Source organism: Pituophis catenifer, unplaced genomic scaffold, assembly GCF_029215685.1.
Source record: "Pituophis catenifer annectens isolate HBS135680 unplaced genomic scaffold, rPitCat1.0.hap2 SCAF_6, whole genome shotgun sequence".
Classification (NCBI taxonomy): domain Eukaryota; kingdom Metazoa; phylum Chordata; class Lepidosauria; order Squamata; family Colubridae; genus Pituophis; species Pituophis catenifer.
The window spans coordinates 68,772,321-68,897,521 of record NW_027256886.1 but is presented as its reverse complement, the minus strand read 5'-3'; the positions used below and the strand labels follow the sequence as shown (position 1 = coordinate 68,897,521).

General features: G+C 38.8%; 4 protein-coding genes across 4 annotated transcripts; 2 read left to right on the top strand and 2 right to left on the bottom strand.

Annotated features, from left to right (window-relative positions):
- The first annotated feature begins 3,200 nt into the window (after positions 1-3,200).
- LOC139318718 (lipase member M-like) lies at positions 3,201-20,622 on the top strand. The gene is made up of 10 exons (XM_070946300.1): positions 3,201-3,226; positions 4,132-4,240; positions 4,894-4,996; positions 5,944-6,142; positions 7,670-7,779; positions 9,902-10,038; positions 12,157-12,303; positions 13,543-13,614; positions 19,416-19,481; positions 20,395-20,622. Exons 1-10 carry the CDS (start codon positions 3,201-3,203, stop codon positions 20,620-20,622), a joined length of 1,197 nt encoding a protein of 398 aa, XP_070802401.1.
- A 19,803-nt stretch (positions 20,623-40,425) lies between these two features.
- On the top strand, positions 40,426-61,869 carry LOC139317939 (lipase member M-like). The gene is made up of 9 exons (XM_070945119.1): positions 40,426-40,539; positions 50,611-50,725; positions 51,532-51,730; positions 52,811-52,920; positions 54,528-54,664; positions 58,292-58,441; positions 58,546-58,617; positions 60,342-60,407; positions 61,476-61,869. The coding sequence occupies exons 1-9, from the start codon at positions 40,426-40,428 to the stop codon at positions 61,704-61,706; spliced, it is 1,194 nt and encodes a 397-aa protein (XP_070801220.1). The 3' UTR covers positions 61,707-61,869.
- Positions 61,870-67,242: 5,373 nt separating this feature from the next.
- On the bottom strand, positions 67,243-85,173 carry LOC139317945 (putative lysosomal acid lipase/cholesteryl ester hydrolase). The gene is made up of 10 exons (XM_070945126.1): positions 85,137-85,173; positions 84,362-84,468; positions 82,442-82,559; positions 79,245-79,443; positions 77,363-77,472; positions 74,685-74,821; positions 72,744-72,890; positions 70,847-70,918; positions 69,113-69,178; positions 67,243-67,479 (listed from the first exon to the last, which is right to left on the bottom strand). The coding sequence occupies exons 1-10, from the start codon at positions 85,147-85,149 to the stop codon at positions 67,243-67,245; spliced, it is 1,206 nt and encodes a 401-aa protein (XP_070801227.1). The 5' UTR covers positions 85,150-85,173.
- Positions 85,174-96,649: 11,476 nt separating this feature from the next.
- Positions 96,650-119,033, bottom strand: LOC139317940 (lysosomal acid lipase/cholesteryl ester hydrolase-like). The gene is made up of 9 exons (XM_070945120.1): positions 118,932-119,033; positions 118,346-118,463; positions 116,259-116,457; positions 114,417-114,526; positions 112,648-112,784; positions 109,394-109,540; positions 105,448-105,519; positions 101,651-101,716; positions 96,650-96,886 (listed from the first exon to the last, which is right to left on the bottom strand). The coding sequence occupies exons 1-9, from the start codon at positions 119,031-119,033 to the stop codon at positions 96,650-96,652; spliced, it is 1,188 nt and encodes a 395-aa protein (XP_070801221.1).
- Positions 119,034-125,201: the final 6,168 nt, after the last annotated feature.

The window sequence follows — 125,201 nt, the reverse complement described above, 5'->3', positions numbered from 1 at the left end:
GACTTTCTACCAGTTAAATACAATAATGGATTGTTAACGGATGGCTTTGAAGTTTAATTTTGCTGTTAACTACCTTGGTTTTATACATTGTAGATAAATGACAGGTTGAATTGGTTGCAAATAGATGTAGAAGTTAATAAATTTTGGGCCTGCTTCCCAAAGGGTGGGGGGAGCTAATACCGTTGTAATATATTGATCAATATTCAGATAGGAAGGGCAATATAACTTTCTGCCTGGGTTTAGAACAAAGACCCGGCCATTTTGAATTACCTCAGAAGAGAGAAGCATGCTTTCAGAACAGGAGGACAGAACTACCATCATTTTACACTAGGAAATGGGATAGATTATGAAATACTTGGATGAACCTCACCTTGACTCCCCTTGATAGTAAGTCTATGGTTTCTGAAGGATTCCCAAATAAATATAATCTGCATGAAAACCTGTTTGCTAGAGTTTATCTGCCTATTCCCAGTGGAGCCAGAGGCCTGGGGAACAGAACATTTATATTTGTTTTTGTCTTTTGTTTTTTAATGAATATGTTTTTCCTTTTTTAAATATTTTGTCTATTTTTGTATTGTCTTTGTAAAATTTCTTTTCCTTTTTTCTTGGAGTTTGTATTTTACCATAACCTTCTGAATAAAATAAAAATTTATTTTTTAAAAAACAAGAGTTTATTTACTCTGAGTTATAGGCAGGGGTGAAATCCAGCAGGTTCTGACAGGTTCTGGAGAACTGGTAGTGGAAATTTTGAGTAGTTCAGAGAACTGGCAAATACCACCTCTGGCTGGCCCCAGAGTGGGGTGGGAATGGAGTTTTTGCAATATCCTTCTCCCAGGAGTGGGGAGGGAATGAGGATTTTGCAGTATGCTTCCCCTGCTACACCCACCAAGCCATGTCCACCAAGCCACACCACACACACCAAGCCACACCCAGAGAACCGGTAGTAAAAAAAATTGGATTTCACCACTGGTTATAGGCCCATAGTCATAAAAGCCATGTGGTACCTAATCAAATGTACCTTCCAACATTGGCTAAGGGAGAGCATTGCATCAGTCTAGGCTGAAAGCTCTTTTCTGGGTCGTCTATTTTAATGAGATATGCAGCTGGTGCCATTGTGGATCTCATACCACCAACTATGAACAGCTGGAGGTTATTGCCATCATCAGTTTGGTATTTTATGTGTAATAAGTTCTGCTTGTGAAGAGGGAACTTCTCCTGAGTGTAACGCCTCTTGAGGAAATACATGTGGGTCAGATGGCAGACCTTTTCGGTAATATCTCTTCCCACATATGCTTCTGGAGATCCTAGTTTGCTGAGAACAGCATACACAGGCTATTTTGCTGCATTAAATTGTGGGCACAAAACATCTAGAGATGAGATTAAAGCAAAAGTAATGAATTAAATAAGCCTCGGGAATGGAAAATTACAGTTTATACTTAAGTAACAAGTTGAACAGAAATGACACACAGCATAAGATGGAATTCTACATTCTTTAAACTATCAGAAACCCTGTGTCCTTGTTCTCAGGAATGACAGTGGGAAAACAACACAATTCCCACTGTTACACAGCACCAATCTAGGATCAAGGCAATGCTAAGGTTCCATCATTTACACCTATCTATAATATTCCAGGCCTGTCAAACTGTCAGTCCACGGGCCGGATACATCACATGCAGGCCACACCCACCCCAGCTCTGCAAAGGCAAAAAACATGATACGTCACCATCCGACTCGTGACACGATCAAGTTTGACATCCGTGATATAGACGGTATCATAGTATACATTTTGTGAATTCTAGTTAGACATCCCTTTTTATTTATATTCATTTTAATCAAAATCTTTCTCTGATATCAACTTTACACACTCATATCTTCCATTTGTCTTCCTCCTGTTGTTCTGGTTGAAGCCTGTCTGGCCTTGCTTTACATAGGTCTAAAGCCTAAGAGTTTTATACAGAGAAACACAGAACCCAGAGAAAAGTGGTACCATACTTCCTCACTAATTTTGCCTTAGCATTACAAGCGCTATGATATGTTTCAATTTTTTGAGAAAGTTCTCTCAAATATCTATAGAATATTATAGTATTCATTTCATGAATGAGGAGGCCACCTTTTAGAAATGCAGATTTGATAATCCATTCAAGACAGGATATTTTGAAACAAAAGGCAGAATGATAGGATTAGAATAGTGGTGGGTTTCAAAAGTTTTTACTACCGGTTCTCTTGGTGTGGCTTGGTGGGCATGGCATGGCTTGGGGGGCATGGCAGGGGAAGGTTACTGCAAAATCCCCATTTCCTTCCGATCAGCTGGGACTTGGGAGGCAGAGAATAGATGGGGGTGGGGCCAGTCAGAATTTTTACTACCGGTTCTCCGAATTACTCAAAATTTCCATTATCGGTTCTCCAGAACTGGTCAGAACCTACTGAAACCCACCTCTGGATTAGAAGCAGTCCAAACTTCAACCAAACCTGGGAGCTCAGACAAACACTTAGGATTTTCATCTCCTCTTTTGCCAATAGAGCCAGCTACGATATCTACATAACCTCTACATAACCCCATAGGAATCTGACAACAGCCAATAGAAGACACGTTCTTGAACAGGAAGCTCAAATTCAAAACTCAAAGAAGGTATAAAAACCCCCTCACTCTCAACTCCATTTTGTCAGCTGCCCAGAACCACAAACCCATGTGATTCTGCTTCATCAATAAACCATCTTTCCAATCAGCCTCCAGGTTTCCAGTGGAGTCGCAGCTTGGAACTGAACCAGATGGATATTTCTTCCCACACTATATTCAAATTTCTTGTCCAAGGTGGTTCTGCTGAATGTGTAGAACTAAAATCCTATGAGAAGCAGATGCTTCTCTAAATATGTAGACATTTCTCTTTTAATGTAAGGAGCCACATTAAAGATAATTGCAATGAAACCCAAACTATAAATTGCTTTTCTAAATTCTGTCAAAACGAAGTGCATATATTAATATTTCAGATGGTGGTTTATAATTAAGACAACCTATGAAATATGGCACATATTAAAAAGGCGGGACTGAATCCAATACATGACATATAGGATTCGTTAAATAAAAGTTGCAAACTCATTTTTTCGTCTTGATTAACAAGAAGACACAGCAAAACCTATCTTCAAATCATTTTTATATAGCAGCAGAGAAATATTATTGTTTGATATTTAAAAGGAGAACAATGGGACAATTTAAAGGATTGTTGAGGTGAGTTTTGGTTTGCTTATTGACAAGGTTACACTGATAATATCTAATCCAAAATGTCTTAAAATTCAGAATAACTAGAAAATCTACTTTCTGACATGTTCTGCTAAAGGAAGTTGACTGAGATGGTTTTATTAAAATCTCATTCTAGCTCTTTAAAAAAATAGCAATCTCCTTTCCCTGTCCACTTTTCTCATTTAAATTTTTATTGTTTCCATTATACTCAACATAGAAAGTTGGTAATATTTGAATCAATGTTTTCTAAATATTGAATATGGTAGGTTTGATGATGAAAAGGCTCTTCTTGCTCTTCTCTCTCCTGTTATCCTAGAAAAAATAATGGGAAAAGGGATAAAGATTCACAGAATTCTTACATCTTTAAAGTGCTTGAAGGCTATTATCTTAGCTTCTTGATGAGTAAATATATTTTCACGCTAATATATATCAATAATATATCACATTACAAATTGTTTTTGGAAAGGCTGTACATTGGCAAGCAATGTACAGCCTTGGGTGTGAGAGGGTTTTGTGTGTGTGTGTGTTTGCGTGGTTTCCCTGAATATGTACAGGTTTTGGCTCCTGGCTATACTGCAATTGTACACCTGCTAAAGAGCTTCTGAATATATAAACTTTCAGCTTGTAAAGAATAAGCTGAATTATGTAATGACTGAATTATTGAATTCAATTAACAGAGGAATTCTGCCAGAGAACTCAGCAGTGTTATAAACTTTTTTTAAAAAATGATTTCGTCTCCCTCCATTGATTCATTTACCTTTAAATACATTATAGTTCACCCAAATGCTTTGTGGTTGCAACAGTGCTTACAGTGGAATACAACTCTTTGAACCCAGGTGTGCATTTTCCAGATTGAACTGGAACTCTTCCCTACATTTTTTAACTGTTTTCAGGTGCTCCACGATATGGCTATTGCTGCTTATGATTCATGTATATGAAAATGTGAGATCAGAAGAAGTAGAAACCATCAGAAAAATGAATCCTGAATCCCACATGAATATTGTGAGTTGAACTCTCAAAAAGTATTTTTAATAATTGTGTTCAATGTGACTTTCTTCTATGTATGTTGTAGATATAATCAAGCCTTTTCTAGGGCCTTTTTACCCAGGCTGCAGATAGCAAGAAGATCCACTAGATGGCAGACGTTGATTTCCCTTTCCTCTCGTCTAGTGGTTGTCTGAATGTCTCCCTCACACCCCAATAAAGCAGCCTTTGATTTTACAGGTCAATCATGAAGTAAAATATTACATTGGGGAATCCTCCTATTTTGGGATTCAGTTGTACTCATTTGTCAAATAGTGCTTCCTGACTTCCTTTCAGGATTTATATCAGGTCCCCAACAATCAGGCAGCATTTTGTGGCACATGAATGGGATCAGAAATGACTATAATGATTTATTTTCCCTTTAGCATTTTTTCCCCTAAAGCCCTTATGTACTTCTGAAAGCCTTTGTTCTCACAGTTATGCTGATACCAACCTGTTGTATTTGGCTAATGCTGCTTTGACTATGTGACAATAAACACTGGGACAATGACATTGATATTTTAATGTTCAGCAATAAAGCTTTTCATGAACTCTAGCTTCCACTGTCAGAAACTTTATATTTCTGCTTTGAAAGAAGGTGGTGGTAGATTTTTCTCTTTGCCTCCTTATAGAGTGAGATAATTCAGTTCTGGGGATATCCAGCAGAGGAATATGAAGTCCTTACAGAAGATGGCTACTACTTGAGCCTGAACAGGATCCCAGGACATACAAAGAGTAAGAAAAAAAAATATTCCCTGACCCCCAGTTTGTGTTGATCTTCCAAGATTTGGGTCAGTATGTATGTAAGTGTATATCAATGGTGGGTTGCTACCGGTTCGCCCCGGATCAGGCGAACCGGGTTGCAGCGATGGCAGCGGTGGTGGGAGGCTCCGCCCACCTGCCCGGACAAGTATGCACACGCCCATGAGCAAACCAGTAGTGACGGGATTTGGAACCTACTACTGGTGTATATATGTACATGTGTTGGGGTATACCTACAGGCATACGTCTGTAGAAAGTTAGCACCCACCCCTCTCCTAGAAAAATGAAGTATTTGAGAAATATTTAAAAAAGGCAGAATATTATATATCCCTGAATGAGAAATGGAGAAACATGTTGTTTTAAACAGAAAGCAGCCCCCACCTTTTCTTAATAGCCCACAGAAGATGTCAGCACTTAAGAGATAAAGAGATAGATAGCTCTATACATAAGCAAATGAAGTAGAACCTCTGGTCAGGAACACTTCTGACCATGACCAAATCAGGTTCCGACCAAAACATTGGTTGCGATCAAAATTAATCTAACAAATTATGGCTGTGACCAGAGGTTCTACTGTACCCTCACCCAAGATCCAACAAAGGTAGGATTAGTAGGGCTTTTTGGCCCCTCCCCCCGAGCGGTGTTCTATTTTATACAAAGTCAGCTTATTGCCCCCACAATCTGGGTCCTCATTTTACCTACCTCGAAAGGATGGAAGGCTGAGTCAACTTTGAGCCTGGTGAGAATTGAACTTGCAGCAATTGCAGGCAGCTGGCAGCTACGTACTACTTTAACAGCAGCAGTTTAGTCCACTGCGCCACCAGGCTCTATGTTCAAATGTAGTAACCGAACAGTCCTATATTAGTAGCTATATTGTTACATATGGGAAGTAACGAATGTTTTCATTTCCATAACTTCACAAGGTTCCAAATCTCCCGTATTCTTGCTTCATTGTTTGACTATGGAAGGCAGCGTTTGGATAGCAAACCTTCCACATCAGAGCCTTGGTTTCATACTAGCAGATGCTGGATATGATGTGTGGATTGGCAATATCAGAGGAACGACTTGGTCTAGAAGGCATCAAAACTTCTCAATTGACCAAGAAGAATTTTGGAATTTCAGGTATGCTCAGTTGGCATGTAAGTGACTGGAATTCATTTTGCAAGATGACATTTTAACGATACATTTTTTTGCAATCCAAAGCATTTGCACTCTATGTTGATCTAGATTACTATCTATTTAATACGCCGATTGTTGATTTGAACGATTCTACAATTATATGTTTGGCACATTTCTGGCAAATTTTACAATGTTTTCCTAGATCTCCAAGCATTTCCTGAACTTTCTTGATTGTTTGTCTTTCCACTCAAGGAGCAAGTTCACCCAGATTTGCATCTTTAATAAGTACGTTTTAAATTTGTGAAATAGAGGAATAGAATGATAAAGCTGTATGCTAGGGGTCATCAACCTCCAGTCGGGGAACCGATACCGGTCCATGGCATACCAGAAACTGGGTCACGCAAACAAGGGAAGCCTCCATCCCTAGGATGCAGGCAGCACACAAAACCACGCACCCTCCGGTCCACAGAAAAACCTCTCTCCATGGAACTGGTTCCTGGTGCCCAAAAGGTAGAGGGCCGCTGATGTATACTATAGAATCATAGGCTGGAAGGGACCTTGGAGGTCTTCTAGTCCAGCCACCTACTCAAGTCAGGAGCCTTATATCATCCCAGCCAAATTAAGTCCAAGTGATCATGTGCAAATACTGGGACTCATCATTATATTTAATGTATATAGTTATTTCTTAATTCACTAGATTTGTACTTTACTTTTCCAATCTGAAAATGTATTTCTGCACTGTACCAGTTAAAAAATACTGAGATAGGTTAGGCAAATTTTCATTTCTGAACATTAATGTCAGGCCTCTCCCAGCTTGGGCATTTAGGAAAGAAAGACTCGACTCCATGTGTAGCAAAAGGTATACTTTTACTTTTACTAAAGCCAAGTGGTTACAGCGTAAGCAAAGCAAGATCTGAAAGAACATAAGGGAAAAAAGTACACTACAATTAAATGTAAATGTTTAAAAGGTAACAATTAACTAACCACCATTATGGAAAAATTCGCTGTGCATAGTTTCAGTTTTAAGAGAAGTTGGTTTATATAATCTTTTTTTCTTTAGCTAGCACTAAATTGTTTTTGCATTGGATTGAATAATGTTTCTTTGAACTGGATACTTTTACATTGAATTGGTAATTCAGCAGTTTTCATGCGTGCTTAGTTTTTATTAAATCAGTTCCATTCATTGAAATCTTTCAATCAATTGAATGGAATCAACTCTTGAAACTAATTTGAACTTTGATTAAGATTGAAGTTACAATTCATATCAAATCAAATCAAGCATGCCTAAATTTTAATATGCTATAAGTTTTATTCTAGCTATAAATTTTATACTAAACTAGAACCAGTGAGTCAAGGAAATTTCTGGTTTTTCTCTTTTCCTGGGCAAATATATAGATATCTGAAGGATGCTAATTTTGGGGTTTTTTTTGTTAGTTAAATACACTTACTAGTAATTTAGGAAAAGGACTAATACATGGAATTAATAACTAAAAATTCTCTTCATTCTCAATTATATGTGTTTGGTTTCAGTTTTCACGAAATTGGCATATATGACCTTTCTGCCATAATAAACTTTATTCTTCACAAAAGCGGACAGGAGGATCTCTATTTTGTCTGCCACTCACAAGGCTGCAATATAGGTATGTTGAGAATGAAACTATTATACAAGGCAACATTTTTGTGCATTCTTGGTGATGTTTGAAATATTTACTGTTCAGAAATCAAACGAAATCATTGCTATGTGAAGAAGGTCTACCCTAGGAATCAAAATTAATAAAATCCCAGAATGGAAGGATCAGAAATATTTCTGAGATCATTTAGTCCAGCTCACTTCCTAGTCCTTGCTGGACATGGTTCATGGATGTAATACCTTTTACCTGTTTGCAGAATCAAAACATTAATTGACAAATCTCATCAATTACAACCCAAGAATAAAGAAATGTTGGAGAAAATGTTTACCTTTGGAATCCTGTCTCCCTTTTTCCTATCTCCATTAATTTTCCATTTATTTATTTATTAGTCCAAAGTCATTCAGCTGGCTTTAATGGTCAAGGTGGGAGTTGAACTCCTGGTCACTTGCTTTCTAACCAGGTGCCTTAACCACTAGACCAGTTGTCCCCAACCTTTCTGGCTTGGTGACTGGCAGGAGGAGGGAGAGGGGATGGTTCTCTGTGAGTGGCAGGTACATGCTGTTGTATCCCGTTGGCTGCCAGCAGAGCTAGCAGCAGAGTCAGACAAGGAGGATGGAGAGGTGGAGGGGGAGCCTGGGCCAGCTTCGGAGCCTTTGGAAGGCTCTGATGAGGAAGCAGAATCAGAGGCAGAGCCAGGACCTTCTGTCTGCCCCCAGACGGAGAGGTGGCTGTCTTTAGGGCCTGAGTGAGGGGGAGGAACAGATGGGGCCCATCCCAGATGCACATATGTATAGATAGGAGAGGAGAGGAGAGCAACAGAAGACAATAAGCTGGTACTCAGGGAAAAGAAGTTTAGATGCTAGCCAGCCCCTCCCTGGCTGGGAAATAAATAGGAGGGGTTTGGGAGCGGCCTGTTGTTGCAGACAATCATTTGTTTTCCAGTGTACATCAATCAAGTCAGATTCCTTTGCCAGAACTAGGTTTGTCAGGACTAATTACTTGTATTTGAGGTGTCAACTGAGTCTCCCTAGTGGGAAATAACAGGGAGTGAATTTGCCTCAGCTGGAGTGAACAGTTACTGTTCTGCTTGGCTTAATCATTGAAAGGACTTTTTATCTTGAATTCTCATGTGAACAGAGACTGATCTTGCCTGGTTTCAGAAGGGGGAAAGACTTTCATTGGTGACTAATTACTTTTGGTTTTGTTTATCCGATGTGAACTGTTCCTGCCCTATTTTTAAAAGGGGGGTTGTTTTACTTGTGAGTAAGCAGTTTCTCATTGCTTGCGAAGGCTGAGTCAGAACACATATGTGCACCTGCCTGTTGCGTGAGTGCCCCAGTTCTAAAGGGGCTGCAGCCCACTAGCTTGGGGGTTAGAGACCTCTGCAATACACAAAACTGGGTCTCCTATAAGACACTTATAAGATAAATGTTTCACAAATGAAATATTTGAGAAATGTTCACAAATGAGAATACTTTGCAAGCAAACTGGGACCCACAGAGATCCTTTCAAGACATTTGCTGATCTTGTAGAAACTGAGCACAATCTCTCTCATGTTCCTTCATACATTGATAGCAAAATTGAACTGGACTCCATTCTTCAACCATTGCAATGGGTGGTCATAACTGAATGTTTATTCAGCAAATTCAACTATAAAGCAATGAATGGGCATTAAGACAGAGGCCTTTCCAATTGCCATATCAAAGCATCTTTTGATTTATATGTTACCAATAGATAACCAGTTGAAAATAACCTCATTCACATGCAGAGGTGTTGCTCAGGAGAATACCACTTCTCCTACGGAAATTGCTTTCTATATATTACATCCGTTCTGATATTTTGTTAACCCTCATTTTAGAAAATAAGTACTTATTAACAAGATCTAGCTAGGGGGCAGCACTTAACTGACCAATTCTGAATTTGAAATTTCCCAGGAAAAAGCAAATATCTAAGCTTGATCTGGAAGGTAAAAACTACTTTCTGGAACAAATCAAGGACAAACCCCACTTGCGTTGTTGCTAAGTAAACCATATCCAATGAGCCAAGCTTAATTAAAAATGTAATCAACATTCCTACAATTATTGCAATAAAAGTCAAATTAAAGGACCCTAACCGAAATCTTTATCTCCAGGCTTTGTTGGATTTTCAAGAATACCTCAACTGGCAGCTAAGGTCAAGATGGTTTTTGCCTTGGCCCCTTTATATACCCTTCAGGATACGAAAAGTGTGCTATTGCAAATCACACGTTTGCCAGAGTCGTTGTTGAGGGTAAGCCTCTAAGCCTTTTATTTTCCTGGGGGAAGTTGTTAGTATCCTGTGAGAATAGAGCGCTAGGGGTGGGATTGAAAAAGGCAAGATGGAAGCTGCAAGTACTGTATGTCATGGTTCCAAGTAATATACCCATAATAAATAGAACTCTGAGGCAGGTAGATTCCTCAAAGAACTGGTTTATTGGATATATCATATTGGCACAGGCTGGTGAAAACCAACTCTGAATATTCCCACAGTTTTCACCTAATTAAAAGTAAAAGTCCCCCTCCCCCTTCCCAAAACAATCAGTCACCTGGTCCAATCATCATGTCTTCACTCATCTTCTCTCCAACCACTTGTGGGAATGTCCTTGGTTCCCAGGAGAAAGTATTTTGTTTTGGCTACAAACCCCTTTTATCTCTATTCCCCGCTCCCTATCCATCAGCTCCAGTGTGCCAACACTGAAGCTCAGAAAATGGCCCCGCTCAGGCCAGCTTCAGGGTTGACACTGTATGTGATTGGAGCCCTTCCCTTTTGTATATTCATAGATGGCATAAGCACATAGAAAGGGGAAGGATTCAATTTGTGGATATGGTCCCCATCCTGACTGCTTTTATACACGCCAGAGACACTAATGTTGGCAGATTAGAGGAAGCAATAGAGCAGGGGTCCTGAACTCCTGGGCCTCAGCCCACTACCGGTCTGTGAGCCATTTGGAAACAGGCCACGGAGGTGTGTGGGGGGCAAGTGCATGTGCGTGCATGAATATCCCCACTTGTGCAAGCAGTCAGCAAGCACGTGCATGCATGATCTATTTGTGTGCGCACTTGCCTGATTCTCCCGCGGAACCACCCCCTCTCCTCCCTCCGCCAGTCCGTAAAGCCGGAAAGGTTGGTGATTTCTGCAGTAGAGGACAGACTCATCCATTTGTCATCTAGTAAATGGTATTTTAATAGTTGTCCTACAGATAGTCCTTGACTTACGACCACAATTGAGCCCCAAATTTTTGTTGCTAAGTGAAACATTTAAGTGACTTTTGCCCCATTTTGCGACCTTTCGTGCCACAGTTGTTAAGCGAATCACTGCAGCTGTTAAGTTAGTAACATGGTTGTTGAGTGAATCTGGCTTCCCCATTGACTTTGCTTGTAAGAAGGTCACAAAAGGTGATCACATGACCCGGGACACCACCACTGTTATAAATATGAGTCAGTTGCCAAGCATCCGAATTTTGATCATGTGACTATGAGGATACCGCAATGGTCGTAAGTGTGAAAAATGATCACTTTTTTCAATGCCGTTGCAACTTGGAATGGTCACTAAATGAACTGGTATAAATTGAGGATTACCTGTACTCATAATGGCAATCATTTTGGGAACATCCAGTTTTTCAAGCAATTATTTTCTGTGGGCACTCACAATATGCTCAGTGTGAGAGATTGTGTATAGATGGGAAAGTAATGGAAGATTAGACATTCTCAGTCAAGAGTCTCTTGGTAGCTTATTTTATCAACAGCTACGCAGGCTCCAATGGCAAGAAAACTGGGAAAAAGCATTTACAATCCTTCAAACAAATTTCATTGTAACGAACTCCTTATGAATGAGAATTGGAAATCCCTCTTGAGATTTCCAAGATTCTGTATTTACTCAAAGATTACATTAATCATACTTTCTGAAGTCTTGTACTTCTTTATCTTTTGATCTTGCCCAACTGACGCTCTCAAAATATATGTGCTGTCCAAACATTAAAAAAAAACCAGAATAGAAAAGCATAAATAACATGCTGGTATTAACCAGCATGTTATTTATGCTTTTAATTAATGCAAATAACCATTGCATTGCTGGTAGGTGGGTTGCTTTTATGAACATGTAAATACATGTTCATAAAACTTTACTGAAATAGAGGCTGTTGCGGATAGGGTGGAGTTTATTTTTATCGTTATTTATATATCAAATTTGAAGACTGCCCAATGTATTCAGACAGCGCTGTCAAAATAATACTATGGTGTGAAACAATCAGCAGAAAGAAATTCAGAAAATGAATGTACTCAGCGCCCCTGAATTAGGGCAACAAAGTGATCTTAGAAATGCATGTAATTAATATTCAAAATGTGAACTGTCTTTGTGATGGGTGTACAGATTATATTTGGCAGAAAAGAATTCTGCTTGCTGAGCCCCAAACTGAGAGCACAGCTGGCTCGAATGTGCAGTTACCAACCATTAAACATGATCTGCAAGCAAGGTCTTTTTCTGGTTGGTGGTTTCAGTGAGAGAAGTCTGAATTCGGTGAGTATAAATGCTATATAATACTTAACATTCCAAAATTCCTATGTTGTTTTTCCTACCTGGCAGCCCCAAGTTATGTGAGGAATACAACTTCTGGAATCCATCAGAGTTGCCTAACACATCTGAAGGGCATTAAGTTCAGATATACTTAATGCCTTCTAGATTAAGTAGAGCAGCTATAAATCTTGTCATGAGGTTTGTAGATGTTATTGTACAGGACAACCCTGTTCTGACCCAGCCTTAACAGAACCAAGAAACAGACTCCTTGTCCCGAAAAAAAACTATTCTTTATTTAGCTACTGTGAATTCATAGCATTCACACACAGAAAAGTCCAGGCAATAATCCTTCCAAGCGTTAACTGAAGTACACATCTTATCAGGTCCTTGGATAATTGCCAGGCCGGGAGCTGCCAACCACAAAGCTGTAAATTAAACTCTCTCAAACAGTCTCTGAGGCATGAATCATGATGAATAAATCATCTGGAAGAAATCCAAACAGTTGTCCTGCAACCACCATGTGTGCCTTTCTTTCCGAGTCGGCTCTTGGTCCTCAATTATTCTCCTCTCCTGACAGCTCCGTACATACGCACATCTGGAACAGGCCCCATCTGTTCCTCTTCCCCACTTATTTCCGACTCTGAAGGCAGCTGGGGAATGTCAGACGGTCCTGGCTCTATCTCTTTTTCTGATGCAGAGCCTTGATCAGAGCCTTCTCCAGACTCTAGGACTGGCCCTAGTTCCTCCCCAACCTCCTCATCGTCCAAGTCTGCCGCCAGCTCTGCTGGCAGCTGGCGGGCCACAACAAACCCTTTCCTCTTCTTAAGATTCAAATTTGACTTTGCAATTCCCATACACGTCATGGGATCTAAAACAGATTGTTGTGGGCAGGAGGCAGAAGGGAAGGCATGCAACATCATGCATAATATGAGGCCATTGCTCAAAGGATTGCACAACCATTGCATAATTTGCATTGTTCGCCTGATGACCTCATGGCACACATGACACAGTGGTCACTTACTGTGTGGAAAGCACATAGCTGGATAACTTCAGGCATTGATGACGTATGCATGTCAGTGTTTGCGTCTGGCCTGTCCAATGGGACACTTTCGCTGACTTCTCAAGTGGCCATGCTGCTATAGAAGTCAATGGCAACATTGAAGTTGCTGTCTATAACTCTCTCAATGCAAGATTTCTCTGTGAAATGAAATGAATTCTCAATAATTCACCATTCTCTTACAGAATCGGGTTGATGTGTACCTATCACGATTCCCAGATTACACCTCTGTGAAAAATATAGTCCATTGGAGTCAGGTACGGTAACTGCAAGTGAAAAAAAAAAGTATTTCAACATATCTGCCTTTGTTAATTTTGTGGTAGTGTTTTGCTTGATTGGAAGGCAACAGCTTGATCCACAACTAGACTTTGGTGGATCAGGAGTTCCAACCAACTAGAAAGCAGTTGTCCAGGGAGGGGATAAAAAAGGAATTTAAGCGCAGTTGTCCAGTTGAGGCTTGACATCATCTTGGGGCTGGCATTCCTGGTTTTGGCTGTTCTTGTTTGGCTTATTGCTTTGTTCCAATGTAGCATTAGGAAAAAAAAACAGTCATGGAGAGGTATGTCATCTATCCTAGAACATGCATGTCTTGTAGAGAAAAATGAAGAATAATTCAGGAGATATAAGGCAGGGGCAAAGGAAAGTACAAATTTGAGGTTTTTGAAAGTGATTCACCTGCTACTACCCAATGCCCTTAACTGTGGTTGAAATAACTGAGGATAGGAATTCAGTCCACAATCCGTGGCCTGCAAAAGCCAACCATCCCTAAGAATGTTCTTAGGTCTTTTTCCTTGGTGCGAATAGCACGTACTCTCTCTGGTCACCCTGTGAAATGAAATTACTTAGAAACAAAACCTGAAACACGCAGAACTGTACAACTTTCTGACATTGTGTCTATGATCTGCTAGATGGAATAGCAGTACAATTGAAATGTTGTTATTTGCATTCTGCAGTAGGTCATCAATGTACCACAGTTGTACAACCACAGAGCTATTAGGGAATTGAAGAGTGATTAATTTGGCCTGAAGAGCTGCTGCATCCCAGACAGAACTTTCCTTGTAGCTTTTCATTATTTTGTTCTTTTCAAAAGGAAAGACAAACGGATATTCAGATTTGGAATGATAAAAAAAAGAGTAAAGAGCAATAGAAGGAGAATCTATTTTTTGATGCCCCTAATTCTTCTGTGAGTTCAGTGATTACATTTTTGTGAATGATTTCTCTTTGTTTGCTTCTTTTTGTTTATTACTCTGCCCTATAAATTTTTGGGGCCCTCCCACAAGATCTTGGTTGGTTGATTTAAGGATTATTTCAATAGTAACCGCAAAAGGGACCAAAAGCTAATTTTTAATCAGATTTTTAATTTGAACTAAAGAGTTCAAAAAAATTTTTACATCTTTTTTCCTGATTTTAACATGATTTATAAAGACTCTATCGGCCTACTTCCTGTGAAATATAAACAGGGCCCACCAATTTTTAGATAGACTTTGTTTTTACATATTTTAACATATATGTTTTAAAATTTAAAATTGCTTTTCCACATGTATTTTTACAAGCTTTTTCTCTTTTTAGACATTTTTTAAAACTTTTTTTTTGTAATATATAAAGACTCTGTTCTACTTCTTGAGGAATTATAAACAGGGCCATAAGAGAAAAACCATTGTCTACTTCTTGTGGAGTTATATACAAACTACAGAGTAAAATTTTGCATGAAGAAAAACAAAGAGTCTAACTACATTGTTACATGAAGAAAAGGTGAAGACTCTCAAGGCAGGTCAAGATACTGAAACTTCAGACACTCCCACACAATGGTGAAGATGAGAAACATGACAAACTCCTATTAAAAAGAAGTGTCTATCCAAACAGAGCACAGCAAGGAAGGAGAAGGGGAAGGGGAAGGGGAAGGCGGAAGAGCGATGGCAGCACAACATGCAAAGAACAACAACAACAACAAAAGTTTGAGAACTGGCCTCTTTGGAACTGGGCAATCAATTTAATTTCCTCCCCCAGGGAGGAAACACACAGACATTAATGATAAGACTTTGTCAAATGTTCCAGTGATAAGGAGTAAAGTTGCTCAGACTTCTCAAAACAAACAAACCAAAAAAAAGAGAGGTGTGTCTTGGTGATTGGTGACTCACTACTCAGAGGAACAGAGACACCAATTTGTACACCACAACATTTCTTAAAGGAAGTATTTTAATTCCTATGAAAATATGGCAGAGAGTCTCACTAAATGAATCAGACTCACTGATTATTATCTCTTTCCCTTCTTTTATGCTGGGACGAATGATACAACTCAGAGCCTGAAATCAGTTTCAATGGACTGTGAATACATAGGCAGAAAGGCAAAGAATTTGGGTGCTCAGATTGGTTTTTCATTTGTACTCCTACTGAAATTTGATGGGAGGGACTCCATGATTGGAATACACAACAAGAAGGATATAAATTATTCAAAAGGAACAGATCTAACAAAAAAGGGTGTGTATGTTGTATCGTAGTACACCTTCACAATACTAAGGATAAAAGCCTTCTTAAAAGTATTAAGGTAAATATCAAAGGAAAAAGAAATGATTTTGCAACAGGTATGTACTACAGGTCACCCAACCAACCAGAGGACTTTTTGATAACTAGTTAGCTGAGGTGGCGCAGTGGTTAGAGTGCAGTACTGCAGCTACTTCAGCTGGCTGCTAGTTCAGCAGATCAGCAGATCAAATCTCACTGGCTCAAGGTTGACTCAGCCTTCCGAGGTGGGTAAAATGAGGACCCAGATTGTTGGGGGCAATATGTTGTTCATGTTGTCTTTGTTGTAAGCCGCCCAGAGTCCTCAGAGAGTGGGCGGCATAGAAATACGAAAAATAAATAAATAAATAAATAAATAAATAAATAAATAAATAACGACTTTAACTAACCTGACATCAACTGGGAAACAAACTCTGCAGAGAATGGGAGATCAAACAGGTTCCTGATGTGCCTCGTTGACAACTTTGTCATACAAAGGGTAGAGAGGGGAACTAAAGGGACAGCTATACTGGACTTATTTCTTACTAATAGGGATGAAATGGTTGAGGGAGTAGAAATTACAGGAACTTTGGGAGAGAACGAACATGTCATACTTGAATTCACCACAATGCAACCCTAGGTAATTGAACCAAGTCAGACTAGTATTCTAGATTTTAAGAGACTTGACTTCAACAAACTGAGAGATTAAGAAGGATTCCATGGATGGAATTCCTAAAAGGAAAAACAGTTCAAGATGCTTATGAGACTCTGAAAAATGAGATAACGAAGGCCCAAGAAAAAAACAATACCACAGAAAAACAACAACAACCACAAAAGACACCAGATGAGACTAGCATGGCTGCACAAAGAGCTCTCTGAAAAATCGAGGGACAAAAAGATCAAATATATAAAATGGGAAGAGGAACACATAACTAAAACAGAATACCAGAAAATCGTCCAAATCTGCAAAGAGGGTGTAAGGAAAGTTAAGCCCAGAATAAACCAAAGCTAGCAACTAATGCCAAAAGTAATTTTAAAAGTTTCCTTCAATACGTAAGGAAAAAGAAGAAAGTCAAGGGAACAATAGGTCTACTAATGGCAGCAGATGGCAAGAAGACGACAGGCAGCAGAGAGAAAGTAGAACTGCTTAATTCCTTCTTTGCATCTGTCAGATCAGCACTGAAGGAGATGGAACAGGTGTACAAGTCAAAAGAGATAAAGAATTAGTAAGAGACTACCTATCCAAACCCTGACAAGTACAAATCACCTGGACCAGATGGTTTACATCCCAGGAGTCTGAAGGAGCTGGTAGACATAATCCTGGAGTCAATAATCTTAAATTTATATTTCAAACATCCTGTAGCACAGAGGAAAATGTCATTCTAATCTACAAAAAGGGGAAAAATGGATCCAGGAAATTATAGACCAGTCATCTTTATATCAACACCTGGGAAAATCCTGGAAAAGATAATCAAACGAAGGACTTGGGAGCACCTAGAAATGAATGTGATTAGTAGAAGCCAGTTTGGGTTTATTAAAACAGATTTGGTCAGACAAACCTTATTACTTCACTGATAAAGCAAATAAATTAATGGGCCAGTGAAATACTGTGGCTGTTGTATACTTAGATTTCAGTAAGGCATTTGACAAAGTAGACCATAGCTTACTATGTGGGATAGACAGTATCACCACAAAATGGATTTGCAATTGGCTGAACAACAACAACCAGTGCCTAGTCCTCAATGAAACTACATCTACATGGAGGGAAGCATGCAGTGGAGTACCTTGAGATTTTGTCTTGGAATCAGTGCTGTTCAGCATCTTCATAAACGATCTAGATGATGGGATAGAATGGGAATGCATGAAATTTGCAGATTGCACCAAGGTGGGGGAAACACTGTAGAAGATAAATTCAAGATTCAGAAAGATCTTGCTAGACATGAGCATTGGGGCCTATCCAACAAGATGCAGTTCCTTGGTGAGAAAAGTAAGGTCTTGCACTTAGGCTGGAAAAAACAAAAATATAGGTACTGAATTGGTGGTACCTGGCTCAACACTAGTCACTGTGAGAGAGATCTAGATGTCCTAGTGCAGTGATGGCTAACCTTTTTGCCGTCACGTGCCAAAAGCGGAGGGAGAGTGGGTGGTCGTGGGTGTGTGTGCCCACATCCATAATTCAATGCGCCCTGCCCTCCAGCGCATGCACATGTGACCCCCCCCATTTCCCCCTGCTTTTGGCACGCGATGGCACGGTGGGCCCAGTAGAGCCGTTTTTCTCCCTTCCCAGGCTCCAGAGGCTTTCTAGGAGCCTGGGGAGGGCAAAAGCAGCCTTCCCCATCTCCCCGGAAGCCTTCTGGAGGCTGGAAACAGCCAGTTTCCCGACCTCCGGTGGGACCGGAAGGCCTGAATATCAGTTGGCTGGTGCGTGCATGCGCGCTGGAGCTGAGCTAGGGTAACACTTATGTGTCCACCAAAATGGCTCCGCGTGCCACCTGTGGCACCCGTGCCATAGGTTCGCCATCACGGTCCTAGTGGATCACCACTTAAGTCAGCAATATACCATAGCTGCCAAAAAAATGAATACAGTCCTGGACTGCATCAACAGATGGATAACATCAAGATCAGAGAAGTGCTAATACCTCTTTATACTGCACTTGTGAGGTCACAGTTACAATATTATGTACAGTTAGTACATAGTTCTGCACAAACTTTAATTGTGGTCACTACAATACAAAAAAAGATGCTGATACCTTATAAAATAAGCAAAATACGAAACAAAGATATTAAGAGACTAAATTGTATGATGAATGGTTGAGGGAACTAAGTATGTCTAGCCTATCAAAGGGATGGATTGAGGGGACATCATAGCTGTGTTCTAATATTTGAAGGGCTTTCATAAAGAAGAGGGCGTTGACTTATTTTCCAAAGCACCAGAGGGCAGGACAAGAAGTAACAGGTGGTAGCTTGTTAAAGAGAGATCCAACCTAGAAGTAAGGATACATTTTCTGACAGTGAGAACAATTAATGAAGAATAGAATAGAATAGAATAGAATAGAATAGAATAGAATAGAATAGAATAGAATAGAACAGAACAGAACAGAACAGAACAGAACAGAATAGAATAGAACAGAACAGAACAGAACAGAACAGAATAGAATAGAATAGAAAAAAAACCTAAATCAAGAACTCTCTGAGATCCACAACCTTTCACTCATTGCAATTTAAATCTAATAAAACATTCTGCCATGTAAAAAGACCTATGATCTAATCTTAATTCTAACCCTAAAAGGTAGTGCTTTTATTACAGCGGAAGGAAGAGTTCTAATGAAAAGTTGGGAGACAATGAAAATTTGTCTTGGGGACCTGCAGGTATATGGTGAGATAGGTCAAAGTTTGTTACTTAGACAATATACAACAAATCTATAGTTGAAGAACATGTAAACACTTCTGTTTTTCTCATCAATTGTGCTTGGTATGAAAGTTATGGTTTTGGAAGCACAAGTTTGTGTTTTGTTGAAAGTCTCTACATATCTAAACATTGTTTTCTTTTGTTTTCTAGACATCTCACTCAGGTCGATTTCAATATTATGATTATGGCTCAAAGAACAAAGTTATATACAACCAGGTAGGAATTTAATGGATTGTGGAAATAATTTTGGTATAGAATTGTTGGAAAGCCCCTTTCAGTACATAGATATTGGTCCATTTAAAGGTTTATAGTCCTGTCACATTCTCTGATGGCTTGTAAAACAAACTGGGAAATATACAACAGGAAAATAAAAAAAAGGGAAGAAAAAGTTATGCGTGGAAGGGAAAAAGTATTAAATATATAAAGAATAATCGTATTAGTTGCATTTGATAATTTTAGTTTCAATTACATTTGATCAGGTTTTTTTTGTTTTGGCTTTATTGTCAATTTTAGCTTTTGTTTTGGATCAGTTCATTTAGACTGATCCAAAGAAAGGAAAGAAAACTAAAGTGAAGAGAAACAAAATGAAAATTGTGCTCAGCTGTACTATGGAAAAAGGAGAAGGGCTGAGATCATAATGTATTTGTTCATTAATATACCACATCAGTCCATTGCTATAAAGGTTCACTGTACCAGAAGAGTACTTAACCAAAGTTTGCTGATCTTAGATTGCTAACCAGGATTAATGTGGGTTGTCCTTAGATGGTAAGCAACAAGGAAATCCACAAGTCAAATAACCAAATATATATACATACTGCATCCAAGAAACCACCAAAAGTTGAGGTTGACTTAAGGGAACAGATAAATAATAAACAGATATCTATTGGATTGAATTTTTAATCAGTTAATTTTCTTTCTCGTCTTTTTTTTTAAAAATGAAGTCTCCAAATTAATTTACTGTATCAATGAATTCAAGTGTATGTGAAGATATTGACTTGTTGATTACTATGCTATTTATTTTTCCCCAGACAATTCCTTCGTGTAACATAGAAGCATTAAAAACTAATATAATTACCGTGAATTTAAATATATGTGAATGATGACTACATTATTCATTTTTTTCCCACAGACAACTCCTCCTCTGTACGACATTGAAGCAATCACCATCCCAACAGCAATGTGGAGTGGATATCAGGACTGGGTTTCCCGACCTTCTGAAATTGCAAAATTGCAACATCGAATTACTAATCTCATTCATGAGAAGAAGTTTCCCAAGTGGAACCACTGGGATTTCATTTGGGGTCTTGATGCTGCTTCCTGCTTGTATGCAGAAATACTTGCTTTGATGCAAGGGTGAAATGCTCCTGGTTTGGACCGGATCGCCTGATCCAGTAGTGATGGCGGCGGGTGGTTCGGAGAACCGGTAGCAAAAATCCCTACCCCCTCCATGCCCAGCTGAGCTGCGCCATCATCAAAGACTTTTTAAAAAATTATTTTTAAAAGCATTTTTTCTACAACCTCTTTGGCAGAAAAAATGCTTTTAAAGGTAAAAAAAAAAAGCCTCTGATGATCCCATGGCTCAGCTGGGATCATCAGAGGCTTTTAAAAGCATTTTTTTTTACAACCTCTTCGGCCGAAGAGGTTGTATAAAAATGTTTTTAAAAGAAAAAAAAGCCTCTGCCAATCAGGCAACTCAGCAGGGATCGTCAGAGGCTTTTAAAAGAAAAAAAGCCTCTGCCGATCAGACAACTCAGTTGGGATCGTCAGAGGCTTTTAAAAGCATTTTTTTACAAAATGGTTTAAAAAAATGGTTTTAAAAGGGAAAAAAAATTGGCCACACCCACATTACCCACCCCCCCACCCCGTGTGCCCACAGAATTGGTAGTAACAAATTTTACATTTCACCACTGCTTTGATGGCAATGCTCTAGGAGGGGGAGATGAGCAGGGTAGGTTATGGTAAATCAGGAGCCTGGTATCATTTTTTATGACCAGAAATTTTATTAAAGGCATCAGCTTTAGTGAATTATAACTAACTTCATCAGGTGCACAAAGTGGCTAAATTTTGTAGGATTTAAATTAGGAAAGGGAAACGGTAGGGAAGACAGGTTGATTTATGCAATTCCTGTTCCTCCTGTATTTACTTCTAGAAAATAGTAACTCTTTTATTTGCCTTAGGCTGCTACCGGCTTTTTTAATTCCCCAAACAAACACAAACCACTTTCACCCCCACATCAACACCACGCTAACACCACCACACCCAACTGCTTCTCTGCTCAGCTTTTGTAGCCACACATTGCTGAGTTGGCTAGGAAGAGGTTTTAAAGGGACAAAGCACCATCAGCTCAGGTGCTGCCCATTTTATAGGCAGCCTGTCCCCTTACACCAAAAGGGGTGGGTTTCAAAACCCGTCGTGGGCGAAGCCTCCCACCTCCCGCCACCGCCACTACCCGTTCACCCAATCCGGGGACGAACCGGTAGCAACCCACCACTGCACACCACGTATGATTAGAAAACCGCAGTACAGATATCAATGCAATAGTGGCAAATATCTGTAGCTCAGGTGTAGGATAAAAATGGGTGTTCATTCTCGAAGCTTGTGGGTTGGTTTGCAAATTTTTTCCTTACCAGGCTAGGTAACATCTTTAGCGGAATTTAGGGAATGTCAGTGTTGGTGTTCTTCTGCTTATAAGGGTTTAGTGTGGGCAGTAGGTCTTGTGATGGGACGGTCATGTCAGGTGAGGGTTTAGTGATGGGTCAGGTGTGGGCCACGTCAGGTGAAGGTTGGCAACCCTGAAGGTTGACAAAGGTCTTGTGCAGGGGTGGGTTCTACTCAGGGCTGGGTTCTAATTTTTTTTACTACCGGTTCTGGGGGCGTGGCTTATTTTGTGGGCGTGGCTTGATGGACATGTGACAATTATTTAGGATTGAGCAGAGGTAAAAGTCTATCGGGCTTTTAACAGTTTGCAGAGCTGTACCGATCTACCCATTTACTTTTTGCAGGCACTGCTCTACTCATGTATTTTTGCAGGGACTGATCTACTCATGTATTTTTGCAGGCACTGATTCTACTCATGTATTTTTGCAGGCACTGGTCTACCCATTTATTTTTGCAGGCACCGGTCTACTCATTTGTTTTCTTTTAAAACTGATCAGCTGTAGGGCGGCCCTTTGAAGTCCCGCGGCAAAGAGTTTAAACAGTTTTTTCCCCTCTAGCCATCAGCTGGGACTCAGGAGGCAGCAATAGATTGGGGGTGGGGCCAAATAAAAGGTAAAAATAACAGGGGGGGTGGGCCTGGGGAGCGGGGGGGGAGAACCGGTTCAGTGATGTCATATTATCATCGCTACCAGCTCGGGAGAACCGGGCTGAACCGGGAGGAACCCACCACTGGTTCTACTTACCTTTACTACCGGTTCGCAATGAGGCATGCACAGAAGCATTTTGCTGACGTCAGGGTCAGTGGGCGGAGCGTCTCGCTGGGTTTACTATCGGTTCTATAGAACTGGTGTGAACCGGGGGCAACCCACCATTGGTCTTAGAGGGGTCTTGTGATAGGGAGGTCACATCAGGTGAAGGTCATTGGGAGGTGAAGTGCTGGTTGGGGGGGTTGTGGTTTGGTTGAAATTTGGTGCTGTTGCTGATTGGTTGTGCAGTTGATTTGAATTCTCAGACATTTATAGGCTGGTTGTAGGTATAAATGTATGAATATTGCATGTCTGATATGAGAGAAGATGCAATAACAGCTGTCTGGATTGAAGCACAATAGCATTTGTTTCAACTGATAATGCACCCCCCCCCAAAAAAAATTGCATCATCCACATTTTTTGTTCCTGTATTCCAATTCCTCATTCAAGGTGATTCTTCTGCAAGTGTAGAAGGAAAATCCTATGAGAAGCAGATTGTCAGCACTTCAAGCTGCATTTACTCTAGTGCTGACATAAGAAGGAAAGGGATGTTTGACTTTTCACCTACTTATTTTCCCTGTAGATAATATTCCCTAGGAGATGGGATGGGAGGGGGGAAATTCCTTTGAGCTGGAGCAGTAGATTAGGGGTAGAGTGACTTGGAAGATGGCCAATGAGTGCAGGGGAGTGGGGAATGGAAAGGGAGGGTTTTGGGTCTGAAAGTCAGTGTTGGCTGCGATGGAGTCGGACTTTGAATGTCATGCTTAATAAATGGGAGTTTTCTTCAAAGACTTTATTTGAAATGCAATTTATTTGAGACGTCCTTGAAACCTGACACAGATGTTTTTCTAAATATGCTGAAGTTTCTATTTCTTTTCAAAGTAAGGAAGCACAAATAAGATAATTACAATGAAAACTTCTTTTAAGACCAAACCCAAATGTAAATTGCTTTTCTAAATCCTGTCAAAATGAAGTAAATTTATTAATATTATAGGCGGTTGTTTATAGTGAATAATGAAGCCAATTTAAGATGTGGCAAACATTATAAAGGTGGGACTAAGTCTAATTAGACTGACATCTAGCATTTATTAAACAAATGTTGCAAACTCATCTTTAAAATTTTGGTTAACAAGAAGGGACATTAAAACTTGTCTTCAGATAAGTTTTATAAAGCAACAGAGAAATAGTATTGTTTGATATCCAAAAGGAGAACAATGGAACAATTTAAAGGATTGTTGAGGTGAGTTTTGGTTTGTTTGCTGACAAGATTATATTGATAATATCCAATCCAGAATATTTTAAAATTCAGAATAATTAGACTATCTACTTTCTGACATGCTGCTAAAGGAAATTGACAGAGGCAATTTTAGTCAAATATCCTCTCATTCTAGTTCTTAAAAAATAGAACTTGATGTCCTTCATGGTTCAATTATCAGTTCTTTTCCTTATGAAAAATAGAAGCCATTTTTTGTATACTCAACACAGAAAGTTGGTAATATTTGTATCAATGTTTTCTGAATATTGAATATGATAAGCCTCAAGACGAAAAGTGTTGAGGAAATTTGAAGAACTTAACTATTAAATGGAGTAAGTGGCTGTAATTCTTGAATCACCACCTCCTCCTCCCCTTCTGTTATCCTAGAAAAGATAATGGGAAAAGAAATAAAAAGAATTGTTGGCAGAATTCTTTAATTTTTAAAATGCTTGAAGATTATTTTATCTTCTAGATAAGTAAATACACTTTCATGCTAATATATTATGAAAATACATCAAAGCACAAATTGTTTTGGAAAGGCCTTGCATTGCCAAATGAGAATTTTTGTATGTGGTTTCCTTGAATATGTAGTGACTTGTCCTTTTGTCTCTTGATTACATTGTAATTATATATGTGCTAAAGAGCTTTTGAAAATATAATCCTTCAGCTTGTAATGAATAAGCTAAATTCAGTAATGGCTGATTTAATTGATTCAATTAACAGATGAAATCTGCCAGGGAACTTAGCAGTGTTATGAACTTTTTAAAAAGCTGATTTCCTCTCCCTCAGTAGAATATATTGACTACTTTACCTTTAAATACATTATAGTTCGTCCAAATGCTTTTTTCCCCTTGGTTGTTGCTACAGTGCTTACAGTGGAATACAACTCTTTGAACCCTGGTGTGCATTTTTCAAATTGAACTGGATCTCTTCCCTAAAATATTTAACTGTTTTCAGTTAAATATTTCAGGTGCTCCAGGATATGTCCTAATTTTTCCTCTATTTGTATCTATTTTATGTATTCAATTCATGCTTATACTTATATATATTACCTAATGTGTTTTTGTGGACCATAAGAAAGGCTGAGCGCCAAAGAATTGAGGCCTTTGAACTATGGTGCTGGAGAAGACTCCTGCGAGTCCCTTGGACTGCAAGGCAATCAAACAAGTCAGTCCTAGAGGAGATCTGACTGCTCTTTAGAAGGCCAGATCCTGAAGATGAAACTCAAATATTTTGGCCACTTAATGAGAAGGAAGGGCTCACTGGAGAAGAGCCTAATGCTGGGAAAGATTGAGGGCAAAAGAAGAAGGGGACGACAGAGAATGAAGTTGCTAGATGGAGTCACTGAAGCAGTCGGCGTGAGCTTAAATAGACTCCAGTGGATGGTAGAGGACAGGTAGGCCTGGAGGAACGTTGCCCATGGGGTCGCGATGAGTCAGACACGACTTCACAACTAACAACCACAAAAATATGTTCTTGACAAATAAATAAAATAATAATAATGGCTATTGCTGCTTATGATTCATGCCCATGAAAATGTGAGGTCAGAAGAAGTAGAAACCAGCTGAAAAATAAATCCTGAATCCCGCATGAATATAGGGAGTTGAGCTCTCAAAAAGTGTTTATACCAATCTGCTACATATGTTTATATACAACCACAGCCTTTTCTAGGGCCTTTGTATCCAGGCTGCAGATGGCAAGAAGATCCATTTAGATGGAAAAAGTCGATCTCCTTTTCCTCTTATCTAGTGGTTTGCAGAATGTTTGCAGCCCAGATAAAGCAGCCTTTAACGTTACAGGTGGGATTTTGGGATTCAGGCATACTCATTTTTTAACAATGTATTCTAACTGCCTTTCAGAATTTTCACCCTCTTCCCAACAATTAGGCAGCAGTGGCACATGAACGGGATTAGAAATGATTATGATGATTTATTTTCCCCTTAGCATTTTTTTCCCTAAAGTCCATATGTACTTCTGAAAGGCTTTGTTCCCGTTATTATGCTGATACCAACATATATGTAGCTAATGTGCTTTGACTATGTGACAATGATTTTGATATTTGTGCATATATGGAAGTCTTTAAGGTTGAACGTTTCATGAACTTTGGTTTCAACCACCAGCAACTTTGTGCTTTGCTTTGGAAGAAGGTGATGGAAGAAGGTTCTCTTTATATAGTGAGATAATTCAATTCTTTATATAGTGAGATAATTCAATTCTGGGGATATCTAACAGAAGAATAGGAGTCCTTACAGAGGATGGCTACTACTTGCCCTTGAACAGGATCCCCAGGATATATGAATTGTAAGAAAAATAATTATTCCCTTATCCCAGTTTGTGTTGATTTTCCAAGATTTGGCTCACTAATGTGTATGTACTGTATTTATATGAGTATGTTTGTGTACATATATTCATGTAGACACACAGACAAATGAAATCAGGTCATCAGCTAAAACACATTGCACAAAACTGATGCATCTTGGACAAAGTCCCAGCCAAAGAAGAAAAAGGCTGTTGTGATTCTTCATAATTCCATGTAACATTCATCTCCAAACTTCGTAGCTAAGCATCAGCAATCAAACTGTCATGTTCCAATGTAGTAACCGATCAGCACTGTAGGGTAGCTCTACATCAGGAGTTTCAAACTCACAGCATCACCACGTGATGTATAGTGACTCCCCCCCCTCTTTCCCCCCTTTGCTAAACCGGCCTGTTATGGAAAATTGAGAAGTATAGAGTACAATACTGGAAAAAGAACCCCATATTGATTGCAATGGTTGTTAGGCCTCAGTTGATAGCAAGGGTTCCTAAACATTTTGCCATCACATCTCTGTTTAGGATAATCTTATTGTACACATCTCTTTTAAACATCCAAAGACTACAGTAAACACAAATGAAAACAGTAGAATGAAACTTGAAGGTGCAGTTGTTGTAACAATATAAATGAAAGGTTTTTCACACCTCCCCTGGATTCTGTCACTACCTCCCCAAGGAAGGTACACCTCACAGTTTGAGAAACCCTGCTTAACAGAAAAGAGGAACCTCAAATAATGGGAAAGCAAAGATTTTTTATAGAAATTGAGAGTTACAAAGTGAAATCCTAGGGTCTGATTTTCTGACCTGTACAGAGAAGTTGATCATTTTCTCGTCAGTGTACCTGGGGCTGTATTTATTGTTAGGCAAAGTTGGAGAAGTCCACTGTTAAGGAGATGGAAAGTTGAAGTCATCAACTGAGAGAGGATGGAAAAAGGTTGGGATAATCAGGTGAATGTTCCTGACCAAGGATGGAAAGATGGAGTTTTTCTCTATTGTAATCCCCTTGTTAGGGCTGCCCTTGGACTGTGCTATGAACTGTTGAGGGAGACTTCTGTTCTTTGATTTAGATGGCTTGGCAGGTCTGAGGTGGGCTTGGTCAATTTGGATCTGATAGAATTAGCCTAAGGAAGGAGCTGGATTTGATCCTGATCATGTCCAAAAGACAGTGGAGGGAGAGAGGGGGGAAGAATGTAGCTTCCATTTTGTTTGCTAGATCTCTTTGTTGCACCACAGTCCAGAAAAGTTAAGAAGAAAAAATTGTTACCGTAGTATACTTGGAGAATAGAGCATCAAGGGTGGGATTTAAAAAGTCAAGGTGGCAGCTGCAACTGTGAGATTGAAGCTCTACTCTTTTGTATATTCATAGATGGCATGAGTACATAAAAAGGAGAAGAGCTTTGATTTGTGGGCGTGGCCTCTATGCTTTTATTCCCCCGGACATACTAATGTTGGCAGATGAGAGTAAATGATAGGGGACACACCAGAGGTGAAATGCTCCTGGTTTGGACTGGATCGCCCAATCCGGTAGCGATGGAGGCGGGTGGTTCGGAGAACCAGTAGCAAAAATCCCTGCTCCCCCACCCCCATTGCCCAGCTGAGCTGCGCAATCATCAGAGGCTTTTTTTTATTTTTAAAAGCATTTTTTCTACAACCTCTTCGGCTGAAGTGGTTATAGAAAAAATGTTTTTAAAAGGAAAAAAAGCCTCTGCCGATCAGGCAAGTCAGCTGGGATCGTCAGAGGCTTTAAAAGCATTTTTTTAACAACCTCTTCAGCCGAAGTGGTTGTAGAAAAAATGGTTTTAAAAGTAAAAAAAAAAAAAAGTTGGCCATGCCCACTCAGTCATATTACCCCCCCACCCCACCAAGCCACGCCCACAGAACCGGTAGTAACAAATTTTACATTTCACCACTGGGACCCCCCCATCTATTTGTCTTCTAGTAAATGCTTTTTAAAAAGTTATCATACTCCCGGTGAGTGACTCAGATTCGATCTTGCAACATTATCCTGGAACACATATATTTGCCTTCATTCTTGTACTTCTTTCTCTCTTGATCTTGCTCAACAAACACAGAAAGAAATTCAGAAGCAAGTTCAGAAACTGAATCCTCAGCATGTCTGAATTAGAGCAACATCTTAAAAATGCATGTAATATTCAAAATGTGAACCTTCTTTGCGATTTGTGTATAGATTATATTTGGCACAAAAGAATTCTGCTTGCTGAGCCCCAAACTGAGAGTACAGCTGGCTCGAATGTGCAGTTACCAACCAGTAAGCATGATCTGCAAGCAAGCTCTTTTTCTGGTTGGTGGTTTCAATGAGAAAAATCTAAACACGGTAGGCATAAATGCTATCTAATATTTACATTCAACAATTCCCACGTTCTCTTTCCTATACCTGGCAGCCCCAGATATGTGAGTACTACCACGCCTGGAATCCATCAGAGTTGGGAAAACTCAGAATCAGTTCATAGAGGCTATAAGTCTTTCCTTGAAGTTTGCAGATGATCTCATTGCACAGAAACACCCTTTGCATTTCCCTAGTGTTTTTTTTTTAATTTAATGATATAAAATACAAAAATGCAAAAGAAAATAATAAGAAAGATAAGGGAGGGGAAAAAGAAGGGGAAAGTGCAGGAAAAAGGGGAAGAAGAAAGAAAAAGCTTTGACTTCCCTTTGGTGCTGTAGAATAAGATCATAACCTCAACTTTTTACTTTTACCTAGTAGTATAAAGTAGCCATTTCTATAACCACAAATCTATCTAATTGGTAAAACCCAAAGTCAAAGTTTCATTCCCCACCCCCCCATCTTGAGCACAAAGTCCAGAAGCGGTTTCCAAATAGAAACAAAAGTATGTGTGGTTTTGTCTTTAATCAAAGCAGTCAGTTTAGCCAGCTCTGCTAACTCCATCAACTTCTGCAGCCATTCTTCCATGGCTGCTGGCTGCCTACAATTTGGCAGTTCAAATCTCACCGACTCAAGGTTGACTTAGCCTTCCATCCTTCTGAGGTTGGTAAAATGAGGACCCAGATTGTTGAGGACAATATGCTGAAGTGGGCTGTAAGTGCTATTGCTATTAAGAGGTTATAAATTATGATATCTATGAAAGCCAAGGCTCAAGGTTGACTCAGCCTTCCATCCTTTCTAAGGTAGGTGAAATGAGGACCCAGTTTGTGGGGGCAATAAGCTGACTTTGTATAAATATACAAAAGGATGAAGGCTATTGCTGAGCACATTGTAAGCCGCCCTGAGTCTTCGGAGAAGGGCGGCATATAAATCAAATTAAAAAAAAAAAAGTCTTTCTATGGAGTAAAATGACTTCTCAATAATTCACCTTTCTCTTACAGAGTCACTTCTATTTGCAGGTCTTTCTATTTTGTGACTTTATCTGGATCCATATGGAAAAGAAAGCTCACTTTTAATCTGCTTTGCTCTGCTTTGCAGGCAATATAGATGGGGTCCTCACACAGATTACTGTAGTCCTCACTTGTAATCATTCTTGAGGAAGTGTGCTGAGATCAATGATGAAATGTAAAATTTGTTACTACCGGTTCTTGGGCATGGCTTGGGGGGGGGGTGTTAATGTGACTGGATGGTCGTGGCCAACTTTTTTTTTTTAACTTTTAAAAGCATTTTTTCTACAACCTTAAGAGGTTGCAGAAAAAATGCTTTTAGAAGCCTCTGACGATCAGGCAACTCAGCTGGGATCGCCAGAGGCTTTTAAAGGCATTTTGTTTCCTACAACCTCTTCAGCCGAAGAAGTTGTAGAAAAAATGCTTTTAAAAGTAAAAAAAAAAAAAAGCCTCTGATGATTGCACAGCTCAGCTGGGTTTGGGGGTGGGGCACAGGGATTTTTGCTACCGGTTCTCCGAACCACCCGCCATCATTGCTACTGGATCGGGCGATCCGGTCCAAACCGGGAGCATTTCACCCCTGGCTGAGATGCTTAGAACTACATATATCCATGACAACATTTTAATATGACCACATTATATGCAACTTTACAATAGTTGGGGCAGTAGATACTTTGAAAATGATTTGGAAGTGCTACTAAATCTGCTTGTGAGAATCAAGCTAATAGCCTTTCCTAGGACAGAGTGATTGGTTATATAACGATCAACAATCTTTTAGCTTCAAGGCTGTAAGATCACAACAAAATCTGATAATGTGGGACAGGAAGAACTGCTAGGGGTATCAGATGGGACTTGCACCTCTACTTTGACAAAGGAGATGAGGCTTCATTCTAATATGAAATATATATCCTTACTCAGCCATGCTATCCGATTACTCACAAGCCTAGGGGCTAAGCTGAGTGAGGCCGTGCCAAGGATTCTTAAAGATCTACTGAGGCTGCCTGAGAAAGGAATTTCCCTCTTAATCCTTCCTCTCACCACTGTAGAAATTTTACTGACTATTAGTGAAATAGGTTAATGACTTGCTCCACCCTCACAACCAAGAATGAAAATCAAGCACCATTAATAGAAACTCTTACAGTAGGGAAGTTAAAAGACCTGGGAGTTGCTGCCAGGAAAATCTATCATTTTTACTGCCTTCCTTTCTCAATTCAAATTGCACATTTCTGTGAAACTTCATGGTGTCAACATCCAGCTTGAGTATCCAAATAAAAGTCCAGGATCATGTCTTTTCTGAAAAGCTTACTGTTTATTGAATCCATAGCATGGTAATAGCGAGGTAAAATTAACTCTGAGTTTCTCAGGCAACAGTTCACAGTATTAAACAATGAAGTTCCCAGCCCAATTCCCAGGAATCCACATAGACTATGTAAACAAGTTCTCTTTGTTTTGGGAACCATCTGCCTTCTTCTTCACACCTATTGATATGTCCTTGAAAAGTTTCTAGACTTTCACAAGTTTCAGTGCACCTGGGGAAGTTTAATTTTTCCAACCAACCCATTCTTAATCAACTGTCCCCCCCCCCCTTTACTCTAATGACAACTTGAAATGAAGAGGCACACAGCTGCCAATGTTTCACTCCTGACACATGGCTTCCCCCATAGTCTGTGTTTGTGTGATCAGAATCATCATAGATCCTGAGACCTGCTTTCTCAGAGGGTTTATTTATTTATTTATTTATTTATTTATTTATTTATTTATTTATTTATTTATTTTATTCAATTTGTATACCGCCCTTCTCATAGTGGATTCAGGGCGGTGCACAGCCAGAACTAAAACACATACCAATACAAAATTTAAAATTATTAAAAGAATTACATAACTGGCCCAAATTTAAAACAATTCGAATTAAAACCCAATGACAATTTAAAAGCTAAAAAACTAAAAAAGACTAAAAAAAAAAGGGGGGGGGGTTTCATGCCACCCCTGCTTGATGGAAAAGAAAAGTTTTCAGGGCACGGCGAAAGACCCGGAGATCCGATATCCTTCGTATCTCCGGGGGCAAATCGTTCCAGAGGGCAGGTGCTGCCACAGAGAAGGCCCTCCCCCTGGGGGTCGCCAGCCGACATTGCCTGGCTGACAGCACCCTGAGGAGTCCCTCTCTGTGGGAGCGTACTGGTCGGTGGGAGGCTATCGGCGGCAGAAGGCGGTCATTAACCTAGCAATGAACTAGCAGCAAATTGAGAAACCTGCTTTCAAATTCAAATCAACCCAGATTTTGGGCAAATGAGTGAATAACGTGGCATGCCTAAGCATGATCTTTAAAGATTTTATCAAGACAGGTTTGCTGTTTCCAGCAAGATAAATTTTCCTGTGAGATTTCAGCCGGTAGCTTAGGAACTGGGCTGGAATGAGTGAGAGACAATTGAACAGTTCTAGAGGAACAGTCGGATGAAATAGAAGATGAGAATCATCAAGGCACCCCATTAAACCAGACTTGCTTGAAATATATCACAAATAGCACTGACATGCTCACTTCTTTCCTCCACCTCTACATCAGAACCGAAGGCACAAAGTTTGAACAAGAAATCCACTGACTACTTAAGCCAGTTTTACTGAGAAGAGGGTTCCCCTTAAGTGGGGACTCTGAAATCCAAAGAGCTTTCTTTTATTGTGAGAACCATTCAACTCTCAATCCATTCTGTCTCTCCCAGATCCTATCTGTACTTTTGTTGTTACAGCCGATACTGCTGATGTCATAATAAAAAAAAATCTCTGCTGAGGGAATGTTTTCTTCCTTAGGTTTATATGGGGAATATTTTCATATGTATGCCTATAATAGTTTGGGGTTTGCAACTGTAAGGTGTTATTGCTTTGTGGGGTCCTTGATGCTCTCTGAGCTTTGTTATTTTCTTGCAAACATTTTATTACCAAACTAGGTAACATCATTAGTGTTATTGCTTTCTCAGAAGAAAACAATCTGTACACGAAGATATTTTTTAAATTTATGATATGATAATGTACACACAGAGAATCTCAGCACCTCTCTCTCTCTACCTCCTTCCCTCCCTCTCCCTCCCCCCCTCTCTCTTTCTTTCTTGGAGGCCCCATTCAAATTATTGAAAGAATTTACTATTATTTATTTAGCAGCTGATGAGAACTTGACAAAGGAGAAGTAAACATATACAGACAATCCATGTAATTATATACAAATTATATTTTTATTATTTATTTTTATTTTACTATTCATATTTCTATGCTGCCCACTCTCTGAGGACTCTGGGCGGCTTACACGAAAGACAGTATACTAAATAGCATATTGCCCCCAACAATCTGGGTCCCCATTTTACCCACCTCGGAAGGATGGGAGGCTGAGTCAACCTTGAGCCGGTGAGATATGATCCGCTGATCTGCTGAACTAGCAGTCAGCTGAAGTAGCTACAGTACTGCACTCTAACCACTGCGCCACCTCGGCTCTATATACAGCAGAAGCCTCATAACTGGATGTCCAATTCAGCTATCCAGGCAATCTCTTCTGGTATTGTTTTGTGCAGATCTTCTAGGAAACCAGAGAACTTATGTCAGGGGCAATCTTGCGCAATATGTTTAATAGTTTGCATATCAGCACCACAATTGCAACAAGGAGAGTCTTTCCATCTCCACTGATAAAGGGCAAATCTTCCAGTATTGCACATAATTCCATACAATTTTATCCAGACAGAAAGAGGCAGGCTAAATGTAACCATTTAAGCTTCAGTAAAGTATACTCTTAAATGGTTACAGAAGTAGCATTTGTATTGAGAATTTGTGTTGTTTGAGTCGGGAACGACTAGCACATATGTGCGAGGGTAACCTTTACCTTTACCTTTAAAGTATACTTTATTTATTTTATTTTATTTGTCAAGAACGTATTAGGTAATATATATAAGTATAAGCATGAATTGAATACATAAAATACAGTGGTGAAATCCAAATTTTTTATTACCTTTTTTACAGTTCTGTGGGCGTGGCTTGGTGGGTGTGGTGTGGCTTGGTCGGCGTAGCTTGGTGGGTGTGGCAGGGGAAGGATTCTGCAAAATCTCCATTCCCACCCCACTCCAGGGGAAGAATACTGCAAAATCCCCATTCCCTCCCCACTCCTGGGGGAAGGATACTGCAAAATCTCAATTCCCACCCCACACTGGGGCCAGCCAGATATAGTATTTACCAGTTCTCAGAACTACTCAAAATTTCTGCTACCAGTTCTCCAGAACCTATCAGAACCTGCTGGATTTCACCCCTGATAAAATAGATATGAATAGAGGAAACATTAGGACAGGGATGGTAGGCACACTGTGCTCTTATGCACGCCCCTTACAGACCTCTTAGGAATGGGGTGAGGTCAACAGTAGACAGTTTTAGGTTAAAATTTTGGGGGTTTGGGGATAAAACCACAGAGTCAGGTAGTGCATTCCAGGCATTGACCACTCTGTTACTGAAGTCATATTTTCTGCATATACTCTTGGCAAAACATATGGCCAGGAGTCTTTCTTTGCTAGATGACTGAGTAGGATAGTTGGCAGTATGGCTTCTTCAGAGACATACTGCTATGAAAAATTGATAAAGTCCTCATCCCAGGGGCTGGAGTGACAATTGGGTATGATTATATAGGCTATAAATAAAATATGCTGTAAATTAAATATACAGTATCCCGGTTTTAAATTTGTAAGCTCAGTCACAATAATGACACATTTAGAAATAGAGTCAATGACATCCCTGTTAATGCTGGAATCTGCTAAAATATGTCTGAAATAGACGCATCCAGTCTCCATTTGAAAACTGTGGAGGAGGGATCTATTATTTGTTTAGAAAGATGATTTCACTCCTTTTACCATTAGATGCCGCTGTTGTTCCTAATCTTATTCCACTTGAATACAGTGTCTGCTGGTTCTTACATGATAAGAGCCGTGGTGGCGCAGTGGTTAGAATGCAGTATTGCAGGCTAATTCTGCTGACTGCTGACTGCCAGCAGTTTGGCAATTCAAGTCTCACTGGCTCAAGGTTAATTCAGCCTTCCATCGTTTGAGGTCAGTAAAATGAGGACCCAGATTGTTGGGGGCAATTTGAAACCACTTAGAAAGGGCTGTAAACACTTTGAAGCGGTATACAAGTCTAAGTGCTATTGCTATACAACATTTTTTTTTAAAAAAAATCAGCCAGTTTGTTGGAAGGCTCACTTTTTTAAATAGGCCAAAATGTTGGAATTAAACCAGATTTTCAAAGCTAAAGTGTCTGTGTATAGATTTTAACAATGTCCTTGCCTGTCTGACTTTCATGCTTAAGTGAGGATGAGAGCCTAGCATTCTCTGCTCCTAGTTCAACACCTTTCCAATAGACCACACTGGATTTCAGTAATTACCATAAAAATATTTCTCTTACTGTTTTTTTTTTCATCTCAGTCCATTGGTTATTCAGCATCCTTGGCTTCAGGACAGAAGAGGACTATCCCCTTGAACATACAAAACTTTACAAAGTTCAGGGGTGTCAAACTCAAGGCCTGCAGGCTGCATCTGGCCCACGGGGTGCTTAAATCTGGCCTGTGGGGCAGTCTGGAGATAGCAAAGGCCTGGCCCATGGTGCCTCTGGCAGCCAAAATGGGGTGCAGGGCCCCCCGCGCATGCCCTCCATGCTCCATTTTCAGCCTGGATGGCCTCCTGCAGCACTCTGCTGGCCCTATGCCCCTATGCCCCATTTTGGCCAGCAGGGTGCTGCAGGAGGCATCCGTCCTGTCTGCCCCCCCACCCCCACCCCCGGCCAGCCCATGGAGGAGAACTACAATGCTGATCCAGCCCTTGAAGAAATCTAGTTTGGCACCCCTGCGTTACATGGTTGTAGACCTCTATATTTTCTTAATCATCAAATCATTCATTAAAGTTAGATGTATAAGTTGCTATGGGGAGTTGCCATGAATCGGATAATTAACATTTATTTTCAGTTACATTGGGTTCTTCATTATTGCATTCAAATAATTATGGAGGTGTTATGGAGATGTTAAGAGCATGCAATAACCTTATTGCATCAAATTGCATCATGCCTTCTTAACTGAAAGGCTCCCAATTTCTGGGAACACACAACTGCCAAGGGAATACTGGAAAAAGTACAACGTTTTATTAATTAATTAATAAATATATATATTTATTATATATTTTAATTTCAGTCCATTGGTTCTTGTTCTGTCCTTGGCTTCAAAACAGAACAGGACTCAAAGATACAAAGCCTTTAGATCAGATCAGGGGTGGATTCTACTTACCTTTACTACCGGTTTGCAACGGGGCTGTGCCTGTGCATTAGCTTCGCTCACATGCGCGCATGTTCTTCTGCGCAAGCGCAGAAGCTTCTGTGCATGTGCAGAAGCATTTTCATGACATCAGGGTCAGTGGGCGGAGCCTCCTGCCAGTTTTACTACCAGTTCTATAGAATCAGTGCGAACCGGGGGCACCACTGGATCAGGTATGTCAAACCTGTGGCCCATGAGCCACATGTGGTCTCAGATAGCTAGTAATGTGCCCCCACAGGATTGCAAACATTTAACATGATTATCTGACTTATATACATTAACTATATTACATATTTTATATGTGGCCAAGACGATTCCTCCTCACTCAATGTGGGCCAGACAAGCCAAAAGGTTCCATACCCATTGTTTAAATAGTTGTAGACTTCTATCTTTTCTTGACTTTTTTTTACAAGCTAAATGTGCCAAATCTTTTAACCATTTGCCATAGATTTATGGACCTGTAGTCAATCTGGATGAATATTTTTTTTTAGCCTACTTCATTTTTTCCATGTGCCCTTTAAATGATGTACAGATAAGAATGTCATTGCTATTGCCCTCAATCTGAATGCAATGCAATAAATTATAAATTATAAATATAGGTCAAGTTTCTGTACGTAACACATTGTTCTATTATTAACCTAACATAGATTAGTAACTAAAATAGGCTAGTGATCTGAATTGGCACAAAAACCTCAAACATGATTGCATTAATGTGTAAATCCCTTACTGAAGTCAAGTTAGATGCATAATTTGCGAAGAAAAATTGCCATGAACTAAATTGTTAACGTTTATTTTCAGCTACAGTTCCTTCATCACTTTTGAATTCAAATAATGATGGAGATGTTAAGGAGGAGCTAGGTAAAGGTAAAGATTCCCCTCACACATGTGTGCTAGTTGTTCCCGACTCTAGGGGGCAGTGCTCATCTCCGTTTCAAAGCCGAAGAGCCAGCGCTGTCCGAAGACATCTCCATGATCATGTGGCCAGCATGACTAAACGCCAAAGGTGCATGGACAATGTTACCTTCCCACCAAAGGTGGTCCCTATTTTTCTACTTGCATGATGGGAGGGTGAAGCATGATTTGGTTCCTATAGCTGTTGCAATCAATATAGGTGGTCGTGCATGCATGCGCAAGGTGCACGTGGGGGGTTATGCGGGCATGCGCAGGGATCACGGGGGGGGGGGGTTCGCATATGCATTGCATTATGGCTATGTGCGTGTGCGCACGCTTTGGGCACTTGGTGCCAAAAAAGTTAGCCATCACTGGTTTATACTCACAGGTACTCCCTCCATTATCTTTTCCCTTGAGAACTCCTGGTACCTGCTTCCTTTGTTCTCTCAGTGCTGGCCTGTGTGGTGCTGCTATATTCTCTTTCACAATGCTCTTTTTGCATGGCATGGCCATCATCTTCTCCATAGGACCAGCTTGTGTACTGCCACTTTTCCCCCAACAAGGCTGATTTGTGTGCAGAAAGAATCTGGTATCATAGAAATCACCATTGCATGAAAGAAAGTGGAGGAAAAGTCTGGAGGTCTTCCACAGGAGGTAATGGCAGAGAAATAAACAAAGATATATTTGGAAATCAATATATCTAAACAGTAAATGATGTTAACAGTTTTAGCATCCTCTTTCCCCTAGGAATAAAAACCATGAAATTTTAGAGTGGTTATTAATCTAGTTTAGAAAAGGCTGGCTTTTGGAAGAGAACCAGAATTTTCCAGGTTATCCAGCACCATATGCTTCGAATTTATCTTCCCATATTTTCAGCATCAAACAGATTTTATAAGACAACAATTGTTATTCTGCACAGCACTTATTGTTGCTATTAAAGGCTTTATTGATCCCTACAGTTGTTCAACGAACCCATGCCATATGGATCCCTCAATCACTGACTCATATTACCATCCTGATTCATGATCCAGTCTAGGGTTCAAAGACATCCACTCTAGACTTTAAAGACAACTAAATTAAGTCCTGGCTTTGCTCTTTCCTCCTAACAGTAGGAAGGAAAGAAGGAAGGAAAAAAGGAGAGAAAAAAATGGCTGCATGGTTGAGCATTTACTAGGCAAGGCTAAGGTGACCTCTAAAATGTCCCAGGAAACGAGATGATGAAGAAGATCAGTAAGAAGAAATGAATATTAAAGAAAAACTAACTGCATCCCTACTTCAGGGAGAGACACTCTGGTAACAGCCAAGGTCCCAAAGAAAGATCTTGCAACTCCTCATCCTTGCCTTTAGTGTCACAACTATGGTGAAATTCTACAGGATGAATTTCCCAAGGAGGGACACATACTTCTTGTCCAGCTAGATTTCAAGAATCCATACTTTGTTCCTCCAGGCCCAAATAATAGAGAAATCTGGCCTTACTATAATTTGTCATTTATGCTATATCCCCAGACAACTGTGTCTCTTTGATGATGGGCATCAAAAAACAAATGAGATATTGGAAGTAGTTCTGAAATTAAACATGTCTATTAAAAGCACCAGTGTTATGTTGTAATAACTCTTTTTCTATCTGTCTTGCAAAGTAAAAGACACAATATCCAGCAAAGCTTGCATAGGCCCATTATGGATTTGTTCAGGACATTGCTTTCTTTATACACATCGGTCTTGATCTCATAGTCATCGGACACTTTTTCATATTATTTCACTGATATTTTTGGGCAAGAGTCTCACATTTTTCACTAAGTTCATGCCATCTCCACTTATTTATGCAGGACTTGGGTTGGTTATTTATGTTTAAAAAACAAATATTTTGAACATACAGGAAGTATGGGGTTAAAAAATGCAGCAGGGAGGAATATATTTCTGTCTTGCTTTAAACAAATATATGTTACGGTAATTGGAAGAGCCTGGAATGTTAGTGTGGTGCAACAATAAATCCTATGATGTTAGTTTCAATATCCTTCAAGGCTCTGTATTACAAATATCTCCACCCTTTGTAATTTGGAACACCTCATAAATAGCAGAGCCTTGGAGTGAGTGGTAAGAATTTCTTTTACACTGTTTTTTAGTCATATTAAGAACGTGTGTTTTAAGTTAGTTTTATTGTTTTCATGTAGGCATGAAGGGTTTCCATTGTATGTCAAAGTCCCTTATATGCTGAGAACATAATAACAGCATTTAATATCATTCAGATGTTCTTCAATCCTAAACAGCAAAGAGGAATGTGTGTATAGCAAAGAGTCTTCACAAAATTGTTCTTTCCCTCACAGAATATTTGTTTCATTTATAAGGGCTCAGACAATGACATATGTTGTTTTACACAAAAAATACTCCTCTCTCCAAACTTGTGAGTATTAATCAGAGTTGCCAGCCTAATCAGGTTTCAGGATTCACAGTTCCTTTGAAATAGACACTCTTCAGTTCAGTTTTTGTAACCTTTTATTTAATCTGTTTTGTCATCTAATTACAGATGTCCCTTGCTTTCGCTGTATGCTTCCAAAGAATGGTTGTATTGTTCTCATTTATTATTTTTTTAAAAAAACAGAAATGTTTTCTGATATGTTTATGAGATTGCATGAAGGTATTGCATATTTTTACTGAATACAATACAGCTGTGATGACGAGAGCCATATCTGTGGGCACGCGTGCGTTGCCCTATCTCAGCTCCAGCGCACATGCACGCACTGGCCAGCTGATTTTCGGGCCTTCCAGGCCCACTGGAAGTCGGGAAACCGGCCATTTCTGGCCTCCAGAGGGTCTCCGTGGAGTGGGGAAGGCTGTTTTCGCCCTCCCCAGGCTCCAAGAAAGCCTCTGGAACCTGGGGAGGGCAAAAAATGGGCCTACCGGGCCCACGGTGTTATCATGTGCCAAAAGCGGGGGTCGCATGGGGGAGTCATGCGTACATGCATGGGGGCAAAGGGCATTGAATTATGGGTGTGGACATGCACGTGCGTGACCCCCCTGTACTCCCCCCACTTTTGGCACGCAATGGCAAAAAGGTTAGCCATCACTGCAATACAGTAATGCATCTTGTTATCATAGCATTTATCTTAATTTGTCTGAATGAAAATGATTTCAGGGTTATGTGGATTAAACGATTAAGTGAACAAATTAATTAAATATTAACACAGCTGCCTGCAATTTCTGCTGGTTCGAATCTCTCCAAGGCTCAAGGTTGACTCAGCCTTCCATCCTTTCTAAGGTAGGTGAAATGAGGACCCAGTTTGTGGGGGCAATAAGCTGACTTTGTATAAAATATACAAAAGAATGAAGGCTATTGCTTAAAGCATTGTAAGCCGCCCTGAGTCTCCGGAGAAGGGCGGCATATAAATCAAATTAAAAAAAAAAAAAATACTCTTGTCTGGCTAACAGAAAGGTATACATTGTGTGAAACAACAAGTGTGGGAACTGATTCAAGCCCTCAAGGCTGCATAGTGACATAAGGTACTCGCTTATTTTTATTTTAACATTGCTGTCAACATCAAAAACACATTGGTTTCAATTTATAATCTTAACCCTTTAAAAGCTGTCTGGCAAAAGCACAATAATGCTATAAGTTACATTGCTATTTTACAGATGCTGAAGATGTTTTTGTTTCTTATGATATCTCTTTTGGTTCTGGAGTTCAATGATTCCAAACAATTGCCAAGAACAAAGAGAGAAGGGAACCCTGAAACATTCATGAATATTGTAAGTTTAACGTGGTTAATATACTTTAATACAATACTTAATACACTGAGGGTTGGAACCCCATTGTCGATTCTAATCAGGTTTCTGAATCAAGATTTTATATATACAATGGTAAAGCTGTCCCACTTATACTAGTAAGTTCATATTTGAATCAGTTGTTTTAGAGTTTGTAATGGTCAAGGTTGCATTCCTTGGGGTACTCACAGACCAATGGGCACCTCCCTCAATACCTAAATAAGGGGAGAATATACATCTTTGTCTCACTCCTTTGCCAACCTGGAGCCAATCTGTTTCACCATATTCTGTCTATATTCTTGGTCTCTATATTTATTTTTTTATTTTTATTTTTAATTTGATTTATATGCCGCCCTTCTCCGGAGACTCAGGGCGGCTTACAATGTGCTCAGCAATAGCCTTCATCCTTTTGTATATTTATACAAAGTCAGCTTATTGCTCCCACAAACTGGGTCCTCATTTCACCTACCTTAGAAAGGATGGAAGGCTGAGTCAACCTTGAGCCTTGGCGAGATTCGAACCCTGCAGTAATTGCAGGCAGCTGGTCTTAAGCAGCTTAATAACAGGGTGCCTTAAACCCTTGTACTACCAAGGCTGGTAGGCTGGTATATGGTAGGTTTCTGATGAGGTCAATGTAATGCTCTGGGAATCTCATTTTTCTAAGGACATTCTATAACTTAATGTGATAGGCACAATCAAAGGCCTTTCTAGCAGCGGTGGGTTTCAACAGGTTCTGACCAGTTCTGGAGAACCGGTAGCGGAAATTTTGAGTAGTTCAGAGAACCGGTAAATACCACTCTGACTGGCCCTGCCCCCATCTATTCTCTGCCTCCTAAGTCCCAGCTGAGCAGGAGGAAATGGGGATTTTGCAGTAACCTTCCCCTGGAGTAGGGAGGGAATGGAGATTTTACAGTATCCTTCTCCTGCCATGCCTCCCAAGCCATGCCAAGCCATGCCATGCCATGCCCACTAAGCCACACTCACAGAACCGGTAGTAAAAAAAATTGAATCCCACCACTGCTTTCTAGGATCAATAAAGTATATATTGACTTCTCCCTGGTATTCTTTGGCTTTCTCAATCATTCAGATGTATCAATATTTCATGTTCCTTGGATTTTTTAAAAAGCCAGATTAAATATCTTGCATCTCTTTTTCCATTCTTCTTTACTTCCTCTTTTACCATGTTGGGTGTCGAAGGTTCATTTTCATGCAGGGCTTTAATCTGCACCAGATGTTCCTAAGCATTATTTTGCTAGTGTGTGAAATAGGACCATAGTTTGTACATCTGTTGAGCCTCCTTTCTTTGGTGTTGGAACATATATTTACTTCTTTGTGTCCTCTGTGTCATTTTCCAGGTTGGCTGGCATACGTTAATTAGAACCTTTACTGATTGCTTATCATATTTCTTTTTTCCCTCATTTTTTATTTTATTTTATTCAAAAGAAAGTTAAAATATAAAATTAAAAAAAAAAACCTTCCCCAAAAAGGGCAAAACATAAAACAATCAAGACATTTTTTTTTTAATAAAAAAGTTTTTATTTTCTGATCAAACAAGTATACAATATAAACAATCATTCATACTATCATCAGAAAAAAAGAAAAAAAAATCAATTTGGTAAACTCAGTCTTCAACCCCTCCTTACCACCCCCCACCCCCGACTTCCCAGAACAAAAACAGGGCATAGATTTCACCAAACATTCGCTAAAATAAACTAGCTAACTGCAAGATTTAATAACTCCCAAGACCCCTTAACTCCCCTTTTACAATTTCATCAACCTCCCTTTATATAAACACAAAGTAACATGTAATCCAATAACTCTAAGAATTTTAAAACCATTAACAAATCTTAAACATTCAAACCTAAAAACATTTTTCCCCCTCCTATTTTTCTCAAAGTTCAGATATTTTGAAGTCTCATAACAAAAAATAAACCTTAGATATTCACTAATTAAATTTCTACATTTTTATAATTAACCATTAGTACATTAACTAGAAAACCAAAAAAGATTACCCCCCTTCATTATTCCTCCCTCCAATTTTTAAAATTTAAAAGATAATCAACAACATAATTAACCATTAATACATAAACTAAAAAACCAAAAAGGATTAATCAATCATTAGTACATCATATTTAAAAATCAATATTTAACTTTATACTTTTTCCCCCCTCAGTAGTTATAATACCTACAACATAATCATTTTTAACCATGAGTAGAACAACTACAAAGCCAAAAGAAAAGGTTAATCTTCCATTCTTGCTTTCTTTTTATATTTTTTCCAATCTTTCTGCATCCCTCCTACTTCTATTTTGAGGAGGTTTTTCATTTTAATTTGAGGTTGATATAACTGCAAAAATTGTCCCCTTTTTAAAAAAGTTTCCTCTGATTTAGAGCCCCCAAATCGCCTCTTCATGCTTATATAAATCAGTTCATTCCTTCGTCTGTAAAACCAAAGTTTGTCAAGAGTTTGTGAAGAAAAGTTCAATTGTTTCTTTTCTATTAAATGTATAGATGCCACTGACAAGTCTCCTTCATCTTCTGAAACTTCGAAAGTCTGGTCATTTACTACTTTTTTCCAAACCAAGTCATAATTTTAAAGGATTCTATCAATTTTTCCGAAAAGAGCAGAGAGTAAGCTCGAAAATTCTTGAGAAAATTCTTCCACCCTCTCTGCTGCAATATCTCCTGAGTTGTCATCATGCTCCGTAGTTGTTTTGATTTCCTCAGTCATTTCTGTTGTTATCCCTTTAAGAATTGCTATTTGGTTACTTATAGCTGCAGTATGATTATTCATGGCTTCTTTTATAAATTCTGTAAGTTCTGCATCAAAATCCTTACAACTCTGTAAATCAGACAACTGTTTCGTTTCTGACACCTCCAAATAGCATCCAGCACTTTCAAGATCTCCTTTCTTAGAAGCCATTTTATTTTAAAGAAATTTTCTTTCTTCCCACAACCATAAAATCATAAAGTCAGAGCCATCCTTTTGAGCAGCATTCAGCAATTTCTTTATAAACAATCTTTTCCCAAACAGCTCTTCAAAATCTGTTCCAGCAACTTAAAGCCAGTCTCTGAGCACGAGTCTATTAGCAAAAACTTTTTCTAACTTTCCCTTTTAAAATCGCAACAAAGAAACGCCATCTTAACTTCCAGCTCAGAAAATCCAATTAGAAACATTGTATCCCCGGAGTTAAGTGTTATACTTGCAAAAAGCTTGTCCTCCTGCTTCTGTTCCGCCTGCTTTTTTGAAATCATTTAATCTTCTGTTTGACAGCAGAAATTGGACGCAACACCTAGCTCTGTAAAAAAAACAGAGTCCCCCCGGATCCGGAGCTTCAGTGGGCTGAACGGGGAGCTCTCACCCTCCTAACCCCTGGAATTAATCCAGGGGTTTTCAGGGAGCTCTACCCTCACCCACCTGCTCTCCTCCCCTTCTTTTCCCGAAGGGGAGATTTTCAAGCCGTTTGACAGCTGATTAACGCTGTCAGAACGGCTCAACGGAGTCACGGGGGCGGCGGTCTAAAAAGACCGTCAATGGTGCTGCGGAGCCAACCCGGAAGTCCACCAATCAAGACATTTTTTAAAAGTGCATCAAAATGAAAAGAAAACGCACACACATAAGGGAGTATATCTATATATCTATATATCTATATATCTATATATCTATATATCTATATATCTTAAAACTGTATGTGAAAAGTTCCACTGAACTTGAATCAATTCTCAACACAGTTCAACTGTTCAGCAGCGACATCAGGATGAACTTTGGACTTGAAAAATGTGCTATACTATCCATGCAGTGAGGAAAAATGGAAAAAATAGAAGGAATAGAACTGGGAAATAGAAGCATAGTGAAAGCATTAGCAAAGGATGACGGTTACAAATACCTAGGCATATTGGAAGCAGATAACTTCTTGAATGGAAAAGTCAAAGAGTCAGCACAAAAGGAATACATCAGGAGAGTCCGAAAAATATTAATATCAAAACTGAATGCTAGAAACATAATTAAAGCCATTAACACATAGGCACTTCCAGTGATATGCTACCGAGCTGGAATAATCAACTGAACTGGAAAATCTGGACCAGAAAACATTTAAACTTTTGAATATGTACCACGCTTTACATCCATGAAGTGACATCGACAGGTTGTACCTGCCAAGAAGAATAGGGGGCAGAGGGCTATTGCAAATCCATAAAACTATAGAAGAAGAAAAACAAAGTTTGAATGATTATGTGAACCAAAGTACAGAAAAATTGCTGAGGGCTGTGAAAATGGAGAACATTATATAAACAACAGAAACAAAGTCAGAATATAAGGAAAAACAGCTGGATGGCAGATTAAATGGATGGAAAACCAAACCTTTGCATGGACAGCACTTGAAAAACATTGAAGGAAAATGTGATAACAACTTGACATGGGCATGGCTTAAGAGAGGAACCATCAAGAAAGAAATGGAAGGTTTAATACTGGCTGCTCAAGAACAAGCACTACAAACTACCGTGTTTCCCCGAAAATAAGGCCCTGTCTTATTTTTTATTTGAACCCTGAAATAAGCGCTTGTCCTTATTGTCATGTGCCCAAAAGCCCGATTAGGCTTATTATCAGGGGATGTCTTATTTTGGGGGAAACAGGGTAATGCCATGAAAACGAAAGCATTAAGGACTTCCAGTTTGATGTTGCGGTGAGATCGGACGAGAGGAGTGGGGCTCTGTGAACTTGTGACAAATCCTCCTCATTGGAGGGCCCCCCAAGGGGCTAAAGTCACCCTGTGGGGTGATGAAGAAAGGAGGCACACACTGTAGGTCACAGAGAGCTGGACCCAGGGATTCCCTCCCATCCAATGACGAAGAGGAGAGGCAGCCATTATGGCTGCCATGAAGTGGGAGCGGTGCTGGCGCGGTGTAGATGAACAATGATTAGAACTGGGTGAGAACCTAGCCCCAAAGAAAATAAATCCTGGAAAAGAGAATCTTTGAAATACTTGTTTAAGTGGCGAATAATTACAAACAGAACAATTACAGACCAGAAAGAAAATTAAAGGGAGAGAGTAAAATCTTTAAAATATAGAAAGATTGGAGTTTCAAACTTCATTGGCAATATTTTGGTAAGGCATTTTAAAATGCTGGAATTATTTGTCTGAATATTGACTATTTGCTAGATTTTGTGCAACATTGAAATTTAAGATGAAGGCACAATCTACTGGTTTTTAATGAAATATATACTAAACTCCTACAACCTTGGAAAGTACTGATAAGACTAAAGAAAAAAAAGTGGAAATAAATAATGTCTGGAGGACTGCTGTACTATCTACTGTTCTATATTCATCTACTTCATGGTTACTGGAGGTTTAACTGTGAGATTATGGAAGACATCTAAAAGAAAGCGACTTTTAAATGCCAGAATCTATGACTGAATTTATAGAGTGACATAAGAAGACATTTGGAAGTCTTCCTGGATTACCTAAATGGAACTAATTGACTAATTGTTGGACACAAAGAACTATAACTATTACATTTCCCTGAGGAGCAATGTTAGGATTGAGCAAATGGTTTCTAAACTGGCTTTCTGAGGTCATAGACAATTGAAACTTTGGGGCAGTGACAGACTACTGAGGCTATTGAGCAATATTTGGACCTATCAAAATAAGACAAGATGTCTTATTTTGATAGGGGAGTTGAGTGGATTTCAAAAAGAAATAGTGTTGATGCTTCAAAGTACTTATGATATTTTGATAAATAATCACAGGGAGATAAAAGACTTAATGCATGACATTGTGGGGAAATCAGAAAATAATGAATAAGAGACAATGAACAAAGATTATAAAACACAGGAAATAGAGGAGATAATAGACAGACCAGAGGAAAAGACAGAACAGATAAATCAACAAATAAAACAAGAAGAGAAGAAGGAGAAGACAATAAAGACTTATGAATCAGATAAGGGACAATATATATTAAGAGATCAAAAAATGTGATTGGATAAAAAGAAAGATAGTTTTGAAGAGAAGATAGAGGCTTGGGGCTTGGGAAGAACCTCCAGAGGTACAGCAGCAAGAGATAGTAGAGATGGAAGAAATATTTGAGTTAAATAGGAAAGATATAGACAAAAACAAAGATCCAAGGGAGGAGTTTGGGAGGCAAGTCAAAAATGAATAATTAAAATACTAAAGTGGGCAAGAGATGATGGTAAGAAAAGGAATGCTGTTTAATATAAGATTGGCTTTATTGAGAGCTAGAATAGAGGCAGGAATAAGATCAAGGGGGAATATTATTATACATATTTTTATATCATATACTAAAAGTAATAGCTAGATATAAAGATTAGATGTTGAAAGATAGTATCACTATGTATGTTTAAATAATATTGAGATTGTTATTAGAATGGTGCACAAAAACACTGAACAACTAAACAATGAAGGAACACACTAACACAAATATGTATAATAACACAATTACATAAGTATGATTAATGTAACAAATATTATTAATATTACTATTATTTGTATTTAAATGAATGATAACTAGATCCCTCACTGTTCAATGATATTAATGTATAGCCAAAAAAATAAAGAATAAGCACTACAAACTAATGCCATGAAAATGAAGATACAAAAATCCATTAAAAATTCAAACTGCTGACTTTGCAATGACAAAGTTGAAACTATTTCACACTTAATATGTGAGTGCAGCAAAATTGCGCAAACTGATTACAAAGCTAGAAATTATCGAGTTGCTAAATTAATCCACTGGTCATTATGTAAAAAATACGCCCTACCTGTATCTGAAAAGTCATGGGAACATAAGGTGGAAAAAGTCATAAAAAATGAGATGGTGAATATCTTGTGGGACTTTCGAATACAGACGGATTGTCATTTGGAACACAACACGCCAGATATTATGGATGTCAAGGGCTGAAGCGTACAATTTATTGATATCGCTGTACCAGGAGATGCCAGAGTCAAAGAAAAAGAACTGGAAAAAATTATGAAATATTGCAACCTGGCCATCGAAACTACACTGCGCTACTCGGAACATCGTATATTTAAGAAGATACTTGGTTGATACCTAGGACTCTGGTAGCAGCCCCTATCAACCATTAACACCAATAGTCTATGATATTTATGATACATTTTTAAATGTTCAGTTGACTGAGTTTCATGTTTAATGAATAAAAGAGATAATAATGACAAGATTAAGGTCTCAAAACTCTCTGTTAAGAAAATGCTATTGTAATCCACTTATAGAAAGTTTAGCACAGCATCTTATCTATCCCAATCATCCCAAAAATTAAAAGTAATTCATCCTGGATCACACATCCGTATTTGTTTCTTAGTGCTATTTTTTACCAATTGTTGACTAATTAAATATAATAAATTCAGTCTTCACTATCTTCCCAACCAAGTCCAAATAGAAGTGGTTTCCAGTTAGGTGTAATAAATCCATTCTCCAATCTTCCTCAGTCTTTATAGGAAAAAGAGAAAAAAAAATATAAAGGAAAAAAAAAGAGTCCAGCAAGGAGTTGAAATAAATCAGCATGACTGCTGGTCAACTTTTAAGAGCAAAAAACAAAGTAAAACAATAAATTTGAAAAGTTAAAGTTAAACCCAGGCCTTTTTCTTTGACCTATTTTTAATTTATTACTATTTGTCCATTGGTATCATTTAACATTCCTATTTGGGGTTGGAATATTGTTTTGAGTTCGGAGATTCTCTCTATGTATACCTGACATCGATCTTACAGTGGTGCAATGATTGATTGCACTATTGTAGATGTTATCTTGACTTCTCTGACAATACTCTGCAGAAACCTCCTCCACCCCAGGAGTCCCAATTTGTTAATACATTATCAAGTGGCAAGTTGGTGCTCTTATTATGGTGGACTCTTCTAATCACTGGATTTGGATTGAAACTAGAGTCAAAGAAGTTTATAAATCAATCCCAAAGGTGCTTTTTTACTACCGGTTCTCCGAACTACTCAAAATTTCCACTACCAATTCTCCAGAACTGGACAGAATCTGCTGAAACCCACCTCTGACACATACACACACAGAGGAGGGAGGGAGAGAAAGAGAGAGAAAGAGAGAGAATTGTTGTAATCAGTCTTGTTTACCTTTTAACCTTGTTTACCTTTTAATTATCCTTACAAATTATAGTCTTAGCTAGTGTAGAAATATAAACCTCAGGTGAGTAAAATTATCATCCTTAATCATAAGGTTTAGTGCCAGTTAGATTTGCCTATGAAATTGATAGGAACGTTTAACCTGTCCTTCAACTAATGAGAATATTAATAACAGCAATGGCTCTACGTATTATAAGAAGCCAGTTCCACAAATGAAAGAGTGAATTTTTTGTGGTAACCTCTTCAGCATTTGGAAGAACAATTTTGAGATATATGTGCCAGTCTAACAGGAGACCAAAAGCAATGAATCTTCCACTTCAATTCTTGCATTGAAGCTGAAGTAAATCCACCTGTTTTATTCAGCTCTCATCCAGAGCCAAAGAAGCTTCTTGGATGAGAAGCAAAACATCTTCAAGGAAAAACCAGAAAGTCCAGCTGCCTCTTGAAAAAGCATCTTTGGGATTCTTGATTTTTGCTTGATGTCTTCATGACCTGGATGACTGAGAATCTCGATAGACATTTAGCGATTTATAAATCAGTGTTGTTGTTTTTCCCCTGAAACATTTTTCTGGAATAAAACAGATTGAAAATATTTTCACTAAAACATTTATTCTTAATGCTCAATATTCTCCAAATTTGGAAGAATAAATACACAGTTTCTCTTTTTACTCCTTTGATAGCCTATTTTGATCTTCATTCTGATTTGGCTAAAAGGAAGTCTTTGATAGAATATAATCTTTATAGCCTAAAAGAGTTTTACTGTAATGGTGCATTTTCAAATAAAGATAAGCAATGAATAGGCGATAAGATATCATGACTATTTTGATGTCAACTCAAATCTCCTTGGAATTTCAGCAATATGGCTTTATAGTAATTCTGAGAATTTAATACTTAATTCTTTAGATCAACCAAAAGGGACAACCTCAAAAATGTGTAGGTTATTATTGCAATCAGAAATAAAGATCTACCATATGGATTAAAGGAAGCTGAAGATACTGATATGGGTAATCTTATACAGGAAACAAACTGGCAGCTGCTATGGAAACCAGGTGGATTTACTTCAGCTTCAGTGCAAGAATTGAAGTGGAAGATTCATTGCTTTTGGTCTCCTGTTAGACTGGCACATATATCTCAAAATTGTTCTTCCAAATGCTGGAGAGGTTACCACAAAAAAGTCACTCTTTCATTTGTGGAACTGGCTTCTTATAATACGTAGAGACATTGCTGTTATTAATATTCTCATTCGTTGAAGGACAGGTTAAACGTTCCTATCAATTTCACAGGCAAATCTAGCTGTTGCTAAACCTTATGATTAAGGATGATAATTTTACTCGCCTGAGGTTTATATTTCGACACTAGCTAAGTCTATAATTTGTAAGGGTAATTAAAAGGTAAACAAGGTTAAAAGGTAAACAAGACTGATTACAACAGTTCTCTCTCTTTCTCTCTCTTTCTCTCCCTCCCTCCCTCTGTGTGTGTATGTGTCAGAGGTGAGTTTCAGCAGGTTCTGACCAGTTCTGGAGAACCGGTAGCGGAAATTTTGAGTAGTTCAGAGAACCGGTAATAAAAATTCTGACTGGCCCCACCCCCATCTATTCTCTACCTCCCAAGTCCCAGCTGATCAGGAGGAAATGAGGATTTTGCAGCATCCTTCCCCTGGAGTGGGGAGGGAATGAGGATTTTGCAGTATCCTTCCCCTCCCACGCCCACCAAGCCATGCCATGCCCACCAAGCCATACCCACAGAACTGGTAGTAAAAAAATTTGAAACCCACCACTGGTATGTGTGTGTGTAACTATTGGGGAAACTATAGGATTTCCTCCTTTATTAAGAATGTAGTATTGCCTTCAGAAACATCTCTGCAAAGGCAAATATCAAACATGCTAGAGATCTAAGGCAAAGTTATGAATGGAGCATCTTTTTTATATCTTTTTCCAGAGTGAAGTCTTACAATATCATGGTTATCCTAATGAGGAACATGAAATCCTGACAAATGATGGTTACTTTCTTACTATCAACAGAATTCTTGGAAGGAAAGCCTCAGAGAAAACAGGTTTCTTTTTGCATTTAAAGTTCACAAAACCAAAGTTTATTAATACTGATTTGCTCTTATGAAATATCCTATTTATATTCTTATCTTCTATAGAAATACTGCAGTGAGAAAACTCTTTCATTTAAAGAGGGAGATCATTAGGAATAATTTATTTGTTCTGGGAAATGGAAGACGCCCTGAAAACAAATGAACAAAAAACAAAACACTCGTAGCTCCAAGTTCATTTCATTTTCCATGATATTGTGATATTATTTAATAGGAATGTTTTGGGATTTTCCCCCGTCTAGATATTAGTCAAAGACTCTCAAGATTGTCTTGATGACTAAACTACATGCTAATCATTTCATTTAAATGAACATAGGGAAAGAGGAAAGAATATAACCTCATTTTTATAGTTATATAGTATTGTGATGCCACCCAGACTTAATTTTATGTGAGATAGGAAGTTATACAAATATAATGAATAAACAAACAAACAAACAAATAAATAAAATATTAAGCCAAAGCAAATGTTTTATTGTTCCTTTGCCTTTTAATGTTATTATGGTTTGCATATTTATAGCTCAGTTGTAATCAGGCCAGATTCTTAATTTTATTAATTAAATTAAATTAAATTAAATTAAATTAAATTAAATTAAATTAAATTAAATTAAATTAAGAATCTGGCCTGATTATAAAAGCCCAACTATGGGTTTTTTCCTCCATAGGCAATTTGAAGTAATTACTTTTTTTTCCTCATTGAAATGTCTTGCTTTCTTGTCCATCTTTTTCTCCCTTTCCTTTCCTTTTTTTTGTTTTGTTTTCAGCTTCCAAACCTGTTGTTTTACTGATGCCAGGAGTTCTTACTGATTGTGGAATATGGCTGACGAATATGCCCAATGGCAGCTTAGGTTTTATACTGGCAGATGCTGGCTTTGATGTTTGGTTGGCAAATAACCGAGGAAGCAGATGGTGTAAACAGCACCAGAACTTCTCATATAAAGAAGAAGAATTCTGGAATTTCAGGTACGTTAAAATATTTGGTGCTTGGGAGGGGAGGGATAATAAAATGCAAATTTCTATGTGAAAGAAATACAAAAGATGGATCATGCCATGTTGATGACTTGAAAGGAAAATGTCAGAGTGCACACAGTGTGACTATGTGAGACAACCCAGGAGCAAATACAACAATCCATATTCATCAGCGGTCAAGGGCATCCACAGGAGAGATAAAAAAAAAATCAAGATGGTAGCTATGATTGTGCAACCAAAGTCCTATCTTCTTTTTAACATGTCACAATGCACCCAAAAAGAGGACAGGGCTTTGATTGTTATGGACACCAGTCATGGTCACTATCCTGATTTTCTTGAAAATCAACCCCCCTCCCCCAATAGAAATTCTTTCCCCAACTGGATATGTGATTGTTTTCTTTTACATTTCTATTAGATTATGATTTTCAAAATCTTCCCATCCTAAAGTTCTATGACAAACAAGCAATTATACACACAATTAATGTAAATATAACCAGGAAAGAGAGATAGTTTGAGTAGCTTAGATTGCTACTCAATAGCATATTGCTATGGTGATAAAAGTTTCATTATCCAGTTCTTTGTTTTGTATTATAATAGATTTAGTCAGCCATATAATTCTTTTACATTTTTTATTTGTTTTTTTTTTTTAAATTTGATTTATATGCCGCCCTTCTCCGGAGACTCAGGGCGGCTTACAGTGCGTTAAGCAATAGCCTTCATACTTTTGTATATTTTATACAAAGTCAGCTTTGTACAAACTGGGTCCTCAATTTACCTACCTTAGAAAGGATGGAAGGCTGAGTCAACCTTGAGCCTGGCGAGATTCAAACTTACTTTAATTGCAGACAGCTGGTGTTAAATTACAGTGCTTAGTCTGCAGAGCTATCCAGGCTCTATAGTTTTATAGTTTTTTATGTATACCTTTTATGTTTTTTTTTAAAATAACTTTATATATTTTATGTTTCTTAGATTTTAAAATTATCAATTGTTTGTATGTCATCCTTCTTATATTTGGCTAGGACTGTAACAAAGATTTGATTGATTGATTGATTGATTGACTCTATTTTGTTTCAGTTTTCATGAAATGGCAATGGAAGATCTGCCAGCGATTATATATTTTATCCTAGCTAAAACTAGACAGAAACAACTTTTTTATGTTGGCTATTCCCAAGGATCCACTTTAGGTAAATTCTTGGATTTTTGCAGGGGTGAAAAGGGAAGCAAGGGGGGTGGAAAGGCAAGTGACATGATAAGCATCTTAATGTCATCAGGCAAATGATGCAATGAAATCATGATGCAGGTGACAACACTGTGGCTTGGTACCAGGACATATTATCTGATCTCATTGAACTGTAGTAATTGGTGCAATTACTACAGTTCAATGCAAACTGGCCAAAGCTATAGACTTCTAAGCATTAATTCTTACAGCATATCTTTAATTATACTCTTCATTTTTATTTTCTTTTTGTTTAGATTTGTAGGAGAATGATTTGTTTAATCATACCATGAAGAAATAATTGTACAATTTGTTGGGGACAAAATAATGGAAAGTGTGAATGACGTGAAATCAGTGCATAAGATGTAAACATATGTAATCTTTATTGACCCATATCCTTAGATAAGTTGTGTGATGTGACATTCCAAATGGAATGGGATTGCTATCACTAAATCAGAACAAAAACAAAAGAGCACCCCTTTACTTTGCATTTCAACAAAATAGCCTTTAATTCAATCCTTGGCATCTCTATAGAATCCTCCCTATTCAAGGAAATCTCCTACGATTGGGTAAAATTCCTATGTGTAATGTGGATAATAAGCCATTATTACTGAATCGATGAATAGGAGGGTTACGAGTGGCATGGTGGCCTAGAGGTGGAGCTCTTGCCTCACAATCAGGAGGCTGTGAGTTTGATACTAGATAGCGGCAGATATTTCTAAAGGGAAAATATCTGCTCTGAGCTCCACATAAGCATCAAGAAGGGCATCCAGCCAGTAAATGCTCAGCTCCATTCAGTTGCCCTGACTCCATCCTGATGCAAGGGATTGCAGGATTGTTAAAAGAAAAACAAAATGAATAGGAGGGTTACATGTGAAAAGGAAGGAAAAGTAATTGTCTAAGTACAACATGTAAGAATAGAATAAATTACTTTTAAAAATAACTATTAATAAAATATGATGGATATAAAAAGCCTCGTCCAAAAGAACATAATAAGAAAACAAACAATATGTAATGTTTTGCCTCTCCAATCTTTCCCAAGAAAGCAGGAATCTTGAAACTGCAGTGGTTCCAAAAGGAGCTTTTATTGGAAGGTTAGTGATAACAAGAGATCTAGACAGGAACTGAAGCTTCTCATTTAAAACCAGCTATTTAAAACAATGCTACCCAAACCCCTCCCACACTACATCATTGCAGGGAAACAGAAACAGAGACTTCATATAGAGATTAACACAGAAACAGAAGCAGAAACTTCATATACAGACCACTCCAATCCTCCCCATCCTTCCTCCCATCAAAATGCTATAGAAATATCTGGGACCTGACACAATATTTAACTAAGGATGTCTGAGGGTGGTAAATTGACAGGAAATCAATCAGTGAAAATACATTTGAATTCTTTTGAAAAATAGTTGTAGAAGTTCCTTCAAGATAATTTTCAATTCAGAAATTTATCTTCATCAGATTGTGTGGATATACTATTCACTTATTGCTCTAGCAAATATAGTGTAATTATCATAAACAGATTGTGACTTGTAATGGTTCTGAATAATAATTAATTTTCTTTATGCTTAGGATTCATTGCATTTTCAGCTATGCCAGCATTAGCTGAGAAAATAAAAATCTTTTTTGCATTTGGTCCAATATATTTGGTGAATCACATCACACCATGGTATAAAATGATAATCGATATGAACCCAGTTATTATGAAGGTATGTGGCTGATGCTGTGGTTTTCAAAGAATGAATGTATGCTAATTTTATTGCTAAGATATTTAAAAGGCAAGAACAATGTCATGTGAAATGGAATTGCCTTCAATAGGAGTTAGTCATGCTTAGATTTGTACGGAATTATTCTTAACAGGTTTACAATACTGAAAAAATTTAAAATATTCTGAGAACTCTGCCAAGGGAAGCTAAGCTAGATACCTTTTTGTTATTCTTTTCTTGGCAGCAGACAAAATTTTAGTTTGGAAGGCCTTTGTACTATGATGATGATGATGATGATGATGATGATGATGATGATGATGATTTACTTTATTCATTAAACATGAAACTCAGTCAACTGAACATTCAAAAATGCATCAGAAATACCATGCTGATGCTAATGGTTGATATGGGTTGCTGCCAGCGTCCTAGGTATCAACCAAGTACCTTCTTAAGATGTACGATGTTCCAGGTAGTGCAGTTTTTTTGCAGTTCTGCTGGTGTTAGCTGCCATTTCTTGATGTCTTTTTATAAAATTCTTGGACATGGTACCAAGTGCCCCGATGACAATGGGTATAACTGTTACATGTTTCATCCATAATCGCGTAGTTTCGATGGCCAGGTCGCGATATTTCATGATTTTTTCCAGTTCTTTTTCTTCGACTCTGGCGTCTCCTGGTATCACGATATCAATAAATTGTACATTTCAATTTTTGACAACTGTGATACCTGGCATGTTGTGTTTCCAATGACAATCCGTTTGTATTCGAAAGTCCCACAAGAGCTTCACCTTCTCATTTTCAATAACTTTTTCCACTTTATGTTCCCATGACTTTTTGGATACAGGTAAATTGTATTTTTTACATAGTGACCAGTGGATTAATTTAGCAACTCAGTTGTGTCTAGCTTTATAATCAGTTTGTGCAATTTTTCTGCACTCATATGTTAAGTGTGACATAGTTTCAACTTTGTCATTGCAAAGTTGGCAGTTTGGATTGTCAGTGGATTTTTGTATCTTTGCTTCATAGCATTAGTTTGTAGTGCTTGTTCTTGAGTAGCCAGTATTAAACCTTCTGTTTCTTTCTTGATGGTTCCCATCTTAAGCCATGCCCATGTCAAGTTGTCATCACATTTTCCTTCAATATTTTTCAAGTGCTGTCCAGGCAAAGCTTTGGTTTTCCATCAATTAATCTGTCATCCAGCTGTCTTTCCTTATATTCTGCCTCTATTTCTGTTGTTTTTATAGTGTTCTCTGTTTTCACAGCCTGCAGCAATTTTTCTGTACTTTGGTTCACATAATTATTCAAACGTAATTTTTGTTCTTCTACAGTTTGATGGATTTGCAATAGCTCTCTGCCCCTTATTTTTCTTGGCATTATTATTATTGTTGATGTTATCTCTTTTATTCATTAAACTTGAAACTCAGTCAACTGAACATTTAAAAATGTATCACAAATATCATTGACTGGTGCTGATAGTTGATACAGCTTGCTGCCAGCATCCTGGGTATCAACCAAGTATCTTCTTAAAATGTACAATGTTCCGAGTAGCGCAGTTTTTTGCAGTTCCGCTGGTGTTATTGCAGGAAGCTGCAATTTCTTGATGCCCAGTTTGGGAACAAAAAGGATTCAACAGATATACCGATTGCCAGTTTTCATGCTCACTTTTGCCCTTCCTGCTCAAAGGATGTGATGTGAGGCAGTAAAGATAATGCTGGGGAAAAAAACCCTGCTACACAATTTCAGAAGCAAGTTCAGGGAGGGGTGTGTGGAATGAATAGAGTGTAGGAGGAGATCATGACACAACACCACTTGTCTACTTGGAACAGGCATCAGGTTACAAATACACAACAGCAGTAACTGCAGGAAGGTTCTGGGAGTCTTAGTGGACAATAACTTAAATATGAGCCATCAGTGTGCTGCAGCTGCCAAAAAAACCCAATGCAATCCTAGGACAGAAGGATATAAAAGTTCACAAGAAGTGATACTACTGCCTTATAATGCCTTGGTAGGACCACACTTAGAATACCACATCCAATTTTGGTCACCACAATATAAAAAAGTTGAGACTCTGGAAAGAGTGCAGAGAATAGTGACAAAAACGATTGGGAGGCTGAAGACTATAACATATGAAGAACAGTTGCAGAAATTGGGTATGCTAGTCTAGTGAAGCTAGGGGTGACATGATATCAGTGTTCCAATATTTGAATGGCTGTCACAAAGAAGAGAGGGTCAACCTATTTTCCAAAGCACCAGAAGGAGCACAAGAAGCAATGGATGGAAAGTGAACAAAGAGAGAAAGAACTAAAAACTAAGAAGAAATTTAACAGTAAGAACAATTAACCAGTGGAATAGCTTGCCTTCAGAAATTGTGGGTGCTTCAACACTGGAGGCTTTTAAAAAAAGACTGGACAGCTATTTGTCTAAAATGGTATAGGTAACCTGCTTGAGCAGGAGGTTGGACTAAAAGACTTCCAAGGTCCCTTCTAACTCTGTTATTCTGAAACTGCAGGATGATATTGCCATCCATGGATTGCTGTACTGTCTTCAGTATAGGTTGGTGAGATGCTACCAGGGGTGAAATGCTCCCAGTTCGGACCGGATCGCCCAGTCCGGTAGTGATGGAGGCAGGTGGTTCGGAGAACTGGTAGCAAAAATCCCTGCCCCCCCCCCGCCCAGCTGAGCCGCATAATCATCAGTGGCTTTTTTTTTTACTTTTAACAGCATTTTTTCTACAACCTCTTCAGCTGAAAAAATGCTTTTAAAAATAATAATAAAAAGCCTCTGATGATCACGTGGCTCAGCTGGGATCCTCAAAGGCTTTTAAAAGAAAAAAACCCTTTTTTTTCTTTTAAATGCCTCTTACGATCCAAGCTGAGTTGCCTGATCGGCAGAGACTATTTTTCTTTTAAATGCCTCTAACGATCAGGCAACTCAGCTTGGATCATCAGAGGCATTTAAAAGAAAAAAAAACTCTTTTTTTTCTTTTAAATGCCTCTGATGATCCAAGCTGAGTTGCCTGATTGTCAGAGGCATTTAAAAGAAAAAAAGTCTCTGCAGATCAGACAACTCAGCTGGGATCGTCAGAGCCTTTTGAAAGCATTTTTTTACAACCTCTTTGCTGAAGAGGTTGTAGAAAAAATGGTTTTAAAAGTAAAAAAAAGTGGCCAAGCCCACCCAGTCACATTACCCCTCCCACAAAGCCACACCCACAGAACCGGTATTAACAAATTTTAGATTTCACCACTGGATGCTACTGATTTTTTAGTCTCATTCACAGAGCATAAGGCAGAAGAAGCATTTTAGTAATTTTCTGCGGAAGGCAGATAGGGGAGGAGGAAATAGTTGTGGTTTGTGAATAGTTGGGATCTGTATGAATGCAGCATCTCAACAGGCTACATGACAGTTTTGCTTTTTACTTTTGATGAACAAATTGTCCCAAAGTCTTTTGCGAGTATCTACAATGTATGAATCAGTCTTCTGCAGAGGAAACGGATGAGCTGCTAGACCATTTGAACTTTGAAGGACATAATTTTAAAAGAGCATTTTGAAAGCAAACTTGGAATATGCAAATTTGAAAGGACAGAGCAAGTTCAAAGGCATTGAAAATTGATCTGAATTGTTTTATTCACAGACTACATTAGGCAGAAAAGAAATTTGCTTGCTACCTAATCACATAACACGGAAATTGGCCACTAAGTTTTGTGACATGGATTTATGGAGAAAAACGTGTGCGAATATTTTATTGTCCGGTGGTGGAATTAGTGAAAACAATGTAAATATGGTATGTTTATTGCACATCTTTTTAAACAAGCTACTTTATTTCAGACAGTGACATAAATGTACCAATTAAATGAAAATGTGTTTTTAAAAAATATTCTTCCTCAGAGTCGCCTGGATGTCATTGTATCACATTTATTTGGATGCACATCAACAAAAACTCTCTTACATTGGAAGCAGGTAAAAATTCTGAAATGTGCAACTAAAAATGTGAATTTTACTTACTGTACTTGGAATAGCAAATGCCCTCTTTGATCTCTGTTTTCATAATAAATGCTTCTTTCTCAAATAAAATTAAAGTATCAATTTTCCATTCATTAAAAAAATGAATTCTTCTTTGTTCTCTCCATTAGCTTTTCTGAATATTAATTTATTTATACCATTACTTATAGAGCCTACACCAGGGCTATCAAACTCACAGGCCGGATGCATCATGCGCTGGCCATGCCCACGCCCGTTTTAGCGAAGGGGAAAAAAGTCACAATACGTCACATGATGACGCCGTGACAATGCAAGTTTGACACCTCTGGCCTACACCCAAAAGGACGAGGGCAGTTTGTAGGACAAACAACCATTAAAAACTATCAGCTAATCTAATCTATCACTGGGACTGTCCAAGAATCTGCAAGCATTTAAATGCTCCTTGTTTCATGGTGTTCTAAGGGCAGGGCACCGATTGAGAAAACATGTGGGCAAACATCCACTGTCCTCCACTGAGTAGGAACACTGCTTCCCCCAAGGATCATGTGAATTTGGAGTTGGCAAATCAGCTGGCAAAAAAGCACCACAACCAAGGTGTCATTACTCTGTTAATTGTATTTACTCTAGTCATTAAACAAGCTGCTATATTTGGAATCAGTTGAAACTTTTCAGTCCTCTTCAAAGGCAAAGTATTTTCCATAATCTGTTTGTCAGGTACAAACGTCATGCCCCCAAATCAGGAAAGACAAATCTTGGTTCTTCCAAGCAGACTTCTTTATTATTCTACTCTTTTGGACAGAATCTTGCCAAATTGAAGCACCCTACTTACCTTCCCTACTGGCTCGCTGATGTGCATGCACCGCGCCATCATCTGTGCATGCGCAAAGTCTTCTGTGCATGCGCAGATGGTCAAAACTGGGACGTGGTGGGGCGGAGCCTCCAGCCGCCAGCACTACCAGTTCTCAGAACCACTTGCTGCTGGCGCTACCGGCTTCCGCGAGCCGGATAGAGCTGGCAACATTTCACCCCTGGTCTGCATCTAGCATATCATCTGAGAACTATTAGGGAGAAATTTCTTCATCCTTCTTCTTTCTCAGAAAATATCTGGACCGAGTTCCTCTTATTTTTCTGAAATGCATTCCCTCCCTCCTCGTAATCCACCTTACTATATTCCATCACATCAAGGGAGTAAATTATTCATTACAATATATCTCAGTTCTTCAATTGGCATACTAGACAAGCTGGGCAACAGACATCTGGTAGTTGCTCCATGTATTATTTATGAGAGAACGTTGTTCAGATTCCCAGAAAGGAGGGAGTGCATTCCAGATGAGCAAAAGACTGAACAGTTTGTGTGGGAGGAAGACAATCATTTACAGCTAACAAAGCTAAAATTGGCTGCATTGTGACAAGTTTTAAAAAATTGCGCCCTTGAAAAATTAGTCATTAGTAGTTTTGGCTTTTTAATTAGAGAACTTAAAATTCTAATCTCTCCAAAAACACCAGGTTAGAAAAGTTATTTTGTTCCAGAATTACTTTTTTTTCTTCTGTTCTGTGTATCGTTGTATCTTAACGTATTCTAAAAGATTATGTAATAGATTATTTTAATAGGAAGCTTTAGAAAATTACATTAACATTTTTTTAAAATGTAAAAGAATAATTTACAAAAGTGGTTTTACAGACTTTTCTCTTGTCCTTTTCAGGTGTATGAAACTGGGCAGTTTAAAGAGTTTGACTATGGTTCTAATAATATGAAAAAATACAATCAGGTAGACAAAGATTTTTTTTTCAAATGAAAGAAATATTCCAGATAAATGAGAATGAAGATAAAGCAGTTACAAATTTACTATTTTTGTAATTTTTTTTAACATAATACCATTATATTTAACATATCATCCTGGATTCATCTATTTTGATTAAAGGAAAGGCAGGAGTGTCCATTTTTGTATCAATGGAATGCTATGCTATCAAGCATGTAATGTCTACCCAGACATAACTGCCAGGAAACTCAGAAAAGAATATATAACTTTGTAGTTGAAGATCCACAATAATATAACCACAAAGAAGAGGGAGTCAACCTATTCTCCAAAGCACCTGAGAGCAGGACAAGAAGCAATGGGTGGAAATTAATCAAGGAGAGAAGCAACCTAGAACTTAGAAGGAATTTCCTGACAGTTAGAACAATTAATCAGTGGAAGAACTTGCCTCCAGACGCTGTGAATGCTCCAACACTGGAAATTTTTAAGAAGAAATTGGATAACCATTTGTCTGAAATGATATAGGCTTTTCTGCTTAAGCAGGGGGTTGGACTAGAAGATCTCCAAGGTCCCTTCCAACTCTGCTATTCTATTCTAGTTGTTTTTGCACATTTGATGAGACCAGCGATAGTACTTCTAGCACACAAAATATTTAGACTCTCTTAAACTACATGGAAAAATTCTTTTAGGAGCAATTAACATGAATTGAATTAAGACAATTAGAGATAATGAATAAAACGCATTGTGCTAATAATTTAAACAGGTATTTTTTTCAGATTTTTATGCGGTTGTGGTTGAATAGGGAGGAGGTAGAAGGGCATGTAGGTAGATTACTGAAAAATAGAAGATCCTGTTATGATATGGAATAGTGATGGCCACATAGCATGAGATGGACAACAAAAGTGCCTTATATTAACAACCATTCTAAAAGATAAATCAGTGTGCTTAGAGCTATCCTTCACCCTTGGAAATAGCAAAGCTAAATGATTCAAACCACGAGCTATTTTAGGACAATATTATAATAGTAGCAATATTTAGTTGTTATGAGATTTAATAAAGTGTTTTTCTTCTTCTCTTTAGATGACCCCTCCCTTTTATGATATAAGAATGAATATCCCAACCTTCATGTGGAGGGGTGAAAAAGATAAAATTTCAACACCAAAGGATACCGAACTATTTCTCCCTCTTCTTAGTAATCTGATCTCCTACAAAATAATTCCTCATTGGATGCATTACGATTATCTTTTTGGCCTTGATGCACGTCAAAACTTGTATGATGAACTTGTTGACATAATTCACAATTTCCCATAAGCTGGGGATCGTCTAGTACAGTGATGGTGTCGAGCCCAAGCCTCCGCTCGACAATAATGGGATGGGGAGGAGGAGAAAGAGAATGGGCACACGTACCTGATACTGCAAGACTGCGCCCAGCAAACAAAGCACACGAGGATGCAGGACTGCATCCAGATGCTGAACACAGAAACTCACAAGTGGTGGTGGTGGCACTGGGGTTTTGCGGCCGGGGCGGCGGGCTAGGGAACGGCGGAGGAGGGACGGTGACCGGGGCGCTCCCAGGAATGAAGCGCCCGGAAGCGGGGCGTGTGTGATTGCCTGTCACAGCTGAATGCTATCCAGCCAGTAAATTAGGGAGGGGTGGAGCAAATGTATAAAGGGCACTACGTAGCCGCTGTTTGTAGCGCCAACTTTAAACTACTATAGAGCTCAGCGTTGTTCCGGAGCTCCTGCTAAGCATTAAACCAACTTCACTGAAGACCCTGCATGTGTCCTGTTGTGTTTTCTTGCTACCTGTGAGTCGCCTGGGAGAAGGAGCTGAGAGATGGTTAACCTTTTCCAGACCAAGTGCCCAAAGTGCGCCTGTGTGTTCGTGAACGCGCATGCGCGCACCTGAACCCCCAAAATACAATATGTGTGTGGCCCCCACATGTACCCCACCCCCACATGTGCGTGTGCCCCCCCCACGTGCCCCCACACACATGTGCAGCAGAGACCTGAAGACCAGCTGGCCAGCGGGAGGTGCACGCACATGCATGGTAGAGCTGAACTGGGGAGACAGTTCACGTGCCCAGAGAGAGGGCACTGCATGCCATCTCTGGCTCGTGTGTCATACGTTTGCCATCATGCGTCTAGTATGTCAGTGGCAAACATGCCACTCCAGAATGTTTCTTTAACAGAAGAAATGCATGTTTCACTAAAGCAGAAGGGTCTAATTCTTTTATTTGATGATTTTTTTTTAAAAAAAGGATACTATTATCGTTCCAAATAATGAACTCAGGGAAGTCAGGATTCTGACACTTTGCTCAGGTTCAAGAGATTCTTTATTGAGTACATCATTTTGGCACTTGGAAAGGTGAGGCTAGCTCTAATTATTCCCACGCTCAGAGATAGTTAAACGAATAAGATCTCCCCACCCACCCCTTTGCCCCTCAGGTCAAATGGGCCAATCAGTCCAGGTGTAGGTTCCCACTCAACTTTGACAACTGTCCTTTGAAATGACCTTGGTTCACACACCAGCTGGGAGATGTTATGGCTAGCTGGCTGAGGCAACACATTCCTGAGTTCTCCCCCATGCTCTGCCCTCTTCCCCTTGAATAGCAGGCAAGAAATGAAGCAGAAGTAAGCTGGCTTCAGCTGAAGTAGTTCTGTTTATACCTTTTAAAATGCAGTGTTTCCCTGAAAATAAGCCCTCCCCAAAATATTTAACCGCATGTGCAGCTGGTCCCCGCCATTTCCTCTGGTTAGGGTTAGGGAGACAGAGCTGGAAATCAGGTAAGAGGGCAAGAGGATCCCCGTTTCGTCCCACGTGCCCCAAAATAATAAGACCTCACCAAAAAAAAGGCCAAGCACTTATTTCAGGGTTCAAAAAATATAAGACAGGGTCTTATTTTCAGGGAAACATGGTAGTTAATGTAAACGCCTTGAAAGAATGCAACCCCGGGGATTCCAAACTTTGGGAAGAATCACAAAGTAAAGTCTTGAGTAAGAAAGGTAAAGTGTTGAGTAAACTCACACAGTAAAGTGTTGAGTAATAAGAGAACAATGATGCCAAACTGTAAGAGCTGAACCAAGATTCTCACAATTCAACAGACTTTCCCTTCTTCTAGTTTCAGTTGCAAAAACCGTGTTCAGGAGGATGTGTGAAAGAAACCCCTCAAAGTGGTAGCTGTGGAAAAATGGCCTCAGCTTTGGCCCCATTGTACATATGTTGGCCTTGAATCCATTTCTAAAAGGGGCGGGGTTTTGTCTTATTGCTGCAACCGCCATCTTGATTTTTTTAAAAATATAGTCATGTTATTAAAGATTACAATTAACAATAAAAAGCAATTTTTAAAATCTAGAAAAGAAGGAAAAAGAAACAATAGAAGGTGCAGAAAGGAAAAAGAGAATGAAAAGGATACAGTAAAGAAAAAGTAAAGAAATATATAAGGAAATGACTTCCTCCTTCATAACAAGCATGTCTGTGATGACTTAGGTTTTGCTGCAACTGACCTTTCTCGGTGCATGGAGGCTGTTGAGGCCTTTTTTTTTTTTTTTTTTAATTTGATTTATATGCCGCCCTTCTCCGGAGACTCAGGGCGGCTTACAATGCGTTAAGCAATAACCTTCATTCTTTTGTATATTTTATACAAAGTCAGCTTATTGCCCCCACAAACTGGGTCCTCATTTCACCTACCTTAGAAAGGATGGAAGGCTGAGTCAACCTTGAGCCTTGGAGAGATTCGAACCAGCAGAAATTGCAGGCAGCTGTGTTAATAACAGGGTGCACTAAACCCTTGTACTATCAAGGCCTTGATAGAGATTAACAGATTAACAGAATTGGAAGGGACCTTATAGGTCATCTAGTCCAACCCCCGCTCAAGCAGGAGACCCTACACCATTTCTGACAAATGGCAGTCCAGTCTTTTCTTGAAAGTCTCAAGTAATGAAGCTCTGACAACTTCCGAAGGCAAGCTGTTAACAGCAGGTTAAAATTGAAGCCTGGCAAGACACAGTGACTTTGAATTCAGGGCTCCTCGCTTCTTGGAGAATTGCCATCTGTGACGGAATATTATTTGGATTCCCAGAAGGAAGGGAGTACATCCAAGACGAGTGAAAGACAGTGCAGTTTCGCCCTCTTGTGTGGGAGAAAGAGAGTTGAGATGACCTAAAAGTCCCAGAATATATGTTTTATGGTGCAACTAGTCTGCTTTAGTTTGGCAAGATCTCTGTCTACAGCTGAGGAACAATAAAGGAAACTATTTGGAAGAATCTCAACATGTATTTCTTGGTTTTTGGAACCTGACAACACTGTTGATCATGGATGGGGTTGCACTGCCAAGATAGACCTGGTGCCTGATCTGGAGATTCTCCTGGTCCTGCCTTAGGAGCATATGGCAGCCATGGTCAGGAGATCCTTTGCAGAACTGCAAGCAGGGGAGAAATGCTCCCGGTTTGGATCGGATCGCCCGATCCAGTAGTGATGGTGGCGGGTGGTTCGGAGAACCAGTAGCAAAAATCCCTGCCACCCCCCATGCCCAGCTGAGCCGTGCGATCAGCAGAGGCTGTTTTTTTTTTACTTTTAAAAGCATTTCTTCTACCTCTTCAGCAGAAAAAATGCTTTTAAAAGTAAAAAAAAAAATCAGCCTCTGATGATCGCGTGGCTCAGCTGGGATCGTCAGAGGCTTCTAAAAGCATTTTTTCTACAACCTCTTTGGTTTCAGCAGTCGACCAAGAGTTAAAATAAACTAACAGACAAGAATTTCCTTTGATAACAGAATTGGCAGCAACCCAGTGGCTGCTTGCCAACAGTCTTTATTTACAAAGGGAGGTTTATCTCCTCCGACCGAAAACATCAAAGTCCACAAAAGCCAAAGAATAATCAAGTCCAGTCCAAAAAATCTATCCAAGCAGAGCATATAACAAAGTTCCAGAAATGCAGAATGACTTGCTAGCTTTCCATTTTGTCCGTCACAAAGCCTGAATGGCCACCACACCCATGGTATCCCCTGTGGGATGTGGTCCAGTGACTCAGCTTAATCTCTGGCATGCCTCCTTCTTTGCTGCGCGCGCTTGTCTTTCCAACGCTGGCAGGGATCCAGTCAAGACTTATCTCCGTCGCTGTCTAACTGCGGCTGCTCGGAAGTGCCTGGCTCCTGGCCTATCTTTTCTCCTTTGGAAGACACCTGAGGCATTGCCAGAGAGGAGGGTCCTGGAGAGGGAGGCCTTGCTAATTCCTCTCCTTCATTTTCGGAGTCTTCTCCCTCCGATAAGACGGGCTCGGGGGTCGGAGTCACAACAACTTTATAAACAATGCTGTTTTTTTTTCATTTGAAACATATTTTTTATACTATTTTCGGCTGGGATAACTGTCCTGGTTTGATACACACAGGGGAGCAATGCATTTTCTGTTCCTGAATTTTGTACAAAGTTTGGCTTGATGTGATGCGATTATCATAGTCATCAGTCTCAGTGTTGAAAGAAATATATAGCTATTCTGGATATAATGGAATCAAATGAAAACAATATTCAAACAGGCATTGCTGAAACAGCCATAACCCAATAAATGACTGCATCTGTTCATGTATGAGAACAAGTTTGCAGTAGTGATTAAAGCATCAGGCTAAAAACCAAGAGAAAGTGAGTTCTAATTCTGCCTGCTGGGTGACCTTGGGCCAGTCACTTTACCTCAGCCCTAAGAGAGAAGCAATGACAAACTACTTATGGAAAAAAAAACTACCTTGCCAAGAAAAATGCAGTGACTTGCGCAGGAATTCGCCAAGAATCAAACACAGCTGAAAGGGAGAAAAAATAAATCACACAGAAAGAGTGAATATCAGTGTTATATAAATGTATGCAGCTCTAGGAAATAGAGATGGAAGACACTGAGAAAACGCCAACACATGCTAAATACAATATCAATCAAGTATACGGGATAATTAGAATGCAAAGGCAGCAGAAATGGAGGAACCTGGAACTATATGAAGGTTTCTGGGTTACTATAGCAAAAAAACATTCTTGGCCAGTGGTGGGTTTCAAATTTTTTTACTACCAGTTCTGTGGGTGTGGCTTGGTAGGCATGGCATGGCTTGGTGGGCGTGGCTTGGTGGGCATGGCAGGGGAAGGATACTGTAAAATCCCCATTTCCTCCTGATCAGCTGGGATTTGGGAAGCAGAGAATAGATGGGGTGGGGCCAGTCAGAATTTTTACTACCAATTCTCCAAACTACTCAAAATTTCCGCTATTGGTTCTCCAGAAGTGGTCAGAACCTGCTGAAACCCACCTCTGTTCTTGGCCATGTTGTCCAGCATCTATATTGGCAGACCAGTCTGTTACCTTTCTTAGTAAAATACAGTAAAGCAGACTAAAGGAATATCTTTATAGGTATAATACATGTTTAAAGTGCCAGTTTAGCTAGAATAATGAAATAAAAGAAACCTAGTCTGTAAAATTATTTTTTTACAACAAAAGTTTTTGTTCAGCCACATTGAGTACAGGAAAATAGAGCATTTGAGGAGGGAAAAATCAGATACAGGTACCTTGGAATAACTATCTACATATACATAGAGGACGTTAATAATATATCAGCTAATCTACTCTGGAAACTTTGATTTACATGCATTTCTGTAAAATAAGCAATCAAGCAAAGCAATGAACTAAACAAGTATAAAAGTAGCAAACTAGAGAAAAAACTAGAAAACATGAAATGTTTACTTTAATCTTGGAAATTATGCAAAGGGTATGAATAATTTATTTTCTAATAATCTCATTTCATTTAGAAAGTTACATGCTAAGATTTCAAGAAACAGGCAAGCGGCTGAGAATTTTTCTCCAGAGATTCCAACACTGATATTAATGCTTGTGTTTCTGCATCAATTCAAGAATATCAGGATAACAGCGTTGTGGGGCATCCAAACCCAAAATAGGATCAAAATGTTGCCAGTCAGGAATATCTGTATAGAAAACTAAATAAGTGATTCGAGTCATCAATGATTCAATATTTCTTCTTTTTGTAGCAATATCTTTTCCTCCACTCCAAATGGCTACTGGCACATGAACGTCTTCTATTTTATAAAATGGAGGTGTTGTCTATGGATGAAAAAAAAAAGGAGAATGTGATTTGAGAATCACCCACTGTGCAGAGAAGTTGTCTGATGGATTCATGGAATGTTGATAGCTGGTTAAACTCATCGTGAAATCATCTATCAGAATTATCTGCCAATGACGGCAAAGATATGATGTGTAGGTGACTAATTGCTAACAGGTGGCATCAGAAAGCAAGAGGACAGCAATATCAAGAGGATGTCACTAATAGCTTTGCTTAAAAGGTATTAACTATTAATAGCTTTCCATCTCCTTCTTCTATGGTCTTGCAGCCAGATGATGCTGTCTTAATTTCAGGTGTTTAGAGAAAGTTAACATCTAAAATTAAGAAACCATCATTTCATTGCAAGACAACAGAGGAAGGGGAGGGATCATCAACCAAAGCAGCACATGCTGTTATTAAAGGAGTCATGGAAAATGTCTTGCTCTCTTTGAGGATCCTGAAGTTTAACTAGGCTGGAAAATTATTTACAAGGGAAGAAATGAGGGCTTTCTTAGCAAAACATCTTTATCTTGTTCTTTGAGTGTGTGATTGATTAATTGTTTGATTATCAAGGGCTTATCTTGGTCTTAAAAATCTAGGATATTTACAGTATATATGCCACAAGTAGAAAAAAGTAGATTGCAGAAATATAATTCTGAAATGTGTTAGAAAATTTCCACAATAGGTCAACATTCATCCCTGGTATTTTTTCTGTCAGTTATGTGGAAAAAAAAATACCAGTGTAATTCAGTCAACACTGTTCCTCATCCCTGAATGTTGACAGAAAAGCTGGATTTTAACAGCTTTCCAAATCTTTTGCCAGCAAAGCAGCCATCTTAGCCTTGGGAGTTCCAAGAAAAACAGTCATAGCAGAGAATGTATGTTTCTGAATCCCCACCTGTCCTATTTAGTTACCAGTTACCACCACATTTTTTTGTTCAGAGGTCGCTTTTGCTATGGTTTTGCTATCCTCTCCTTTGGTTCTTAAGCATCCACCATTACTCTTTTAGGCAGGGGTGGGTTCTACTTACCTTTACTACTGGTTCACAATGGGGCCACGTGCACGCACTTGCTTTGCTCGCGCTTGTGGGCGCTCTTCTGAGCAGAAGCATTCTGATGACATTGGGATCGGTGGGCGGAGCCTCCCGCTGGTTTTACTACCGGTTCTATAGAACCGGTGTGAACCGGGAGCAACCCACCACTGGTTTTAGGTCTCTATCACTTGAATGCTCTATAACTTCTTTGAGTTCAAGAGAGGAAGAAACAGAAGAACAAAGTTTTGACTGGTTTTGAGATACAGAAAGGAAAAAGCAAATCTAGGGTCTGAGACAGCTTCTCTTAGAGAAACCGTAAGATCAAAGTGAGAAGTTGGTACTCTGCCTACTTGAAACTTCACCTCTGTGAGACTCAGGAGAAGATGATGTTTTCAGAAAGATGGATAGCCACCCCTCCCCCATACAAAATAGAGAAGGATACAAAGATCTATCTCTAAATGTTTACATATGTAAACTTGCACAACTCACATTTCAACTAATTGTGTATTAGTTTGGAAGTATTCACAGCTGTTGAATAAATTATAGGAAGTCAATAATATTTCATTAGATTTTTTTTTTAAAAAAACATACTTTTTCTTACCGTGTTGTATACTTCCATGTTCTTACGACCATAGTCATAATATTTAAATTCCCCAGAACGTATAATCTAAAAGGAAATGAAACTATTATCTATAATTTAAAAATTAATCATGAAATTTTAATGCTAAGAAATATTAACATGATAAATATATAAATGTATGCACAACACTTTTATCTGGAATATTACAGAAAAATACAAAGTTCTTTAAAAGAGTAAAAACAGTAAACAGTGAAAAATAATATTTACTATTTTATTATTTTTTTATTTTACTAAGTATGTAAGGTAATAGCATAAAGAATAAATTTTAAAACATTAAATATGTACAACTAGTAAAAGGAACTAACCCAAATGTAATGTGAAATCTTAAATCAAAAATAAAACTCCTTGGGAAGATAAGGAATATCTGAACAGACTTTCACATGGGAACTAAGTATAGTGAAAGAAGGGTTGTCAGAAATAATTTCCTCCTAGATTTTGAAAATTTACTTTTATGGTAAAAAGGACAAGATAGGCCCATACATGTCCACATATCCTAGATTTTATCACATTTATTTATCCAATTTATATAGCCACCTGTCTCAGAAATGTGACTCTAAGCAGTTGTACAATCAAAACAAAAGCAATAAAAACATTTTAAAATAATCAGAAAAAAAAAAAGCAAAAACATGCTTTTAAGTTGAACTCAGGTACGAAAGAGCCACCCGTGTTAGTTTTATAACTTAGTTTTGTACAGTACAATAGCATATGGATTTCCATCTTTTTTGTACATTTTAATTACTGCCATATAATACTAACTTTTGATTGCATGATTATTGCTATACAGACAAAAAAGTGAAATCACAGCTAAGATATAACTTGCCAGAGTCCCCTCTTAGTGGCCTCTCTATTTGGTAATGATGAGAGAGAGAGAGTTCCTTGCAGGGGTGAAATGCTCCTGGTTCGGACCGGCTCAGGCGAGTAGGTAGTGATGGCGGTGGGCAGTTCGGAGAACCGGTAGCAAAAATCCCTGCCTCGCCCCCATGCCAGCTGAGCTGCGCGATCATCAGAGGCTTTTTTTCTTTTAAATGCCTCTGACGAGCCAATCTCTGACGATCCCAGCTGAGTTGCCTGCTGATCAGGCAACTCAGCTTGGATCGTCAGAGCCATTTGAAAGCATTTTTTTACATGGTTTTACATGTAAAAAATGGTTTTAAAAGTAAAAAAAAAAAATGGCCATGCCCACCCAGTCACATTACCCCCACCACCAAGCCACGCCCACAGAACCAGTAGTAACAAATTTTAGATTTCACCATTGGTTCCTTGATGTCAGTTTAGAAATCATCTGTTTTTGTACAAAAATCATTTGTAAAGCACTAACAGTAAAAGAAATACTTTCATGGTAATGAGGCGGTTGTTGTATTACATTAATTGGATTTCTCAGGAAAGCACCAGAACCAGAGACAATACATTGACACCAATTTTATTTTCTTTTTAAAATCAAATATCAAACAATTTACTATTAGGTTTGACTCTTAGATACCATGTTCCTTGACCAAGGAACCCCACTCTCTATCAAAAAACATTTTATTAAAAAATGTAAGCAAGTAAAAAAATGTTAAAACTGCATGACCAATAAACAAACAAATAACTCTATTTTTCATGTCTTTTATACTCGGACAAACCATTTAGTTAAGTATAACACTTTGACATATCAATTTTGATTTGCCTTGAAAATAAACTTTAACCATAATCTACCTGACTCCAGTGTTTCAAGTTTTTTACTGATGTAAAATCAGGAAAGATCCCAGCAAATACATCTGCCCGACTCTGAAAAATAAAAAAGAATTTACATTTTTACCCTGAGGGAATAAATGAAAAAAATACTTATTGTTATATTGTTGTAAAATACAAAGAAATTGGGAAAGTAACTGTTTCCTCCCATACTTCAATTTTCAAAAATAAATTGCACACAACCACAGACAATAGGAAAACAGTATTGGAGCAATATGTGATTTCTTTAAAAATGTCTCCCCAAATGTTTATAATAAATTTTCCCTGAATTTGTGATGGTGAACTGAGGGCCAGTTCACTAAATTTCAGTCAGTCTCAATCTGATTGGCTGGAGAGAACTAATGACATCATTCAACTTTCTCAATATTCTCAATATGTAGAATGGAAGTTGCAATGGCTAGTAGCAGAAAAGTTATTAAATTTCTGAATCTGTTTGAGGCCAATTTTTTTTCTAATTTTATTCGTCAAACAGAAATTACAAATTTGAACAAAAAAATAAGAAAATCAGAATGTGATAGGGACGATAGGCATACCAGTGCACATATACATGCCCCCTTAGGGAACTCCTAAATATGGAGTGAGATCTACAGAAGTTAAGTTAGAATTAAAACGATAAATGTAAATAGCTGAGACAACTGAATCAGGGAAGATATTCCAGACTTTGACAATTCTGTTACAAAAATCATTTTTTTTTACAAACAAGTTTAGAAACATTAAGTTTAAAGTGGTTATTTACATGCATTAGATTACAATTAAAACTTAAAAAGTCATTTATAAGTAAGCGTTACTATATACAATTTTGTATGCAATACTTACGTCTGACTGCAAATGTCGCAGTTCTAAACTATCCAAACTAAGCCTAGTAGTATAGGATATTCTATTATGGAAAGAATGCAAGACTTTTTTTTGTAAATTACTGCTGAACTCGCTCTATTGTATTAATGTCTGATTAGGATCATTAAGGATTCCAGACACTTGAACATTATTCTAGGATTGGACTAATGTATGTTTTGTAAGCAATAATGAGCTACAGCTATACAATATTTCCAGAAAGAAAAACATCATAGAATGAAATTCACAACTTGTAGTGAATTTTGAAAATTTGGTTTTTGAACAATGATGTTACAATGAACCTTGGAACATCACTTGTTAGAGATGAGTTGCACCTTTGATGCAATCATTCAGACCAGGTCCTTGGTCTTGAATGGTTGGTTTGAATAACTCTTCACTAAATCCAAACTCTGAAACCCATTAAGTTTCCTATATCCTTAGAGAATATCCAATTCACTCTTCCATTTCTGCATGTAAATAATCTGACAAATTTCGAACACTGAAGTGAACTCAATGCAATGTATTTACTACTGTTTGAAGGAGCCAACTCATCCTTTGTTGTCTTTTATCTCATTGCTTCCCTTCAATCAACACTATAAGTTTTGGTCTACATTTCTCAATAAATCATCCCTCTAAACATTTGCACAATTTTGCTATTGTAGACACAAACACAGGGCAGGTTTTTAAGAATTGGTTTTTCCTCCATCTTTGCTTAGTGTGTCATCTTGTGCCCATTGAGGCAACACAAGGTTTTCTCAGAGGGGGGCCCAAGTTAAGAGTCAAGCTGGATGAATCAGGGAGTGGGACAGATTCAGGCTAGGTAAAACACAGGACGACTTCTAAAATTCTGCTAAAACAATCTGTTTCAATTTTTGAATTCTGGGAGTTCAAGTCCACATAAGGTTGAGAAATATTGCTTAAAGTATAATTCTAATCTTCCAGTGGGCTGTGGTTTCCTGATCTGGTATTCTTCATTTGGCTAAAAGTACCTTCTTTGTAGAAAGTATAAATAAAAATAGAGCTTACTTACTACATTTAGATTTTTCTTGTTAAACCCTCCTGCAAGGAAAATGTTGTTTAAGCACAGTCGGTCAATCCCTGGATAACTGCATGCGTGGATCATGCTGATTTTTACTCTTTCACTTAAAAGGGAAAATTCTTTAGTGCCCCATATAAGCTGCAAAATAAAAATGACCCATCAATATTCTAATTCCAAGCACCTTCCTCCTTTTCCAGCATCAATTTTACTTTCCCCGTATTAAATTTATCGTTGGAAGTCCTTCTCTAGATTTCCCCCATCTGATCTTTTTCACACATCTCTATAGATTCACATTTGGAAATTTTATAGATTTCAATCAGAACAATTCTGTCCTCCATTGCAACACAATTGGAAAAAAACGATTTCTAAACAGGAAGGGAAAAAAATGTTTCTGTTGTATTTTTAATTCTGCTTGCTTTTTTTCATTTCATTCTGTTTCAATTGTAAGCCACTCAAAATTATGTGCAGGTAGTTCTCACTTAATGACCCTAATTGGGACAGGCAACTCCACTGTTAAATAAAATAGCCAGTAAGTGGAAAATTGTGTGGCTGCAACTATGCTTTCCAGTTGGAAACAGGCAACACTACTCTATTTCACACCTTTGCCTTTATCTCCTCACATGTTCCCTGTCCTTTGGAATGCTAGAGTGTCTGCTAACTGTCTTGTACACATTAAATGGAATATGATCATCCTGGCAACCTGAGATGGTGGGACAGTTTCTGGCTTCATACCATGAAGGGCTTTCAAGGCTGCTGGGGGTTCGTAGTGGTTTGGGAGAACCTCTAGCTAAGATTCTGTGAAGTTCAGAGAATCCCCAAATCCCACTCCACCCCACCCCTCCCAGGAGTCCCCACAAAGCCTGTTTTGGATGCAGATAAGTGCAGGGCATGCGTGTCAGGGAGGGTGAAAAATGGCCTCCCAGAAGTTTGGGAAGACCTCCTGAGGGCCTCCCGAACCCAGGGAGGTCGGGGAGGGCAAAAATGCCCCACACTGTGGTGCAGGAGGCCAATTAGGCCACGCCCACCATGGCCATGCCATCCAGCAACCGGGCTGAGAACCCCTTGCTAAAATTTTTGAAGTCCACCCCTGTTTCAAGGTGATAATTAATAGCTTGAATTAGACTCTCAAACCAGCAACCAAGGCAGTTTGGGAAATAGTGGTGTTACCACATGTGCCACCATAGAGGCCTCCAGAATTTTGCGTTGCTGCATTCTACACCAAGTATAGCTTTCAAATTCTCTTCAAGGATAGCCCCTATACACTACTAAAAATCTTGTTTCTGATTTTCTTTCAATTTTAATCTTTAAAACTTTGGCAACAAACGTACCTCAATAAGTACAGACATTTCTCTGTGTCCTAGAATATATGTGGGTACATAATTTTGTATTTACTTATTTAGTCAAGTTTATATAGTGTACATTGGAGGTGGTGACCCTTTGAGAGTTGTGTGCAACAAAATTTCATTTTGATGTTTGTCGATTAGTTTACATTCAAAGTCACAATAAAGTTATTATTCTATTCTATTCTATTCTATTCTATTCTATTCTATTCTATTCTATTCTATTCTATTCTATTCTATTCTATTCTATCCTATCCCATCCCATCCCATCCCATCCCATCCCATCCCATCCCATCCCATCCCATCCCATCCCATCCCATCCCATCTCATCCTACCTCACCCACGGCCACTTTCTAATTCTAATTCTAATTCTAATTCTAATTCTAATTCTAATTCTAATTCTAATTCTAATTCTAATTCTAATTCTAATTCTAATTCTAATTCTAATTCTAATTCTAATTCTAATTCTAATTCTAATTCTAATTCTAATTCATTCTAGACATACAAGTTTTCGGTGTTAAAATCATGCATTGGCCCCCTATAGTTATGTTTAGAGCATACAGGTAGAACAACTGAATAGGTAAATACCTACTTCTTTAACTCTGTCTGGAATTCTTCCAAGTACACCAAACGTCCCAGTAATACCTTTCAAGGAGTAAGTAGGTGTAAGGCTTATAAAGAGCTTCACTCTATCAGTGAGGCAGGGCAGGCTCGCAAAAGCCACAAAACCTGCAAAAAGGATTAAAATGGCAGAATTGCATGATTCCTCTATGTACTTTTAGTGATGGTCTGAATCTTATCCCCCTTTTTGAGAAAATCTTTTCCTGTCCCATATACATACACAGACACTAAAAATTAAACCCCACAATTTTTATATTTCTAGTCACATCTATAGATGAGCAGCATATAATGTTATTTTAGCACTTTTCTTATTATTTGTCCATCTACTGTTTACTTTAGCCCTAAACTCTGGAATCTAATCATACCTATCTAGTAAAAGACTTGGTAAGAAAAGGAGAGAGATTGCAGGAACCAAAGAAACTACCAACATAGGAGGTGTAACAGTTGATGGTGATTGAAGTTGATCTAGTTACTCTGTCACCTGCATGACTACTTCATATCTAATCTAGGCAGCATATTTGTCCTGATAAAGATCCATTTGATTCCTTTATTAGGGTACAATATTGGTGCCATCTTCAGTTCTCAATAATGTCTCAAGGGGTTTTGCTTCAAGGACTGAAAGCAAGTTTTTTCCCCTAGTTGGAGTAAATATCTGTTAATTAATGTCAGAAAGTTGTCTAGTAGTTGTCCACGCTGGAAACAGTTAATTCTAAGAATATTTCTCTCAGCTCACAAGTCAGCAAGATTTTGTTTTAGAAGTAGGTTATACTGGATGCAAAGATTCTAATGGATATTCAACTTCAAAATAAGAAGCCTTGATAGAGATTGTGCTGCTGATGTTATCTGATTCGGTAATGAAATGTCTACAAGAAAATCACCAAGAGTCCCACAAATAAGAAGTCTAAATATAAATTAATTTGGGGAGCAATATTATGATACTACCTTCTTTTTTAATCTAAGGGAGAACATTCATATTTTGAGAAGAGCACCACTTATTACAAGAAAAGCAGGGGTGAAATGCTCCCAGTTTGGACTGGATCACCCGATCCGGTAGCGATGGCAGCGGGTGGTTCAGAGAACCGGTAGCAAAAATCCCTGCCCTCCCCATGCCAGCTGAACTGCGCGATCATCAGAGGCTTCTTTTTTTACTTTTAAAAGCATTTTTTCTTCAGCCGAAAAAAATCTTTTAAAAGTAAAAAAAAAAAGCCTCTGATGATCACGCGGCTCAGCTGGGATCGTCAGAGCCTTTTAAAAGCATTTTTTCTAAAACTTCTTCGGCTGAAGAGGTTGTAGAAAAAATGCTTTTAAAAGGCTCTGACGATCCCAGCTGAGTTGCCTGATCGTCAGAGCCTTTTAAAAGCATTTTTTTACAACCTCTTTGAGATTGTAGAAAAAATGCTTTTAAAAGTAAAAAAAAAAAAGTTGGCCACACCCACCCAGTCACATTACACCCCCCCCAAGCCACACCCACAGAACCAGTAGTAACAAATTTTACATTTCACCACTGAAGAAAAGTATTTTGGAACTGTTTTCCAACTTAACCACCACTGTCTGAAAAGCTCCCATACCTTAGGGAGCAGAAGAATTAAAAATAGTAGTGATCTAGGAACGAGAATGTGAAAAAAGCCAAAGCCATAACAAGTTTCAAGAGTGAAAAAAATTATGAGGAGAAAAAGAGGCAAAGGAACTAGATAAATGCTCTGCAAAGGAGCCATCTTAATGCCCCCTCTGCTGGTGAAAGACTTGCCAGCAAGTTATAATACTGTAAATTGAAAATCCCAAAAGTGATACTTTGGTATCACTTGGCAGCTAACTAAATGTGTGGCGGCTTGCCACAATTGGCACCAGCAAATGTTCAGAAAGTAAAGCAGACATTTGAAGCCGATTGATCTCAGAAGAAGCAAAGTGACCCAACCTGAGTAAGGTGCTTTAGTGCATTTCCAAGGGCTACTCTGTATTGGCTGAAATTGCATTTATAAATTCTTGACAGCCATCTTTATTTTATTTTTTAAAAAAATTTTATACCGCCCCCTCTCCCGAAGGACTTGGAGTGGTGAACAGCCAAAATTAAAAACACACAATACAAACATTAAAATACTATAAAACGAAATTAAATTTATCTTTGGCTTCCCCAATTTAAACCCCCTTACTCATAAAATTCCCCAATTAAAAGATTTTTAACCCAGCCCGGCTTGCTGAAATAAAAAAGTCTTCAGGGCCCGGCGGAAGGTCCGGAGGTCCGGGATCAGTCATATCCCTGGGGGTAGCTCATTCCAGAGGGTGGGTGCCCCCACAGAGAAGGCTCTTCCCCAGGGGGTCACCAGCCGACATTGCCTGACCGACGGCACCCTGAGGAGGTCCTCTCTATGGGAGCGTATTGGTGGGAGGTTATCGGTGGCAGAATGTGGTCTCGTAAATAACCGGGTCCTAAGAATATATCTCAATAGCCCTTAATCAGGATAGATTTTGAAGGCTTCATAGCAGAGACAAAGACTGCTGGGGATAAATTGATGTGAAGAAAAACAAAAAAATTTACATAGATATTTTCTTGCAGTTGTTCAATCCAATTGAAAAAGAAGTGTTGGATCTTTCTTTGGTAAACGGAGAAAAACAGAAAAAAGCGATGCCAAGACTATATTCTTAACTTACCTATTCCTGCTCCTTGGGAATGGCCAACATAATATAAAGAGTCTTGTTTTGTTTTCTGTAGAATGAAATTTATTGTTGCTGGTATATCATAAATTGCTATTTCATGAAAACTGTAACACAAAAATACATAAAAATACACAACTGTAACTTTATTTGCTTCTTACTATCCCTGGACCTTAACGTCAAGGTACCTGATCGACGCCTTGACCATACACATGCTGTAATTGTTCCCATTTAAAAAATTAATAATTCTAAGTAGATTTGTTCAGAACAATGTCTATCTGGTATTGGTAATAGTGGTTTAGTTGGGCCCTGTTTGAAGACTCTTAAAGGATTTATATTATTCTACTTTTTTTATTATTTATATTATGGTGTACTATACTGTGCTATGCAGTGGTGGGTTTCAAAAATTTTTACTACCGGTTCTGTGGGTGTGGCTTGGTGGGCATGGCAGGGGAAGGATACTGTAAAATCTCCATTCCCACCCCACTCCAGGGGAAGGATACTGCAAAATCACCATTTCCTCCTGATCAGCTGGGACTTGGGAGGCAGAGAATAGATGGGGGTGGGGCCAGTCAGATCACCACGTAGTAGGGGCTGAGGGCGAGATCTATTGTCCCCAATCATCATCCACTAGAATCAACTGTTTGGATAATGTAGTTTTAATATATTCACAGAGGGAACTTATCAATTTCCTGGTTCAATCCAATAAGCCGAACAGTAGGAGCCCTGGTGGCACAGAGGTTAGAATGTAGTACTTTGGACTGCCACAGCCGGGAGTTCGATCCTAGCAGGCTCAAAGTTGACTCAGCCTTCCATCCTCCCGAGGTCAGTATAATGAGGACCCAGAGTAGTTGGAAGTAATATGCTGACATTATAAACTGCTGAAAGAGTGCTGTAAAGAGTGTGGTATAGGGGTAGGTTCCACTTACCTTTGTTACCAGTTCACAATGGGAGCATGCGCGTGTGTGCGCTCGCTTCGCTCACATGCGGCACTTCTGTGCATGCGCAGAAGCTTCTGCGCATATGCAGAGCGTCCGTGATGACGTCCGGGTGGGTGAGCAGAGCCTCCCGCTGCCGTTACTATCGGTTTGCAAGATCCAGACTGAACCGGTAGCAACCCACCACTCGTGTGGTAAATAAGTTTAAGTGCTATTGCTACTGCATCACTACATTTTTAGCTTTCCTTAAAATTTCCTTCATGGGAACCTGTCACTTACAGTTCAAAGACTCACAACATGAGAACTAACAGACCTATTTGACTCTTACTAAACAAATAAATATTCCTTTTGCCCATTTCTGTTTTCTAAATCCACCTTTCCATGTTGTTCAGTGACACCTATTTTTGACTTTAAGCCTACTTTTTTGTGTAGTATATGACTCCTTACAGAAGGAATACCAGATCATTATTTAGTAATATCATAAGATGGCCATATATAAGAAATATGTGTAATATTTTTTCCATATCCTAGATATCTTGATTATCAAAGTTCTTCTTCTAACCTTAAATTTATATTCAGAAGCTTCAGTAACCCATGAGAAATAAACAAATTGAAATTTACATATCTTTTTTTCTCCCTACTTTCTGCCTTCAAAATTCATACAGAATCTTTGCCAAGGCAACCAAAAAGCTTTTTAATGAAGAAAACTGGAATAAAAATATATCATCAAAAATATATATCAAAAATATATAAACCAAATAACATGTTATTTTTATGTGTTTCTATTTTGTGACATTCTTGAATAAATGTAATTATTGTATCCATTTTAAACTTGGCTAATATAATATGCAAATGTTTATTCTTAATTTACATTCACCCTAAAACAATAAATTTGTAGAATTGACCAAATATTTTCATTATCAATTTTCCTTGAAATTTACCTGAAATTCCAGAATTCTTGCTGCTCAATGGAAAACTCCTTGTGTCTTCTAGACCAAGTGGTCCCTCTAAAATTTATTATCCAGACATCATAGCCAGCATCTGCTAGGAAAAATCCCAGGCTGTTGCTAGGAAGATTTGCGATCCAACATCTCCCTTCCCACATAAAGCCATGTGTCAATAAAACAATTGGTCTGGGCCCTGCAAAGGAATCCAAGAATACATGATTGATTGTATGCTATCTATAAGTACAACACTCCTACAACACCCTTGCTCATTTGTTGAGGGCCACATAAACCAAATGCTTCTGTTTGCAGGATTATGGGCGATCTGCACAGACAGCCACAAGAACCTCGGAAAAGATGCAGCTGGTGTAATGTATTCTGAATAGGCGCTACATATATTGCCACACCAGTGGTAGGTTGCCCCAGGTTCGCACCAGTTCTATAGAACTGGTAGTAAAACTGGCGGGAGGCCCCGCCCATCAATCCCGACGTCACCAAAATGCTTCTACACATGCGCAGAAGAGCACGCCTGCGACCCCGTTGTGAACTGGTAGTAAACGTAAGTAGAACCCACCCCTGTGCCACACACACTGTCAGCCACAGTTTGCCCTTCAAATCCAGATATCTGCAAAACCTTAATTGTGATACACTAATCTACCACTGATATTTCTTTCAGAATATCTGTAAACTGACCAACTAAAACAACTTAGGCAATAAATAAACAAACAAACAAACAAACAAACAAACAAATAAATAAATAAATAAAACCAGCAATAAAATTGCATAACAATTGAGCATATTAAATATATAATAACATAAGAGGATCGATAGAGCTATACATTACTTATGTAACTCCCTAAAGTCATTCCTGGAGCCAAAATCATTCTGGTAACCTGTGCACCCACCTTATCATCAGTATCATCTTTTCAGTAGCAGTCTGGCTATCATATTGTGCTCCAACTGTAGCTTCCAAGCTGTCCTCAAAGGCAACCCAATGTACACCATATAGCAGATTTCAAATTTCAAATCTTTATTGTCAGTGCACAACATATGTACAATGAGATTGGTTGAGCTCCCTCAGGGCACATATTCAGTTTGTCAGGTGCACATGGCTCCTGTCAAAAAGGTTTCCTGGTCCATGGAGTGCTGTAATTTCTCTGGTGGTTGCTGCTGGAAGAGCACTCACAGCTGGTTTTTCTTTCTATCAATGTGAAGTAGAACTAGGAAGATGCACAAGTCATGGACCAGCTCTTTGGGGTGAGCCTGACCCCATCAAGACCATGTGTCAGGATCAAAGTTAATGGATCCCCATAAAGTAGCAATTCTAATTGTCAGTAGGATTTTATCTGAGCTTGTTATGTCCCAAGGTTGACTTAGCCTTCCATCCTTCCGAGGTGAGTAAAATGAGGACTCAAATTGTTGGGGGCAATATGTTGACTCTGTAAACCGCTTAGAGAGGGCTGTAAAAGCACTATGAAGTGGTATATAAGTTTAAGTGCTATTGCTATTGCTATCTAGTCCCTTGCAGCCTCCAGTACCAATTCAAAACTTCACTAACTCTTTTAATATTCAATATTCCCTACTGGAGCAATCAATCAAGGCTTGACTGCTCTCCCTTCATGATTACCAATAGGGACTACTCATGCAGGTGGGAGTTATTTATGAATAACCATGTAGTAATGTTTTCTACAAGGATGCGGTGGTTCAGTGGCTAAGATGCTAAGCTTGTTGATCAGAAGGTCAGTAGTTCAGCGGTTCGAATCCCTAGTACCACATAATGGGGTGAGCTCCTGCTACTTGTCCCAGCTTCTGCCAACCTAGTAGTTCGAAAGCACGTAAAAAATACAAGTAGAAAAATAGGGACCACTTTGGTGGGAAGGTAACAGCGTTGTGTGCACCTTCGGCATTGAGTCATGCCAGCCACATGACCATGGAGATGTCTTTGGATAGCGCTGGTTTTTTGGCTTAGAGATGAGCACCGCCCCTAGAGCCAGAAATGACTAGCATGCATGTGCGGGGGAATCTTTATCTTTACCTAATGCTTTTAAAAGGCTCTGAGGATCCCAGCTGAGTTGCCTGATCGTCAGAGCCTTTTAAAAGCATTACTTCCAGCTCTTGATGCTAGTTTAGGAATATACCATAGTTCAGAGGTATCAATCATATGGTCCATGGGAGGATAGGCCCAGAGTTGTCCCATCCAAGAGATGGTGAGGGACCAGCCCATGCCGTCCCAGCCCCACCCAGCCATTCAGCCAGTCAGGCCACACCCACACTGGCTCCCAAGGGCAAAAAATCTTGATATGGCCCACGATGGGATTGAGTTTGAATGCTACCAAGGAGTCTAACAGAATCAGGAGAGATGCATTACTACCATCTCCATTAGAATGGGCAGTGCAGTTTCTGTCCCATGACCAAGATTAAAAGTAGTGAACATGTCACTTCCCCTGGAATCCTCTATAATGGGAACATTTTCTTAACAACTTTTCCTAATGTTGGAGATCAGTGTAAGGTTGGAGATTAAGTGAAAGTTCTCAAGAAAGCTGGAATAAGGATTGTTCCCTTTAAAAGAGAGGCCACCATGTTTCTTTCATGACAAGGCAAATGGCATAATTTTCCCTCAGAGAAACCTTAACTATCTCCTGAATCCAGCCACACGTGCTCTACCTGTAGGAGCCAGAAGGGGCCTGGATCCAGATCACCAGAGGCAAAGCTCTCACTACAGAGAAACCTATCATTTCTTTGATTCCCCAAGTTCAAAGGAATCTTGGAATGAACCACCCATCATAATATACCGCTAACACCTGCACATTGTAGAATGGTAATATAATATTCAAGCCAAGTATCTACGGCTTAAAAAGAAGCTCTTTTCCGAAGTTGAAAACAGAAGCAGCTTTGTACTCTTCCCCTGCCCCCAAAGCAGGGGTGGGTTCTACTTACCTTTACTACTGGTTCGCAACGGGATCGCTCATGTGCTTGTTTCACTCACACATGCGCCTTGCTTCTGCGTATGCGCAGATCGTTGATGATGACATCCGGGGTGGTGGGCGGGGTCTCCCACTGGTTTTACTAACGGTTCTTGTGAATCAATCCAAACCAGGGGCAACCCACCACTGCCCCAAAGGCAGAGTGAGTTTTTCATGACCACTTGAATATATATGCAATCCAAGTGTGGAAATGCCACATTTCAGACTTACCTTCATGCTGGGGACAGTGTTTTCCACAAGGAATTCTATTTAACTGAAGATAATAGCCATCATCAGTCAGAACTTGATACTCTTCACTGGGATACCCCCAATATTGGATGATTTTAGGCTGTAAATGAAATAGATTCTTACTCAATAACTAATGTGAAGAGCTATTTTCAGTAAGTTGAATAGACTTCTGCTCCATATATCTTTGTGGGTTTATCTTCAGATTTAGTGAGTTAGCAGTCCTGGAAAATTAATCCAGATGGAACATGCAGAAATTATAAATACAGAACAGTTAAAAGCTATGCCTGAACTGCATGTTAGATCACAAACAAACCAATTAAAATATAGTACAATTAGCTGACATTTCATGGGTGTAGTAGCAGATCTTTTGTTGATTTGCTGTTGATTTGCTGCTAAAATTTGTGTGATAAGCCAATGATTCATCCTGAGAATGATGGGTGGAATGAGTGCTCTTGTCATGGTGGCCTGTGTTTCTCTCCATGCACCCCAGGTATCAGAGAGCAAATGTCCAGGGCTCAGGAATCCTGGTCGTTTTTGGTTAGTTTTGGTAAAGCTGGCTTGATGTCAGGGTTCTAACCAATGCCCTAATAAAATCAGGAGCCTCAAGCTTTTTGTAAGCTTGAGGCTCCTGATTTTGCAAGAAAAATCCAATTGTTTATTAGTAGCGCCATGTCGACACGACCTAAGTGAAACCAGCTCTGACTTCACCCAGTTCGCACTTTGACTCTGACCCTGTTGCCCCCACTCCCCCCAAGGTGTGTCACCAGTCACATTCAGTCAAAGCAATTTCACGGATCGTAGAAGTCATTCCCTCTGGCCATTGCAGGTCTCCATGGAGATGGCCTTGAATTCTTCGGTACAGCTGCGAGGTGCGATTTCCCATCCCCTTGCCTATGGCAACTCAGGAGCAGGTCAGGAAAGCTTCACGAGTTGGCAGCTCTGCTCAATGAGTTACTCCTTGTAATGATGTACTGTTATCTCTACTGGGCAGCAGAATAGAACATGTTCTGGTTCTGTCATATTATAATAAAATAATGTCATCATAAATGGTGGAGCTTCAGAACAAATAGATTTTTACTTCAGAAGTTGGCTCAAAGGTGCTTTTTCCAAAAGGCAATGAGACTTTCTTAACTTTTTCTTTGAAACATTTTGTTTCTCATTTCTCATAAGAAAAAAAAAACATGACAGTCCAGTTGCCTTTTGGAAAAAGAACTTTTGGGACAACCATGACCTGGAGTATTCAGAATCTCCATAGATACTTTAGAGACCTAGGCTCCCTTTAAAAAGCAGGAAGCAGGAATTGGTCCCAGCAAAACCTCTTTTATTTACACGACTGTGAATTACTTTCATTCCCAGTCAGCAAGATTTTCAACAGTTTTTCAAAGGAATATTTATCATATACATTATCTCATTTGGCAAGCTGCCATGTAACTTGTTTCCAAATGCAGAGTAATAGAACAGAACTCTTGCAACTATCGAACAAACAAATTGTTTCCTGAAAAAGCCCCCTCCCAGTTCGCTCTTCTTTTGTTTCCTATGGGAGGGGCCAATCATCTCCAAGGTGTGGCTTTACTTCCAAATTGACCCTGCTTTCTGAGTTGTTCTTGTCTTCTGGCAGCTCTGTGCATGCACACACTGGGAACAGGCTCCAGGTGTTCCTCTGCCTTGCTGCTGTCTATCTCCCTCTCTGCCTCCGATGCAGAGCCCTCATCTGAGCTTTCCCCAGCCCCCAGGACTGGCCTATGTTCCTTCCCAACCTCCTCACTGTCTGACTCTGCTGCCAACTCCGCTGGCCGCCGGCGGGCCGCAACAAAGACTTAAGATGGTCTTGGCATGCCAAGGACAGAAGCAATGAACACAATCACAAAAAATATATATATTTGTTTCATGTATACAACTTACAATTGTCATGAATCCTTCAGGATTCAAATGTCTTCTATTGAAAGAATATTCTGAATTTGTAGTCTGCTGGATTAAGCATGCCAATGCCAGAAACACCCACATCCCACCTGTGGGTAAAATAATTATGTTTTAAGATTACAATTTGAATGTCTGAAAATCTTCAGGAATCTTTTTTGACAGGTATTAGAATATATTTCCCAAAGGTCTGGCTGTATTGTCTTCACAACTAAAACAATTTGGCAACATTTATTAGTTGGCATTTCCTAGATTTATGCTCTGAGAATGGTTGACCATTCTCAATACAGAAACTATACTAATAAAAACAATCTATTCTTTAAAAAAAACCTTATTTACAGTCCAAAAATAATTTAAAGTCATTTAAGAAAATATTATTAAAACAAATCTTTTTTAAAAGGCAAAGAAAAAGGCAAAGAAGGTTTTGTTGATAACTACAAAACCTGTTTTCCTGCAATATAAATGTATGTATGGATTGAAGTATGTGATATGTTTTCCTCATTCTCATGTACTGAAAATGAAAATGAGGTACATGAGAATGAGGAAAACAAATCACATACTTCAATTCACACATACATTTATATTGTAGAAAAACAGGGAGAGGTATTTCAGCTGTCCTATTTTTTGGAAGCATTGGATAATTATCATTCTGAAACCTGACCCTTTAAAAGACTCAAACTCCATAATGCCCAGCTAGAATTCTTGATCAGTTATGTCACTGTAAGAAAATTAAATTCAGTTGTAAAAGTCTAATGCTTACCTGTTAAGTTCATTGTCCAGGAGACCTTGAATACTGAACAGATGCTGCATAAAGTTTAACAGAATATAGTAAAGTACAAGTAAGTTGGTGAATGTAACAATTTATGTGATTATACATGATGATGTAAGAGCTAAGCTGAACAAATTTTCTAAGACCTTTTGAATACCCTTAGGTTAAAATCTATATCAAGTTTAAGTTTTAAATTGGCTGACTCAGGGAAGCAAAAGATAGAATCCAAGAAAACAAAAACTTCTACCTAATTGCCTAAGGCTGCTCATTACCTGTATGTCTCATGATGCCTAAGGATGTTTATTATTTATGGGAAGAAAAGGATTTGGACTTGAAACAGCTTGGGCAAGAAAACCTGGATGGTTGCTAAAAGCTTTGAAGGCTCCTTTTTAAATTCCAAAGAACAATGAAAAATTAAATCATGCAGTGCCACAGGAAAGATTTACAGGTCAAAGCAAAAAGAAGGAATATAAAGTTGGATTATTTGACCAGCAATGAAATATTCGTTTGATATTTCTGTAATTCGTAATGAATGTACCTTTTGGTGAACTAAGATGGAAAGTATGATGATGATGTATATAGATTGTATTTATTTTATCCATTTCAAATATTTATGTAGCTGCCCATCTTGAATGGAACTGTGGGCAGCTGCCAATCAGCAATTAAAACAATATCAATAATAAAATAACAGAATACATAAATAGATTAATACCACAAACAATAAAAGCAGGCACAGATAAAAATTAGATCAAAGTTAGGTTCTGGGCAGAAGAGTGTTTTCTATTTTTAACTTTAAAAGAAGGTAATCTTTGACTTACAACCAGAATTGAGACTTGCAACCAGAATTAGAACCAGAAGTTCCATTGCTAAGCAAGAGGTTGATTTTACAACCTTTTGTAAAGCAAATCCCTTAAATTGTTAAGTGAATCCAGCTCCCCTCATTGACTTTGCTTGTCAGAAACCAATCGGAAAGGTTGCAAATGGGTGATCACATGACCCTGGGAAGTTGCAATAATCAGAAGTACATGCTAGTTGCCAAGCACCCAAATTTTGATCATATGACCAGGGAGATGCTGTGATGGTTATATCAGCTTCTATGAATAGACTATGTCCAAAAGATATTATTGAAGAAATATCATGTGTAAAACAATTTTTTTCTGACAAGGTGGCGATGCTATCGAAAGTGGATTTACAGCTAACAGGCCAAGAGAATGACTAAAAAAAAAAAAGTTTCACTGGATCTAGAAAATGTTGTAAAATTTAAAAAGCAAATACAAATAATAAACCAAGGGATTAATCTAGATATTTTCTTCCCATTTGATGTTCAAAAGAATCTCATTTTTTTTTTTAAATTTGATTTATATGCCGCCCTTCTCCGGAGACTCAGGGCGGCTTACAATGCGTTAAGCAATAGCCTTCATTCTTTTGTATATTTTATACAAAGTCAGCTTATTGCCCCCACAAACTGGGTCCTCATTTCACCTACCTTAGAAAGGATGGAAGGCTGAGTCAACCTTGAGCCTTGGAGAGATTCGAACCAGCAGAAATTGCAGGCAGCTGTGTTAATAACAGGGTGCACTAAACCCTTGTACTATCAAGGCTCTTAAAGCCTGGAAAAACTTTGATGGGAAAAAATGAACAGAAATCAAATTTTAAGTCAATATTTATTTATTTATTTATTTCCAAAAATTTATATGCCGCCCTTCTCCCTAAGGACTCAGGGCGGTGAACACAGGTTAAACATACAATAATAAAAGGTAACGTAATTAAAACCCAGTTAAAACAATGGCAATAAAATAATAAAACCCAAGGATCAGGGTCAACCCATTTGTTGAAACAGCCAAGTCTTTAAGGCCCGACAGAAGGAGCGGAGATCAGGCACTGTCCGAAGCTCGGTGGGTAACTCATTCCAGAGGACAGGAGCGCCTATATTTGAATGAACTAAAGAATAGAAGTAAATGGAAGGAATATGAAGTTGGTTTAAATGATCAAGGTTAAAAAAGATATGCTGTTCCTATCCTTTTTGGATTTTCTGCTGACACCAGGACTGAAAAAAAAAAAAGATGGTTCATGGATTTGTTTATATATATAAGAGATGGAAAATGGGAAGAAGAGATAAATGTTTCTGACTTGAGAAACATTGAAGAGTTAGCTAAATTTATATATAGTTGTGATAATTAGAAGTCATTTTAAATATATTTTTATTACATTCTTATTTTTTCTTATTTTTTCTTTTTAATTATACTTTTCACTCCTCTCTATCTTCTTTTGAGTTTAAACTACCTTAGATGTTACTATTATAATCAAAATGATTACTAATTATATACATAAGGAATTATTTCCATTGTCTTTCTGGCTTCTCTTTATCCTAAACATTCTGAAAAGTCCTTTAGCCTCTACCCTTGTTGAGAAAGATATTATCCCTTTTCTTGTCTGTAGCATAATTTTCACCCTTTTCGGGAAATATTTTTGGTTTTTCTGAGTAGTGTTGGATGTCTGCCCCTCCCCATCAATCTTAAGTATAAAGGCAGCTTTTCTTCTTGCAGATGTCCTCTGGTGTCTTGGTGCTATGCAAAAATTTACTCTACTCCTTTGCAGCATCTCTCATTTCTAGCAGGCTACATTCCTTCAGTATCCCAGATAAAGTGCTACCAAACTCCCTCAGTTAGACAAACATGTCCCTTTTCTTACAAAAGCCAGCTCACATCCCAATTTCCCAACTGATGCACTTCCCTCGCCTTTCATCTTAGAAGGACCTGGAGTTTATAGTTGAGCTTGGACTATTTATTTGTTTGTTTGTTTGTTTGTCTGTTTGTCAAACATGTACAAGATAGCAGGTATCAGTATGAACATGGACATGAACGAAGGAATGAATACAAATAAATGGGGACAGTAGGACAGGGAGGGTAGGCATGCTGATGTACTTATGCACATCCCCTTACAGACCTCTTAGGAATGGGGTGAAGCCATAGACAGTTTAAGGTTGAAGCTGCAAGGGTTTGAGGCAGAGGTGGGTTTCAGCAGGTTCTGAGCAGTTCTGGAGAACTGGTAGCAGAAATTTTGAGTAGTTCGGAGAACCGGTAGTAAAAGTTCTGACTGGCCCCACCCCTATCTATTCTCTGCCTCCCGAGTCACAGCTGATCAGGAGGAAATGGGGATTTTGCAGTAACCTTCCCCTGGAGTGGGGAGGGAATGGAGATTTTACAGTATCCTTCCCCTGCCACGCCTACCAAGCCACACCCACAGAACCGATAGTAAAAATTTTTGAAAGCCACCACTGGTTTGAGGAGGTAACAATGGAGTTGGATAAAGCATTCCAGGCATTGACCACTCGGTTGCTGAAGACATATTTTCTGCAATCGAGTTTGAAGCGGTTTACCTTTAGTTTGTATCTATTGTTTGCCCATGTATTATTGAGGTTGAAGCTGAAGAAGTCATTGACAGTTAAGACATTGTAACAGACAATTTTGTGTACTATGTTTAGATCAGACCGCAGGTGGCGCAGTTCCAGATTGTTCAAGCCCAAAATTTGAAGCCTGGTGGCATAAAGGATTCTATTCTAGTACTCTTCTCGTGATGTAACTCTGGACCCGCTCAATCATATGAATGTCTAATATACGGTATGGATTCCAGGCAGATGAGCTGTATTCGAGAATTGGTCTGGCAAAGTTTTTGCATGCCATAGTTAACAATATAGTGTTAACAGGTATAAGTGGTTGCATGATAAAATGAAAGAAAGACCTAAAGGTGTGCTAAATATTGATTAAAAGTGAGCTGAAATATCACCAAGTATTATTTATGTAAATAGTTAAAACACTGTACATCTGATAGTAATTGAAAATGTTATTATACTTATATGTTTTATGTCTTTGTCTGAATGTTTTGTTTCTCTTTTTTTGTTTTTTTTATTTCTGTTTTGTTTGTAAAAAACCTCAATAAAGTTTCTATTAAAAAAAAAAACCCAATATAGTGTTAACAGAGAAGAAGCTTTGCAAAATCAGGTTAACAATTCTTAATGCCTTTTTGGCAATGCTGTTACAGTGAGCTATGGGGTTTAGATCGTCTGAGATGACTATAGAAGGACTTTATACTGTAGTTACACTCTATATCCTGCCCAGAAGTTTCAGTTTCTTTTCACTCTGTCGAGTCCTCAGTGTTCTTATAGCTGAGACCCTTTCCCATCCTCTCCCCCAGCATTGGAAAAGGATTGTCTAGAGCAGCTGCGCTGTCCAATGTGGTTGGGTGACTTTGGGTCAGACACTCTCTCAGCCCAACTCATGTTATAGGGTTGCTGTGGGAAAAATAGGAGGAGTATTGATTTGTTTGCCACCTTAAATCACATGCGAGAAAAAAAAATCTGGGATAAAACATTTTTTTTAAAAAAAGAAAATGAAATAGCCGAACCCTCTTGAGAATCAGGAATCAAAGGATTTAACATGTTCTCACCAGATGAAGGTGGCATGTTGTACTTGTAGCACTAGAAAAGCCTCAAGTATGTGGTAGCATTCCTGAGAAATCTCAGATCCAAAGCAAGTAGTAAAGATGCAACAGGCATCCTTACATATCAGGGATGTAAGAAAGATTAGCCCGCTCTGACCCATTTTCAATTTCCAAATGGGACCAGACAGACATGATTAGATGCTCTCAAGCTATTAATTCATCTACTATAACACTGGGAGAAGTAGAAATTACCCAGGAGGAGAAATTAAAACAATACTTAATTATAGGGCTTGAAAGGACTTTGGAGAGTATCTAGTCCAACCCATGCCCAAGGGAGAAGTTCTTAAATCATCTTGGACAAATGGTTGTTCAATCTTCTAGCATTCCCAGTTGCAATGTATGGTTGTGAAAGTTGGACCATAAAGAAGGCTGAGCATCAAAGAATTGAGGCCTTTGAACCTACGGTGCTGGAGAAGACTCCTGCGAGTCCCTTGGACTGCAAGGCGATCAAACCGGTCAGTCCTAGAGAAGATCAACCCTGACTGCTCTTTAGAAGGCCAGATCCTGAAGATGAAACTCAAATACTTTGGCCACCTAATGAGAAGGAAGGACTCACTGGAGAAGAACCTAATGCTGGGAAAGATTGAGGGCAAAAGAAGAAGGGGACGACAGAGAACGAGGTGGCTGGATGGAGTCACTGAAACAGTAGGCGTGACCTTAAATGGACTCCGGAGGATGGTAGAGGACAGGAAGGCTTGGAGGAATGTTGTCCATGGGTTCGCGATGGGTCGGACACGACTTTGCAACTAACAACAACAAAGCATTCTCACTGCCAGGAAATTCATCCTTATTTCCAGGTTGGATCTCCCTCTGAAAAATCCTGCTTTCAGATGCTATGGAGAATAAATCAGCACCCTCCTCCCTTCACTTTTTTCAAGACTGCTCTATGTTAGGAGTCTTCTCCCCTAAGCCTTCCATGACAAAGAAACCTGAGACGTTATTAGTATGCAGAAGACTAACTTTTATTTCACCCAGCTCTAGTATTGTAACAATCTTTATGAAAGTACTCACAAACCAATTCAGGGCAACACATCCTTTTTCAATGCACCCATAAGCCACGGTGAGAAGAAATGGTATAAAACTTTCTGATTCCTAATGGTGCTATATATGCTGTCAGCATCTTAGGGGCAGACAACTCCCCTGAGAAGTTATAAAGTCAAGGAAGAGCCTAGCACATTGTCAATTAAAAAAACCCAACAACTTATACCCAATTAGACAGACCCAAACTCAAGACAGATCCAAAAGCATTGGATCCTGAATAGGGTCTTTTATATCTTCCTATAAATGGTCATAAATAATTGCACCCTGGACTGTTGGCCTTCTGCTAAAGACCAACTTGTAAAGTATTTGTACCTTTTTTACTTTGTGCTTTGCCTCGCTGTGCAGCTATACTTTCTTTTCATCTTTTTTGGATGCCTTCAAAAGGATGTTTGGCTACTCTGTTTGCTAGTGGCTAAAAAACTCCAAGACACCTGTCTCCTACAACACCTGTGTCAAGGCTGCAGCTTTATTGGCAACTCTGCTGTGCTGATGATGGGGAAAGATTCAAATGGTAGAGAACCAGGGCAATCCAAATGCCTGCAATATTGCTAAACAGAGTTTAGTGCTAATCTGCCCTTCCATACACTTGAGACAAAAAGTCAGATGAAATCCAGGAGCCCTGAATGACTGTCTCCATAGTTGTTTCCTGTCCAAGAATAGGAAAGATGAATAAAGAAAAAAAATTGTGAATGATATCAGTTATGTGAATGGGAGAAGGAAAAAGATTTCACTGCATAGCAAGAAGAGACGGTACATAATCCACCCTCTGAGCAATTTGTGGGATTATTGACATTTCTTGCAATGGAAACAACTAGGCAAGTATTAAAACAATCAGACATTCTAAGAGGTGATTGTTTCTCACAGAGAGGCATAAATCTAAGAGACATAAAAGGGAGTAGCAAGTCCTATATAAGACCATTTAAACATGCCAGCTGATGTTCACTCAGGGACATCAGGAGGGAACAGGTGTGCAAATCTGAACTGCAACTCCACCTCCACCCCCAGCAAGGTGTGGTCAATGAAAGCAATGATAATCTGCTGCTGGAGCCATTAACATTTTATAGAAAACCATTTTTCAGAAATAATCCAGAGAAATATATTTTTACCGATGAAGGAGACATTTTTAATTTAACCACAATATATAATGACATTAACTCTTTTTGCTTAAAATGATTATCTTGTTCTTAATTGGAAATAACACTGATGAAGGTTACAAAGTAAGATGGTCATCTCAAAATGACTTTTCTGGGAGATCACTAAGGATTAGTTTTGAGAGGCTTCCTCCATTGAGGAAGGGGGCCAATCAGAGGTGGGTTTCAGCAGGTTCTGACCAGTTCTGGAGAACCGGTAGCAGAAATTTTGAGTAGTTCAGAGAACTGGTAAATATCACATCTGACTGGCCCCACCCCCATCTATTGTCTGCCTCCCAAGTCCCAGCTGATCGGGAGGAAATGGGGATTTTGCAGAATCCTTCCCCTGGAGTGGAGAGGGAATGGAGATTTTACAGTATCCTTGTCCTGCCATGCCCACCAAGCCACACCCACAGAACCGGTAGTAAAAAAATTTGAAACCCCTCACTGGGGCAAATCTTTAGATAGTATCATCTAGTAGCCTGCTATCTTCTTCTAGCTGGCTACTAGCAATTTGGAATTCTAACTATGTGACCTGGTCTTCAAAAGTATTGAAGATTTGATAACTCTTAATGTTTGCTATCTAATATTTTGTTCTTATAGAACCAGCAAGCTTTCTCTCTGGTGGTGTTCAATTGCTTGCCTTCAACATTGCTGAAAGGGAGATTCAACAACACAGAGCAACAGTTCAGGAACTTACATGTCGCTACTAGCTTGACAGACATTCTCACAGACAGGTCTCACATGTGTTATTATGCTCTCTTTTCTTGTTAAGCAGGTTTTCACCTGCTGTTGGGTCTATTCTTCTGACAGACGAGAAGAACTCATTTTCCTTTTTGGCAATAAGCATGCCAAAACCTCTAGACAGTAGCTACATTCTACACTGTTGCAAGTGCTACACGGGGAGATAGCAATTTAGAGGCCTCACAATCCCAAATACACACACACACATCTTTCCTCATTCATTGAGCATTTATTGTATTCGCAACTGCTTTTCTCTTTTAGTCTTTGTATGTTTTACATTATGTATGCATACTCATTTTGGATAAGGTTATTCATTATATGTTGATTATCTGGGATGGTAATAAACTTCAATTGACTAACTTTGTTGCTTGTATCCTTATGATTTATATTGATTGTTTCCTAGTATGATTTGATTGTTTATTTGTACCCTATGACTATCATTAAGTATTGTATCTTATGATTCTTGACGAATGTATCTTGTCTTTTTATGTACACTGAGAGCATATGCACCAAGACAAATTCCTTGTGGGTCCAATCACACTTGGCCAATAAAAAAATCTGTTCTGTTCTGTTCTGTTCTGTTCTGTTCTGTTCTGTTCTATTCTATTCTATTCTATTCTATTCTATTCTATTCTATTCTATTCTACTCTACTCTACTCTACTCTACTCTACTCTACTCTACTCTATTCTAACAGACTGTACATTGGGAGTATATTATTAGGGCTATCCCAATGAACAATAGGACATCCTGGCCAAAAAAAAAAGAAGATAGTCATTGCCTAAAGCAGATGCTTTTTAAAGCAGATGCTGGCTATGTTTGGAGAATTAATATCAGGGCAAGCTCCTGATCTAGAAGACACCAAAGATTTTTTACTAGACCAGCAAGAATTTTTGGAAAGGTAGGAGGCAGACAGGTTTTTGGTCTTGAATAGTTAGCATGGATTTTTAGAAAAGAAGTTGCATTACAGCAACTATATTAGTCTGCCAGAAATATTTGGAATAAAAATGTTACAGTATGGAAATAATCTGTATTCCCCAATTCTGAATTAAAATACCAAGACTTTTTGGCCTAATATTACATTCTGATGCCTACTGAAAATCTACAGAGGCCACAGCCATGCTGTATTCAGTTTCCCTTCATTGCAGTTTCATTTCTCCAAGCTACCCTTTTCCTTGAAGTCTTTTGGAATCGCAGAGCATAAAAGAGAGTGAGTATAGTGAGATGGCTGAGGTCAAATTCATTCCAGAAAGCTGCTAATTCCAAAATGTTCCATATTCTCTTCTTAAGTCAGGACTTGCTGTACTGTCAAGGTGATGGTTAAAATTAGCAATTTTCATAGCTGCAAATCTTGTACCATAAAGTACAAACAAATATCGTCTCCAGCAATCTTTTAAGCTTCTGTTGCTGCCCTGTAAAGTTCCAATCACCTGTTCCATCTTTTATTTTTTATTTATTTTTTATTATTTTTTAATTTGATTTATATGCCGCCCTTCTCCGGAGACTCAGGGCGGCTTACAATGCGTTAAGCAATAGCCTTCATACTTTTGTATATTTATACAAAGTCAGCTTATTGCCCCCACAAACTGGGTCCTCATTTCACCTACCTTAGAAAGGATGGAAGGCTGAGTCAACCTTGAGCCTTGGAGAGATTCGAACCAGCAGTAAATTGCAGGCAGCTGTGTTAATAACAGGGTGCATAGACCACTGTACTATTAAGGCTCTCCATTTCAGCTGATATTTATAACTTTTTTCTAGATAATGTTTTTGTTTTGTTTTGTTTTTAATGCATATTTTATAAATACCTTATACAAAAGTTATTTTTTATGGTATGTTCAGCTCAGTAGTGGGTTGCAAAACACGTCACTACCAGTTCCTTCTTGCACGTGCGATGTTTCTGCACATGCCCAGAAGCATCTGATGTGCGTGGGTGGAGCCTCCTGCCGCCACCGCTACCGGTTCACTGATCCGGGTAGAACCGGTAGCAACCCACCACTGGTTCAGCTAGGATAAGTTTCCTTGTGTAAGGTCCCAAAATACACTTGAGTCACCAGAATGCCAAAGAGAGAGACTCAAGACGAGGCTTGGAAAAAAAATCCAGATTTTATTTATGGCCAAAAACAAAATACTGGGTGGAACTATATCCAGAACATACAGGTACAATGCATGCGAGGAGATAGCCACACCTTGGGGAAGATATGGCGTCCTTTTATACCCTCAGAGACGTCAGCTTAGTACCCAATTCTGGCCTCCTAATTTAGGTTTGTGTATTCCTTGTTGCCCTGCAAGGGGGAATAGAAACTTCCCAATTAGTCATTTTGAGCATTTCTTTGTTTACTCAATTGGCCACTTTGGCCCCCTGGCCCTGGAAAGTAGGAGTCTATCCAGATCAAACATAAATTAGGACTGAGGTGTAAATTATCCCTTGGAGATACGTACCATGCTCTTAGATGGCACAAGAAAAAACAGGGAGAAGATTGATATGGGTTCAGGTCAAATGGCAGGGACATATGTTTGACAAATACCAGATACATTACAGAGACCTAATAACAGAATATGTTTGTTACAGGAGATACAAATATAAAGGCATAATATATGTGATACAAATACAAAGGCATATATGTATTACAGGAACCTAATGGTTACAGAACCAGTATATCATATTCTAATATTATTTATTATATCCTTATTATTGTTTCCCTTCCCTTGTTTGATACACAAGGGGAGCAATGTAATTTAAGTTCCTGTATTATCTAAAAAGACTGCCTTGATATTACCACAGTAATCAGTCCCAATGTTGAAAGAAATATATGATTATTCTGAACATGAGTCCTTTTGATGGAAACTATATTCAAAAGAAGCATTGCTGAGTAAGTGCTCAGGCATCATCTAATTAATGACTGCCTCTCTTCATGTATGAGAACCAGTTTGCGGTAGAGGTTAAGGCATCAGGCTAGAAATCAGGAAACTATGAGTTCTAGTTCCACCTTAGGCCCAAAGCCAGCTAGAAAATGACCTTGTGCCACTCACTTTCTCTCAGCTCCCCAATAAGGAGACAATGGAAATCATTTATGAAAAATATTGCCAAGAAAATTGCAGTCCTGGCAGTCTATGACAGGGGTGTCAATCTCGCATCGTCATGTTGTCGTCACATGACGTAGTGTGACTTTCCCCTCCTTTGTTGGAATAGGGGTGGGCATGGCCAGCACGTGACGCATCTGGCCCATGGGCCACGAGTTTAACACCCCTGGTCTTATGAGAATCAAACACAATTAAATATAAAAAAAGTCCAGTATATACAGTCAATATCACTGATATACAAGTGTATGCAGTTCTAGGAAGCAGAGATAGACAACACTGAGAAATTAATGACAAACTGCAAATACAATTTCAATCAAGAGGTAGAGGGTTAAAGGAGGCCGTGGCAGCCAAAAACAGTGTTCGAGAGGCCATTTTAGCTGGCAGAGTGCTCTGGCCAGTACAGGGTACATGGTAATTAGAATGCAAACGATGGAGAAATGGTGGAACTTGGAACAACTATAAGAAGCTCTGTGGGTTAATATAGCAAAAACATTCCTGGACAAATGTTAGATTAAGCCTTATCTGAATTTGTTTCAGTAAAATAGTAAACACAGTAGAGGAGGCTAAAACATCCTTCTTACAGTTATTATCGGTGCTTAAACTGCTCAATTTAATTAGAATAATGAAAGAAAAGAAACTTAGGCTGTAAAACTATTTTCCTAGAGGTGATACTTGGGCTGAGTCACTTTGATTACAAATTATTTTGGGGGAAAAGTCAGATCTAATCCGAAACTTCTTCAAAGGTTCTGTGGAATAACGGTCTATATGTACGAAGATGAATTTTGATAATATATCAGCTAACTCTCTGAAGAAACTTTGATTTATATGGATTTCCGTAAAATAAGCCATCACTTAATTTAAGAAGATGGATTCTAAGATTTCAAGAAATGGGCAAATGGCTGAGATGTTCCAAAGATGAACCATGAACTGGAAAACTGAGAATATGTTTCTGAACCATAGACATCTGAGATGTTGTTGTTTTTGTTTTACCAGAGACTCCAACCCTGATATTAATCCTTGTACTTCTGCATCAATTCAAGCACATCAGGATAGAAACGTTGTGGAGCATCCAAACCCAAGACTGCATCAAAATGTTCCCAGTCAGGAATATTCTTATAGAAAACTAAACGAGGGATTCGAGGAAGCAATGATTCCATATTACGAGCGCTTATAGGAAAATCTTTTCCTCCACTCCACACGGCTACTGGCACAGTAACATCTTCTATTTTATAAAATGGAGGTGTTGTCTGTGGATTGAAAGAAGAGAAAGAAAGGAATGTAATTTGGGAATTATGCGCACTGTGCACAGAAATTGCTTAGTGTAGAGGTGTCAAACCCGGGGCCTGGATCCGGCTTGCAAGGTACTTAGTTCTGGCCCATGGGGCCACCCTGGAAACAGTGAAGGACTGGCCCACGGTGCCAGCTAAAATGGGCACCCAAGCTCCATTTTCAGCTGCCGCGGCCTCCAGCAACCCTCTGCCAGTGAAAACGGAGCTTGGGAGGTCCACATGCAGTAGTGGTTAAGGCATCAGGCTAGATATCAGGAAACTATGAGTTCTAGTTCCACCTTAGGCACAAAGCCAACTAGAAAGTGACCTTGTGCCACTAACTTTCTCTCAGCCCATGGGGTACTTAGGTCTGGCCCACAGGGCCACTCTGGCCCGGGTGCTTCTGCCAGCTAAAATGGGCTCCCGGGCTCTGTATTCAGCTGCCATGGCCTCTTGCATTCCTCAGAGTTTTCACTGGCAGAGGGTTGAAGGAGGCCGTGGCAGCTGAAAACAGTGTTCGAGAGGCCATTTTAGCTGGCAGAGTTCTCGGGCCAGCGCAGGCGCCTCCAAGAGGAGTGATGTCAAGCTGGACACTCCCAACCTGGCCATGCCCATCCCGGCCCCGAGGTCAAACACAACCCTGATGCAGCCCTAAATGAAATCGAGTTTGACTCCCCTGGTCTAGTGGATTCATGGAATTTTGACAGCTGGTCAATAGTGTACGCATATGCCAGAATCAAATAGGACTGTGACAAGTAGGTGACCTAGTGGCATCCAGAAAGGTGGAAACCACCAAGAGAAGGCAACTACTAGCTTTGCTTAATAACTATTAAAACTAAAAGCTTTCTGTCTGCTCCTTCTATAGTCTTGCAGTCAGATAATGGTATCTTGATTTCAGAGCTTTAGGGAGAACTAATCCAACATTAAGACAAGAGCTTATCTTAACAATCTAGATAATTTAAAATAAATATACTACAAATGGTAATGGAAGTATAATTCTCACTTTACCTGGAAAAAAAATACTTTGTGAATCATTCAACACTGTTCCTTTGTCCCTGCAGGTTATTCAGAAAAGCTGTATTTTAACAGTTTTCCAAATCTTTTTTTTTATTATTGAAAAGTTTTTTTAAAAGTTTACACATATTTTCCCCCTCTCCTTCCCCCTCTTGCCCCAACTCTCCTGCCCCCCATGGACTTCCCAGAGCAAATACAGGGTATAGCATTTAACAAACATAAAAAAACATAAGCTAACTATCTATAGATTTATCTCCCTCTTGCACTTTAACTCCCCTTGTTCATATCTAAATATAACGATTTAAACCAATTATTGCTTGAAGGTAATTAATCCAACTTCATTCTTGTCCGTTGTTCAATAATAAGCAAGGCTTCTTTCTTCCAGCATTACACAGTCAAAGCCCAGTTACAGTTAACCATCAGATCTCCAACCCTTACATATATTAACACCTTAACAAAATATTTTAACCAATCTCAAATAAAATATATTGTAAAAACCTTATTTTAACTTTTTACCCCATAAACTTATATTAATTCTTCCTGAAAACATTCCTTGCTTAATAGCTTTACATAAACTTATTCATCTTTTTCTCTACAAATCCACTACGTATAATCAAATTACATCTTCACTATTTAATATCTATATAAAGTATTGTCAAAAACCTTTCCTCAACCCTTGCACCACTTATATTTTCCTTATACCCCACAAGTTTATATTTATTCTTCAACAAAGCATTCTTTAATATGGTATTAATGTAGTTTAAAACAAAGTATAAAGGGAATGATCTACACTGTCCATAATTTTTACATCCACAATATTTTTCTTTTAACCCATACACTTATATAAATTCTTCACCAATTCATAACAATTCAATATAATTGAATTCATAACATTATTTAATATAACTTTTCAAAACAAATCATGTCCCTACATATAGGTAAAACATTCATTTTCACTATAATATAACTTTTCAGAACAAATCATATCTCTAAATACAGGTATAATCATTCATTTTCACTATTACTATCCTCCCCAAGAAAGAGGATTGTAATTTTTCCTTCTCCATTTTTTCCTGACTTTTTTGCGAACCTTCTGCTTCAGTCTTTTTCCTCCACCTTCTTTTATTTTTATAAGTTCTTGGATTTTTAACTGAAGTTGCTGAACCTTACAATCCTGTTCTCTTCGCAAAGTAATTCCTTTCAGTAAAAACACCTCTTTAGCTGCGATTGGGAATCCATTTTTGTAAAAAAATTGTAAAGTTCCACTTAGAATCTTCCTTCTTATATAAGAAATCCCAACGCCTCCTGACAATTTTCCAGTTGTCTGTATCAAAGCCTCTGAGGAAATGTCTCTCAATATTTCCTGGTTACACTCCTTCAAGCCTCTCTGCCTTTCCTTCTTAATTTGAAAAGCCTCCATTTCATTTTCCAAAGGCACAACTGGATTGTTTCGTCTGCCTCTTCATTCAGCAGCTCATTATTGTTTGGCAACTGAAACGATACAGTATCTTCACTTGAATCTTTGTTTCGAATTTGTGTAAAGTCCTTCTTGAAAAACCCTTCCATTCTTTCCTCTAACGCAGAGGTAAATGATTCTAAAATTTCTTCAAAAAAATCCACAGTCAGTATTTGTGTATTTACTGATGTATGTAATGGTGAGCCTTCATCACTTTCAGAAAAACCAGTCATTTTTTCCCCCAATAAAACTTTCATTTTATACTTTTCCAGCAACTAGATCAATTATTCCAATCCTTAAGTAGTACAAGTTTTTTTTTTTTAGAAATGATTTTTAAATCCTTCTCCTTTTAAAATAAAATCCTCTTCTTTTAAGCAGGGGCTTTCAGCACCACATAATACTTTGTATCTAACTTTCACTTCTCCACGCCCCATTAGAATCAAATGCCATCTTACTTTCCCTTTCTCCCATAGAAATTCAAAGGGAAGTGACAGACTTTTTGGAGTTAAAGTTTAGTACTTGCAATTTTAGTTTCTCCTGTATTTGCTCTGCCAGCTTTCAAGTCCTTCTTTAAAGTTGAGTTGCTGGGGTGGTCACAACGTCTAGTTCTGCTTGAAGCAGAAACGTCCCAGGTCCGGAGCAATGACGGGCTTCCCGGGGAGCTCTCACCCTTTACGCCCCAGATTTAAAAAGAAACCTGGGGCTCTTGGGGAGCTCTACCCACACCCATCGGCTCTCTTTCCCCCCTTCTCTCAGGGAGAAAGTTTTCAAGCTGCTAAACAGCTGATTTTCGCTGTTCTAGTGGCTCTAACGGAGTCCTGGGGCTGGCGCTCACAAAGGAGTGTCTTTCAGCATCGGCGGAGCCACCGGAAGTCAACAGTTTTCCAAATCTTTTGCCAACAATGGAGCCATCTTTGAGCTTGGAGAAGAAGTTCCAAGAGAGGAGAGTTATAGCAGAGAATGTTTGTTTCTGAGCCCCCACCTGCCCTATTCACCAGCCGTGGGGTGGGGTGGGTACTTATGATATGACCTCTGTGTTAGATTTAGGCTATCTCCCCATTAAACCCTTGAAGGTATTTGGAGTATGCAATTCAACAAGAGATCATATAATCTTTCTCTAGAAATGCACCATTAGTTTTGTGGCAAGGTTACAACTGGATCTACTGTTATGGGCCTTATGCTTCCTTTGCTTTTAGTTCTGTTGGATATCAGTTCATCCATAGGCCTGAAATGTGGACAGAAGTAGCATGCTTTCTCTTCCTGTACTGTAGTTAAGGAGAAGTAGCCAGGAAGACCCACTGGTGGGTGGAAAATGGAGTTACCACCAGGGGTAGCCTTCAAAAATTTTAGCAAGGGGTTCTCTGCCCGGTTGCTGGGTGGGCATGGCCATGGTGGGTGTGGCTTAGTCGGCTTCCTGCATTTTTGCCCTCCTCAGGCTCCGGAGACTTTTGTCGAGCCTCTGGGAGGGCAAAAATGGCCTCCCCAGGCTCCAGAGGCCCTTTGGAGGTGGAAACAGGCTCATTTCCGGCCTTCCCAAACTTCCAGTACATCCATTTTTTTGTCTTCCCCGAGCCTCCGTGTGTGCCCTGCACTCTACCTACATCCAAAACAGGCTGCGTGGGGACTTCTGGGAGGGGAGGGGAGGGGAGGGGTGGATGGGGCCAGCCAGGACTGGGATTTGGGGGTTCTCTGAACTGTACAGAATCTTACCTAGAGGTTTTTCTGAACCCCTGCGAACCCACAGCAGCCCACTCCTGGTTACCACCATATTTTTTGTTCATAGATTGCTTTTGCTATGAGTTTGCTGTCGTCCTCCAGTTCTATGGTGATATGAGGCATCCACATTTACTGTGTTATGTTACTGCCGCTTAAATACTCAATAGGTCTTCTTGAATCCAAATAAGGGCAGGGAAGAACAAAGTTTTCACTGGCTTTGCGATACAGGAAAGAAGAGCAGACCGAGAGAAATTGTATGGTCAAAGTGAGAATTTGGACTCTGCTTACTTGAAGCTCCACCTTGGGGTTACAAGTGTCCTCTGTGAGGAGAAGATAATATTGTCAGAAAGATGGATAGTTACTCCTCCGCCACACAAAATGAAAGAATTCAAAAATATACATGTGTTCATATATAAACTTATATAATTTTATCTAATTTTGCATTTTTAGTTTGGAAATATGTATAGCTGTTGATTAAATTATAGGAAACCAACACTATTTAATTAGGAATTTTTTTAAAAAATGTCAAATTCCTATCACCATCTACTTTTTCTTACCATATTGTATACTTCTATGTTCTTATAACCATAGTCATAATATTTAAATTCCTTAGAACGTATAATCTAAAAAGAAATGAAAACAATCACAATTAAAACATTAGTTTTGAAATATTAATATTAAAAATATTAGCAAGAGAGATGTACAGATGTATGCATAATATTTTTCAACTGCAATTTTATAGAAAGAGAAAATACTATTTTACTATTTCTGATTGTATTTTACTAAATACATATCACAGAGAATATGTTTTAAAATAGTATATATGCAAAATTCATAAAAGGAACTAATCCAAATGTAATGTGAAATCTTAAATAAAAAAGAAAACTACTTTGGAAACAAGAAGTACTTTACTCTGCCTTGGAACCTTCCACATGGGTGTCAAACAGGGATGGGCTTCCAAAATTTTAGCCAGGGGTTCTCTGCCCAGTTGCTGGGTGGGGGTGGCCATGGTGGGCGTGGCCTAGTTGACATCCTGCATCATGGCATAGGGATGTTTTTGCCCTCCCCGGGCTCCTTGAGGCTTTCCTTGAGCCTCTGGAAAGGCAAAAATGGCCTTCCCAGGGTCTGGAGGCCCTCTGGAGGCCAGAAATGGCCCCGTTTCCCAAACTTCCGGTAGGCCCGTTTTTCGCCCTCTCTAAGCCTCCATGCTTGCCCTGCACTTGCCTGCATGCAAAACAGGTTGTGTGGGGACTCCTGGGAGGGGAGGGGAGGGGTGGATGGGGCCAGCCAAGAGTGGGATTTGGGTGTTCTCTGAACTGCACAGAATCTTAGCTACCCCTGCAAACCCCCAGCAGCCCACCCCGGTATAAAGTATAATGTTTCTAGAAATTATTTCCTCCAAGATTTTGAAAATGTATTTATATTGTAAAAATGTCAAAATGGAGCCATATGTTTCTATGTAGCCTTGATTTAATCATATTTATTTTTAAAATCAAATTTATGTAGTTGCTTATCTCTCAAGTACAATAAAAACAAACAATAGAAACATATCTTACAGTAACCAGAAAGAAACAAGAAACATCAATGCAACTTGGGAGTTTAAAACAAAATCAGACAAAATAGTCACCTTTGTTAGCTTTATAACTTAGCTTTATACAGTATAATAGGAAATAGATTTCTAGCTTTTTAGCATATTTTAATTGTTAAAATGTAAAATACATTTTAAAATACATTTAAATGTATTAATATTGTCTTTGTTTGTATTACTATTATTATATAAACAACAATGTGAAATAACAGCTGCCAGTTTTTTAGCTGGTAGCTTGAAACTCATCAAGATCTTCCCAGGAACCTAGAACGTCATAACGCATTCGCCTAGTATATAACGGGGTCCAAGGAGTGTGGCCTTTTGTAACTAACAGATGGAATTTTTTTTGTTAATGTGCAGATTTTCTAATTAATTTATAATTTTCTATTTTTATAATTTTCTAATTACGGTTCATTGCACATTTAGCTAGGTGTTTAAACTGGATTTGGCATTTTTAGCCAGAGTTTAGTTAATGGATAATATCGCAGGGTGTTTCTATTTGCAGGTCTTTGTATTTTGTCGTCTTCTCCAATTCTTCCTCTTCTAGTCTGCTGTCTCCAGGTATTGCCACACCCATTATCCAGACTTTTTTGTCTTTCTTATTGACAGTTGCAAAGCCTATGATGTGGCAGGTGCTTATCTGTTTCAGTTCTAAAGTCCCTGAGCACTTTAGCATCTTCGTTTTCTATTACTTTGTATATTTTGTGCTACCACCAGTTCTTGGTTGCAGGTTAATGGCATTTCTTGTAGATCTTCCAGTGCACCCTTGTTGCTACTTCATCATGCTGTTCTTTGTAATCAGTCAGTGCAATCTTGCAGCAACTACCGGGGTGGGTGGATGGGGGTGAGGGTGTGTGAGGAGGGAACGGTTATTGCTTTTTATTAGGTTTTGTATCTTTGTAAGCTGCCCAGAGTCACTGAGAATGAATTGGTGGCTATATAAACTGTCATGAATGAATGAATGGATTAATTAATTAATTAATTAATTAATTAATTAATGGAATTTCCTCTATTGATTTTGGAGTTTAAGAAGAATTAAGATGTTTTTCACTCTTCTGATGTATTGACCACTAAATAGCTTGACTTGATGATGTCAGCTTGAAGGTTGCCCTAGTTTTTGTAATGATCCTCTTAATCCAGATTCTTTGTTGCTTTTGTATTATTGACTTTTTCTTGTTTATTGATTTTGCATCCAAGATATTCAATTATAACTGCAGATGTGTACATTAGTTGGCTTATTTCTTTGGAGTGAGCTGGTGCTTATATTTGATATTACTTTGTTGGCTTCTTTGAATACTAGCGCTACCTGTTTTTTTGGAAAAAGCATCAATGCAGGGAACTTTATCCTGAGTCAAGAAACATTTAGCATCAACTTAAAATTTTGTATAATTTGGCCTACCATTTGTGTAATTTTAATTGGAGGAGGTTTTTAATTGGAGGTTTTGTTCAGTGTATTTCTTCCTTTTGTAATATATGTATAACTGCATTTTGCTTTAAATCCCTTCCTACGTTGTCTCAAAGTCATGCCTTATATAAGCAACTGCAAGGATTTTCCTCTCCTGATAATAACCTCTTTTTCTGGCCCCTCGTAAGAGGATGGCTTCACAAACAAGATAAAAAAGAGTGGGATGTAGGGAATTGAAGTCCATGACATCGGGCAGAACGCAGCAAACTGCTTCCGTTTCTGGTGTCATTGTATCTTCTTCCTGTATGATCTCATTATTTCTCTGGTCTGTGTTATCTGACCTTCTTCTGAGTGGGTAAACAGGGAGGAAGATTTGCCAATTAGAACACTGTTGCTGTCCTGCCTTTTATCTGCCTGTGTAAAACTGTATAAAAAATAAAGCTCTCTGCGAGAACGAGAGAGACATCTTCACACAGAGCAAAAGCCTGGACCTCTGATTTACAACACTTGATATCCTGGGCAATAACCAATCCAGTATGGATCTGTAAATTACAGCTCATTATATTTTTTATGGGAGAGACACTGTTTGATGGTTCCTTAGTATGGTCCAGTGTGGTTGAACCTCTGGCATAACTCTCATCTTGCTCAGAACACACAAGCCCCACAAGCACATCAAGGTAGTAGTATTATGATGATGTTTAATACATTTATTATAGATTCACTGCTGCATTTCATTATATTTTTAAGTGTTTGGTTGGATATCACCTGAGAATCAGGTGGTTGGAAAAAGTAGGTGAATAAGCTGGGAAGGAATAGATGTAACTTACCCTTAGTGGCCTCTCTACTTGGATAATGATGACAGGGATAGGGTCAGCAAACAAGAGTTCCTTGATGTAAGTATAGAACTCGTGCTAAGCATTTGTTTTCTGCAAAAACCATTTCTTAATTGTTAATAGAAAAACCACTTCTTTAATAATGAGGTGTTTCTTCTATTATCTTATTTGGATTTCCCAGGAAATCACTAAAAGTGGAGACATGCATTGGCACCAGTTTTGTTTTCTTTTAAAAGTCAAAAATCAAACAATTTCATATTTGATACTGTATTTGGGAGCTGCAAGGAGGATCTTAGATAGCCATGTTCCTAGATCAAGGAATCCCACAATGCAGTAATAGGATTCTTTATAAGACATTTTATAAAAAATATAGAAAAGTAAAAAAATAATTTTAAAACTACATGACCAACAAACAAACATTTGTAGTAATGTATTTGTACCCATACCAACCATTTGCTTAATTAAAACACTGATATCTCAATTTGGATTTGTCTTGAAATTAACTAACAAATTAAAGTCATACTGTACCTGGCTCCAGTGATTCATAGTTTTTACAGATGAGTAATCAGGATTGATCCCAGCATATACATCTGCTCGACACTGAAAAAGAAAATGAATTTATATTTTTACTCTGAGGGGTATATATGAAAGGATTCTTTTATTGTTACACTCTTGTAAAATATAAACAAATGAACAAAAAGCTGTTCCTTCAATTTTCAAAAATAAGTTGCACACAACTGTTGTTGTTGTTGTGAAGTCGTGTCCGACCCATCACGACCCCATGGACAATGTTCCTCCAGGCCTTCCTGTCCTCTACCATCCTCTGGAGTCCATTTAAGCTCACACCTACTGCTTCAGTGACTCCATCCAGCCACATTGTTCTCTGTCATCCCATTCTTCTTTTGCCCTCAATCTTTCCCAGCATTAGGCTCTTCTCCAGTGAGTCCTTCCTTCTCATTAGGTGGCCAAAGTTTTTGAGTTTCATCTTCAGGACTTGGCCTTCTAAAGAGCAGTCAGGGTTGATCTCCTCTAGGACTGACCGGTTTGATCGCCTTGCAGTCCAAGGGACTCGCAGAAGTTTTCTCCAGCACCATAGTTCAAAGGCCTCAATTCTTTGGCCATCAGCCTTTGTTATGGTCCAATTTTCATAGCCATACATGGCAACTGGGAAAACCATAGCCTTGAATATATGCATTTTTGTTGGCAGGGTGATGTCTCTGCTTTTTTAGTATGCTATCTAGATTTGCCATAGCTTCCCTCCCCAGGAGCAAACATCTTTTAATTTCTTGGTTGCAGTCCCCATCTGCGGTGATCTTGGAGCCCAGGAAAATAAAATCTGTCACTATCTCAATTTCTTCCCTATCTATTTGCCAGGAATTGAGACCTATATGTGATCTGCTGTTACATGCCTTTAAAAATGCCTGTTCATAATAACTTTTCCCCTACCAAATTGTGAGTTTCTATTGCTCAGCTGAGGGTCTATACATTGACTTTGGCTCAGTCAGATTGATTGGGGAGAACCAATTACATCAATGTTCTCAGTATATGAAACAGAAGATGTAGTGCTGGTAACAGATAAATTATAGAGCTTTTGAATCTATTGGGGGCCAATTTATTTGATGCAGTCGTCCAGATCAGGCTCTTTGCTTTGAATAGTTGGTTTGAACAGCTCTTCACTGAATCCAATCTCTTTCCACAGCCTCATTATTTTCTTTTATCCTTAGAGAGTATCCAGTGAAGAGTCCCACTTCTACATGTAAATAAGCAGGCAATTAAGCCAATGCAATATATTTTACTATTGTTGAAAGAGGCCATTACTTTGGCTCCTAATCTTTTGCTGACTATTACCTCACTGCTCCCTCCAACCAACAGTATAATTTTTGGCTTATAGTGTCAACTTTTCTCAGAAGGTACCTCCTGTAAACATTTTAGCAATTATTGTAGACAAATATATTTCTAAGAATTAACTTCTCCTACATAAGGAAACTGCTTGCCTGAAAACAATTATTTCAAGATTCTGCGCTCTAGTCATTAGAGTGATAAAATGTAAATACCAGTAGTAACAACCAGTTCTCTGCCATAATGACTGCGTGGCTGGGTGGATCATGTGATTGAGTGGGCGTGGCTTCTCTTCCTCTTGCAGCCAGGTTTTTTGGGATGTTTTCAGGCCTTTTTTTGGGCTTTATCAGGCTGTTTTTCAGGCTGATTTTAGCTGTAAAAATGGCCTGGAAATGGCCCGAAAAATGGCCTGTTTTGGAGTGTTTTTGGGCCATTTTCAGGCCATTTTGGGGGTCATTTTCAGCCATTTTCTGGCTAGAATTGGCCCCAAAACGGCCTGAAAATGGCTGAAAACAGCCCGAAAAATGGGTGGGGCGGGGCCAGCCAGTGGTATGATTTGCCAGTTCTCTGAACCATGCAGAATCTGAGCAATCAGTTCAGGTGAACTGGTCCAAACCGGCAGCAGCCCACCTCTGGTAAATACATTGTTTAACAATGCCTCATTTAGTGATATTGTTCTGATGAAAAAGCAACTTTATGACAATCATCACATTTAGGACCTTTGCAGGTATATAAAGTAAAAAAAAACAACTCATAAATTCACCTAGTCAGGGGTGTCAAACTCCCATTGTCACGCCGTCATCATGTGATGTATCACAACTTTTTTCCCCTTCGCTAAATTGGGCATGAGCGTGGCCAGTGTGTGATGCATCTGGCCTGTGGGCTGCGAGTTTGACAGATCTAGTGATTGCTTTGGTTAACACCAAGTTGCTGATCCGAATTGTGGTTTCTAAACAAAGACTACCAGTTGGAGAATGGATGCCTTCAAACTAGAAGAAGTAAATGTCCTAGTTTAATGAATAAGATTTCATGCTCTTTGCACACTATATATATATTTCTTTTTTTGTTTTTATTTCTTCCTCTCTTATAAGGAGGCATGATGATGACATTGGAGAAAGCAGCTAGTAGTTATTAGAAAAACAGCAAACGCAGAAGAAGCATGCATGTATGAGAAAGAATGATTTCTTCAATTCCCCTTGACTCCCTGGGATATAAAAGAGGACAGGTAATAACACAGGCAGACTTTCAAGCAGTGTTTCCCAACATAGAATAGAATAGAATAGAATAGAATAGAATAGAATAGAATAGAATAGAATAGAATAGAATAGAATAGAATAGAATAGAATAGAAATCAGGGGTGGGTTCTAATTTTTTTACTACCGGTTCTGTGGGCGTGGCTTATTTTGTGGGTGTGGCTTGATGGTCATATGACAGTGGATGTGGCTTGATGGTCATGTGACTGGGTAGCCGTGGCCAACTCAATGTCATTCACGTCAAGGGGTGCCTCACCTGGCCCCTCCCCTCCCAGCCATTCCTTGTCACACCCTGCCTCAACGTATCTATAGTTCTGTAAAAATGTTGTTCACCTTTTTTCAACTTTAAGTGCATACTATAGATGCACTTTCATGGACCACTGAAAGGAGGAAATGGCTCACATGCTTTGCCAAAGAGTGAGATAGGCAACAGGCTTTTAAGGGGCTTCCAGAAAGAAGTGGGGGGGGGCAATGTATTTTCCAAAGTACCAGAAGGCAAAAGAAGAAGCAATGGATGTAAACTGAACAAAGAGAGAAGCAACCTAAAACTAAGGAGAAACTTCCTGACAGTGTGAACCAATATAGGTGCAGAAATATTTCAGTCATAATTTCACATATAAAATAGCCATTCGTGTAATGCAACCTGCATATTGTTCAAAACAGTCATTAGTATTATGGCTGATGTTTGACAGCAAGCCTAAAAGTCAAAGATTACAAGAGTGCTTCTTTCTCTGTATGTATACAAAACATCACATACCAGGAATAGCATATTAAGATGGACTTGAATAAAATAGAATAGAATAGAATAGAATAGAATAGAATAGAATAGAATAGAATAGAATGGAATGGAATGGAATGGAATGGAATGGAATGGAATGGAATAACTTTATTGTCACTTTGAATGTACACTAATTGGCATACATTAAAAATGAAATTTCATTGTATATAGCTCTTAAAGGGTCACCACTTCCAATTTTACACTACATAAACATGACAAGATAGATAGATAGATAGATAGATAGATAGATAGATAGATAGATAGACAGACAGACAGACAGACAGATAGACATAAATACATACATACATACAAATAAATACAAATGTATGTATATACCCACATATATTATATGACACAGAGAAACAACACAGTCTAGTTTGGAAGTTTACATATTTATGGCAAGAAAAACAAATCTTGTGAGTTTACCAGATGGATGGCATAGGGAACAAAGCTGTTACAGAATCTGGTAGAAATAATTCTGGGAGTCACCAAGATTGACAGACACTGCCTTTAAAGTAGAATTCTAGTCTTCCTATGGACTATTTTCCTGACCTGGTCTGCCTCATTTGTATCTTTGTAGAAAATCAAAATAGAGCTTACTTACTACATTTAAGTTTTTCTGATTATATCCTCCTGTAAGGAAAATGTTTTGTAGGCAAAGATAGTCAATCAGTGGATAGCTGCATGCATGGACCATGATGGATTTTATTCTCTCATTAGAAATGGAAAATTCTTTAGTACCCCATATTGTCTGTAAAATAAAAATGGCCTGTGAAAAGAAAGTAATCTTGCAATTCCAAACACATTCCTCCTTATTCCAACATGAATTTTTCTTTCCCCACATTAGCATTATCATTCGAAGTCATTCTCTAGATTTCTGCCATCCAATCTTTTTCACATATATGCACAATTTTGCATTATAAAAATTGCAAATTCTGCAAATTGCCTGCCTTCCATGTGGCCTTCCCGGCATCCCCGTGGCCAGCTTGCGAAGGCAGGCAAGCATGCCGGGGCCACCCAGCTGTGGGAAAGGGAGCTAACATCCTACTCCCTTCCCTGCAGCCCTTCCATGTTTGCCTGCCTTCCATGCAGCCTTCCTGGCAGTCCCCCATGCTCACTTGCCTTCCGAGGTTGGAGTCCAGCCCTGCCCAGCCAGTGGATGGGCAGTCAGCCCTTGGTGGAGATGCAACAGCTGCTCTGGGGCTGAGAGGGGCAACGTCGGCAGCGGCGGTGCTCCAGGAAGGCAGATGGATGTCCTGGTGCTGCACATGCAGCAGCCCTGGGACATCCGTCTGCCCTCCTGAAGCACTGCCGCGGTGCCACTGTTCGCTCTCTTCCTTCTCCCGGCACGAAGCAAAAGTGAATGGTGGAGGCAGTGCTTCAGGCAGGCAGGCAGATGTCCTGGGGCTGCTGCACATGCGCACTGCATGTGCAGCACTGGGACATCTGCCTGCCCTCCCAGAGCACCACTGCCACCACCCCTCTCAGCGCCAGAGCAGCGGTTACATCTCCACCAAGGGCCGCCTGTCATCAGCCTTACCAACACGCTGGCTCCATTGGGATGATGGGCATGCTGAATACGCCGGTGGAGGATCTAGAAGGTAAGGCTGATTTTGGCGGTGGCGGGGGTGGGTGGTGGGGAGACCCAGTGCGCTCGGCCGAGGAGCCGCCTCGGGGGGACATGGCAAGACTGCCACCTGCTTGCCTTCCCCTCTGCCTCAGGTTCTGCTGCCCGCATCCAGGGGACACGCTGCTTCTGGGCCGGGCCGCCAGTCCTCCTGGAGCAGTTTCTTCCTTTTCCCACTGCCGAAAGAAAGAAAAAGAGAGAAAGAAAAAAAGAGGAAGGAAGGGAGAGAAAGAGAGAGAAGAAAGAGAGAGAGAGAAGAAAGAGAGAAAGAGAAAGAGAGAAAGAAAGAAAGAACAAGGGAGAGAGAGAGAGAGAGAGAGAAGCAGGAAACCTTACATTGTTTGGATTATTTTGGTGCCTCTAACAGAGAGGAAAATTGCCAGAAAGGAGAAGGAGCTTACTAGGACAAGGCTGCCATGCAGTGGAAAGCAGAGATAGTCCTTGACTTATGACCACAATTGAGTCCAAAATTTTGGTTGCTAAGCAAGAGCATTGTTAAGTGAGTTTCACCACATTTTACTCAATCCATGACAATTCCTGGCTCTAACAGTGAGTGATGTGAGTGACGTCAAGTTGGCCGTGCCCACCTGATTATATGACCACTAAGTCATGCCCACCAAGCCACGCCCACAGAACTGGCAGGGAAAATTTTTGGACTTCCCTGCTGCTAACCATCTTGCACACATCAAAAGGAATGTGATCATGCTTGCAGCCCAAGTCTGGGAACTGCAGGCACACTATGCCAACACTTTACCTTGCATTCTGGAAATACTTTCTCCAATCTGCACCATTCTTTCAAATGTTTGAATGTTTTAAGGTGTTGATGTAACATGGCTGTGGCTCCCAAATCCATGATGCTGACATGATTGCATTGCTTTTGATGTGTAAAAGAAAAAACAGCTTACTCACTTATAGTCCCTTTTTCTCCAATTGCTTTACTCTATTAGAGAGGGGTATGGGGACCACAGAAGGTGGAAGCTTTGAACCAACTTCCAGTGGAGGTAGTGGGTAAATCATGAGTAAATGAGTTTAAACTAGTTTGGGATAAACATGTCCATTATCCAACAAAAAATAAAAATAAAATAAAAATGATTAAAATATAAAAATGATTACAAATAATAAATAAAAAGAAAGAAAGAAAGAAAGAAAGAAAGAAAGAAAGAAAGAAAGAAAGAAAGAAAGAAAGAAAGAAAGAAACAGATATCTTAAAGACAGACTAGATGGACTACTAGATACTTTTTTGCCAGTTTTCCTTGTTTCTATGTTTTTATATGGAATTTTTTAAAAAAATCTTTCAGTTCTGCTCATGGTATAATATTAAATCACAGTAATGTAATTTTTTGTTTGTGAATTGACCTAGGTACAATGCTACTTTCAAGTGCTCAGAAAAAAATATCCTTTTGCAATACTGAAGTTCTGCAGAATTTATTGAAAATAATTCTTCCATCAGATGCTTTCCAAATATTCAATGTTTTATCTATATACTACTCAAATTGTTTTGTGTGTAACCTTTAATTAGACAAAATGTTGTATCACAGGACAAAACCTTGGCAACAAATATACTGGGCTAATTTACAGAATGTCTGGCTCCGTTACACCAGAGAAAATGAAAATTGGAAAAGTTGTGACTGCTTCAGTGCTACAGCTGCTTCAATGCTTCTGCCCGCTGCTGCGGTTATTTGATTCTCATTTTTAATATTCCATGGCAATTTACTAGCCGCTCAAGCAATCTTCCCTCCTTCCCCCATCCAGCAGCAGTCATTTACCTGCAGGAAGGGAAGGGAAGGGAAGATTTCGCTCATTGCCAGCTTTCCACAATGAAATCTAAGGAGGAAATTGATTGGAAGTTGGAAGTTGTCGCTTCCATTCCCACTGCTTTTTACTTTTTTTTCCCAATGCATGGTCATTGTTTCTCTATTTAGACAAGGAAATCTCCCTGAAACTATGACCTTTGATCCTCAGTTACAATGTTCCCTGACACCTTTCTAGAAGTCAAGGTGCAAATTCTCCACCAGTCCCTTTGGAGTTTGTGCCATACGAATCACCTTAACCCAATAGGTCATGGATTGTCAAGTTACTATTAATATTCAGTATTGTTTATTAATAATAAGCCTAACATATGGCATGACATACATGGTTGTGAGGTGGGGGTTAAAATCAGGCACTTTTAGTCACCTAGAGCTAGAGATTGATACCATACAAGTAGAGCAAGTAAATAAATAAATACTTACTTCTCTAAGTCCATCTGGAATTTTTCCTAGGACAGCAAATGTTCCACGAACATCTTGCAGGTTGTAGGCGGGTGCGATGCTTATAATGAGCTTTACTCTGTCAGAGAGGTAGGGCAGGAGCCCCAAAGCAATAAAAGCTTAAAAAGCAAGGAAGGGTTAAAACTTTAAGATTGCATGATAAAACTTCTTTTAGTAGTGCTTATAAGTGAATCTTATTTTTCATTTTGAGAAATTCTTTCTCTACCACGTATTTGTTTCACTTGGGGTAGAACAATTTCTTTAGAAATACCCAGACCAGGGTTAAAAGGTAATTCATTTGGGAATAATCTGGGGGTTCCCCTGGATTTGTGACACCTGATCAAGTCGGAGCAGTTGGCAGTTGTGGCTAGGAGCATCTTTGCACAACTTTGAGCTGTCCACCAGCTATGTCCATTCCTGGATCACTATGCCCTTCTCACTTATACCCTGGTCACCTCCTGTTTGGACTATTATAATACACATTATATGGGACTGCCCTTGAAGGGTATCTGGAAGTTTTAGTTAGTTCAGATTTCAGCAATCCAAAGAGTCTTGCATAAGCCTAGACTTAAGCACTGACTGCCATTTTGCTTCCACATAATATTCAAGATGCTGGTAATCACCTTTAAAGCTTTAAATGGCTTGAGGCCAGGCTATTTGAAGGACTGCCTCTCATCTATTACATGCACCTAGCCCATCAAGACAGGAAGGCAGGATATGTTTTGGGTCCCATTTATTAGGGTTATATATCTGGTAGGAAAACAAAAAAGGGTCTTAGGGTTGGTGGCTCCTTCTTTATGGAATATCATTCCCTTTTGCTTTTCCAAAAGGCTCTAAAAGCATGGCTTTGTCAATGGGCCTGGAGACCACAGATGGACATGGAGTCAATCAAGAGGCTGATTTGATTGTGTTATCCTAAAGGTGCTTTTTCAAGAGGCAACTGGACTTTTTGGTTTTTCTTTGAAGATGTTTCACTTCTCATCCAAGAAGCTTCTTCAGAGCTGAAGAATATATACTGTATATATGCGGTGACTCAGTGGCTAAGACGCTTAGGTTGGCAGTTCAGCAGTTCGAATCCCTAGTGCCATGTAATGGGGTGAGCTCCCGTTATTTATCCCAGCTTCTGCCAACCTAGCAATTTGAAAGCACATAACAAATGCAAGTAGAAAAATAGGGACCACCTTTGGTGGGAAGGTAACAGCGTTCTGTGTGCCTTTGGCATTTCGGACAGTGCTGGCTCTTCGGCTTTGAAACGCCGCCCCCTACAGTTGGGAATGACTACCACATATGTGCGAGGGGAACCTTTACATTTACATATACATATATATATATAAAATTTATATTTCACTGATAAAGAAATAAAGGGAGACTAGTATAGATCTATTTCAACCTATTTAGCTCTCATCAGCTAGCCATACCCTTACATGGATTCGAACTTGGGCTGCATGTTAGGCAGTTGTATTAACTTCTGAGCCACAAGTTCTCCTCCCTTCATCAGCTTGATTTATACACACACACACACACACACACACACACACACACACACACACACACATATACACACAGAGAGAGGGAAGGGAGGGGGAGAGACAGAGAGAGAAACCAGGCAAATACTTTGAATGGTGAAAGACTTGTTAGCAAGTTTATAATATTGCAAATTACAAATCTCCAAAGGAGATACTTTTATTTAGAGAAAATTGAGAAAAATAGTTTTGTTATAAAATTTTGTCAGGACTATATTCTTAATTTACCTATCGTTGTTCCTTGGGAATGGCCAACATAATATAAACCATCTTGTTCTGTTTTCTGTAGGATGAAATTTATTGTTGCTGGTATATCATAAATTGCCATTTCATGAAAACTGAAAAACAAAAATACATTAAAAAAAACTCCACACCTTTATTTGCTTATATTACATCTCTGGATGTTAAGGTCAAAACACCTGATTAGGTCTATTGATCATGGCATCAGCAAAATGTCAAATCCCAATTACCCTACAATTAGATTGTAGTTTTCCTCTTTAAAAAAAAAAAATAGTAGGCAGTTGATATGCTCAGGAAAATGTATACCTGAGCATATGGCAAATGGTATTGGTGATGATGATTTATATTGAGGTATTTTAAAAAATGAAAATTGCAACAGGTGTGTGTGTGTGTGTGTGTGTGTGTGTGTACATCTGTTGCAATTTCCATTTTTTAAATATAAACCTCAATATAAACCTCCATCAGCAATGATGGTGGTTGTAGGCCTTTAAGGGTTTTATATTATATCAGGTCACATCATATCATATCATTATATTAATCAAATTTGTATAACCGCCTATCACACAAGTGATTCTTGGGGGTGTACAGCAATCAAAGAAACAACAGATATAAAATCAAGATTTTTTTAAAAAGCTATAAAAAGGCATATTAAGAATAAATACAGGTAGTCCTTAACCTACGACCATAATGGAGCTTATGGTCACAAATGGTGACAACCGTTAAATGAGGCAGGCTTGTTTAACGGCCTCACCCCCTTCTTTTCCTGATGTTACTGTTAAATGAACATGCAGGTTGTTAAGATAACTTGGGGGACCTCATGGGTGATGGAGGCCCTGGAAGTGTTGTGACCCCGACTCCCGAGCCTGCCCTAACAGAGGAAGAAGACTCAGAAGGTGATGGGGAAGAATTGCCAAGGCCTCCCTCTCCAGGACCCTCCTTTCTGGCTATGCCTCAGGTTCCATCCGAAGGCCAGGAGGAACAGCCTGGGATGTGCCAGGAGGAAGGCATATCGGAGCACCAATTGACAGGGAGCGAGGATGATGAATCCTGGCTTAATCCCAGGCAGCGTCGGAGGGAGAAGCATGCGCAGCAATGGAAGATGCGTGGGAGGGCCAGAGATTGAGCTGAGTCATGGAGCCACACCCCACCAGTAATAAAAGTGGGTGGGATTGCTCTTCAGGCTTTGTGATGGACAAAGTTAAACCCTGAAACTCACATCGTGATCTCTGAAATTCGGCTTGGATATATTTTGGACTGAACATTGACTAAACTCTTGTCTCGTGGATAATTTGTTGCTCCTGGAACGGACTGAAGATAAGTCCTCTTCTACTTTATGGGAGTGAAAACGGTCTTGGCAGGCATTCGGCAGTTTGCTGCCAAAACCTTGGTCTGCCAAGAATTCTAATCTGTTTACCTAATAAAATATTGGCAGGCGTGCTTGGTATTACGTTTGCCTGTGTGAGGAAGGGGAACAGAACAGGAAGATCTGCCAGCGAGCTGAGAAAACCAAAAGGTTTTTAAGGAATAAAACTAGAATGGAAATATATTGTTAAACAAAATAACATGTCACTAAAAACCTGATGCATCACCAGTTCACATATTTCAAAATTGTTACTGATATGACAGCCGGTGACTTATTCTCCATTTTTATATATTTTTACTTTCTGACTTTGTTTTTCGAATAAATATTTATTGTATCCATTTTAAACTTGGTTTATATAATATGCAAATATTATTCATTAATTTACATAAATCCCTATAAGCTCCTTTCCTAACAAGTTGGTAGACTTTCAGCAAATATTTTTACTATCAATTCTTCTTGGAATTTACCTGAATTCCCAGAATTCTTGCTGGTCAATTGAAAATTCCTTGTGTCTTCTAGACCAAGTGGTCCCTCTAACGTTTAATATCCAGACATCATATCCAGCATCTGCTAGAAAAAATCCCAGGCTGTTGCTAGGAAGATTTGCAATCCAACATCTCCCTTCCCACAGCAAACCATGTACCAATAAAACGTTTGGTCTAGGCCCTGCAAAAAAACCAAGACGAAAATGATTTATTGTTTGTTATCTGTAAGTAAAATTGTCCTCCAGAAATAGAGTATTATTTGAGGAATGCACTCTGAGTTATTTAGACACCTTTCAGCATCACATTCACATAAGGGTTGTGCGGAGACCTGGATCCAAAGGGCAAAATATAACCTGGGACAATGTGACATTTGCAGAGGGCACTCTAAACCAAATGTTTATTTTCCTAGGATTATTGGTTATCTGCAAAGGCATCCACAGGAACCCAGGAAAAGATGCAGCTGCTCTAAGATATATGCAACTGGAGCTATGTGCATAGATACAGACACTGGCAACCACAGTTTGCCATTCAAATCCAGATGTTTGAAGAACTTTAATTGTGCTCAAGTTTCGCTCAAACTTCCATCCTTCTGAGGTCGGTAAAGAGGGCTTAGAGAGGGCTGAAAAGCACAATGAATGGTATATACCGTATTTTTCTGAGTATAAAAAACACTTTTTCCCAGTGGTGAAATCTAAAATTTGTTACTACCAGTTTGGTGGGTGTGGCTTGGTGGGAGGGGGTAATGTGATTGGGTGGGCGTGGCCTTTTTTTTTTTTTTACTTTTAAAACCATTTTTTCTACAACCTCTTTGGCGAAGAGGTTGTAAAAAAAATGCTTTCAGAAGGCTCTGATGATCCCAGCTGAGTTGCCTGATCGGCAGAGGCTTTTTTAAAAAGCCTCTGCCGATCAGGCAATTCAGCTGGGATCGTCAGAGGCATTTAAAAGAAAAAAAGGGGTTTTTTTCTTTTAAAATCCTTTGACAATCCCAGCTGAGCCACGTGATCATCAGAGGCTTTTTTTTTAACTTTTAAAAGCATTTTTTTGGCCGAAGAGGTTGTAGAAAAAATGCTTTTAAAAGTTAAAAAAAAAAAGGCTCTGATGATTGTGCGGCTCAGCTGGGCATGGGGAGGGGGGGGCAGGGATTACCGGTTCTCCGAACCACCCGCCTCCATCGCTACCGTATCGGGCGATCCGGTCCGAACCGGGAGCATTTCACCCCCGTTTTTTCCCTCCTAAAAGAGGCTGAAAATTTGGGTGCGTCTTATACTCTGAATGTAGCTTTTTCGAAGCTTTATTTTCAGTCCTAACAAGGCACTAGTGAGTGAAGCAATCTTCGTGAGCTTTGCCTGCTCCCTCTGACTCTCAGCTGTGTTTTAAAAGCTTTATTTCAGCCCTAACAAGGCACGAGTGAAGTGATCTCTGTGCTTTGCCTGCTTTTCTCATTGCTGCTCCCTCTCAGCTGTGCTTTAGAAGCTGGTTTTTTATCCCCAAGCAGGGGATAAAAAGCGTGCCCACATGCTCAAAACCAGAAAACTAATGTGCTGAAGCTGACCAGACTAAGGACCCTATCCAGATGAATACCTGGTAGGCAGATTTTTGTTTTCCTAATTCCTCACAAAAACTAAGCTGCATCTTATACTCCGGTGCATTTTATACTCCAAAAAAATACAGTATGTCTAAGTGCTATTGCTATAAAACTAACATTGACATTCCTTTAACAATATTTGTAAACTGCCACAACTGAAAGAACAATAACAGTTAAGTGTATTAAAAATATAATACCGGTAAAATAGGAGGATTGAAAGAGCTATAAAATAATTGTGTAATTGCCTAAAATCCACTCTAGGAGTCAAAACCACTGGTAGCCTGTGCAACAACTTTATCATTAGTGTCATTATACTGAGGCAGTCAAGCTATCTTATTTTGTACCAGCTACATCTTCCAAGCTGTGTTCAGAGGCAACACAATGAATAACACAAACTGCCACACAGTTGCTAATTTCCAGGTATGACCTATGTATGTAATTTGTATGCCATTAAAATGTTGGAAAAGTCATATTACAGATCTACCTTCATTCTGTGAAGAGTGTTTTCCATGAGGAATCCTGTTTAACTGAAGGTAATAGCCATCTTTAGTCAGAACTTCATGCTCTTCGCTGGGATACCCCCAATACTGGATGATTTCAGGCTGCAAATAAAATAATAAATTCTTGCTCAATATCTAAGGTGTACATTTAATTGAATATATTTCTGATTCGTATACCTTTATGGCTTCATCTTCAGGTTTAGTGAGTTAGCAGTTCTGGAAAAACTACTTCTGGTGGAACATGTAGAAAGTATATAGAATAGTTACTATAAAAGCTATGCTTGCTATGCATGTTAGATCCTTCAAACACAGATTGATTATAGCACAGCTCAAATAGCTGGCATTTGGTAGATGCAATACCTGATCTGTTATTAATTTGCTGATGGTTTAAGGTCCACTGCCAAAATTAGTATGATGAGCCACTGCTCAGGAATGAGTCATCCTGAGAAAGGTCTCAGGGTAGAATGGGTACTTTCCTCAATGTGTTACTACTAGGATAGCTCTGCATCTTGTAATTAATGGAGGATAAGGAGAAGAAGTCAATCTACTTGTTACATGTAAACAACTTACCGCTGTCATGAATCCTTCAGGATTCAAATGAGTTCTGCTGAAACATTCTTTTGAATTTGTAGTCTGATGGATTAAGCATGCCATTATCAGAAACAGCCACATCCTACCTGTATGTAAAATAGTTATGTCTTAAGGTTATAATTTGAATGTCTGAAAATCTTTTTAGATAGGCATTAGAATATATTGCTTAACGCATTGTAAGCCGCCCTGAGTCTCTGGAGAAAGGCGGCATATAAATTAAAGCAAAAAATAAATAAATAAATAAAATTCCCCAAATAGCTTTCTTAATAGCTAAAACTGTAGGAGATGGCCAGGCTGAGCCCAAGGGAGGGGTCAAACATGTCATCGGTCATGAGTCCCTTTTCACCCACAAGAGATCTTAGTCCAGCCCACCTTGAATTCCTTTCTATTCTTAACTCCCGCTAATTTCCCTTGACTGTTAGTAGTTCAGATTCTTGTATAGAGCTTAAGTTTACAATAAATCTTTATACACATTTGAACTGGCTGGATCTCCTGACGTTCTCCTGATGTGCCAATTTGGGCACATTTATTATTTCTAGATTTATGTTTTTGAGATGAATTGGTCTACAATTCTCACTAGACCAAGAATCATAAAAATGTTTTTTTTAAAAAAATATTTATAGTACAAACATAATTTAAAGGTATTTAAGAAAAGATTATTCAAATATATTGACATGATGCCAAGGAGAAGACCTTGGTTTCGATAACTTCAAATTTTCATTATATCAGAATATAGAAATCATAACACACATACATTTGCATTTTGGAGAAACAGGGAAAAGTGATTGACTGTCCTATTCAATGGAAGCAATAGTTATCATTCTGAAACCTATCCCTTTAAATGACTTAAATTCTATAATTCCCAGGCAGAATTATTAATTAGCCCTGTCCTTTTAGGAACAATAATTTAAATTCAGTTGTAAAAGCCAATTTCTTACCTGTTAATTTATTGTCCAGGAGATCTTGAGGACTGAACAGATGCTGCATAAAGTTTAACAGAATGTAATAAAGATAGTGAAATTTGCAATTTATGCAGTTATAAATGATGACGTAAGAGCTGAGCTGAATAAATTTGCTTAGAAATATTGAATGTCTTCAGGTAAATCTACACTAAATATAGTTTAACTTATTAAATTACGCAGGCTGACTCAAGAAAACAAAAAGGATCCAGGGAAACAAAAACTAATGAGGAGTGCTCATTATCTAGGGAAGAAAAGAATCTGGAAATGCTCTGACAAGAAATCCTGAATGATGCCTCTTTATGGGATTTAAAAAGTAGGTTGGTAAAAGATTAAAACTTTGAAGACTCCTACCCATGTTAAACTATAAGGTCGGGATTATCATCTGGGTTACTGCAACACGCTTTATGTGGGGGTACCTTTAAAAAGCATTTTGAAGCTACAATTCAGAATGCAGTGGCACAGTTTTGGAGGACCCCAGGGTGGCACTTGTAAAAACACAATACTGAACCCTATCAAGATGCTTCAGGCTGGAAGTGGTTGGTACAATGCCAGAAAATACACTCCCCACTACACATGTGCCCTTTTTACTCTTTTTCTCTACTTAATTTTTGTAATTTTAATTGCTTCCATATTTATAACATTCTTTATACAGGTAGTCTTCAATCTACAACCATTTGTTTAGTTCACACTAACAATGATTTTAGCATCCTCATACCCATGTGATCAAAATTTGGATGCTTGGCAACTGGTGTGTGTGTGTGTGTGTGTGTGTGTGTGTGTGTATGTATGTGTGTGTGTAAAAAGTTAAAATCTCAGCTGTTTTCCCACATCATTATAAGTTTGTTAGTTAAAATGTTTAAAATCCTGGCTAAGATCACAGCTTTTTAAAGGATTTTAAACATTTTAACTAACAAACTTATAACGACCCGAGATTTTAACTTTTTACATACACACACCCGCGAAAACTTAAGAAGACATATATATATATATATATATATATATATATATATATATATATATATATATATATGTGTGTGTGTGTGTGTGTGTGTGTGTGTGTGTGTGTGTGTGTGTGTGTGTGTTTCTGAGGTTTTCGCGGGTGTTTGTATGTAGGTCTTTGGTTATTTGGGTTTTCTCCCGTGTAAAATTGGAGGTGTCTTGGCAACGTTTCGACGAAGTCTCATTCGTCATCTTCAGGCTGGTGTTCTCGGCTTTGTGCTTCAGAAGCACGAAGAAGAAGCGATAGACATCACGATCTCCGGAACGTTTAAAAGTTTAAAAAAAAATTATTTTAAAACTTGTGCTAAGCTTTCGTCGGCCCCTACCGACTTCATCAGAGTATAAAATCACCATTGAAGAGCTGCTTGCTTTTATATAATGCTGATTAATTTAGTCATTGCGTGTGTAACAGGCCCACACACTTACCTTCCCCCTGTAGTTATCTTTTTTTCTGCCTTAGTCATGGTGACCGATGACGACGCACTTTCCTCTGCCTCCTGCCCCATTGTGTGTTGCCTCTTTCTCTCCCTGGGGGGTAACGCAGGGTTATCAGGCATTGCTTTGAAGGTATTACTCCCGGCTCCCTCTCCCTCATTGTTATGCCTTTCCCTTTTAGGCCCACACGTTGCCTCCTCTAAACCCAGTGGACTTCAGTTGCTTGTTGGATAAAGCACCTTTGGGAAATGACTAGGCATTTATGGAAAATAAGTCATTCTGATAGATGATTGTCTTTCCTGCAAGCAGTCATAAATCCAAGAGACCTAAATGGGAAGCAGCAAATCCCGTATAAGATCATTTAAACATGCCAGCTGACATTCACTCAGAAACATAAGGAGGGAACAGGTGTGCCAAGAACTGTAAATCTGAACTGCAACTCCACCTCCACCCCCAGCAAGGTGTGGTCAATGAAAGCAATGATAATTTGCTGCTGGAGCCATTAGCATTTTAGAGGGGAGAACCACTTTTCATAAATTACATAGAGCAGTATATTTTTCAATATAGAACATATTGTAAGTCATCCCTTTTAATTTAACATGTATCAACTTGTTCTTAAGTAGATATAACTCTGATGAATCTAGCAAAGTACTGTAAGATTGTAATCTTGAAATGACTATCTTGGAAATAATCAAGGATCAGTGTTAAGACACTCCTCAAAAGAGCAAGCCCCCTTCCATTTTTAGATAGTATCATCTAGTAATCTGTTATCTGCTTCCAGCAGGAATGGAGAGAGCCAATTTGGAATTCAAACTCTGTGTCCTGGTCTTCAAAGCTTTGAAGATCAGAGAACCCTCATTTTATGCCATATCTTGTACTTATACAACCAGCAAGCTTTATCTCTGGTGAAGGTCAATTGCTTGTTTTCAATAGTGTTGAAAGGGAGATTCAACAACACGAAGCAAGAATTCAGGAATTTACATGTCCCTACCAGCTGACAAACATTGAAAGGTCCCAATGTGTTATTATGTTCTCCTTTCTAGTTCAGTTGGTGTTCTACCTAATAGGTCATTTGCTACTGAAAGGGCCCACAGTTCTTTTCACAGTTGAGAAGAACCCATTTATATTTTTGGCAGCCAGCATGCCATCATCTCTAGAAAGGAAGCTATTCTCTCCACTGTTAGTAGTGCTATATAAAGATATGGCAATTTGGGATCCTCACAATCCCAACTATACACAGTATGGAAAAGCCAATCCAATGTTTATTGTATTTGTGAATGTTTATCTCTCTTAGTCTTTGAATGTTTTATATTGTGTATACTCATTTTAGATATAGGTATTCCTTGTGTGAGGCTTGTCTGTGATGGTGGTGAACTTTGGTAGACTAACTGGCTGTATGCTGACTTTTAAGTTTTTAGCAATGATGTATTGTGGCAAAATTCATTTTTTTAATGTAAAGCTCTTACCTGCTGCTACTGTCACATTCTCATTGTACTGCTTCTACCCAGAAATATGGTAAATTAGTGAACTAATGGGGAGCGAGCAACTGGTCAGATCCATTCCTGGATGGAGTGAATTCAAGAAATGAACAAACTCCCATTGCTTGTGCGGCATTTCAGCTTTTTCGTAATGTTTGAAGAAGGCTAAAGAGTTGGAGTTAAAAAGAGGAAACAAAAAAAATATGATGCTATGAATAGGAGTGTATGACATGCATGAGTGGTTAAGTCTATGCCGCCAAATATTTAGTAAAAGAGAAGTACAATTAAAAATGGTCAGAGTATTTAGTTAAACATTCTAGAATAAAGTAATAAATAAAATGTATGTTGAAATCATAATATGGCAGCCTATCAATCAGTTGCACATAAACAAGAACATGGCTTAAACTATAACGTAATATTAATCCTTAAATTGTGATGGCCTATAATTATTAGGTACTAAAATACAAGAGGATGATAACATCAAAAGATTCGATCAGCATAAAATGATTATAATGGATTATCATCAAATTCCAATGAATCTTTAGTGCTGCTGTGTAGAATCTAGCTAGCTACGCTGTAGCTACAATCCATTTGTCTTTAACCATTGAAGGTAAACGGTGTCAGAATGATCAGGATACCTATTAATTATTGGGAAAATAAATTTTGTTCAAATGTCTCTATAAAAAGAGCAGTGAAGAAGGACATGTCCAGAGGTTTATATCTCTTCAGAATCACAGGGACAGAGAGAGCCTTTCAACCAGTGGTATCTTTGGATGGTATATTTGCCATCCAAAGTATATAGTGTATACAAGACCAAGAATACAGCTATATCTATTTGCTTTTGGAGATATATGCATTTCATCTCAGTTCTCAAGGGAGAACTCATTATGCCAGTTGTCACCTAAAGTAAAATAATAATAATAACCAAAGTATGGCACATATTTGTCTACCTGTCATGCAGTCACTGTATCCCTAGCAGGCTGGATAAAGTCACAAATATGTCACAAATATGTAGAACCCAATTTCCTGCTTATACTTCAAGGCCATCATCATGAATGGTGCATAATTATATACAGTTGAGAGCTGGATGGTGTTTATTACCTTTTAGGTCTTGTACATCAGGGCCTTTTCAGTAGCATTTAAAGTCAACAGGACAGCTAAGCACAGGTAAGCAAAGTCTCTTCCTTAATTTAATCTTTTAAAGAAAAATGGTAGTCAAGTGGTCTTGCAATAAAACTTCAACATACTCTTCTATTAACAGCTAGATGTTATATGATACAATAATTTTAAACTTCCTTTTAAAATATCTGAATATTTGTTTCAAACAAATATTTGTATTTGTATTAAACAAATACAAAGAATGCTGAGAACCAGACTTGGGATGCAAATATTAACACAACTAGAATAGAATCTTCTTTTATTTGTCATCCAAAGCTTTACTACTCTCTTCCAACAGTTGTGGAAGAATACACATGGATTCATAATATTTGTAGTATTGTTAGTTTTGCTTTCTCCATCATCATTATCATTGTTAGTATAACAGTTATTCTTGTTATTAGTTCAAATTTTTTCAATTTTTTTTAATTAAAAAATAAATAAATGAAATTCACACCTACCCATGTTTCCTTTTAAAATGTTTCAGTGTATTTTCTCATTATTTTCTCAGAAATGAATACTTTCTCAGATAAGGAATGGGTCCCTTAAACTGGCTTCCTTAACTCTTATCATTCATTTCCCAGATGCAAAATCAGATTAGTCACATTTCCTCAACCATTTACTAATTTAGCAAAAAGTTGAATAAGAATGTTTAATGTGCTTAACAGAATAACAGAGTTGGAAGGAGACTTGGAGGTCTTCTGCTGGTTAATTGTTCTCACTGATAGGAAATTTCTCCTTAGTTCTAGATTGCTTCTCTCGATAAGTTTCCATCCATTCTTTCTTGTCTTGCCTTCTGTTGCTTTGGAAAATTGGTTGATCCACTCTTCTTTTGGCAGCCCCTCAAATATTGGAGCACTGTTATCATGTCACTCTCAGTCCTTCATTTCACTAGACTAAACATACCTAATTCTTGCAATCATTCTTTAGGTTTTAGGCTCCAGCCCTCTAATAATCTTTGTTGCTCTTTTCTCTTGCAATATAAGCATTTTGAATGTTCTTTTCCTAATATATTATATTCTTTTAGGCAAATGATTGTTTCCTTGTTATGTTAGTTTTTGGGTGTCTTGTTCAATATATATGTATATGCAGGGCCGGATTTAGATGAAAAGAGGCCCTAGGCTATTCCACTTATGAGGCCCTTTCACCTATAGTGAAAGTGTAATTTTAATTTTGCTAACAATTTGAATGTAGGCCCCTCTTGATCTTGAGGCCCTAGG

Bases quoted from the DNA above. Each gene is read 5' to 3' on its own strand.
- LOC139318718 (XM_070946300.1), top strand. From the start codon at position 3,201: ATGGGACAATTTAAAGGATTGTTGAG. The intron at 4,997-5,943 runs GTAAGAAAAAAA...TAACTTCACAAG, and splicing joins GATCCCAGGACATACAAAGA to GTTCCAAATCTCCCGTATTC. The intron at 10,039-12,156 runs GTAAGCCTCTAA...ATGGGTGTACAG, and splicing joins TGCCAGAGTCGTTGTTGAGG to ATTATATTTGGCAGAAAAGA.
- LOC139317939 (XM_070945119.1), top strand. From the start codon at position 40,426: ATGCTGAAGATGTTTTTGTTTCTTATGATATCTCTTTTGGTTCTGGAG. The intron at 58,618-60,341 runs GTAAAAATTCTG...TGTCCTTTTCAG, and splicing joins CTCTCTTACATTGGAAGCAG to GTGTATGAAACTGGGCAGTT. The intron at 60,408-61,475 runs GTAGACAAAGAT...TCTTCTCTTTAG, and splicing joins ATATGAAAAAATACAATCAG to ATGACCCCTCCCTTTTATGA.
- LOC139317945 (XM_070945126.1), bottom strand. The intron at 72,891-74,684 runs GTAGGTATTTAC...TTTATTTTGCAG, and splicing joins TTCCAGACAGAGTTAAAGAA to CTTATATGGGGCACTAAAGA. The intron at 67,480-69,112 runs GTAAGAAAAAGT...TTTCATCCATAG, and splicing joins ACATGGAAGTATACAACACG to ACAACACCTCCATTTTATAA.
- LOC139317940 (XM_070945120.1), bottom strand. From the start codon at position 119,033: ATGTGGCTGTTTCTGATAATGGCATGCTTAATCCATCAGACTACAAAT. The intron at 112,785-114,416 runs GTAAATTAAGAA...TTGCTTTTTAAG, and splicing joins TTCCCAAGGAACAACGATAG to CTTTTATTGCTTTGGGGCTC. The intron at 109,541-112,647 runs GTAAGTATTTAT...TTTATTTTACAG, and splicing joins TTCCAGATGGACTTAGAGAA to ACAATATGGGGTACTAAAGA.